This window comes from Pan paniscus, chromosome 21 (genome assembly GCF_029289425.2).
Source record: "Pan paniscus chromosome 21, NHGRI_mPanPan1-v2.0_pri, whole genome shotgun sequence".
Taxonomy (NCBI): Eukaryota; Metazoa; Chordata; class Mammalia; order Primates; family Hominidae; genus Pan; species Pan paniscus.
This window is the reverse complement of record NC_073270.2, coordinates 6,674,858-6,819,036: the sequence shown is the minus strand read 5'-3', so window position 1 is coordinate 6,819,036 and position 144,179 is coordinate 6,674,858. Positions and strand designations below refer to the sequence as shown.

The following is a 144,179-nucleotide window of genomic DNA, read 5'->3' as shown; positions in this document are numbered from 1 at the left end:
CTCATGAGACAGAGTCTTTACAGTGGCTACCAGCCCTTTACAATTCAGCTCTCAGTATGTCTCTCATGTCTCCTGCTTTCCCCCTCATGTACTCTTCTCCAGGAACACTTGCCTCTGTGCTGTTCCTTAGACATGCCAAGTATTCTTCTATCTCAGGTCCTTTGCACTTACTGTGCCCTCATCCAGGGCCAGAGATTCTCATCCTCCTTCCCTCCCTCCTTCAGGGATTTCCTTCAATGCCACCTTTCGGTGTGGCCTTCTGAGATTTTCTCCCTCTCCCTTTGCCAGCATGCTCTATCCTTTCTTCTGTTCCATTGTTCTCCTAAGCACTTACCACACCAGTAAAACACCATGTATGTTTTAATTGTTTGTTTCCTATCTCTCCCACTAGAGTCTAAGCTCCATGAGGGCAGGAGTTTTCGCCTGTTTCATTGTGTCCTCTATTCCAAGCACCTAGAACAGTACCTGGCTCATAGTGGCTGCTATGACGGTTCCCATATCTGGCTGTGCTTCGTTCATTCATTTAACAATATGCATATTGCATGTGCATGAATGAATGATGCACAACCAGGTATGGGAACCACTATTAGGGAGGGCATTCAAACAGCATGAGGGTGGGTGGTCTACTCTTGGGGCCAAAATTATGATATAGTGTGATTTGGGGAAAGGTGTACTGAGTGTCTACTATGTGCATGACACTGTGGAAGACAAAACAAGACATTGACCGGACCCTGATCCTTTCGATCAATTCAATTTGACAAGTGAGCTCCTGCAGAGAGTCTGACATTGTGCAAGTTGTTGGGATTCAGGGACAACTAGGACACACAGTAACTGCCCTCAGTGAGCCTGTCAAGAATTCAAAGAAGCAAATACATTATTATAATACAGGATTATGAGTGCTTCTTTGGAGGAAAATACAAAATACGAAATTGGGCCACTAGATATTTCAAAGGTTGGCAGAGGCCCTCAAGGCTTCCACTGGAGATGATTTTTAACTGGCTCGTAAGTAAATATATGTCAGAGAAGCTTATTATTTCATAGGATGATGAGTAACATTAAAGACAAAACAGTAGTTACAGGAAGTGTGCCACTCATCTTTGAGTTGCCTCATACTAGCTTGAGAGAGCTGATTGCTAAATTTTCAGAAACTTCAAGAGTTGATTAACATCATGTTGGTAGCTTGAACTTGGCCATGGTGGGAGAATACAGCACATAAACCAGCTGCATATATATCAGGGTTTCCCTGCCAGCACCTACTCAGTGGAGCTGTTTGCTAAACATTTACCAGTGCACCGCTGGGCATAGGACAGATGTGTTCCCATGGTTTATACCATGGGATAGTCATAGCAGCTGTCAGTTAGGGACAATACACCTAGGTGATGGAATCTGATCTGGGCCTTCCCGGTGGGCAAGACTTGAACATCCCAAAGTGAAGACACTGGGTGGAATAGAATCCCCCCAAAATTCAAGTTAATCTGGACCCTTAGAATGTGATCTTATGTTAGAAATAAAGTCCTTGCAGAGGTCACTAGTTAAGGTGAGGTTATATTGAATCAAGACCTCAAATTCAACAACTGGTGTTTTTATATGAAGAGGGAGATTTGGATACAGAGACGCAGAGGAAACCCAGGAAAGAATGTCATGTGAAGAGGGACACATGGAGATATGTAGCAATTAGGTTGGTGCAAAACCAATTGCCATTACTTTTAATGGCAACAACCGCAATTGGTTTTGCACCAACCTAATACAAGCCAAGGAATGCAGAAGATTGCTGTCAACCATCCGAAACTGGGAAGAAGCAAGGAAGGATGCTTTCCTGTAGGATTCAGAGAGAACACAGTCCTGCTGAAACCTCGATTCTTGATTTCAGACCTCTAGCTTCAGAACCGTGAGAGAATAAGTTTTAAGCCACCAAGTTTGTGATAGTTTGTTACTGCAGCCCAAGGAAACTGACAGAGAATTGGATGAATAAGGAAAAAGAGGTGGGGATGTAGAAGGGATGCCCAATGGATGGGGAAGGATAAGAACCGTTCCCATGTATTGAGGGCTTCTATAAGCCTCCTCCATTCCTACGATGTGCTTCCTGCATCTTAAACATCATTTCTGTGAATCCTTAAAATACTCCCATGAGGCAGAGTTCATTATGCTCGTCTTGAAGATAAAAACAGCACAGTTAAGAGATGTTAAGCAGGTTGGGCATGGTGGCTCACACCTGTAATCCCAGCACTTTGTGAGTCGAGGCAGGTGGATAACCTGAGGTCAGGAGTTCGAGACCAGCCTAGTCAACATGGTGAAACCCTGTCTCTACTAAAAATACAAAAAAAAAAAAAAAAAAAATAGCTGAGTGTGGCGGCAGGCAGCTGTAATCCCAGCTACTTGGGAGGCTGAAGCAGGAGAATCACTTGAACCTGGGAGGCAGAGGTTGTAGTGAGCCGAGATTGTGCCATTGCACTTCAGTCTAGGCAACAAGAGTGAAACTCCATCTCAAAAAAAGAAAAAAAAAAAGCAATTTGCTCAAGGTGACACAGCTATTTATGACAGAACTCTGATTTGAAACAGCCTTGTTGGCTTTTAATGCTCACATTCCTTCCTCTGCCTGGCTGATGTTCTCTCCCAGGTGGGCAAGAACCATCTCAACAATCTCAAGTGATGGAGATGGAAATGAGATATTAAAATCTTCAATGTCTACATCAAGGAAGAAGGACAATGAGATTTTAGGGCCCAAGTAGAGTTCAATATCTCTTGCATTGCAAAAATCACCTCAACCTGGTAGAAAGATTTGGAAGTCATTAAAGAATAACACTTCAAGTAATCACAGACATGCTAAGAAAAATTCTATAGGGGAACTGAGACCCTTTGTATTGGAGGAAACCCACCATCATGTTAAGAAGAGATAGAGCAGCTGAGGTATATGTTGATTAAAATCTTTTCTCCCCCCAAATGGTGCCTTTTATGCGGCATTGCAGTCAAATGTCACAGTTAAGGGAATAAAAATCTGGTTACTAGAACAGCAGGCCACAGGGAGACAACATTGTGCACATTTGTACACATAAGACAAACTTCAACTGTGAAAATGTTTCCAACAGAGTTAAAAGGGAAGAATCACATCAAGCGACTGTGGTGAGTATTGCACTGCATTCAGGATATATTTAATGGATAAAAAGCCAGTGACTAGCCAGGCACAGTGGTGCATGCCTATGTATAGTCCCAGCTACTCGGGAGGCTGAGGCAGAATGACGGCTTAGCCCAGGAGTTCAAGGCTGTAGTGCAGTGAGCTATGATCTCATTTTACCATTAGGATTTCATTTGAATTTGTATATGGATAAGGGTGATCAACCAATTATGTAATATAAGGGAACATTTCTAACATATGTGCACTAGTTAAATGGGAGGAGCAGGTAACTATAATTTTCTGAATTCCTCACCTTACCTTGTTTACAAATACGTAGCCTACATATGGGATATGATTTTTCTCATCTAATTACTAAATTTATTAAAAGTCTAACATTAAAAATGATGACATTTTACCTATTTGTTTTTTTTTTTTTTTTTTAATTATGGTGGTTAGAATGTTTTAATCTGTGATTCTAACTCTCTGGGGTCTGAAGTTGGCTTAGCAACAAGAATTGGCTTCCATTAGGCCCATATCTCACTGGAGTATTCAACAGAGAGATAAAAAACTAGTAGCCTGAGGGCAGCTTGGCTGTCACTAAAGTGAGTTATGTTTGGCTCTTACTGGTTGGTTGTCTTAAACATTTGAATTCAAATGCCTTTAGTTGAAGTTTGACCACACTCTGTCTCCACCACTCTTTATGGTCTCACATCCAGCCCAGTGCCCATAGTTTGTCATCTGGGTGGCCCTTGAAAACCTTTGCTTCTGCTATCGTTGAAGGGAATGCTTTGTTGGACTATTTTTTCCCATACTTGCAGAAATATTTGTTATTTTGATTATGCTTCTAATTCCTACAGAAGGCATATTAGTTATTCATACTTCAGGGTGAAATAGTTCAGTTGGATCGCTGTTCTCTTCAAGTCTAAAGTCCAGCCTGGAGAATCCTGGAGTTTTTCTGGTAGGGAGTGTGTATCCTTGAAGCTTAAATGATTAAGGGAAAAGGGTAAGCCGAGAGGGACCAGGTAGAAGGGAAGTTTGGGTGGTCAGAGCACCAGGCCAGGAAAGAGGGAGTCCCCACTGATGACCTGATGAGTAGTGTGGCCATGAGAAAATTCCTTCCCAGCATTTCTGGACAATTTATATACTCTTCTACATCCCAAATTCTGAGACAAATCAGTTGAGAAAATGGAAAAAATGTATTGCAATTCTGCGAGAATTAAAGCTTAACAATCAGCAGAGGCCCCAGTGGTTTGAGAGATTCATCGAGGGATCCTCTGAAGGCAAGATCAACTGACACAGCAGTTGAAGGTTGAGGTCAACATTTCTGAGAGCAAGGCAGGGAGCACATGTAGAGAAGGTGCCATGGGCTGATCAGTCTGCCTTGCTTATAACTGATACCATGTTACAAGCATGTGTTCCTGGCCCTGTCTGCTGCTAACTGGGAGGCGTTCTTGCAAATAAAATAAATATTAAGAACTTTACACTTTTTAGGTCAGGTGCGGTGGCTCACACCTGTATTCCAAGCACTTTGGGAGGCTGAGGCAGGTGGATCACCTGAGGCCAGGAGTTTGAGACCAGCCTGGCCAACATGGTGAAACACTGTCTCTACTAAAAGTATAAAAATTAGCGGGGCATGATGGCGGGTGCCTGTAGCCCCAGCTACTCAGGAGGCTGAGGCAGGAGAATCACTTGAACACAGGAGGCAGAGGTTGCAGTGAGCCAAGATTGTGCCACTGCACTCCAGCCTGGGCGACAGAAAGAGACTCCATCTCAAAAAAACAAAAAAAGAGAAAGTTTTAAAAATAAAATTGAAAAAAGAACTTTGTACTTTTTATAGCATACTTTACACAGACCCTAAGAGTGATGTTCCAAGAAATAACAACTTTTGGAAGCAAAAAAATCTATAAATTGATGATTTTGAATTTGCGATTTCTATGTAATGCTGTTAACTTTGCTGGGCTAGATTTGAATGTTAGATTATTCAAAAACTACTTAGTAATGTTTGCTAGCCTTTGACAAGGTTTGGATATTTGCTATAGGTTATAGTTCTTTGTAAATACTACTAGACAGAATATTTCTTATTTATTAAAATATGTTAAATCTAGGCAGGCACGGTGGCTCATGCCTGTAATCTCAGCACTTTGGGAGGGCGAGGCAGGTGGATCACTGGAGGCCAGGAGTTTCAGACCAGCCTGGTCAACATGGTGAAACCCTGTCTCTACTAAAAATACAAAAATTAGCCGAGCGTGGTAGGGGGCACCTGTAATCCTAGCTACTCGGGAGGCTGAGGCACAAGACTTGCTTGAACCCAGGAGGCGGAGGTTGCAGTGAGCCAAGATTGTGCCACCGCACTCCAGGCTGGGCTAGAGAGCCAGACTCAGTCTCAAAACAAACAAACAAAAAATGTTAAATCCAGAATAATGAGTAAATAACTTCTGATTTCTCATTTCCAAGTTCTAAGTATTAATATTTATTGAGAATTTGAAAACACTACAAAAAATGAGAATATAAAAAGGTGAGTAAGAGTCTGTTTTGAAACTTTGCCTCAGGCCAATCTTGTTCCTGGAGGAAAAATAATGGTCTCCAGGAGGCATGGGTTTCTACCAGGAAGCGAAGTTATTGAGTAAATGTCACAGGCTAAAGAAGCCACAGGGATTTGCTCTTGTTTGTCCATCTCCCGTGTTCTCAATTTCATCTAGAAACATCACTTGACTTTTATCTTGGCTGACAAATCAGCTCATGTACCTAAGGAAGCTTAACTGAACGTGGCAACCCGAGCTGCTGTTTTGGTCATGGAATTAGATGTCTTTTACTATTCTGAGGCCCAAAGAGCCCAGGGTGAAATAGCAGGATCTGCGGCTTCCCATGTGTCAACTGCATGTTTTCCAGCCCAGACCAGTTCCGGTGGAACAAGATGTGATCAACCATATCAGGTTCTCTAAGTGCAGTGATCGCTCTTCTGAGAAGAAACTATTCTTTATCACCATTGTGATGAATTGTGAGACAAGTGTCTCTGCATCTGATGCCCTCTCATCCCGGGATGCTGGCAAGCAAAGACAGAGCAGGAATGAAATTTATCAGGCACGTGTTTAACTTCTCACTTCGACCCAAATCAAAACGGAAGCCTCCTTCGTTGCTTATCAAAGCCCATACACCAACAATATTGAGGTGTTTGCTAGCAAGGACAAAGTTGGAAAACAGCTCATGCCTCTTATACTTCAAGGAGTATAATAGACAATGATTGGCCTCTGTTCTACTCCCTTTTTTAAAAAAACGGGAGAGCTGGGCGCGGTGGCTCATGCCTGCAATCCCAGCACTTTGGGAGGCCGAGGTGGGTGGATCACGAGGTCAGGAGATCGAGAGCATCCTGGCTAACACGGTGAAACCCCTTCTCTACTAAAAAAAAAATACAAAAAAAATCAGCCGGGCGTGGTGGTGGCGCCTGTAGTCCCAGCTACTCCGGAGGCTGAGGCAGGAGAATGGCGTGAACCGGGGAGGCGGAGCCTGCAGTGAGCCGAGGTTGCACCACTGAACTCCAGCCTGGGCGATAGAGTGAGACTCCGTCTCAAAAAAAAAAAAAACAAAAAACAAACAACAACAACAACAACAACAAAACAGGGGATAGTGAGAACATAGTTCCCACTGCCGCAAATTATGCAGTTGCGTTTCCCACATTTGGGGAAATCACAGGATCAGCACCTCTGGAGTCCAGTGGAAACTCACCCTGGGAAAACCACCTTCATGATCATGGTATCTCCCCTGCCAGGTAAGGATCTGTTCCACTCACGTTTTATGTGTGTGGCCAGTGGAGGGAAAAATTAAAATTAGATTTGCTTTCTAGTTTAAAAGGACCACTCATTTTGATATAACAAGCATGTGTTGATTTTTATATCATGTATATAATTAGATATAGATGTGCATGCAAAGTTTAGATCCCGTAGCTGTGGATGATGTACATGGAGTGGATGATGTCGATGTAGTTGACATAGATATTGTAGATGCTGTAGAGGTAGCTGTCGATTACGTAGATGCCAATGTAGAGTAGATGGTGTAGATATATACACAGATTTAGATAGAGTAGATGCAATTACAGATGCAGATGTGCATGGCATAGCTGTAAATATGGATGCAGATGAGGTAGGTGACGTAGATTAGGGTTTCTTAACCTCAACGCTATTGATATTTTAGGCCGGATATATCTTTGTCGTCAGGGACTATCCTGTGCATTGCAGGATTTAGCAGTATCCCTGGGATTTAGCAGCATCTCTGGCCTAGATGCCGAGGGCATTTCTTCCCCCAACCCTGAGTTGTAACAATAAGAAATCTTTCTGGAAGTTGCCAAATGTCCCTGGGCAAAGTTTCTCCAGTTGAGAACCACTGGTACAGAAGGTGTAGATAAAAACATTGATGTAGATAATGATGTAATATAAGCATAGGTATAGGTGATGTAGATAGTAAAGATGAAAATGTAGCTGTAGATGATAAAGCTGTGAACACAGATGTAGGCAGAGTATGTGTAAATATAGAGGCAAATGATGTTATAAGATACAGCCTATAGATAAATGATATAGCTGTAAGCATAGACATAGATGACATATTTGATATAAATAAGGTAGATGTTATAAACTTTATGATCTGGGCAGAAAAATATAGGTGCTGATAATGCAGATGGCATTTCTTTGACCCCCTTTTGTTTTGTCTTGTTTTGTTTTGTTTTGAGATGGAGTCTCGCTCTGCTCCCAGGCTGGAGTGCAATGGCGAGATCTCGGCTCACTGCAACCTCTGCCTCCTGGGTTCAAGCGATTCTCCTGCCTCAGCCTCCCGAGTAGCCAGACCAGCTGGGCTAATTTTTGTATTTTTAGTAGAGATGGGGTTTCATCATGTTGGCCAGGCTGGTCGGTCTGAAGTGAGCCACTGCACCCAGCCTGACCCCACTTTTGGAAAAATTTCCAGACCGTGGATAAGCAGCGTCCTGTTAGGAATAGTTTAAGCACGGTATAGCCTGGAGACTGAGAGACTGCCCAGGTGACCTATTAAGGTTCTTTTTGATGAAACCACCTGATCCTGAGATATCACAATTTCTATTAAAGGCTGATACTCAGGATGAAAAAGAAAAAAAAATGAATGATGAAAACCAGCAAGACATGAGACTCAAAGATATCCCTTCATTAATATAAGATCACATGGGAAACCTTAGATGGTCTTTCAATTCCTTCAGTAAATTTTAGTAGGATGTTCATACACCAGACAAAACTAAGCAAGTGTTTCTGCTTTCCCCACAATCCCAGCCTCTCACAGACATCCCCAAGTTGCCAGCTCACAACTAGCTGACCCACAGTTTAAGCAAATTCTATCCATAGTCCTGAAGGAACCCGACCTATGTCCCAGAGAACAGAAACATTCTATTCTCCCAAGGTCATGGTTCTCTACCAATCCCAGACTCAACACATTTAGCAAATTGTAAACCTCTCCAAATCATTTTTCAGGACCTGCTGAAAGTGCATTGGCTGTGAACTGTGGCATTTCCAAATATCCAGGACATTTGCTGAATAGAAGGAAATGAGAATTAGTCAATTAGTCAGCATTTATTCAGTTATGCCAGGGCTGTGGTCAGGGTCTGTGAGCTGCTGATGAGTTTTCTGGCAGGGTTGAAAGAAGATTAAACCTGAGTGACTCTGCAACACGGGTGGAGAGTTATTGAGCAGTAAATAGTGAAATAAGCCACCTGTACCAATTAGGAATCTGGTGGAGGATGTGAACCTCCTGATTGATTCTGGGAAGAATTTTTTTTTTTTTTTTTGAGACGGAGTTTGTTGCCCAGGCTGGAGTGCGATGGTGCGATATTGGCTCACCACAACCTCTGCCTCCCGGGTTCAAGCGATTCTCCTGCCTCAGCCTCCTGAGTAGCTGGGATTACAGGCATGCATCACCAAGCCAGGCTAATTTTGTGTTTTTAGTAGAGACAGGGTTTCTCCATGTTGGTCAGGCTCGTCTTGAACTCCCGACCTCAGGTGATTCGCCTGCCTTGGCCTCCCAAAGTGCTGGGATTACAGGCGTGAGCCACCATGCCCGGATGATTCTGGGAAGATTTATGCTGGGCTTTGAATGAATGATGAACAGGAAGTTTGTCCACAAGTCTGGAGGATGAGAGTGGACACAGTACAGCAGATGTTTTGGGTGCCCTGCCCGTGCCCCCTCGGGCCTTAGCATTTTGTGCCACAGCACCTGACTTTCAACTGCCAGCATCTGCCTCTTTGCCCGAGGGCTTTGTCTGCTGGCCAGAGCTTGCTTTGCCCATTCAGACAGCAAGCTGGAAGCACTGGGAAATTAGTGCCCTCCCAGTTTCAGCCTTCAACCAAAGATGGATGGGGACTGGTGTTTAAATACCCTAGCTGCCTTACTCCTTTTGCAGGATAACCTTGAAGCTTACAATCTGCACTGGCTCCAGTAGGCTTAAGTTCCAGATGCCCACAGTGGTAACTTGCTTGATAATGTACCTTTTACTGCTTCTTTCCCTCTCCTGTCTCAGTTCCTTGCTTTCCCACTCAAATAAACTACTTGCACTTGAATTTGTGCCGGAGAGTCTATTTCTGGGGGGAACCTAAGACACACAGGCCGTGGATAGATTCTCTGAAGGTCCTTCTGGCTCCTTATTTTCTATCTTGATATCCATTAAGGCAAACAGAAAGCAGAGAAGGCAGGATCTGCCAAACTTTCTTACCTCAGCCCAGAAAATTCAAGGGCATCTTTTCCTGGCAACGAAGAAACTCTGTGCCTTTGGGAGCAACTGCCACAGTGTCAGCTCTGGCCTCATGTTACTTAACCACAGACATCAACACCTCCCCTTATGGAATTTGAGAGGCATCAGAAATACACTGAAAGAACAATGGCAGAATCCTGGCTGTCACCTCAACACATCTCTCATGTTCCAGTTCATCTCTGTCCCAGTCTGATACGTGGCAGCATGACATACTTTAAAGTGCACGTCTCATCACTAATGGAACCCTTGGAGAAGAAGTTTCCATGCCCCTGGAAGCTAACTGCACACTAAGCATCTGAGCAAAAGTCAAGTGGACAGATTGATCTTTGGTTTTCCCCCAGACATTGGGCCAGAAGAAGGCAATCAGTGAACTAGCGAGACAGAAGAAGAAATTCTTTCCCCTTCAGTGAGGTTAAAGCCTTTGCAAACTCAGCACTTAGAACAGTGCTTTTTGTGGGGGGTGTAACTCATTTGAGGAGTGATAGGAAATGCCTCCATGTTTTGTAGAAATAAAGTAACTGCCAGGCACAGTGGCTCATGCCTCTAATCCTAGAATTTTGGGAGGCCAAGGTAGGAGAATTGCTTGAGCCCAGGAGTTCAAGACCAGGCTGGGCAACATTGCAAGAGCTCGTCTCTACAAGAAATTAAAAAATAAAAAACTAGCCAAGCATAATGGCTTGTGCAGTCCCAGGTACTCAGGAGGCTGAGGCTAGAGGATTGCTTGTTCCCAGGAGGTCAGAGGCTGCAGTGAGACGTGATAATGCCACTGCACTCCAGCCTGGGTGACAGAGTGAGACCCTGTCTCAAGAAAAGCAAAACAAAAACAAAACTGTTGGTGATGTCTATATGCTCACAGAAGTCCAAATGGGGAGGTGAAATAGTCATTTGCGGTTGTGAGGGTTACTTAGCATCCTAATGCCCTTCCCTCTGTGATGTGGTCATGAAGGCAGGCAGGATCTACTTCCCACTATAGAAAGGAGCCGAGCCAGATGCCCTTTCGCTGGTCCCTGGCCACTAGAGGACAGTCATATTATCTAGTCTCAGCAAATTCAAATGCTCCCACCCAGGAGGAAGGGGTGGCCTGCCCCTCCACACCTGTGGGTATATCTTGTCAAGTGGGACGAGAGACTGAGAAAAGAAATAAGACACAGAGACAAAGTATAGAGAAAGCACAGTGGGCCCAGGGGACCGGCGCTCAGCATACGGAGGACCAGCACCAGCACCGGTCTCTGAGTTCCCTCAGTTTTTATTGATTACTATTTTCACTATCTCAGCAAGAGGAATGCGGTAGGAGAGCAGGGTGATAATAGTGAGAAGATCAGCAAGAAAACATGTGAGCAAAGGAATCTGTGTCACAAATAAGTTCAAGTGGAGGTACCATGCCTGGATGTGCATGTAAGCCAGATTTATGCTTTTCTCCACCCAAATATCTCAGTGGAGTAAAGAATAACAGAGCAGCGTTGCTGCCAACATGTCTTGCCTCCCGCCACAGGGCGGTTTTTCTCCTATCTCAGAATAGAATAAATGTACAATCGGGTTTTATACCGAGATATTCAGTTCCCAGGGGCAGGCAGGAGACGGTGGCCTTCCTCTTTCTCAACTGCAAGAGGCTTTCCTCTTTTACTAATCCTCCTCAGCACAGACCCTTCACGAGTGTCAGGCTGGGGGACAGTCAGGTCTTTCCCATCCCACGAGGCCATATTGCAGACTATCACATGGGGAGAAACCTTGGACAATACCCGGCTTTCCAGGGCAGAGGTCCCTGCGGCTTTCCGCAGTGCATTGTGCCTCTGGCTTATCGAGACTGGAGAATGGCGATGACTTTTACCAAGCATACTGCCTGTAAACATTTTGTTAACAAGGCACATCCTGTACAGCCCTAGATCCCTCAAACCTTGATTCCATATAACACATGTTTCTCTGAGCTCAAGGTTCGGGCAAAGTTACAGATTAACAGCATCTCAGGGCAAAGCAATTGTTCAGGGTACAGGTCAAAATGGAGTTTCTTATGTCTTCCCTTTCTACATAGACACAGAAGCTGTCTGATCTCTCTTTCTTTGGCCTACACCAGGACTTCTAATTTAGACTCAGGGATAGTTTAGAATTTCAAGCAGTCGCGGCATCTGGCTCCTGTGTTCAGTTGTGTTGATGTCCAGCAGCCAGAGTGGCAGCAGAGCCACAGTTAGGGACATCCTACCCAGACTGCCCCTGAAGCATGGCCTAGGCTGTGTCCTTGCTACCCGGCCTCCCTCAGAGCCTGCCTGATTTCAAAACCTGGTTACCCATCCTGTCAATTCTGTTAGCCACCTACTATCCTTCTATTAAAGTCAGCCAGAATCCTCTTCTGTTATGTGCAACTGAGAACCCTGAGTGGCATAGAAATTGATATCCCATATACACAGAGCTTCCTCTGGAGGTCAGAGACCTGGGCCCTTGTCCAGGAGGCACCTAGATAGCTGTGGGGGCTTTTGTCTCCATCCCTTCAGGGGCTTGACTGCATAGTTGCTGAGATTATTTTTCTGTTCTATGATTTTTCTATGATTCTTCCTAAAATGTTGGCCAGTGAAGACCCAAAGCTACCTGAGCTCCTGTAGCCTTAGTGGTGACGAGTATGGAAAAAGATGTCATTGTGTGACAGCCACAGATGGGTCTGGTCCAAATCAAATCACTTGAGTATCTCAAGTCATATTCAGTTCCTCACTTTCCCACTATGCCCACTATATGTCTGCATAGGTCCCCGAAGAAATGAATGTACCTGGTAAACACTGCTTTGGCACATCAAGGGCAAGAACATCCATGGTTCATTTAACAACATGCACAGATATCTGCTCAATGAATGGGCCCATTGGAGACAAAGAGAACCAGAGATGATAAGACAGTGAGAGTGACTGGCACTTTTTTAATACATGGTAATCTAAATAGTTCTGGTGCCCTGGCAAAAAGTCTGGGGAATATAAATGTGCCTCTAATAGGCACAGATAATGGGCATTTTTAGGGGGAAGAAGTAATTTGTTTTTAAGCCACAGTCACACTGTTGCACAAAGCAAATGCATGGAAAAACTGCTTGAAGCAATATGGGTCAGGAAACCTTTTATAGTTAATGGTAAACCAATCTATTTGGAGAGTGGCTTAAAAACAGCTTTTAAAGGAGAGAGAGACTACTATAGTTTGGCTTAAAAGGTATGTCAACCAAATGCAAAATCCTTGTTTGAATCCTGATTCAAACAAACCAACTGTAAGAAGGCATTTTTGAGACAATTGGGGAAAATTGAATATGGACTAAATAGTAGATGATGTTCAGGAATTATTGATTATTTTCTTGGGAGTATTATATTCTGGTTGTTTTTAAAAAGTACGAGGCTGGGCACCATGGCTGATGCCTATAATCTCAGCACTTTGGGAGGCCGAGGCGGGCAGATCGCTTGAGCTCATGAGTTCCAGACCAGCCTGGGCAACATGGTGAAATGCTTTCTCCACCAAAAATACAAAAAAATTAGCCGGGTGTGGTGGTGCATACCTATAGTCTCAGCTACTTGGGAGGCTGAGGTGGGAGGATCACTTGAGCCTGGGAGGCAGAGGCTACAGTGAGCCAAGATCACACCACTGCACTCCGGCCTGGGTGACAGAGCAACAACAACAAAAACATACTTATCCATTGGAGATACATGCTGAATTTGCAGCTGCAATAAAATAATGCCGTAGATTTTATTTTAAAATACTCTAGCGCATGCAGTACTACTCAAAGTCTGAGGATTGGGGCCAGTTTGCAAATTGTGTGCTCTTGGTCTGTAATAAGTGCAGAAATTGACAACAAATATTTAGAAATGGCTACAGTACTTTGACATTGCCATGGCATCCAAGTAGTGAGTGGTGGACTCTAATGAGAATAGAACTTAGTTTGGGTGTTGTCGAACCTGCATAGTGTGTTATGTGTGGCTTGGCTGTGAGCTGTGTGCTGGTATTGGTCCATGGCAGATCGGAAATTGAACAAAAGAGTCCTTAGCTTGAGGAGCAGTGTCTTGGCGCACACACACACACACACACACACACACACACAGAGGGAGGTGCTGGTGGGATCTGCTAAAAAAGAATGGCAGAAAGCTGATGGCTGTTGAAGGTAGGTGATCAGTACATGGAGTTCATAATACAATTCTCTCTATTTTTGTGTATATTTGAAAATCTACATTATTTGGTATATTGAAAAGTTTTAAAAATCAGCCTGTTGATGGAGATATTTAAAAATATACATTTTAAATGCATATATTTACATTGAAACATACTGTGTGTGTGTGTATTTCAAATAAAATAACATAGAAATGACACATAGAACACACAGCTCCCAGGGGTATTATACGTAATGATTCAAGTAAAACTTTCTTATTTTACAAAAGAAGGCTTAGGTAAACAAACAATGCCATTTGCCAGATCATGAGCTTGGTGAGCTTTTATTGTATAATAAACTCTAATTACATAATAAACTTTTTGAAGCTATGGATCTGGTGAGATACAACTTCTGTGTCTCCATAGCACTCCACCCATGATACTGCAGAATAAATAGTGCCTATTAAACATTGGTTGATAAACAAACTCAGGAAATGAACTGTTATGGACAGCAGTTTAATTCTCCGTGCAATAACTCCACACTGCTCAATTAATTTGAAAATTAGTTTCCGGAATCCACCCTCTTAGAGATTTGTCACAGAACGTTTAAGCCTGAGGGGGACTGGGAGCTTTGTTAATGTCCTCATTTGCAGACACGGAAATGAAGTTCAGAGGAGGTAGATGAGCCTCACTGGACACCCTGCTCGTTAATGGAAGTGCTTTAGCCTCTCACGCCTGCAACTGGACTCTTCCTTCCGCCATGACGTCTTTCAGAAGGTACGAACCCATCTCCGACACTGGCCCCTTGCTCTTGGTTTTAAAATTATAGTTTCAGTTGTAGGAAAGAGAAAGATGTTGTCAAGCTGGCTCCACCAGGAAGCTGAAAAGGAAGTGTGAATACAGAAAAAAATGATGTCTTGGTTGCTATTTACCCAGCACTAGTCTGTGCCTGGTATGGGTGGTATAAGCTCTCCAGCCTTCAAGAACTTTCTGCCTGTTCAAGGAAGGCAGATGTACACATGTTAACAGTTAAAGGACAGTCCTGCTGGGTAGCAGTTAAAGTGCAAATGAGTAGTTGGGTAGAGCCGTGGGAGCTAGAGAAGGAAAGGAATGTTTTGGCGGGTCCAGTCTCAGAAATGTGGAGAGGGCAGGACATCTGGGTTCGATCAGTGTGGACCTGTGGTGGCGCTTCCTTTTGTTGGCATTAAGGAGCTTTCTGTGGGGGATGAGACAGGATACCCTCGGTGATTTGGGAAAATCAACGTGGTAGCAACAGTGCATGGAAGAGGCTGAAAAGGGGAGAACTGGCAGCAGGGAAAACCTTCAGGAGGTCCTTAAGGAGATGAAAATGATGCAGATCACGTGATGGTGTTGGGAAGAAAAAGACAAGGCAGGTGTAAGAGGTTGTGTGTGTGTGTGTGTTTGAGACAGGGTCTCACTCTGCCCCCCAGGCTGGAGTGCAATGGCACAATCATGGCTCACAGCAGCCTCTATCTCCCAGGTTCAGGTGATTCTCCTACCTCAGCCTCCCAAGTAGCTTGGACTACCGGCACACGCCTCCCAGCCCAGCTAATTTTTTGTATTTTTTTAGAGTCAGGGTTTTGCCATGTTGCCCAGGCTGGTCTCAAGATCCTGGGCTCAAGCGATCTGTGCACCTTGGCCTCCCAAAGTGCTCTCTGGCTGGGCGCGGTGGCTCACACCTGTAATCCCAGCACTTTGGGAGGCTGAGGCGGGCAGATCATCTGAGGTCAGGAGTTCGAAACCAGCCTGATCAACATGGAGAAACCCCGTTACTACTTAAAATACAAAATTAGCCGGGCGTGGTGGCACGCGTCTGTAATCCCAGCTACTTGGGAGGCTGAGGCAGGAGAATCGCTTGAACCTGGGAGGCGGAGGTTGCGGTGAGCTGAGATCAAGCCATTGCACTCCAGCCTGGGCAATAAGAGCAAAACTTCGTCACAAACAAACAAATTTAAAAAAAAACCACTATATACTAGGTGCTGTTCTGAATACTATATAGATGTTCCTTGATTTAAGATGAGGTTATATCCCGATAAATCCATCATAAATTGAAAATATCTTAAGTCGCTTGATTTAGAATATTTTCAATTTATGATAGGTTTATGAAATTGTAATCCCATCAAAAGTTGAGGAGTGTACTGAATGATTTCATGCCATTGTAAAGATAAAAAACCTTAAGTTGAGCCATAAGTCAGGAACTGTCTGTAAAAATCTGAACTCATTTGTGCCTCCTGAACTAAGCACTACTGTTATTCCTGTTTTACAGTTGAGGAAGCTGAGGCACAGTCAGGTTAAATAACATGCCCAAGGACATACACTAATAAATGGCCAAGTCAAAATTCACACCCAGGCAGGCCGCCTCCTGTGTCTCAGCTCTTAACCACCACTTCTTGCTGTATACAGTGAGACATTTAGAAGTAAAAGTCATAATGAATCCACACTTCGTCAAGCCTGAGTGACTTAGAAAATGTTAGTGCCATGGATAGATTAGAGGCATCAAATGAGAATATTAACTTGTGGGAAAGAGGATACATTTGATTTTCTATACATTTTCTTTAAAGTGACAAGGACACATATGAGTAGAATGTTCCATGGGAAATTAGAGTTATATAGGATAGAAACTTGGTAAAGACTTGAAAATTGGCAGATGAATAATAGCTGGAGTTTTGAGGGAAGATAAATTCAAAAGAATGATGATATGGTTTGGCTGTGTCCCCACCCAAATCTCGTCTTGAATTGTAGCTCCCATAATTCCCATGTGCAGTGAGAGGGACCAGGTAGAGATAATTGAATCATGGGGGCAGTTTCCTCCTTACTGTTCTCATAGTAGTGAATAAGTCTCATGAGAGCTGATGGTTTTATAAATGGGAGTTCCCCTGCACAAGCTCTCTTACCTGTCACCACGTAAGATGTGACTTCGCTCCTCATTTGCTTTCTGCCATGAGTGTGAGGCCTCACCAGCCATGTGGAACTGTGAGTCAATTAAACCTCTTTTCTTTATAAATTACCCAGTCTCAAGTATGTCTTTATTAGCAGCTTGAGAACAGACTAATACAAATGGCAAGTGTGAAGTTGAAGACTATGGAATTGCTAGTTCTTGGCTATTTTGACCAACAAAAATAGCGGTTTCATACGGATCAAGCAGGGCTCAAGATTGTGCTTCAGGGAAAAATGAGAGGTCAAGGTCAGGAGGGAGAGGGACTGCTTGGGAGACAGACATTAAACAGGGATTGGGGAAGATTTAGATCACACCCTTTTACATTATTCATTTTTAAATTACATTTTTGTTTATTTTTGAATAGGCAAGACCGACATATAGCTGATAATTCAAAAAGAGATTTTTATCCACCAGCATTACCACCTGCAGACAACAGAATCCACTGTAGGGGTGAAGGGAATTTTTCTTCCCCCTGCTTCTGAAGGTTCAATAATTTGGGTCTGTAAAACACATGGACAATAGACAGATTAATAGGAGAAGAGGCATCTAAATTTATTTACATGCAAATGCACAGAAGCCATACAAAATATGAGACTCAAAGAAGAGCCAGATGACTGAAGTTCTTATACCATATGGAAAGAAATAGGAGCTTGGGGCTCCTGGGGGTAGGTGGTAACAGGTTATGGGAGGGTGAAGGGAAGAAAGGCAAGTCAAGCAAAGCCTGTCTTACTATGCAGATGAAATCTCTCAGATAGCAGTCCTGAGAATAAAATAGATGGCAGCCTGTGGTAAAGGTTTCTCTGTCAGACCTTTAAAAGTATCAGGCTGGGCATGGTGGCTCACACCTGTAATCCCACTGCTTTGGGAGGCTGAGGTGGGAGGATTGCTTGAGGCCAGAGGTTCAAGACTAGCCTGGGCAACATAGCAAGACTCCATCTCTAAAACAATTAAAAGAAAATTAGCTGGGTTTGGTGCCATGTGCCTATAATCCAAGCTACTCAGGAGGCTGAGTTGGAAGGATGACTTGAGCCTAGGAGTTCAAGGTTGCAGGGAGCCATGATCATGCCCCTGCACTCTAGCCTGGGTGAGAAAGTGAGACCCTAACTAACATAAATAAATAAATAAACAAAAATAAAAGTGTCAGACCACCAGTCTCATTTTCCTGTGAGTTACTCTTTCCTAGATATGGATAAGAGAACCTCAGAGAAAGCCTGTGCCTACATCTCCTGTTTGCTTTACTAATGTAGATAGATGTAAATTTCTTTTACAGGAGGGTAGCTTTTTCAGAGCTATTCCCATCTGCAGCTTTTCTGAATAACCAACTTGAAATATGCCAAAGAAGTATATTTTGGGGTGGCATATTTTGGTTTCCCACACCACTCTAGCTAATTTAAGGAAGAGGGATTTGCTAGAAATGCATTAAAATGTTGAAAGGGCTACAGGAATAAGCTATAGGCTGGGATTATAGCAACAACTTTCCAGCTCACACCACAGAACTAGAATGGCAAGGGAAATGTGGCTGCCTCTGACTTCTGTACGAGGCTTCCTTCATCCTGGTCAGGAAACCACCCTCACCCTCACCAAGCCCTGAATCACACCACCTCTGCCACAGTCAAGAAGCTGTTGTTGCCACCCCTCCAGAAATATGCTATTTCCAATTGCCTCAGCTTCAACAAAATGGATGCCCAAATGCCCTGCCTGTTTCTTCACAGGTCATCTCTCAGCCTCACACTTGTGTCTGGTTGGCAGAGCCAAGTCCTGTGTGTGCAGCACATTGAAAGGGGAAGCTGGGAAAGGTGTTTCCCAAGGCTGGGAAATATCTAAATGTGGAAAGGTGTTCAAAAATATGTGAGCAGGCCGGGCATGGTGGCTCATGCCTGTAATCCCAGCACTTTGGGAGGCCAAGGCGGGCAGATCACCTGAGGTTGGGAGTTCAAGACCAGCCTGGCCAACATGGAGAAACCCCATCTCTACTAAAAAATACAAAAATTAGCTGGGCGTGGTGGCGGGCACCTGTAATCTCAGCTACTCAGGAGGCTAAGGTAGGGAGAATTGCTTGAACCTGGGAGGTGGAGATTGCAGTGAGCTAAGATTGTGCCACTGCACTCCAGCCTGGGTGACAGAGCAAGACTTGGTCTCAAATAAAAAAAAAGAAAGAAAGAAAGAAAAGAAAAAGAAAAATATGTAGCAGATCCAAGTGATAGATGTTCATAAAGAAATATTATTGAAAAATATTCTCAGCAAGGCACAGTGGCTCACACCTGTAATCCCAGCACTTTGGGAGGCCGAGGTGGGCAGATTACCTGAGGTCAGAAGTTCGAGACCAGCCTGATCAACATGGAGAAAACCCATCTCTAATAAAAATACAAAATTAGCTGGGAGTGGCAGTGCAAGGCTGTAATCCCAGCTACTCGGCGGGGAGCTTAGGTAGGAGAATCGCTTGAACCTGGGAGGCAGAGGTTGTGATCACGCCATTGCACTCCAGCCCGGGCAACAAGACCAAAACTCTGCCTCAAAAAAAAAAAAAAGAAAAAGAAAGAAAAATATTCTCACCCTTTGTGGGAGATCATTTTAGAAATGGCTGCCAATGAATCATGCCTCCTTGTGTTACATGCCCGTGTGTAGTGCTTTCACATAATGACTCTGAGTATGGTCATGTGACTTGCTTTGGCCAATGGGGCATGTGATGTAAGCAGAGGCTTGAAAAGTGCTTGTGTGGTGGGATATGCCCTCTAGGAACTCTACCTCCATGTAATGCCCCAGTCAACACCAGCCCTAACTACCAGAAATGCAAACAAGGCCATCTTGGAGCATTCAACACCAGGTGATATAGCAGATGACTGAAACTGCATGAGTGACCCCAACTGCTCAGATGAAACTGGCCCAACTTGTTGACCCTCAACATTTTAAAATTAAGCTTTTTATTTTGAGATAAATGTAGACAAATGTGCAGTTGTAAAAACTGACAGAGATCTTGTTTATCCTTTACCCAGTTTCCTTCAATGATATCATTATGCAAAACTGTAGTGTAATATCTACAACAAGGATATTGCCATTGATACTGATAGCTCTTATGCCAATTTCTCCATTTTGACTTGTACTCACTTGTGCATATTTAGTTCTATGCAATTTTGTCACATGTGTAAGTTTATGTATCCACTATCATACAGAATAGTGATATCGGTGATTTTTACAGTTTCTCTATTTTTGAAGAACCAGCTTTTGGTTTCACTGATTTTCTTTTATTTTCTTTTTTATTCTTCTTCTTATTTTTTTTTGAGATAGAGTCTCACACTGTCACCCAGGCTGGAGTATAGTGGTGCACATGTGGCTCACTGTAGCCTTGACCTCCTGAGGTCCAGTAATTCTCCCTCCTCCGCCTCTTAAAGTGCTGAGATTACAGGTGTGAGCCACTTTGCCCTGTCTGATTTCCTGTATTGTTTTCTTTTTCTCACATTTGTTGACTTCTGCTCTTATTTTTATTATTTCCTACTTTCTGCTTACTTTGGATCTATTTTGTTCTTCTTTTTCTAATTTCTTGAACTAAGAACTTAAATTTGAATTTGTTTTCCTAATTTCTAATGCAAGCATTTAGTGTTATAAATTTCCCACTCAGCACTACTTAAGCTGCACCCTTCTTTAAAATGATGTATTTTTTCATTTTAATTCATTTCTGTGTGTCTCCCCTGCAACACTTTCAGACTTCACCTTTGACTCATGGGTTTAGAAGTTTGTTCATTTATTTAGAAGTGTGTTACTTAATTTCCAAGTGTTTGAAGACATTCCTGTTATATTCTGTTATTGATTTCTATTTTGATTCCATTATGATTGAAGAAAATCTCTGTATGATTTCAATTATTTTAAATTTATTGAGGTTTGTTTTGTCATTCAGGTTATTGTGTATCTTGCTGAATGCTTTCTGGAGGCTTGTACAGAATGTATGTTCTACTATTGCTGGATAGAATATTCTATAAATATCAGTTAAATCTTGTTGATTGATGGTGTTGTTCATTTCTTCTATATATTTGCTAATTTTATGTCAAGTAGTTATATTAATTGCTGAGAGCAGGGTGCTGAATTTCCCAAACTATAATTGTGGAGTTCTGTTGTTTGGTGCATATACATTTAAGATTGCTTTGTCAGATTGATTGTTTCATAATTGTGTAATATGTTTTCTTTGCTTTGAAGTTCATTTTATATGATATCAATATAGTCACCCCTGTTTTTTGTTTATTTATTTATTTATTTATTTATTTATTTAGAAATAGGGTCTCACTGTCACCCAGGCTGGATTGCGGTGGTGCAATTATAGCTCACTGTAGCCTTGAACTCCTGGGCCCAAACGACCTTCCACCTCAGCCTCCCTAGTAGCTAGGACTAACAGGCTTGTGCCACTATGCCCAGCTAATTGAAAAAATATATTTTTTAAGAGATGGGGTCTGGCTATATTGCCCAGGCTAGTCTCAAACTCCTGACCTCAAGCGATTCTCTCATCTTGGCCCCCCAAAGCACTGGGATTACAGGCACCACTCCCACTTTTTTACAGTGAGCCACTACTCCCATTTTTTTACAATTAATTAATGTTAGTGTAATATATATTTTTCCATTCCCTGAATTTAAACCTACCTGTTGCTATATTTGAAGTTAGTTTCTTTTAGACAGTATATAGTAGGGCTATGGTTTTTTGTTTTTTGCGGGAGGGGAGTATTCTGACAATATCTATACTGTAATTTGTGTATTTGGACTGTACACATTTAAAGTGATTAATGATATGTCAGGGCTTAAGTTTGCCATTTTAGTATTTCTTTAATCTGTTTTTTTATTTGCCTTTCTAGGAGTTACTTGAACATTTTTGAGGGTGTCACCTTGGTGTTTTATTTATATGTGTTTGCATAAATCATTTTGTATAGTTTTTTTTAAGTTGTTGCTCTAGGTGTTAAAATATATACACATATTTTATTGCAGCATCCTATATTGACATTTTATCACTCAGTGACATACTGAAACACTACTTCCATTTAGGTCCCTTTACCTGTGTGTATGGGAGGAAAAAATAAACTGACTGCTTTCTCCTACTCTACTCTCATACTCAACACACTACACACTTCTGTGATCAGATACGAGAATGTTTTTCCTTATACCAAGCAATTCTCCAGCAGACACCGAGTGTGCTAAAATTTAACTCAATTCTGACACTATTTACCTAGAGATAGCATCAGATCCTGCAGGTTAAGGGCCCAGTCACACAACACTGACCCCCACTTCAGACACCAATCTCACGCCCCACATTGTCACCTATACTTCTAGCTACGAATTGGGATTTCCAAAACCCTCTCTCTAGATTTGATAATTTGGCAGCATGGCTCACAGATCTCAAGGAAACACTTACATCTACTGGTTTATTATAAAGTATATGATAGACCGGGTGCGGTAGCTCACGCCTGTAAATCCCAGCACTTTGGGAGGCCGAGATGCGTGATCACTTGAGGTCAGGAGTTTGAGACTAGCCTGGCCAACAAGATGAAAAAAAATACAAAAATTAGCCAGGCATGGCGGTGCACGCCTGTAATCCCAGGTACTTGAGAGGCTGAGGCAGGACAATCGCTTGAACCCAGGAGGCGGAGGCTGCAGTGAGCTGGGATCATGCCACTGCACTCCAGCCTGGGTGACAGAGCGATACTCCATCTCAAAAAATAAAATAAAATAAAATAAAATAAAATAAAATAAAATAAAATAAAATTAAATTAAAGTATATGATAAAGAATACAGATCAACAGCCAGATAAGAGAATCATAGGGCGAAATTTGTGGCAAGGGCTGCAGAGCTTCCCTGCCCGCTCTGGGTACATCATTTTCCTTGCCCCACCATGTGTTCAGCAGCCCAGAAACTCTCTGAACCCTGTAGTTCAGGGATTTTTATGGAAGCTTCATCATGTCTATATGATCTATTATTAACCCAGTCTCCAGCTCCCCTCCCCTTCCCAGAGAATGAGAGGTGGGGCTGAAAGTTTCAAGCTTCTACTTATGGCTTGGTCTTTCTGGTCACCAGCCTCCATCTAGGAATCCACCAAGAGTTGCCTCAATAGAACAAAAGACCCTCCCATCCCCCAGGAAACTCCATGATATTAGGAGCTCTGTGTCTGGACCTGGGCTTAAAGACCAAATATTACAGTGCACTCCAGCCTGGGCGACAGAGTGAGACTCCATCTAAAAAAAAAAAAAAAAAAAAAGACCAAATATTAGAACAAAAGATGCACTTGGCATGTCTTTTGCTCAGGACTTTACAATGGTTTTAGCAGCTCTGTGTGAGAAACTAGAGCCAGAGACAAATATGTATCTTTTATTACATCACGATATCATAACCTGCCTCTCTTTTTAAGTATAATTACCTCAAATATTTCCTCTGCATCTATTAAGCACCGCAATAGATGTTGTATTTTTTGCCTCGGCTATCAAATATGAGTTAAGAAACTCATAAGGAGAAGAATAGTTTATTATATTTTCTTTTCTTTTTATCCCTTCTGTTGTTCTTTCTTTTCTGAACTTCCAGTCTTCTTTTGGCATTTCTTTTCTGTTTGGAGAGCTTCCTTTAGGCATTCTTTAAGGGTAGGACTGCTGGCCACACATTGTCTTATTTCTCCTTCATTCTTAAAATACAGTTTCACTGTATGCAGAATTCATGGTTGACAGTTCTTCTCTTTCAGCACTTGAAAAATGTTGAGCCACTTCATTCTGGCCTCCCTGGTTTCAGATGAAAAATCTGTTCTCATTCAAATTGGTATTTGCCTATAGAAAATGCATTCCTCCTTGGTTGCTCTTAAGATTTTTTTCTTTCATCTTCAGAAGTTTAATTATAATGTGTTTTGGTTAGGATTTCTTTTGATCGGTCCTATTTCGGGTTCACTTAGCTTTGTGAATCTGTAGGTTTCTGTCTTTCACCAAATTTGGGAAGTTTTCAGCCCTTATGTTTTGAATACTTGTTTAGCCCTCAAATCTTTCTGGAGTCTTTCTGGGGCTCTGAATGTTAGGTCTTCTGTTATTGTCTCGTAGTTCCTTCCTTCCCTCCCATCCTCTACCTCATCCGTCTTCTCTCTGTTGATCAAATTGAATAAATTCAGTGGAATTGTCCTCAAGGTCAGTGACTTTATCTTTTGTCATCTCCATGCTACCGCTGAGCCCACCTGGTGAGTTTTTAAATTTTGTTGCTGCATGTTTCAATTCTGTGATTTCCATTTGGTTCTTTTTGTAACTTCTATTTATTTGCTGAGGTTTTCTATTTTTTCATGTTTCAAAGGATTTTATAACTGCTTACTGAAACTACATTATGGGAGTTGCTTTAAAATCTTTGCAGATAGTTCCACCATCTGATTCATCTCACTATCAACGTCAGCTGATTGCCTTTTCTCGCTCCAGTTGTGATTTTCCTGGTTCTTGGTATGACAAGTCATTTTCAATTGTATCCTGGACATTTTGCACATTATGTTACGAGACTCTTGATTCTATATAAATCTTCTATTTTAGCAGGCAGCCGCCCTGTTTAGGTTTATGGTGTCAGTTTTGCCTACTTTTGTGGGCTATAGTTTTAACGACAGTTGTGTTTTCTGTGCCTTCGCGGTGCTATTCTGGTCTGCTTTGCTCTTGGGGCTCTGCTTAAGCTCCTACTGGGTTGCTACATATGGTGCCTACAGAGGCAGAAGGCACTGCTCTAGGTTGACTGGTGTCATTATGGGGGTGTGGGGGATGCCCTAGATTGCCTTCTGCCTCTGCGTGAATGGCTGAAAGACACCAGACCTGCTGGCACTGCTTGTGCAAGTGAAGGAGCCTACCTGCTGTCACCTGGTGTGGAGCAGTAGATGACCTGGCCTGCATGGGTTTCACTGTTACCACTAATACGGGCAGATTGAGCCCCCTGCTGCTGGTGGAGATGGGATGTGAAGTGGGTTGGCCCGTTTGGATTCTTCTGTTGCCACTGCTGCAGGGATACTGGCCTGCTGCTATCTGTGGCTGTGGAGTAGGGGAGTGGTTGGAAACTCATTTCTGCTGGTGCTAGTGCTGTGAGAGATTGGGTCCACCACTGCCACTGGGTGTGGATCTCCTCACTGAGTTCTCCTTTCCTGGTCTCTTAGCCAGAGGGAGAAGACCCCTTCCCCCTTCCCCCTTCTTCCCCCTTCCCCCTTCTTCTCCCTTCCCCCTTCTTCTCCCTTCCCCCTTCTTCCCCCTTCCCCCTTCTTCCCCCTTCCCCCTTCTTCTCCCTTTCCCCTTCTTCCCCCTTCTTCCCCCTTCCCTCTTCTTCTCCCTTCCCCCTTCTTCCCCCTTCCCCCTTCTTCCCCCTTCCCCCTTCCTCTCCCTTTCCCCTTCTTCCCCCTTCCCCCTTCCCCCTTCCCTTCCCTTCCCTCCCCTCCCCTCCCCTCCCCTCCCCTCCCCTTCCCTTCCCTTCCCTTTCCTCCCTTCCCTCTCTTTCTCTCTCCTATGCCTGTCTGTGGTTTCAGGCTGGCTGGTGTCCAGGATATATGGAAGATAAAGAAAATCCAGAAAACCAACTGTTGGGTTATTCTTCAAGTCCTGAGTCCCTAGTCCGTCCATCTTCTTTCTGCCATTCAGAGTCCTTTTATGATTGCTGAATTCTTTCCGTGGTACTTGGTTGTGTTTAACAAGAAGCCAGAAAAAGTAAGTCTATAACATCTTCTCCTGAAACTGGAAGTTGCCTCAGGATTTTTACCAAATGCTTGTTGGTTTAAGCCAGAGGTTCCCAACCTAGGTCTTCCAAATTCCAGCAGCTTCTTGTGTTTTGGTTGTGGGTCTAGAAGATGGTACCAAAGGGGAGAGGAAAAGCTGAACAGAAGTAAACTATGATTAAATCAAGTTTTTAAGAGTGCATGAATATGTGTGTGTGCACAATTTTCTTAAAATAATGAAGACCTTTAAATATATGGTGAAAAAGAGAGAGGAAAAAGGAGAGGGCTTGAAGATATGAGATAGTGGGAAAATAATATGAAAATCAGGGCAGGGTTAGACATTTTTGCATACCAGGATTCTAACTAGAGCAACTGACAATTGCGCACCTGACATCCTAATGGTCCTCATGCCTTCTAGAGAAACAATGTAACAATAATTAATCAAGATCCCAGGAGGAGCTTGTAAGGGCAACCAGAAAAGTCCCACAGTTTGAATACACATTAATTACATCCTGGTGAAATAATCTGTGCTTAAGGCATCTGACATTCAGCTGCAAATGCTGAAGGAAGAGGAGAAAATAACAAAGAGAGCAGGAATGCTAAACTGTGTGCCTTCGTCAGTGCACTGCCTACTGAGACAGCAGATGGAAAGGATTCACTTGGGAGGATTTGGAGAACTCTTGGTTCGGTTGCTGGTAAAACTGCTATCTCTGATGCACAGCTTTCGGGGATTTAAGAAAAAGGCAATGAGAGAATAAGGCCTTTGGGTGTTAAACAAGCAAACAGGCCTGGTCTGGTCCACAAGCATATTTGCAGAGAGAATCATCTATCCCAAAGGGGCCATCATTCAGATGGCCTTAATATGTTCTTTCTCTGACTGTGACCTTGCTCATGAGGACTGAGTTCTCAGATACACAGGGAGGGTGATTTTCCACTAGAGAAAGAAAGCAAAGTGAGAGAGAGCCATGTACTGTGAAGTGACCTGACAGAATGAGAATTGAGAGGGGAAAAGGAATAAACAAGTATTTTGAGACAAAATGCATATGCCTATAATCCCAGCACTGTGGGAGACCAAAGCAGGAAGATTACTTTTGAGACCAGGAGTTCAAGACCAGCCAAGGCAACAAAGCAGACCCTATCTCTCTCTCTCTCTCTCTCTAAAAAAAAAAAAAAAAAAAAAAAAAAATTAGCAGGGCATGGTAGCATGCACTTGTGGTCCCAGCTACTTGGGAGGCTGAGGCAGGAGGATTGCTTGGACCTGAGATCAAGGCTGTAGTGAGCTATGATCACGCCACTGCACTCTAGTCTGGGTAACAGAGTGAGACCTTGTCTCTAAATAAATAGTTTGAAAATTTCATACATAGAAAAGTGGAAAGAATAGTGAACCTTCATATACTCATCATCTGGATGTGATAACTTGTTAACATTTTGTCATATCTGCTTTATCTTGTTTCTGTTGAAATATATTTAAAGTAATTTACAGATGTTAAGATATTTTAGTTTAAATATTTCAATATATATTTCTAAGAAATAAGGATATTTTCTCACAAAACCACAATGCTTTTATCACATATTTATGATATCTTTCACTCTAAATTTTAAATTTGGCCAGGTGCAGTGGCTCAGACCTATAATCCCAACACTTGGGAGGCTGAGGCAGGAGAATCACTTGAGCCCAGGAGTTCAAGACCAGCCTGAGCAACACCGTGAGACCCTGATCTATTTAAAAAAATAAGTTTAAAATTTTTATGTAGTTAAAACTGTTAATCAGGCACGGTGGTTCACACTTGTGTAACCCCAGCACGTTGGGAGGCCGAGGCAGGTGGATCACCTGAGGTCAGGAGTTCAAAACCAGCCTGACCAATATGATGAAACCCTGTCTCTACTTAAAAAAAAAAAATGAAAAATTAGCCAGATATGGTGGTATGCACCAGCTACTCAGGAGGCTGAGACAGGAGACTCAATTGAACCCAGGAGGCAGAAGTTGCAGTGAGCTGAGATCTTGCCACTGCACTCCAGCCTGGGCAGCAAGAGTGAAACTCTGTCTCAAAAAACAAAAAACTGTCAATCTTTTATTATTTCGCATTGCTATCGGTTTTAGGAAGGCCTTTCTCATGCAGTACTATAAAAACACTTAGGTATATTGTCATCTGTAACTCTTATAGAGTTATTTTTTACATTTAGATCCTTAATCCATCTGAAGTTTTTTCTCTGTGTATAATGTGAGGTAGGGATCTCACCATTTATTGGATATTTAGGTAATTCATCCTTTACCAGCACTTAAAAATGTTAGCCATAAATTTCCATAAATTTGAACACCTATCTTATTCTCTTGCTTAAAATCCTTAAATCACTTCACATTGTTCTTAGAATAAAATTCAAATTCCTTCCCTTGGCCTAAAAAACCATAGCCTGCTTCTGAAATTAATCTACCCCTCTGCCTCTGAGGGTTGTCCTCCAGCCACATGGGACTCCCTCTATCCAGACACTTCAGCTCATCCCAGGCTGAGTTTGCACTAACTTTGCACATATTGTTCCCTCTGACTGGATGCTCCAGCCATTGTCTGCCTGGCCCTGTGACTCCTGCAGCTGAAAGCTCAAATGCCACTTCTTCAGAGTCTTCCTGACACCAGTCTGTCCAGAGTGGCAACCCCAGGCACTACCACGTCATTCTTTATTATCCCAGGGTGCTTCTCACTATTTGAAATGGACTTGCTTTTGTCCATCACCCCTCACTAGCAGGAGACCTTCCAGGTCTGGTTCACTGCTGCGGCCCTAGCTGTAGTAGAGATTTGGTCACAGTCCTGGGATGACTACATCTAATCTGTGCTTTCCCATAGATTACATAGCACAAGCCTATATAAATATTTACAATTTAAAAGTGGATTAAATGAACAAAATTAAATTTATAATAGTGCATGTGACATACAGGTAAGTAAAAAAGTATAAAAGTGTTGTACCCAAAAATGACTAAAGCTTGGAATTCAGTGGGATGAATTACTGAGTCAAAGATATCCTCTAGGCCAGGTGCAGTGGCTCACACCTGTAATCCTAGCACTTTGGGAGGCAGAGGCGGGTGGATCACCTGAGGTCGGGAGTTCGAGACCAGCCTGGCCAACATGGGGAAACCCCATCTCTACTAAAAATACAAAAAATCAGCTGGGCATGGTGGTGGGCACCTGTAATCCCAGCTACTCAGGAGGCTGAGGCAGGAGAATCACTTGAACCTGGGAGGTGGAGGTTGCAGTAAGCCAGGATTGCGCCACTGCACTCCAGCCTGGGCGACAGAAAGAAACTCCATCTCAAAAAAAAAAAAATCCTTTTATAATTTTGATAGAGGTTGCCATATTCTACTGAGAAAAGCTATAGCAATTTACATTCCCACTGAGAGTCAATCAGAGCATTTTTCTCTCCGCATCGTGGCCAGCACTAGATTCCTTTTAACTTTTTACAGCCCTACAAAATGTAAGAATCAAGAAACAAACGCAAAAACAAAGAATATCTCATTGGTGTTCAAAGTTGTAGTTCCTTATGTTTGAGTGTAGTGGCACGTGATTTCATGATCATTTTACATGTATATATATTCTATATATATTCTTAACCACCTGTTCCTGTCTTTTGTCAATGCTTCCATTCGGTTGTTTTTCTAATAATTTGTACAACTTGTTTCTTGAAAATTTCCTCTGCTAGACGTGTTCTAAGTATTTTTCCTAGTTCTGATCTTGCGTATGGCCAGGCAGTTATTTTGATCAAATTTGTCCTTTATGATTTTTAGGTTTTGTGTCAGTCTTAGAAAAATCTTCCCTGTTCCAATATATCTATATATAGATATCTCTATTTAGGTATCCATATCACCTGTGTTTTATTCTAGCATTTTTGTTATTTTATTTTTTTATTTTGAGTCTTTAATCCATCTAATATTCATTTTGATATGAGAAATAAGATGGGGAATCCAGCCTTTTTCACTCTCCCTCCCCCAATGTGGGGAGCCAGTGAATAAGAGCAGTTGCTAAAACCTCCACCTTTCCCTTATGGGTTTGCAATGCCACCTTCGCCATATACTCAATTTCCATAGGCATTTATACCTATTTATGGACTGTACTCTTTTCTTTTGTCTATGCCTTTTTTGCTGCTTTAATTACTATAGAAGTAAAAATGTTTTCACATTTGAGAAGGCTAGTTCCTTCTTTTAAATTTTTTGGCTATTCATGCATGTTTAGCTTTTTAAAAGAATTTGCATTGTGGCTGCAGGGTAAAGAGAGGCAAAGGTAGATATGGATTGACCAGATGGAAGTTTCTTGCAGTATTCCAGAAGAGCAATGGTGGGACACTAATGGGGTATGATGGATCACCTATCCCACTTGATGTGGTTTGGCTGTGCATCCACTCAAATCTCATCTTGAATTGTAGCTCCCATAATTCCCATGTGTCATGGGAGGAACCAGGTGGGAGGTAATTGAATCATGGGGGTGGGTCTTTCTCATGCTGTTCTCATGATAGTGTTAAATAAGTCTTGCAAGATCTGATGGCTTTATAAAGGGGAGTTCCTACACAAGCTCTCTTGCCTGCCGCCATGTAAGACGTGACTTTGCTTCTCATTTGTTTTCAGCCATGATTGTGAGGCCTCCTCAGCCATGTGGAATTGTGAGTCAATTAAACATCTTTCCTGCATAAATTACCCAGTCTTGGGTATGTCTTTATAAGCAGCATGAGAACAGATTAATACACCACTGAATTCCAAACCTTAGTCATTTTCAGGTATACCACTTTTATACATTTGGACATATATGTTACCTGCACTATTATTAATTTTTAAATTAATTCAGTCCAGTTTTAAATTTCAAATACTAATATTAGGCTTGTCCTATGCAATACATCTGAAAGCATGGACTAGATGTAGTAGTTCTATTTTTCTAACATATTAAACTGAATAGATTACCAATTAAAATAAACATTGTTTTTCCATGTAGTATCTAAAATTATTTGTGCTACTAGCAGTTTGAGAAACACTGGTCACAGCAAACTGTTCTCATTGGTTCTCTACTTAAAAGGGGGCCTGGGCTGGTGGGTAATATCTGTTGCTTGATCAGGATGCTGGCTACACAGGCAGGTTGTTTGTGAAAATCATCAAGGTGTTCACTTGTATGATATATGTATGTTTCTGTGTAATCATTATTATCCAATAAAAAGTTTTAAAAGCTTTAAAAAGTTTAAAAAGCTGGCCGGGCACAGTGGCTCACACATGTAATCCTAGCACTTTGGGAGGCTGATGTGGGAGGATTGCTTGAGGTCAAGAGTTCAAGATCAACCTGGCCAACACAGCAAGATCCCATCTCTATTTTTTCAAATAAATTATTTTAAAATAAAAAAGCATAGCTCTATTGTTTCGTGCTAATTACTGGTAATAAGATCTGTTACATGGGCCTTTACATAGGTTATGCAAAGAAATAGACTAATGAAATGAGTAATAGCACATGAATTTAAGACATCGGTAGGAGTTCTCTTCTTAAGGGTTCTGATGTTTCTGCGCTCTTAGTTCTGATGTCTCACAAAGACCTGAAAAGAGCCACAGATGATATCACAGGCCAGTCATAGCATGCATGAGATGGTATAATGTTGGTGAATTTATCTGTAGGGCAGAATTAGACAATAATGCCAAAGGCCAAACCTCAATATCCTTATCTGTTAGCCTTTATTAAAGATTCACAGAAATAAATGGAAAATGCCATCCTAACCTCACAGAGATCAAATTAAGCAGTGAGTTTGCAGGGAATCAAATATCTTGTATTGACCTGTCACAAACACTTATTCAGATGCAAGTAAACACATACCACACTCTTTTTAAACCTAAGGTGATTCTGACTTTGAGACTTCTAAATTCTCTACTTTTGGGCTATCCTCTCACTGGGCACTCTTGGCACACATATTAATAAAGGTTATGAAATGTTTGACACTAAAATCTCATTGCCAAATAGAAGCTGCTGCTTCCCAACATGAAGATTCAAATAACTTGTATTTTTTGTCCTTTCAAAAACAACATAAAATAATCCAGTTTCCTTCTGTGGGTAGCCATGGAGACTAACTGCAAACATTGCAGTGACTGAGTCATACTAAAAATGATAGCATTCTTCAAGGACATCTATTAATATGCCTCTCATTAAAAAAACAATAAAGCTAGCTACCTTAAAATTTAATTGTCAGGTTTTCAATTATAAGTCCCCCTGGCTTCACGATTATTTGGGGGCCAGTTGAATAGGAAACGCCCATGGAGAAAGAAGCAGATGATTGCTTGTCAGAGGAAAACCTGAAGTCCTGTTTTCTCCAGTGTCTCTCAAAGACCTGTTCATTTCCTATTTCTATCATTTGGGTCTCCTTCCAGGGGGTGCCTCTACACTTCAATCTGGAACACTGTTTCTTACACCTAATCTCCCCAGCACTGGAAGCCTGAGTGTGAGTGTGTCATTCCTAACCTTTAAAAGGCTTCTCTCTCCATCCAAGAGTCCCCGGGAGATCTTCCTGAGATGGCACACTCACTCTCAATGTATACTTTAAGGCTGACCCGTTTGCATAATCCGCTTTCTGGAAAGCTTTTGGAATCTTAGGCCAATTAAATTTCACCTCAAGTGTCTCAAAATCTAGTTGCTCAGGGCTGCCAGCTTCTTTTGTTGTTCCCCCCAACCCAAAGGCAATATAACCCTTTCTGCCAATGCAATTTATTGAAAGCACTGCTGAGATGGGGATTAGCATGAGGCTTCCAATTGCAGCTTCAGAGATCCCGGTGCCAGGTGATGTAATTCTACCAACTGAGTCTCAAATGGGGGTTCAGGACACAACCCGCAGAGTGGAGCACCTGCCAGTGCAAACCTGCACTGGCTATTTAAAGAGCTCCCTGGTGAGGAAGGGCTCCTGCCTGGAGGACAGGGACAAGGTGGCCAAGAAGTCCTGCTCTGGGCAAGCCTTTGCAAATGGAGCTCAGGGTGTTGGAGGCAAGGACAGGGCAGGGGTGAGGGGCCAAGTGTTCACAAGGTGACAGAGGGTGCAGGCAGGCAGAATACAAGAGAAAGTAGGGCCCCACCTGGGCAAAGGATTATTTATTCTCTTCAAATACAACTTGACAAGGCCACGTGGCATCAGCCTAGCGTAGCATAATTGTGCTTACATATACTGTGGTGGGTGGCGCACATTTGTTACCTTCTCACCTTTCACATTTGCAATCTGATAAAAGACAAGAGATTTTAAAAAGAATTGTGAATTTTCGCTGTTATTTTAGATTGTCCAAATGTTCCTTCCACACCCAGTTAGTATAAAACATGGATTTCTAGCTTTGGAGAGGAGGCAAGGGTGTGATCGAGATGTGATATACTTTTCTAAACTGTATTTCAATCTTTATATTATTTTAGGACATGTATTCTCAATTACATGGTCTCAGTTTTACAACTTGATATAATTCCTTATACCTGATTCAGTGTAGAGCTTTGTATCCTTCTCAAAACTCATCTCACAGAAGCATGCTCTCTCAGGCTGAATTCTCCCAGAAGTAGACTCTGAGTCAAGGATTCAGATATAAGAGGTTTATTAAGGAAAGGCTCCCAGAGACACCAGTAAATAAATGGGAGGGTAGGGAAAGGGATTAAGCCCAGCAAGGGTGTGATTTCATGTAATGTCCCAGCCTCAGGCCGATCTAAAGGAAAGGGAGTGCTAGAGCATAAATTACTCCTCAGAGAATGTCCTTCCTTGAGGCAAGGGAGCTGGGCTTTTGACTCGTAGCCCAGTCAGTCAGTGGCCTTGGCCAACAGGACGGAGAACTCCCAGACCCTGCTGGCTCTCCATATGGGCTGACTGGCTCCAATACCAGGTCACAGGTGCCAGCCTTTAACCTCAAAGCACTTAATTGGGATTGGGCACACAGAGCTGGCCAGAGACCCTAGGGGATCTGGGTGGCCACCAACACTGCTGGTCATGGCGCAGCACCTCCATTACTACCCTGCACACCGCCCGGCACCAGTTACAGGTCTTTCATTACATTCTGCTGCAAGAGGAAATGAGTAATATCTTTTGACAGTCCTGGGTTTGGCTTTTCATCATCCAAAGATGTACTTCCTTCCTCCAGTGGGTAGAAGTGGGTGTCCCTGGAATGCCTCTGTAAGACGGAGCAGCCGTCCCGGTTGAAGATCACCCGGGCCATTTGAAAACTGCGGAGGGCATACTTTTGGCTCTCCTGGCCTCTTAGTTGAGTGATTTTCTGAGACAGGCACTTGCAGACAGATGCAGAGAGTGAGTTTGCAGAGCCTGGCTGCGGGTGGCCAAACATTTCATAGAATCTATCCAGGGACTTCCGGAGGCCATCGCCCTTGTCCTTCTCTGACTGGCCTTTCACAGCAGGGTCAAGCCAGAAGTTCTCAGAGGTCCAGGAGTTATTTTGTTCTGTATTTAAGTTACTGGTGTCTGCAAGACAAAACATATTCCAACACTCAAACACACAATCAAAAATATCAGAAAGCAAGCCAAGAGCAGATGATGTCTATTTTCAGTTCAACATGCTTACTGTTCCTGAGTAACTGGCAATGGGAAATATCAGCTGATTTCAAAATCTGTTCTCACCATCCTGAGGTTATGCCACTTGCTTGCTCACAACGAGAACATATTACTTGTGTGGACCAAGGATTCTTAGCCCGATGTCCCTGTATAGAAATTCAGGGTGCCTGTGAACTTGGATGCAAAAAATATACATATATATTTATTTATTTTCACTAACCACAACCTGAAATTAAGCATTTCCTCCCATGATGAATGTAGGCAGCAAACCACAGTATTAATAGCAGTACCTGTAACTTTGTCACCAATAGATCTCAGCTGTTACAGGAAAAACTTGGGACTGTAGTACCCACCCCCAAACTGGGAAGGTGCTGAAAGACCAAAGAATAACTTGGACAAGTCCAGCTTGATGAGTAGTTGAGTTTATTAGGACTTATAACAGGGCACTCCTGGATGGCAGCAGGATAGCTCTAGAGATCCGTGCGTGTGCACGATGGGACTGTTTTCCTTGGTAGGTTCTCAGATTCTCTCCGGGATGTCTGGGTTCTCAAGGACACCTACTCCTCAGCTGGGCACCATGGCCTTGGCTCACTGCTCAGCCTTCAGGGTTCAAGCAGCAGACATACACTCTTAAGTCACCTGGTGGGGGACCCACTACACACTACAACAACTATTTTCATATCATATTATAGTATGTTGAAGGTGTTTTAAATTTTTACGCTATCACTATGCTATGGACTGAATTGTGTCTGCAAAAAATTCACGTGTTGAAGCTGTAACCCCCAACATGACTACATTTGGAGAGAGGGCTTTTTAGGAGGTAATTAAAGTTAAATGAGGTCTATAGGTAGAATCCTAATCTGATAGGATTGATAACCTTATAAGAGGAGGAAGAGAAAAGGAGATCTCTTTTTTCTTTCTCTTTGCAAGCACTAAGGAAAAGCCATGTGAGCACACAGTGAGAAGGCGGCTGTCTACAAGCCAGGAAAGGAGCCCTCACCAGAAGCTGACCAGGCAGGCACCCTGCTCTTGGACCTCCACGCCTGACCCTGATATAAGCTTTTATAAATCACTAGCTTTGACATTTCCCTGCCCCTACGAACTCAATCAGTAGCTATAATAAACATGTCTGTACTTGCCAGTGCTGAAGTAAGGTGCATGGTACAGTGGGTGGAGCTTTAGGAAAGGAGGTAGGATTTTGGTTTGGGCCCTAGTTTTGCTACTAGCTGGAAATGACATCTTGGACAAGTCATACAACCTTTCTGGGCTTCAACTTTCTCAACTTTAAAATGAGGGTTTTACTAAACAATCTCTCTTCTAGAATGTCTATGGTAATGTAAAGATCAGAGAAATAGATTATCTGGAAGTTATCAGCACATTCTAAAAGAATATGGACATGTGTTCTTTGAGTCACACGCAGGCCTACACATGGACAAGCATTCATCCATTCAACACATATTTATAGAAAGCTGATATTAAGGGAACTCATTACAAGTTGTTGAAGATAGACAGATGGATGCTGAAGATCATGTCCCTCATCTGAGGTACTTGGAATCTAAGTAGGAAGAAGAGACATCGTTACAGACTTTAAACAACTGAAATATAGTCACAGGATGTACATAGATATGAAATGATGTAGTGACATTAACTGGGACACTGTGGACTCAGTGGAAACATGCAGTGCCAGGGTAGCAGAATGAGTGCATGCTCCCTCTTCAGAGGAGGTGACCTGCAATCTTATTCTGAAAGGACCAGGCAATGGAGAAGCAGGGTTGATGAACAAAAGGCCAGTGGCAAGAAGAAATAGAAAGTAAATGTCTCCTTGGCTGGTTCCAGTTCTCCTCCTCTGCCAACTGGCCTTTCTTCAGCAGCCTGAGACCCAGCCTGGAGGCTCAAGGAGAGAGAGAACTCAGAATGGCCAGGGGGCACCCAAAACAGAGAACACGCTTTGTAAAAAATTCGATAGCAGGGATGGTATTTCCACTACATAGTTTCCAGAAAGCTTAAAGCTATGTCCCAGGCCCGTCTTTTTTTTTTTTTTTTTAAAGAATAGTAAAGAAACTTTCCTTGACCTTGCTATGCCCAGAGCTTTTACCCAAGTTCTTCCCAAGAACACTATCACTGGACTGAAGCCTCCAGGATGGGTGGAAGGGGAGGGAGACAGATGCTTGTCTCTTTCTTGTTCTGATGGCATAGAAGCAGCAGGAGAGGAGTTCTTGGCCTGTACTCTTCAGAAGTGCCAGGTTTGTGAAAACCAACGAAGGACTTGAGCTACTGTCCCAGAATGAAGGAGGCTAAAACAGCCATGACAGCCAAATGCAAAAAAAACTTTTTTTAAACTTCATCTTTTCATTGTAAAGCACATTACTGGGGCGACTGGAGAGCTGTGAATGGGGTCTGAGGATTAGATGGTAGTAATGAATCACTGTTAATTTCTTGATTTTGATGATTTTATTGTTCTAGAAGAGAATGTCCTTGTCTGTAGAAAAATCAGGATTGGTGGCCTGATTTTTTGTGAGCAAATCTCAAATAATTCATGAAAAAGGGCTCTTTGTTTTAAAAAATTGTTGTAAAAAAATTAAAACAAACCTCTGGGGGGATAGATGTAAAAACTTCCTTTGCTGGCCTACTTTAACATCAAGCAACCAAATAAGAAGCCTTAGCTTGGGTAATTGCCTAACAAATGATGTTGCTGTTAGAAAGCTGAAGGGAGAAGGTGAGGGAATGGGGTCCCGTGATGGCAGGATGAAGGGTCCCTTCCTACCTTCTTCCCCGCAGATGACCTTGTCCTGGGTAGGGGTTGGGGGGTGGTGGCTGGAAGACAGAAGCTGGGAAGGGCCAACGGGGTGGGTGGGAGAGAGCGGGGGATGCCCACCAACAACACTGGGGAAGTTGAACCCTCAAAACTGTCCACGTACAATAGAAAACGCCAAGCAACATGGCACGTACTTGGTAAGTAAATTGTCAATGTGCTTTGATATGCAGGATTTAAAATTTTCATCTGTGTTTCATTTAATTTAAAATTTTTGAAATCCAGTGTCCACAAAAGAGGCTAAAAGCTAGCTGTCTCCTATACTTTTCATGCACATGTCAGGCAGTCTGCCAGTCATCTTCAGAGAAACAACCCTTCCCCTTCAGAAGACCAATGACATACGGGTTGAGTCATTTACTATGTCAGTTATTTTGAATGCTGCCTGCAGTCCATTTCAGTTTTTGATTTCCGCTTTACTACCAACTATAAAGCCTCCTCTCTAATCATAAGGCTGTTGTAGCTTTTGGATGTCACCATTTCTTTGCCAGCAAATGCAGCTAATTGCTTTTCCTTTCCTGATGTGTCCATGTGTGGAAAGAATGATGGTACTAGTCAGTTCGTGCTCAGTGATGCATCCTCCCAGTTACGTTCAAACCCCACCTTATTCTCTCTGTTGGTACATTCCAACCTTGTAGAGCTGTCAAAGGAGGATAGCAATGTCTTCAGGGAGAGTCTAGGGATGTTTTCGTGTCAGGGATTGCAAAGTGCTACTTGCATTTAGTGAGTGGGGTCAAGGATGTAAACATTCTACAGTGCACAGGACAAACAAAGAATGGTCCATCTCCCAAATAACAATAATGTCCCCCTGCCCCTCACCCCTCCCCTGGGTCAAAGGATGGATCTTGAAAGGAGTGGGAACTCAATGTTGACTCCCGCTGCACTGTAATATGTTGATTTGCCTTGAGCTCCCTAAGAGACTTTTGCTGTTGGTCCCCATTCCCTGCACAGCACCCTTCTTGCTGGTACCTATTCGAGTTACACATTTTCCCTTCTCAGACCTTGAGATGGCTTTTTTATCCCACAACAATGGTTGAGGGGGAAAACCACTGGCCCTGGTCCCAATGATTCTGGTATTATTTAAATTGAATGGAACTTCCCTTTTTATATATTTTCCATCATGAATAGGATTTCTTTGGAAATTTACAAGAAGAAAAGGAGGAGGGCAGGGCTTGATATCACAATGCTTTTGCATGCATCCAATTGTTAAATTTTCTCTTTGCCAACAAGAAAAGAGATAACATATAGATACTTCAGATTCCTTTTGAGGTGAAGTCTTACTCTGTCACCCAAGCTGGAGTGCAGTGGCATGATCTCAACTCACTGCAGCCTCCACCTCCTGGGCTCAAATGATCCTCTCACCTCAGCCACCCAAGTAGCTGGGACCACAGGTGTGTGCCACCATGCCTGGCTAATTTTTTGTATTTTTGGTAGAGATGGGGTTTTGCCATGTTGGCCAGGCTGGTCTCGAACTCCTGGCCTCAAGTGATTTGCTCACCTTGGCCTTCCAAAGTGCTAGGATTATAGGCATGAGTCACCACGCTCAGCCTGATACTTGAGATTGTTATACACCTAAAAATATTTTTATATATTTAGGAGTTGTAGGTGCTTATTTGAATTCAGAAGACAGTCAACTGGCATGGAGCACTTGAGATTAATAGTTGTGTTCTGCAAGAGATGCCATTAGCCTTTAGAAACCCAGATATCTAATGAGGGATTCTTCCAGAGAACTTTCCATGGCTATTTCTGTGGTTCATAAGTGCACAGGAGGGTTTCATCTCCATGAAACATTTTTGCCTTCAACTGTAACAAGTTTCTACTAAATAGATTTGATATTTAGAATTCTGCCTTCTGCATGCATCTGAATCAATAGCCACCCACCCACCCTGCTTGATTGTCCAGAGTTTCTTTTACTAGCAATTGCTGATTAAGAGGACCTGTGTCTGGTTTCAAGGAGGTTACGGAGCTGAAAGAAATCTAAGACTTTTTTTTTTTTTTTGAGACGGAGTCTCACTCTGTCGCCCAGGCTGGAGTGCAGTGGCGCGATCTCGGCTCACTGCAACCTCTGCCTCCGGGGTTCAAGTGATTCTCCTGCCTCAGCCTCCTGGCTAGCTGGCACTACAGGCACCCGCCACCACGCCCGGCTAATTTTTTGTATTTTTAGTAGAGACGGGGTTTCACCGTGTTAGCCAGGATGGTCTTGATCTCCTGACCTCGTGATTCACCTGCCTTGGCCTCCCAAAGTGTTAGAATTACAGGCGTGAGCCAGGGCACCCGGTTTTTTTTTTAGACAGGGTTTTGCTCTGTTGCCCCCAGGTTGGAGTGCCATGGCGCAACACAGCTCACTGCCTGAGCCCACCTTCTGGGCTCAGGCGATCCTCCCACCTCAGTCCTGAGTAGCTGGGTCTACAGGTGCATGCCACCAGGTCCGGCTAACTTTTTTCTATTTTTTGTAGAGACAGGGTTTCACCGCGTTGCCCAGGCTGATCTCAAACTCCTTAGCTCAAGTAATCTGCCCGCCTCAGCCTCCCAAAGTGCTGGGATTATAGGTGTGAGACACAGCACCTGGCCAAGACTTAAGTTTTTAAAAATGAAAAAGTATCAGGATTTAAGGAAAGAGGAGTATGTGGCTTATTAGGTTTCCTTCTATGCTGCTTGGATGGGAAGCTGTCCCTTTTTCAGGGCCCTGCATGGCACACTCCTAAGTTCCCAGGCCCCGCTTCCTTGGTTGGTCTGTTGGAGGCTCCCTAGGCTTGTGTGGCTCTAAAAATAGTCATGGGTCCCCTTTTAAACTAATGTTCATAATGGACTTATATGTTTAAAACATTTTAATTTGGCCGGGTGTGGTGGCTCAGCACCTTGGGAGGCCAAGGCGGGTGGATCACCTGAGCTCAGGAGTTAGAGACCAGCCTGGCCAACATGGCGAAACCCCGTCTCTACTAAAAACACAAAAATTGGCTGGGCATGGTGGTGGGCACCTGCAGTCCCAGCTACTCGGGAGGCAGGAGAATCACTTGAACCCGGGAGGCAGAGGTTGCAGTGAGCCAAGATTGCACCACTGCACTCCAGCCTGGGTGACAGAGTGAGACTCCGTTTCAACAAAACAAAACAAAACAAAACAAAATAGAAACAAAAACAAACAAACAAAACCTTTAATTTACAAATTAAATTGCAAATGGGAATATAAGATTTAGTTTAGACTTAGGTGAGTAGCAATACCAGTAAACTTAAATTACGTAACTTTTTGCAACCACAAATCCTGTAATATGCTGTACAGTAACAAGTGTTGGCATTATCAGTTGAACTGCAAATATAAAATGCTTCTTCCAATTAAAAAATAAAATTAAAAGAAAATTTTTTTTAAAGTCACAGGCATGAAAATGACAAGGTGAACCAGGGAGTAGTGGGGGATGTTCTGGTCATCAATGATCACTTATCAGCAACTCTTGATGCACTATTCATCTTATGACAGAAGTCAGACTTCAGAAGCCTCACCATGCCCTGGATAAGGTGCCTCCATGTGTGATACTATCATTTTTAGTATATGAGGGGCCATGGGCCATGGATCTGGGCTAGTCTGCATCTTCCTGCTCCACGCCTCACTTTTTTCTCCTTCATTCCTTTTTCTACCCCCTCACTACTGCCACCCATTCCATGCTCCATGGAGGAAAGGAGGAGGGAACAGAATCATTGGGTGAACAAGATTCAGTCCCACCTCCAGCCCAGCCCTATGGGCTGCATGAGAGTCTGACTAGCACCTACCACTCTGTCTGTTTCACTGCCTCCTTCATAAATCTGGCTTCTTTCCTGAGCCTTGAAACAAACTTCTCTTTAGAATCTTTGCACTTGCTGTTGCTCTGCCATCGAACATGCTTGCTCCACATATCATGTCCTCTAGGTCTCTGCTCAGATGTTAATCAGTGAGGCCTTCTCAGTCAGAATGGGCCAGGTTATGCTGCCTAACAAGCAAGCCCCAAATATACAGGGCATGAAACAGTAAAGGGTTAATTCTCATTACCCAGAGATCTGTGTCATACTACAAGTATACACATATACAAGTAGATCTGTTCATCCTCACCCTCACTCCAGAACCCAGACCAACAGAGCAGCTACTATCTCAACATTGCCTAGTGACTATAGCAGAGGAAAAAGAGTATGGGGAAATCAGCAGGGACTGGGACAGCTCTATTACTTCTGTTCATATTTCACTGGCTAACGTGAAGTCATATGGCCAAGCCTGATTTCAAAAGGATGAGGATGAAAGAATATCCTGTAGGGAGAGGCAGAGAGTATTGGTGAACAATAATTCAGTTTACCATAGATTTCCTGGGCACACTATTTCAAATTGCATTTCTCATATTCACATCAGCCAAGAGTTAGAAGCAACCCAGCTATCAACAGATAAATGGATAAATAAAATGTGGTTGGCAGGCCAGGTGCGGCGGCTCATGTCTATAATCCCAGCACTTTGGGGGGCCAAGGAAAGTGGATCTCTTGAGCCCAGGAGTTCAAGACCAGCCTGGGCAACATGATGAAACCCTGTATCTACTAAAAATACAAAAATTAGCCAGGCGTGGTGACATGCACCTCTAGTCCCAGCTACTCGGGTGGCTGAGGCACAAGAATCTCTTGAACGCGGGAGGTGGAGGTTGCTGTGAGCCAAGATCATCCCACTGTACTCCAGTCTAGGTGACAGAGCGAGACTCTGTCTCAAAAATAAAACAAAATGTGTTAGTATGTGCACACAATGAAATATTATTCAGCCTTAAAAAGAAAGGACACTCTGACATGCTACAACATGAACGAACCCTGAGGACATTATGCTAAGTGAAATAAGCCAGCCACAATAGGAAAAATACTGTATGATTCCACTTAGATGAGGTACCTAAAGTGGTCAGATTTATAGAGACAGGTTTGGGTGCTAAGGCTCACACCTGTAATCCCAGCACTTTAGGAGGCCAAGGCAGGAAGATCACTTGAAGCCAGGAGTTTGAGACCAACCTAGGCAACATAGCAAGATCCTGCCTCTACAAAAAAAAAATTAAAAATTTAGCTGGCCATGGTGGTTCATGCCTGTAGTCCCGGATACTTGGGAGGCTGAGGTGGGAGGATCACTTGAGTCCAGGAGATCAAGGCAGCAATGGACTGTGATCACGCCACTGCCACTGGACTCCAGCCTGGGTGACTGCACAAGACCTGTCTCTTAAAAAAAAAAAAAAGAGTCATAGAGACAGAAAACAGAATGGTGGTTACCAGAAGCTGGGGAGAGGGGAAAAGGTGAAAATGCAGATTTAGTGTTTAATGGGTACAGAGTTTCAGTTTTACATGATGAATTCTGGAGACTGGTTGACAACAATACAAATGAACTTAATACTACAGAGCTATATGCTTCAAAATGATTAAGACTTCACGTTATGTGCATTTTATCATAATTTTTAAAAATTACATTTCTCCCACTCCCCTGAGTCTTGGCTGTCGTTATCTCCCTTCCCTGCCTTATATTTCTTACAAAGCTAATATCTGAAGTCCCACTCATAGCTTGATTGCCTTTCTTGGGTTTCTGTGTTCTGCTAGTTTAGAAGCCTTAGTAACTTAAGGAGGAATGCTTCTACCAAGGAACACAATTTTATCATAGCAGAAGTGGAGGCTGGGCGCTGTGGCTCACACCTGTAATCCCAGAACTTTGGGAGGCCAACGTGGACAAATCACGTGAGTTCAGGAGTTTGAGACCAGCTTGAGCAACATGGCGAAACCCTGTCTCTACCAAAAAAATACCAAAAAACATAAGGCCGGGTGCGGTGGCTCACGCCTGTAATCCTAGCACTTTGGGAGGCCGAGGTGGGCGGATCACTGGAAGTCAGGAGTTTGACACAAGCCTGACCAACATGGTGAAACCCCATCTGTACTAAAAATACAAAAATTAGCTGGGCATGCTAGAACATGCCTGTAATCTCAGCTTCTTGGGAGGCTGAGACAGGAGAATTGCTTGAACCCGGGAGGTGGAGGTTGCAGTGAGCTGAGATCACACCATTGCACTCCAGCCTGGGCAACAAGAGCAAAACTCTGTCTAAAAAAAAAAAAAAAAAAATTAGCTGAGCATGGCAGTGAATGTCTATAGTCCCAGCTACTCGGGAGGCTGAGGCAGGAAGATTGCTTGAGCCTAGGAGGCGGAGGCTGCAGTGAGCAGTGGCCACATCATGCACTCCAGCCTAGGCGACAGAGCCAGACCCTATCTCCAAAAAAACAAAAAAGTAGAAGTGGAGACTCTGCTATTATGAACAGGCAAATAAAAGGCGGTTGCAGTGCTGGCTAGGGTGTTTATCAAAGATCACCCTGAGCAACAGAGGCAGGGGACATAGTCTAGGGAATACCCAGGCAAACCTTCTGACACTAAGGGGCAGGTTAGTAGATGACAGCAGCCCAACCCTGGCCACACTACTGAGGGTATACTTACATCAGTAATAAAAGTTTGGATCACTCTGTCACCTAAACAACCCAATCAGTCAAAGTTTTAGATTAAGGAAAAAACAGATAACCGTGGCCTTGTAACTGTTTTCATAAAAGGTCTTGAATGAAAAACAACAAACCTAATATCACCTAAATACACACACACACACGATTTGTTTATTATTTATTTATTTATTTTTGAGATGGAGTCTCGATCTGTCGCTCAGGCTGGAGTGCAGTGGCGCGATCTTGGCTGACTGCAAACTCTGCCTCCCAGGTTCAAGTGATTCTCCTGCCTCAGCCTCCTGAGTAGCTGGGACTGCAGGCGTGCACCATCACACCCAGCTAATTTTTGTATTTTTAGTAGAGATGGGGTTTCGCCATGTTGGCCAGGCTGGTCTTGAACTCCTGACCTCAAGTGAGCCACCATGCCCGACCATTTGTTTATTTTCTATCTTCTCCCACTCAAGGATTTTTGTCTCTCTTGTTACCTGCTGTTTCCCCAGGGCCTAACACAGTGTCTGGCACATGGTAGATACCCAGCATATTTAAAAATTTGGATGTTTTTATTTGATGAGTTTTATTTTCATAGGCATAATAAACCTTTAATACACAATAGACCTCTTTCCTGTATGTTTAATAATTCCAGAGCCCAGGAACTTGGTACATTTGTGGAATGAATAAACAAATGAATGAAACAAAGGTAACCACTTCTGAATGAGAAACACAAGCAACAAAAGTTAAAAGTATGAGTAGCCAAACTCCTCTCTAGTCCCAACACACATAATACTCGGGGATATTTCCTAAAGACTGACATAGTTCAAGGATTTTTAAAAAAAACTTTATAATAGCAATAAAAGTAAGGAAGTCTACACACTCTAATGAAAGTGATTTGAGGCCAGATGCAGTGGCTCACGCCTGTAATCCCAGCACTTTGGGAGGCTGAGGCGGGCGGATCACTTGAGGTCAGGAGTTAGAGACCAGCCTGGCCAACATGGCAAAACCCCGTCTCTACTAAAAATATAAAAGTTAGCCGGGAGTGGTGGCATATGCCTGTAATCCCAGCTACTCAGGAGGCTGAGGCAGGAGACTGTCTTGAACCCAGGAGGTGGAGGTTGCAGATCACACCACTGCACTTCAGCCTGGGTGACAGGGCAATACTCTGTCTCAAAAGAAAGAAAGAAAGACAGAGAGAGAGAGAGAAGGAAGGAAGGAAGGAAGGAAGGGAGGGAAAGGAAGGAAGGAAAGGAAGGTGATTTGAGCAACATAATGCATCTAGATCTGTACTGTCCAATACAGCAGTCAGCCACTAGCCATATGTAGCATTGGGCACTTGAAATGTAGCCAGTCTGAATGGATCCATAAGCAGAAAATCACACCAGACTTCAAAAACTTAGGATGAAAAAATAATATTGTATTAGTCCGTTCTTGTGTTGCTATAAATAAATACCTGAGATTGAGTAATTTATAAAGAAAAGAGGTTTAATTGGCTCATAGTTCTGCAGGCTGTACAAGCATGGCGCTGGCATCTGCTAGGCTTCTAAGGAGGCCTCAGGGAGCTTTTATTAACGGTGGAAGGTGAAGCTGGAGCAGGCATGCCACACAGCCAAAGTAGGAGCAAGAGAGAGAGTGGGGTGTGAGACGCTACACTCTTCAACAGCCAGGTCTCATGAGAACTCACTCACTATTTCGAGGACAGCACCAAGCCATGAGGGATCCACCCTCATGGCCCAAACACAATACTACTCAGGGATATTTCCTAAAGATGTTAATTAATTTAATTTTAATTAAATTAAAATTTAATTAAAAATTTAAAAATGCCCCCCCCCGCCACCAGGCCCCACCTTCCAACACTGGGGATTACATTTCAACATGAGATTTAGACGGGACAGATATCCAAACGATATCAAATATATATCTCAGTAATTTAAAAATATCAATTACATGTTAAAATGAAAATATGTTGGATATATTGAGTTAGATAAAACATATTAAAATTAATAGTTTAGGTTTTTATTTTTTCTTCTTTTTTATGTTTTAAACTATAGCTACTAGAACATTTAAAATGACCTATGTTACTCACATAATATTTTTATTGGACAACGGCTGGTGTAGACTTCTCTTTTTTTTTTTTAAGGAGACAGGGGTCTCACTCTGTTACCTAAGCTAGAGCACAGTGGCATGATCATAGCTCACTGTAGCCTCGAAGTCCTAGGTTCAAGGGATCCTCCCACCTCAGCCTCCTGAGTAGCTAGAACTGTAGGCATGCACCACCATGATGCCCAGCTAGTATTTAAAAATTTTTTGTAGAGATGGGGTCTCACCATGTTGGTCAGACTGGTCTCAAACTCCTGGGCTTAAGTGATCCTCTGGCCTCAGGCTCCCAAGTAGCTGAGATTACAAATATGAGCCACCATTCCTGGATAGACATTCTTTATAGTTGTGGTTTAAGAAAGCTTTGGTTCCAATAATCTTTCCTGAAGGTTTGTGTTGAAGCTCCCAGAGATCAGGTGGCATTCGGATGGCAGCCATGTTGATTTGTGCTGTGCTGCAATGTCCCCCACTGTTAGAGAGCATGAGACGTCCATACTGGTTGGTCTGTGTGCTGTATTGTCCTCCTTGGCCAGCTGCCCCTGGAGACCACTCCTGCAAAGAAGCAAGGACCAGCCTTCCAAAGTGGCCCACTTGTCCCTCCCTTTCATACTCAATAATTATGGAGCATCGACCAGCCAAGGCACAGGTTCAGCTCAGTGAAGGATGGCCAAGTTCCAGGAGGCAATGCAGAGTAAAGCCGGATGAGAAGTAAAGCTGGGACTGGGCGACAGGTGCGGTGGCTCATGCCTGTAATCCCAGCACTTTGGGAGGCCCAGGCAAGAAGATCGTGAGGTCAGGAGTTAGAAACCAGTCTGGCCAACATGGTGAAACCCTCGTCTCTACTAAAAATACAAAAATTAGCTGGGTGTGGTGGCACACACCTGTAATCCCAGCTACTCGGGAGGCTGAGGCAGGAGAATTGCTTGAACCCGGGAGGTGGAGGTTGCAGTGAGCCGAGATCACACCACTGCACTCCCACTTGGGCAACAGAGCAAGACTCCATCTCAAAAAAAAAAAAAAAAAAAAAAAAAATTAAAACTAAAAAAAGCTGGGACTGGGAAGGCAAGTCATCCTCAGACAGACCAGGTCGAGGAAGAAAGTTACTTCAGGGAGGGGAAGCCCAGTGCTAGGTGCAGACATGAGAATGCCCAAGAGCCTAGTGAGAGGTGGTCTGGAAGGTGCAGAGAATCCTTACAAGAGAGGAAGAAATGGGGTTAGGCTCTGGAGGGCGTGGGGGCTAGACTAAGAAGCCAGGTAAACACTTCTGCTAACCTTTCAACTTCAGGCATTCCTTTCCATAAACGTGTGCTCTTACTAGAGGGACTGGTACTCAATAGAGTGACTGGAAAGTTTGCCCAGGACAGTCCTGGTTTAGGCCTGTTGTCTCAGTTAATTATTATTATTATTATTATTATTATTGAGACGGGGTCTTGCTATGTTGCCCAGGCTGGTCTTGAATTCCTGGGCTCAAGTGATCCTCCTGCTCCGGCCTCCCAAACTGCTGAGATTACAGGCATAAGCCATCGCCCTAGCCTCAGTGAATTATTAATGGCACCACTTTTCATTTTCTAGAGGGCCCTTGATCACACAATTCATTACATGTATACATGTATTATGACACATTATGCAACCTGGTGCTGGAGGAGTGGGGCTGATATACCTGGGTTAACAGTGGAAACTTCCTACCACACAGTTATGTCCCAGAGGGCTGAGATTTGATGCTGGAAATCATCCCAGTCCATGTTATAAACAATAAGGTGTCTACAGACTTTTGTTTTTGGCTAAACCTCCATGGATTTGTCCTATGACACTCCAAGCCAATCCTCCTTTCCTTTTCCCTGTTTTCACCACTGGCATTTCTCCCACTTCCTAGCTGTACAAACCTTTTGGTTACTGTCCAGCAAGTGAATTGGCCCTGATTCACTCTGAACCATCGGCACCTCGCTGGAGTTCTCTTTCTGGTTTAGTCTGGCTTTTCCCTGCTGCGTCGTAACACCAGGGTTGGAGTTCTAGGGCACCTTACATCCTATCTTATTAGTTACATAAAATTAGTGACAGAAAAACAATAAGCTTAAGCTTCCTTTTTCCTAATAGCAACCCTGCCTTCCACGATTCATATATTTTAGAATTTGCAACTGTTCCTTTAAAGGACAAAACCACATCCTCACAAAGTGAGAGTGTGTGGATATCAAGATATTTAATACAAATTAACATTTCAAAGGGATGGATGGTTTGGTCAGGTGCTTTTGAAACCACAGTCTCTGTACTTGTTTATATCTGAAAGTTCAAACTGGATGAATCACCCAGAGGGCAAGTGGCATATGCTATCACCCTTCATCCTAATGACACACAGATGCCATGAGCAGAGGACGGGGTCCTCTTAAGAGGCCACCACGGAGGAATAAAATGAATGCCGGAAAAAAAACAAAGACAGGTGTGTTTAGTAAATAGTCCTGAAAGTAGGCGCCAGGGCAATTTAATAAGACCAATGTTCTGATTTGTAAGCAATCTTCTACTTTGGCATTTTATATTTTTCTTGAAAAATTAACAGAGAACTGTAACATCCAAGCTCACACCACCCCAAATTGGCAATGAACACATTGTCCTATTTGCTTCAAAACTTTCTTCTTATGAAACACTTAAAGCTGACTGTTTCTTCACAGATATTATAGGTTGGTGCAAAAGTAGTTGTGGTTTTGACATTGACCAAAAGCCCCTCCCCCACTTTTAAAAAATTAATCTTGGCTCATTGCAATCTCTGCCTCCCGGGTTCAAGTGATTCTTGTGCCTCAGCCACCCTAGTAGCTGGCATCCAGCTAATTTTTGTATTTTTAGTAGAGAGGGGGTTTTGCCATGTTGGCCAGGCTGTTCTCAAACTCCTGGCCTCAAGTGATCTGCCCGCCTCGGCCTCCCAAAGTGCTGGGATTACAGGCATGAGCCACCGTGCCCAGCCCTCAGCCCATTTTTGATACCATATAAATATATACACACATACACACACATATATATGTATCCATATGCAAGAGTGTTGCTTTGTGTGTGGTAGTCATTTTAACTTTCAATATGCAAAGTTTTGCATTTTGTTTTCAAAATACAAAGTTTTGCATGCTACTTTATGATGTTTTACTTTTAGCCATTGCTGATTATGTAAAACTGCTCTATAGTATTCTAATATAGGAACATGCTACATTATTTTTCATCCATTCTTTTCTGATAGACAGGTAGGCTGTATTTAATTTTCACTATCACAAATAAGGCCTCAGTGAGCCTCCTGATAAATACCGCCTTGTGCACATGTATCAGGAGACTTTCTCCGGAAATACATCCAAAAGGAGAATTATGGAATCGAAGGGAATGTGCATTTTCGACTTGACTAGATCCTGCCAAATTGCTCTCCAAAATGGTTGTAGAATAACAATCACACCCCCACCAGCAGTGTTTGGGTTTTCCTGTTTCTCCACATCTTTGCCAAATTCTGATACTGTCAGACACTAAAGTTGTATCTCCAATTTGGGTTTCCATTTCCCTGACAACTTCTATGGCGGAGCTGCTTTTCATACAGTTAGGGGCCACTTGTGTTTCCTTTTCTGTGAACTGCTTATTCATATTCTTGACCATTTTCCTACTTTTTTTCACTCTCTCTTTTTATCTTATTTCTTTTTAATGGCATACAAAATGAATTACACAGAAAACATTTTTGTCTGATTTCTCTGATTAATCTCACAATTAGATTATTTCCATCTCTTACATGGAAAGTGATAAAAAGAAGGTGAGGGTGAAACAAGGACCTCCGGAGAAGCCACAGGGTTTGTTTTTGTTTTCTCAAGCAAAACAACCCTCACGGCGTCGGCTTATCACTACCAAAGGTGATACTGGTTTTCTATTCTATTTAATAAAGAAGTCATGTACCAAGCTGGATCCAAGAGCAGGGAAAATATCCAGCTCTACTGTGTCTTATTTTCCAGATAAGAAAATTGAGACCAAGACCAAGTCTCCAGAATCACTGGAAGAAGGGGTTGGCAGTTAGAACACAGAAAAGGTCTATCTGCTCATTAATTTTCTTCATTAATATGATCTTCATACCAAGATATGCAATAATTAACAACAAAGAAAAAAAAAACCCTAATATGATCTTCATATGGCTATCATTTGACATCATTAGAACCAGTGCTGGTGATGATGGGCCGAGCAGGGGAGTTCGAGGGCTTCCCTAAAGGATTCAGATAATAAAAATTTAGGAACTACCGGCTCACAGCATAAAAATGATTAATAATCTCTGTCTTCTTTTCCATGAAACTGAGGCTTACCCCGAGGCTTGTTTTAAAACAGCGTGGTTTTGCATTTTGCAATAAAGAAATAACCAAGTTAAAGGATCGGAACCTAACACTTTATAGCTAGAAAAGCCATGGGGAATTATCTGGATCAACTCTCCCACTTTCTGGACCTTGCAGCTTCAGCTGGAATAAAGCTATGGTTCCCCCGATCCCGTCCACGTGTGGGGAACAGCTCTCAGGAGGCAAAGCTGTCAGACAAGAGAACCAGGGAGGCAATTTCCTTCAGGAGCCATTTGGAGCCAGGAGCTTCACTGAAACACTTAAAACAATCATTCAGGGATGTTTTTCCCCAGTGGTTTTTAAACTTTCATTTCACACAGGAGGTTTCAGCAGATTTGTTTCATATCCTTGCCTAGATGGTAAGCAGCACTTGTGAGTAGAAAGGAAAAGCAATTGAGTTGGATCTTGGTTGCTATGGCAACATTGCTATTTTGATTACGACTGTTTACTGCGGCCGAGTTACATTAAATGTGAGCAGCTAATTAAGATGATGCTTCAAACGTCAACCTTACGCGTAAGAAAAATATAAGCACTTTAAAAATGACACCAGAGGGTTGCTTGATACATACATATTCAGCAGAGAGATAATTCCCCGTTTCCTGGGGAAGCAGAAACCTGATCCTTTTTCCTTCAAGAGGAGATTGTGGGCCTCCCACAATCTGTCCAAATCAACAAGTCAATATTTGGTAGTTCTTAGATTTAAAGAGAAACAGAACAAGATTTCTATCAAAACAGAGCCAGTTTCAGTGTTGACATTTGTAATAAGCCTTTCCCAGAGAAGGTAACATCTGTAATAGATGAGGAAAGTCTGGCGTTTTTCCATATGCCATAGAAGTTTTGTTAGATGTGGATTTTTGTAAACAGATTTCATTCCATATCAAGTCGACATTAAGTATATCTATGAAGTCAGAGAATGGATTGTAAACAAACACACTAGAATGTACTGATACAGCCGAGCACTTCCCCTTTAAAGTAATCACCCCAAGGGCCGAGCTCTTATTTGTAAAATGACATCGCTGAGAACCTGTTGGAGCCCCTTAGGAGTCATCTTCACTCCCTCTGGAAGCTTCTTATGAATGTCCTCATTGGTGACAAATCTCCATCCTCAGGGGACAGAATCTCCTTTTTAGAAACTGTTAAGAGGCATGAGGAGTGAAATCTGTAAATAATGTAGGTGATCAAGCAGGATAACATGGCCTGGGGTGAAAAGCAAGGTTTGTCTACAAAAGAAAATTGATTTTCTTAGGTTACACATGCTGGTTCTCAAAGCAGTTTTCGCAAAGGTATTCTAACATCAGTTCTGTGCAATGCAGGCAACACAGTTTTACTTTCAAATATGTTACCTTGTAAGGTAGATTTAAGTTCTGGCCTTTGCAAAAGTTCATTGCCATAGATCAGAAATCTGGTTTTGTCCTAAGAGAAGAGATGTCTGTGAGCATGGACTTGGGAAGAAGCCTTGAGTTTGAGTCCTAGCAAGCCCTTTACTGGCTATGAGATCCTGGGCAAGTTACTTCACATCTCTGAATCTCCATGTCCTCATCTATAAGATGGGGATAATAACAGCTCCTACCTCACAGGACTCTTGTAAGGATTAAATGATTTATTAGCAGGAAGCCCAGCACATAGTAAGTGCTCAATAAATAAAAGATACTTTATAATTAGTACCTTAGTAACAAGAATAGTACCCACAGCAGAGTTGTTAGAGTATTAAGGTACTTGTTCTTTAACATCTGGGATTTTTCAAAGTGAATAGTGAATGCTTCTATTAATATATGTCTGGCCGGGCACGGTGGCTCATGCCTGTAAGCTCACCATTTTGGGAGGCCGAGGCAGGTGGATCACCTGAGGTCAGGAGTTTGAGACCAGCCTGGCCAACGTGGTGAAACCCCATCTCTACAAAAAATACAAAAAATATTAGCCAGGCATGGTGGTGTGCACCTGTAGTCCCAGCTACTCGGGAGGCTGAGGCACAAGAATCATTTGAACCCAGGAGGCGGAGGTTGCAGTGAACCGAGATTGCACTACTACACTCCAGCCTAGGCGACAGAGTGAGACTGTGTCTCAAAAAAAAAAAAAAAAAAAAAAAAAAAAAAAAATATATATATATATATATATATATATATATGTCTACTACACAGTGATAGATATTATATCAAAAGGAAACTCCAGAAAAACAAGCATTTATTTGTAACTGTAACTGGAAGGAACATCAGCCTTACCAATAGCTACTGCCCCATCCTGGCATTAGAGTTGAAGGGATGAATCATAGTGAACATTACCCATCTCACAGCAGGAGGACTATGATTATACAGAGGTCCCTGGTGCACCCTCTGCAAAGTAAACATGATCCTAGTGTGGGCAGAAACAGCAGGTGCCTCAGTGTGTGGGAGTGTCAAACACAGAAGTCCAGGCTGGTAGAGCCCTCCAGCCATCCCCAAACACATCCCTCTAAGGGGGACCAGCACCAGGATGTGGGTGGGACTGAAATGACTCAACCTCCAGAGAGCCTGATGGTGGCAGTGGTTTTTGTAAGTTGATCACAGCTATAAATCAAGCAAAGAGCTTCAGGAAAAGTTTGAGTTAGTAAATACACTGAAGAAGAGAAACAGGCAGCATTAAAAATAAAACAAAAAATTGTGAAAATAGGCGGAGAAGATCTAGAGTTCACAGAATGACTGCTGGCTGAGTCAGAATCACAGCGCTGAATTAAACGGGCAAGACAAGAAGGAAACACCATGAGATCAGTTATAGGAGATCACTCTCAACACCCATGCCTCCCATTTACACTTGAATTTAAGGAGAGCAAAGCTTTGAGCCTTCTCTCCTGAAGCACATAACATTGGAGAACACAGAAAACTCAAAGAAACTGGAAAAAAGCCACAAAATCTAAAATTTGCGTGATACAACTTACGCAGAAAAGGAATATAGACAGAAGACAAGTGAAAACTGAGGCTAAGTGACAGAGAAAGATGGGTTTGGGATGCATTTGTGTTGGGAAATTTTCTAACATGAGTTATTAAGGGCTAGAAGTGAGGAATACATGGAACTGAATTTCCACCTTCGCGAGGATACCTCTAGTGTGGTCACAGAAATAGTTACTTATTTTTGACAAAAGAATATGGTAGACAAGATATTCTGAAAATCCTTCCTGTTACCAAACATCTAAAACTGTTGGATAAAATAGTTTTGAAAAATCTTTTAAAATGTTTGACTGAGCTGGTAACAAAGCAAGGAAAGCCTGTAGAGACCAAAAGCAAAGTGAGAATAGAAGTTCTCAGAGGTCTGCAAACCCTGAGCTGGTGTCTAGACCTAGCATGTCAGCTTCAACGTCCACACAGGGTTCAGGACACAAAGCCTAGGGCCGTGGCAAGGTGGGGGTGCTTAACAAGAAACCACCACATAAAGCTGAGAGCCCTGAAGTTACGCCACCAGAGAAAAAGTGAACTAGAGAACAAAATACGCCTTGTAAAAGGTTATAGTAAAACAAAACAAACAAAAACTTGTCTTGGCCTTGGCTCTGGGTAGAGAGAGAGAGAAAAAAAAGAAATATCTGCCCCAAGATTTAACCTGATAAAAGAAAATAAAAGGAAAAAAAAAAAAAGAAAAAAACAGTTGATCATGAGCCAGAACTCACATGTGTTTGTGCTCAAATTGAAACTATTTTTGTGGTCTAAAAACCTCTAAGCCAGCTATTTATTTTAATATGGTTCCAGACTGACATGCCCTCATATGTCTAGTGAAAGCAAGTGTAAACCTTAGAGGGATGTACTTTCAACCAAACACCAAAAGAAACCGTCCACACAGAGTTCCATTGAACATGAGCTCAAAATGCACAGGGAAAAAACAAATCTACCTTTACCGAGTGGGAGTAAGCAAAGTGAGCCAGCAAACAAGGCCCATAGCGGCTTCAGATATTGGCGTTAACACAATCAGGATATAAGGCAAATATGCTTAATACGTTAAAGAAATAAAATGGGAAGTTGAAAGTTTGAGTTAGGAACAAGAGACTACAAAAAATGAACAGGTAAATGAGAAAAATAAACAAAAAGCACAATGAGAAAATGTTAAATTACAGAAAAAGAAAAAATATAGTAATAGGTATTTATACCTCAGCAAATAGGTAAAACAAGACTAGAGTCCAGTGGAAAGATAATTAGAAAATAGAAATCAGAGTTGAAGATATTACTTATAATTTAGCATAGAGAGAGAGAGATAGAGAAAAAAATAAGAGATATGGAAGTCAAAGTGAGATGGTCCAACATGCATGTAATTGGAATTTCAGAAAGAGCTAACAGAGAGAACGAAGGAAAGGCAATGCACAATGAGACAACGAGTTAATGGGTGGGAATTTCTCAGAACTGATAAAGCACAAATCCTCAAATGTATTAATCACAATGTTCTGTAAGCAAGAAGGCAATGAAACAAGACCTTCAAAGTTCCAAGAAAATAATTACCAACTTAGGGACGTGCAGGCAATGGTGAAGGAGTTAAGACATCAGTCTCTTAACTGGCCAGATCGACCAAAATAATAAATGTCATACCCAGATTGCCCTTATATCCAAAGCTCATTTTCTAAAAGTGCTTGAAATAGACAATATTCATATCACTTAGGCTGATGTACAGAAATTTTATCTGAAGGTAGAGGAAGGAGCTACATACAATTTCAAGGTTTTCTATTCCTTTAGTGACACATCTATTTAATTCACCAAGGTAGTCCAGCTATCCTTGAAACAGTATTCCAATGCTAGACTCTGATCTCAAATCACACGTGATCATCTTAAAAGTATACAGTTCATCTCCACTCTATATTTTGTTTCTGAAAGTTTCATTCCATAATAAGCCAGTTATGCAAAATCATTCAACTTCAAAGTTGTTCTAGGTTGGTTTTATAAAAATTGTAAAGGCTACTAATGTTTTGTAGACAATGTTCTCTTTCTCCACAGTCAACTATTTCCATTTGCTTTTTAAGTAACTTTATCTTCCTAACTCAGCTCACGCGTGCTGCTCTAATAGCCTCTGCATTGCACTACTGAGTGTGCAGCCATTGGCCCACAGACAAAGATATCTACTCCAAACACTCTTTTGGAAAAAAGGGAAAATAATTATTTCTACCCTTTCATGATATTCACTCTTTGAAGAGATCATGAGAAAGAAGCTGTTTAAGCTTCAAGAAAGCAGTTAAATGTTCTTTTAGTCAATAAATTATGCCAATCGTAAGATAAACAGAGGCAGAAATTATGAGTCATGGAGTTATTACTGATAACATTTACTGCCTTATTAACATTTTAGAATTTTCTGTTATCTAAGGTTCTCCATAAATTTCATTTCACATATAAATGCATAAACCTAAAAAGGAATAGAAGGATGCTATGAAGAAGAAAAAGAAACGAAAAATAACCTAATTATACTGGTCATTCTGGATGACTAAATTTTTTTGACCTCTAAGTGGCAAAACCTCAAATGCATTTGAAGCTTTAGCTCCTAATGGGGCCCCCAAAACACCCATGCACACAATAAATCTTTCATGCAAATTTCTGTTTTTCTATATTTTGATCTAGGTAGTGGTTATGTGGGTATACACCCACATATATAAAAATTCACCAAACTGTAACACATAAGATTTATGTACTTTACTATATGTAAATGGTATTCCAATTAAAAATATATTTATGTATACATATGCATGTGCACACAAACACACACGCACACACACACTCGCTGTTTTCAGTAAGTTATGGATGTGGCATAGAAATTAAGTTTTTTCAAAAAGATTCCTAGATGGTTCTAATTGGTAACCACTATCCTAAGGCTACTGAAACATGCCTTGACAAGACATTCACTAAATATTTGTTTCAGTGAATGAATAAATGAATGAATGAATGAACGAAGAAACTAATAAATATCTTTTATTTATGGTTGTAGGTGTTCCATTGACTAAGGCCAGAACAAGCCCTAAGAATATTAAAAAAAAGAAATAGCAATCCAGATAATGTTCTAAGCACTTTAAATGCCTTACCTTATTACAACTCACAAAAGCCCTATTAGGTAAGTTGATTCTTCTGGGTTTTTAGTTACAACCAACATAAATCACTTTGGCTGCTTCAAGCAAAAAGACATATTAAGGAACACATAGTTGACATCATTGTTAGGAGAGCTGCAGAAACGGACTTTAGGCCTAGCTTTTAGGAATTACTTCTTAAACCATTCAGCAGAAATGAACGGCCAAAGGGGCTGCTGCCTTGATCACTATTAAGAACCTAAAGAATTAGGAAGCTGCTGGTTCAGATGTTGCTCCAAACTAACAATCTGGAAGCTTCCCAATAAAAACGCTGACTGTTAAATCAGGATGCTATCACTACAGCGACTAGTTCCAGAACGATGCTGCCTCTGCCACTATCCATACCAGCAAAAAATGAAGGTCCTATGCCCCATCTCTCATCCCACACAATCTAGGTCTGAATTCAAAGGTTTATGGAAATGCATTTAGTTAACAAACCCTGAACACTAGCTTCGAGGGATTCTGGAAATGGAAAGTTTCCATTCTCTGTCAGATGAAAAAAAAAATCAAGCTAAAAGGGGATTGGAATAGGTATTGAGTGGACTAATCAATAGATTCACAAATTATGAAACTGAGGCACAGAGATTAAGAAACTTGTTCAAAGGCATGCCTCTAGCTAGTTAGGTGGCAGAGCCAGGATTCAAACTCAAGAAGTATGGCTCCAAAGACTAATAAAGCATGCAAGAAAATAACAATATGGTGAACAGGCAAGCTCATGGGGATGAAGTCTCTAGTCATACATACTTTTGCTCATAAATAGCAACTTCTAATTTACTGTACTCAATTATCCTGCTATTACCTCTAGGAATTAAAAGTCTCACCGTTTCTCATCTTCAAAATGCAAACAGATGTCATTAATTTACTTGGGCATTTTATTCTGGTCTAGAAAGTGTTCTCAAGTATTGTGGGGGTGCAGGGACAACCTGAAAAAGGTTCTTCCACCAAACAGTGACTGGAGACATCCATTCCCAGGCTTCGATAACCACCTCCAACTGCCAGCTCCTCACATTAGTTCCATGGCACAAATGAAAAGAATACTTAAAAGTATCCTGAAGTTATTTTAGGAGTTTCTAATGGAACATCTTACTAATCCTACATCAACAAAGTTTGGGAAGCTATGTTGGATGCAACAGAATGACAGTTATTTAGCCTCTGCTTTGGAAAGCTGACCATTCTATAAGCTTTTATGGTCTAGGGAGCTTGAGACTAAAGCTTGCAGTGTATTTTCTGTTACCTGAACATGTACTTCCACACATCTGTGGTATACTTTGGTCTGCTTTTCTGTCTGTCTATCTGTCTGTCTATCATCTATCTATCTATCTATCTATCTATCTATCTATCTATCTATCTATCTATCTTTCTATCTAATTTATCCATTCATCCATCTCTTCATTTATCCATTCATCTCTCTATGACCCAGATATAAGAATAAAAACATTAAACTGTATCCAAAATAAATATATCAGTATGTATAGGCTAAAGCTGGAGAGGAGTGAGAAGGGTCAGTTTCAAATCACAGGATAGAAATGTTGAATATTCCCCACAAAGGAGAATGTGTCAGCTATTTTTTAAAAGATTATAATTTTGAGCAGAAATCCTTCTAGGGGCAAAGAAAAGAGAAAATATTTCATTTGACATGACAAGTTATAAAACGCAAATCTGCCAGTTTTGGAAGGGTAAATATTTGCTGAAGATTAAGTACATGACAAAGGTACATCATTAAATCTAAAGAAATTAAAGAGCTCAATTTAATATCACATGCATCTACTCCATTTCTAATAAGCATACAACCTCAACTAGCATGAGCCACAGTCCAATCTATCTCCATGGTGTAGGAGGAAATGATAGATATCTTCAGCATGACTTCCAGCAATGTGAGTCTGAGTTAATTACTCCAGGAGCAAGTTAAAATGGATTTAGCTAAACACATGAGCCTGACAGGGACGTCAGCCACATGCTGGACAAAATTTAATATTAATCAAATGTACAGCAGACTATCAGTGACATGTACACAGAAGCAGGGCTGCTTAAAATTTATCTTTTATTTTTATTTATTTATTTATTTTTGAGACGGAGTCTCGCTCCGTCGCCCAGACTGGAGTGCGGTGGCGCCGTCTCAGCTCACTGCAACCTCTGCCTCGCTGCAACGTCCACCTCACAGACTCAAGCAATTCTCCCGCCTCAGCCTCCCGAGTAGCTGGGATTACAGGCGCCCGCCACCATGCCTGGCTAATTTTTGTAGTTTTAGTAGAGATGGGGTTTTGCTATGTTGGTCAGGCTGGTCTTGAACTCCTGACCTCAGGTGATCTGCCTGCCTCGGCCTCCCAAAGTGTTGGGATTACAGGCATGAGCCACTGCACCCTGCCAAAATTTATCTTTTAATTCATAACTAATTTTTATTTTTATCTACATAATATATACTCATAGCTTTTAAAAGTCAGATGAGACTAAAAGTCTTACAATGAAAAAGAATAGTTTTCTATTCCTTCCATTCTCCTTTCCATTTCCCATAATCTACCACTCCAACTTACTATTCCTTTTGGCTTTTAAAATCTTTATATGTCTAATTAATATGCTCATATATGATAATGTATCAGTTTTAGACATTATGTGTTGACATTCTATTACAGCAGGTAAGAATATAAGTCTCAGGCACACACATGCACACAAACTCATATATGCACAGATACGCAGGTGCTTCCCTTGCCCCATTCTCTAAATATGCTCATATCCAATTTTTATTAGAGCAATATTCAGTGTTTATACTATTATAACTATACAAAGATTGATCACTACTAAATGTACTATGTTTCATTTACTGTACAATGTTATTGTTTCTGTGGTAAATAGGTATTTTTCTTCCGTCTTTGCCTGCTTTGTTTTGTAACTACAGCTGATCCTTGAACAAGGTGGGTTTGAACTGTGCAGGTCCACTTATATGAGAATTCTTTTCAATAAATATATTGGAAAATGTTTTGGAGATTTGCAACAATTTGAAAAAACTTGCAGACAAATTGTGTAGCCTAAAAATATGAAAAAAAATAAGAAAAATTAGGTATGTCATGAATGTGTAAAATATATGTAGATACTAATCTATTCATGTTGTTAATCCACTGTTCATATGATCTGTAAGGCTTCTGGTCAACAGCAGGCTGTTAGTAGTTAAAGTTTTGGGGAGTCAGTGCAGCCATAAAAAGGAACGAGATCATGTCCTTTGCAGGGACATGGATAGAACTGGAAGCCATTATCCTCAGCAAACTAATGCAGGAACAGAAAACCAAACACCACATGTTCTCACTTATAAGTGGGAGCTGAATGATGAGAACACATGGGCACATGGAGAGGAACAACACACAGCGGGGCCTGTTGGAGGTGGGGGGTGTGTGGGGGGAGGGAGAGCATCAGGAAGAACAGCTAATGGATGCTGGGCTTAACACCTAGGTGATGGGGTGATGTGTGCCGCAAACCACCATGGCACACACTTACCTATGTAACAAACTTGCACATCCTGCACATGTAACCCTGAGCTTACAATAAAAGCGAAAGAAAAAAAAGGTTTTGGAGAGTCAAAAATTATTGCAGGTGGTGGACGGAGGGGAGGCCAATACTCCTAACCCCTCTGTTGTTCAAGAGTCAACTGTATCCTAATTTTACCCATACCCTCCAATAGCGTCTGAATACAAATTTCCACATGTAGCCTGTTGCGATAGCTCCTCAGGACCCCAGCCCTCCCGGAGAATCTTCTGTCCTATTGCTCCAGTTGGCCTGGCTGCCCTCCAGGCTTGCTCCATAGCTGCTGACCTGGGCCCCACTCAGTTCCACTCCTATATTTCTTGTATGATTTCTAGGATGCTTTCCTCTGCCCCATTGCCCCATTTTCCATTTTTTTGTTTGTTTTGTTTTGTTGCAGATTTCTCCTGCTCCATCCTTGTCTCTGTTTCTTTCAAGTTCTTTATTTATTAGTCTTGGTCTCTATATTTTGTAATAGGGGATTTCCTCAAATAGCTGGTGATTTTTGGCTGTGAGTTCAAATCTAAGGGTGAGGCATTAAAATGCTCATTGGAAGCTCTTGCTATGGGTAGGGCTTATGGTCTGGGGAGTTTCATATAGGATGACTGAACTGTTTTTCCAGAGAGGGATCCTCCCACGTCCTGACTGGCCAGTGACAAGTAAGGATGGTGTTTTAGACAGGAAGGTCCAGGAGGAGAAGGTGGCATTGAATCAGAGACATAAATGCAAGGAGGGAGCGGGCAATGCGAATATCCGGGGTAGGCAGATTTCAGGCAGAGGAAATGGCAAAGGCCATGAGATGGGAACAGCTTTGCAAGGATGAGAGGCCACTGTGGCTAGAGCCATGGGAGCAAGGGGGAGTGCAGGAAGGAGGACATGCACTTCTGGTATATGGAAACAACTTTCACACAGACCTGGTCAGGGACATTAAAAAGCCAAATATTAAAATATTCCATGATATTGTGTAAAAATGAATTGGAATCATTTTTTACAGTATTTGACATCAGACATGGAAAATCACTACTGATTTGCCTTTGTTTGGTTAATCAGGCAGGCTAACAGTTTTGTGCAATTATCTACTCTGTTCAACACTGAAGATTCTGAAAAATAAAAAATTGGTATCTCATAAACATTTACACTAGAGACTCTCTGAATAAGATATAAATCTGCACACATGTCTCAGCTCAACCAAAGGAAGCAGCTCATGTTGTTGAAAAAAATCAAAAGCTTAAAAAAAAAAAAACCAGTTGTCAAGGCAACGAGAAAAAAAAATAGACAGAAAATAGTTTCTATCTCAACCACTGTTACATAGTGAAGCTGAATAACTCCTGGTCCTGCTTTGGAAGTTTTATTTAACCTCCGATCAGTCATGTTAGTAGATTGAGGCATGAATGGAGAATCCAGGGGCAACTTGCTAGCATAAAGCCCCTTAGGAAAAATGTGAGCTCTTTGGTTTACAGGTGAAGGCAGGAGAATGATTTTCTTTCTCTAACAATTTTTCTGCAACTTTTCCTGTATAACACAATTTTGCAGAGAATGTGAAGGCAGGAGAATGATTTTCTTTCTCTAACAATTTTTCTGCAACTTTTCCTGTATAACACAATTTTGCAGAGAATTTCCATTTATCAGCTAGATACCAAATGGCTATTGAGAAGGTCAAATAACTTGTTGGAGGATTTCCAGATCCTTCTCTTTGAATTTCTGTAATTTCAGAGAGTGACTCAGAGTTGACTTTAAAGGCCATCTGTGCTCCTCCACCAGCCCCCACTGCTGAAAGCCCTGGCACTCACATGCTGCCAAACATATTCTCAACTCTCTGCTTCCCAGTTTTCTTCACCTGGAGGACTCCACTGCTCCCTGGGGACGCTGTGCCCATCCCCTCCCCTAGGAAGCCTTCCCCAGTTCCCCAGGTAGAGCTGGCCAGCCCCCACCACAGCTTCTGCAGTGCTCAGTAGATGGTACTTGGCAGGTCTTACCTCCCTTTGAATATCTGTGTTTGTTTTCTTATGGCACGGGGACTTCCCAGAGGCAGGGACCCTGTTCTAGCTATGGTCTCCTGGCACAGTGTGATGGTAGATATTTTTTAGTGAATGAGAATGAATGAATTAGTGTATAGCCCTAGCTTTGAATGTGAAAGAACAATCCCAAATCACCATCAACACAACTAGCGGGAAGAATCTGGAAAGCTAGATAGTACAAAGGGGAGGCAAATGTGTCTGTTCCCAGCTCAACCCCTAGCCAGCAGTGTAGAGGTAGACTTCTCTTATTTCCCAAACTGTGTCTGCAGAATACCACCTATGTTCTCAGGGATGGTTGTGGGGGTTCCATGAAAAAAAAGGACTCCATTTTCTAATAAGTTTGAGAAGAGTAGCCTGCTATCATCTGAATGTGTTCCCCTATTCATATGTTGAAATCCCAACCTCCAAGGTGATAGTATTAAGACATAGGGCCATTGGGAGATGATTAGGTCATGAAGGAGGAGTCCTCATGAATGGAACTCATAAAGGAGACCCCAGAAAGCCCCCCTGCCCCTTCCACCATGTAAAGGCACAACTAGAAGGTGCCCTCTGTGAACCAGGAAGTGGTCTTCACCAGATGCTGAATCTGTTAGCACCTTGATCTTGGACTTCCCAGCCTCTAGAACTGTAAGAAATAATATTCTATTGCTTATAAGCCACATAATCTACAGTATTTTGTTATAGAAGCCCAAATAGACTAAGACACAGGGTGAAAAACATCAAACAGATCTTTACCAAAGACCTTTGCACAACAGTATCTAGCCCACAGAACTGTAAGAGGATGGGATGAGGCAATCCACGCAAAGTGCTACTAAGCTTGATTAATACTAACTACTGTTTTCATTACCATTACTCTTCTCAAACATCTGTACTTCTGTAGATTGTTTTTTCACATTGAGGACAAGCACTTTTAATTAAAAAAACAAAAAAAGAATGCTACTTGACTCAGCTCATTGGTCAAATTAGAATGCAACCCAGCTGGATGAGTTTGTAGCATTTTTTGCCTATATTATTATATAAATAATCTCTTTCCTAAGTTCTTCTGCATAAAAGTCACACATGCTAATTTCTCTATTGAAAAAATTAACTTGGAAAAGTTATATTTGAAGAGAAGGACTCACAGGATAGGAGAACCCACTCCTGGAGGCAGGAAGACTCTTCCATAAACCTTTCTCCTGGAGGCAGGGAGCTCTGTTCCCTGCTAAGTCCCGACACCCTCCCGGCCTCCAGGAGAAGGCTCAGACAGGAATGGTAGCTCCCGATCTGCTTTCCCCAAAATTGAGCACTGTTCACTGAAAATCAGCAGAACATAAATATCACATCTACAAAGTAGGCAGATATCTGGATCCTAAGGGTCACAAAGCTGAAGGGAATCAAATGTAAATACCACTTGAAGTTTCGCCTCCTCAATGCCAATGACAGAAGTATTATCTGAGATGAATGGGGTTCCAGAAGAGAGGGTTATAGGACCACTTTAGGTAACTGAGTGTAGGCTAAGCGTTAGAGCAAATGGAAATGACAAAGATGTGAATCTAAATTATGTTTCTTTTCTCTTTTCTGGACAACTATTCCGCCCCTCACCTGCCCCCTCTCTCTTTCTCTCTCTTTTTCTCCCTATCTCTGTCTAGACATGAATCCAAATTATGTTTCTTTTCTCTTTTCCAGAAAACTATTTTTTCTCTCTCTCTGTTTCTCCCTGTCTCAGTCTCTCTCTCTCTCTGTCTCTCCCTGTCTCTGTCTCTCTCTCTCTCTGTTTCTCCCTGTCTCTCTCTCTGTCTCTCCCTGTCTCTGTCTCTCTCTCTCTCTCTGTTTCTCCCTGTCTCTGTCTCTCTCTCTCTGTCTCTCCCTGTCTCTGTCTCTCTCTCTCTCTGTCTCTCCCTGTCTCTGTCTCTCTCTCTCTCTGTTTCTCCCTGTCTCTGTCTCTCTCTCTCTCCCTCTTCCTACAGGCAGCAGGACACTCAGTTAGATGGACACTGTTCAGGACAGACAGTAATTTATAGCAACATAATTAAGCAGAGGCCTAGAGAGATAATGCAAATGTCACATTGCCCTCAACCAGGGCAGAGCGGAACAAACAAAACAATGTACCCATTAAGGTCTTTTAAAGGTCAGGAGAAACAGTCTGTCAGGGTTGCAGGAGTGATTTTTCTTCTCACCAATGGACAACCTCATTTAAATGAGTATTATTTCAATGTTTCGGAAGTCCGAAATAATCTGTACACCAAACCCGAGTTGTGAGTTTACCTATATAATAAACCTGCACGTGTACCCCTCAACCTAAAATAAAAGTTAAGATATTAAAAAACGAATAAATATTTCAGGAGTCTAAAGCAAAACTGGGGACAAGCTCAGAGGAGTCTCGTGGAAAAAAAGTCAAAAAGGAGAGAAGCCGAGGAGTCTATTTTAGGACTGTTTTAGGAGTCTATTTTTAGGAGGAAAGAGCAAGAGTACTAGCACTGTGTGGTGTATGCACCAGGAGCACAGCAGCCCGGGAGCTCCAGGTCAGGAGAAGGAGGACACGTCAGCCATGCAACACCGGCCAGTCACCGCATGGTTCCAGAAATGTAAGCAACAGCACAGCCTTGCACAACTGCTCAGATACCCTCTACCTGGAAAAGCAAATCTTCTGTTATAATTCTCAGGAGAGGACCAGGATTAATGGGATTTTAAGGTCTAAAATATGTTGGATACCTGCTTTTTTTCCCCATTTATTTATTTATTTATTTATTTATTATTTTGATTTCCAGCTTTTAAGTTCAGGGGTACACATGCAGGCTGAGCAGGTTTGTACGATCCCTGCTTTCAGGATGAGACTGAGGATGATTATATTAGTAGACTGCATGGTTTTACCCCGGAAGAATACTTTTTTTTGGTGATTTGGAGCATAATGTATATACTAGCCAAACTAATCTTAAAAATGTAAGCGGTAGCTGGGTGTGATGACACATGCCTATAGTCCCAGCTATTCAGGAGACTGAGGCAGGTGGATCACTTGAGCCCAGGAGTTTGAGACCAACCCAGGCAACATAGCAAGATCCTGTCTCTAAAAAAGAAAATTAAATAAATAAAATTTAAGTGGTGAATAAGAGGAGCTGAGTTACAAATTATGGCTTACTATTTTCCAGCAAGACGTGAAAGCCCCGATCTTAATCCAAGTTACACCTTTGTATTTGGAGTAAAGAAAATCAAAGTGGCAACACGTGCAGTTCCACTCTGCCCGAGGAGCTTTTAACAATGTGGAGAAGTCTGTCTCCTGGATTCACTTCCATTATTCTCAAGAAATGAAGAGAGGCCCAGCGCAGAGGCTCATGCTTGTAATCCCAGCACTTTGGGAAGCCAAGGTGGGCAGATCACTTGAGGCCAGGAGTTTGAGACCAGCCTGGCCAACATGGTGAAACCCCATCTCTATTGAAAATACAAAAATTTGCTGGGCGCAGTGGTGCACGCTTGTAATCCCAGCTACCTGCGAGGCTGAGGTGGGAGGATCACTTGAAGCAGGTAGGCGGAGGTTGCCAAGACAGCTGCACAGCATTCCAGCTTGGGCAAAAGAGCAAGGCTCCGTTTCAAAGAAAGAAATGAAAAGAAAGGGTGGGGAACACGGGGCAGAGAGCATGAAAGCACATGTATTATAGGAAAAGCCAAAGAAGAAAAAAAAAATACAACAAAATAGTAAGAGCTTCCCTCTGTAGAAGGATTATGAGTGTTTACCTTTTTCTTCTTTGTGCTTTTTTCACATTTCCTAATCTTCTACAATGAACATGTAAACAAGAAAATTGAGAGCGAGAGAGAGAGAGATCAAAGGGATTCGGCAACTGAAATGGAGACAACTCCAGGGAAGCAACACAACTACTGTCACTTAAAAGCGAATCTTTGCTGCTGCCTCAGGTAGGGCTTCTGTTCATCTTCCTGTTTCTTCAAGGCCACAGTCCATCACTTGTCCAGTATTTATTAAATGTTTGCCAAATCTGGCCAGTCACCGCATGGTTCCAGAAATGTTAAGCAACAGCACAGCCTTTCATATCTCCTGAATGGAGATATGAAAGGTGGGCTGTTAGCTTCAACAAACTTGTGGTCAAGGAATATTCAAAAGAAATAAAATACCTAAAGTAGTATTAACCGCTAAACTATGCTCTTTTGGTGATGGCTGTAAATTAGAGCTTACAGAGAACAGAAGCTAGAGGTGCTATAAAGACTTCACTGAGCCAAGAAACCTGAGTTGACCCCCAAAGGAGGTGGGGAGTTGGATAAATGCTTATGGTTCTTCACAAAAAGCCCATGGCTAGGCTGAAGTATCTCAACAGTTTCTTTTGGTAGGTAATAAAGTTCTGCTTAAAGACAATTAAATACTTGTGTGACCTTTAACCTTGGATCACTGTCATTTTCAATGGTCTGCACTGCTGTGGTGTTCCTTTTCTCATAAGCCAGCACGAAGCACCCACCTAGAGGTGAAGCACAGAAGGATGGTGACCAACTCTTCCTTAAATTATTGCAATGCCTTATTTTCAAACTGATTTTTTTTTACTTTTTATTAAATTATAACGTGCGTATATCAAAGTGCCTAATGCATAATGTAGTCCCTAAAAAATTAAATAAATAAATAAAATTTAAACGGTAATAAGAGGAGCTGAGTTACAAATCATGGTATATAATATTCATGGTATACTAAATCATAAGCTCTATTAACTTTCACAAACTGAATATACCCAGTATAATCAGCACTGAGATCAAGAAACAGAACAGCACCAGAACCCCAGAAGGCCTCCTTTTGCCTCCTTTCAACTATTACCTTCTAAGACTTACCACCATTCTAACACCTACATTGCTTTTTTTTTTTTTTTTTAAGACGGAGTTTCACTCTTGTTGCCCAGGCTGGAGTGCAATGGCGCAATCTCGGCTCACTGCAACCTCTGCCTCCTGGGTTCAAGCAATTCTCCTGCCTCAGCCTCCCGAGTAGCTGAGATTACAAGCATGTGCCACTACGCCTGGATAATTTTGTATTTTTAGTAGAGACAGGGTTGGTCATGTTGGTCCATGTTGGTCAGGCTGGTCTAGAACTCCCGACCTTAGGTGATCTGCCCGCCTCAGCCTCCCAAAGTGCTGGGAGTACAGGCGTGAGCCACCGCACCTAGCCACATTGCTTTGTCTTTTATACTTTATATAAATGGAATCATGCAGTATGTACTCTCTGCTATCTGGCTTCTTTCACTCAACCTTATATGCATACAGTGACAGTTTGTTCATTTTCAATGATGAATAGTATTCCGTGATGTGAACACACTACCATTTATCTGATAAAGGGCAGGTATAGAGTTTCTAGTTAGGGCCGTTATAATGAGTGTTGCTGTGACTTTTTCAGTGCATGTCTCTCCATGAACATACGGGTGCATGTCTCTCCATGAACATACGGATGCATTTCTCTTAGGTACTTACCTGGGAGTAGAACTGTCTATGTATGCTCACTTTTGAAGATACTGCAAATAGGTATAACAGCTTATCTGAGAACTGAGGGCCCAGTTCTGCTTTTGCCTGCTTTTAGTCCTAATGCTGGGGTTCTATACCAGATCTGTACCAAATCTGATCTTCTATCACCCAAGATTGAAAGACTCCCAAACCATTCTATTGCATCTACCTTAAAAATATTATCTTCACAGATATTGCCTGTGTTTTTTTTTTCCTAAAGAAGAGGCTGTTAACCAAGAAGGGTAGAATAAATTATATTGTAGTTCAAGGCAAATTCTATTATAAAGGACAAGCTGCCTAGCAAAACGCAACTTATAATTACATTTAACTTCAAAATAAATCAAATTATTCATACAAACCCAACCACTCACTGGTAAATTAATGAAAAACATGACAGTATTGAGCTTTGAATTGCTTCTATGCAAACCCCCAAACTTAAATTTAGGTTATTAAGGCCGAAAAGAGGCAATTAATTTGCAACAAATGCATCCGTAAAAACCTGTTACAACATGGCTGCGGAGTTAATCTTCTCTAAGTTTATAAAGACCATCTGCCCAATTTTTTTGCAGGTTTTCCTTTAGACAATCCTGTTTAGACAGTCCCTCCAGACTAATTGCTTTCTTGCTTTTTGAGGGGAGAGGGAGATTAGTATCTTTTTCCAATATCTCCAGTATATAAGCTTCATAAGAGCTCTGTTATCTCAAATGTTGAGTTTAATTTCCTTTCCAGAACATATTTGTCAGAAATGTTAAACCTCAAATAAAAAGATTCGTGAGTAATAGTAGGGCTTAAATAAATTAAGGCTTGTAGGCTATGTTGCTACTTTCTGTTTCCAAAAGATAATCTTTTTTCATGTTATTAAACATCATTTGTGACCTTTAAAAAGAACTCCCTGAACTCATTAATTAATAATAAAATCTGGCTGGGCATGATGGCTCACACCTGTAATCCCAGCACTTTGGGAGGCCAAGGTGGGCAGATAGATTGAGCCCAGGAGTTGAGACCAGCCTGGGCAACATAGTGAGACTCTGTCTCTACAAAAATAATTCAAAAAATGAGCCAGGCATGGTGGTGCATGCCTGTAGTCTCGGCTACTCAGGAGGCTGAGGTGGGAGAATCACCTGAGCCTGGGGATGTTGAGGCTGCAGTGAGCCAACATTGCACCACTGTACTCCAGCCTGGGTAACAAAGAGAGATCCTATCTCAAAATAATAATAATGACAATAATAATAGAATCTGGCTAGACTATCACATTAGTGAAATGATATAAAATGACATAAAATCATGCCAATTTTCAATTTTAAGACCTGATAATGCCTATTACACATCTTCAAAATTACTAAATCAATTTGAAATGGTACAAACTACAATCAAATATATTTTACTTGGCACCATCAATTTAAGAAACTGCAAATCAGCACAATAAGGACAGTGAAATGAGAAGCAAAAGAATTGCAGAAAAAGAATAATTCCCCCAATATTACTATATTCCTTATGGTGACAGAAGGAAAAGGAAATTTGTTCTTCTTGGTACAAGACCTACTTCCATGCAAGTGGAAAGGGTGGCTGCTCTAATGATGGGGGAATGGAGTCATCAAGAAATGACTCCTTCCAGCAGCAGGAAATGGTTTGAGGGGCATGGAAAGGAACCTCATAGGCCCTTCCATGGCACCTAGAGTCCCCATTCTGCAGGCCTTTAAGGTTACGATATGTTATAATGTATTATGACCAACATATTTATTCATTCAACAAACAGCTATGAAAGACCTATCACCTACTACACACTGTTCTAAGGTCTAGAGACTCTGTGATGACTAGCACAGATATGGCCCCTGCCCTTATGGAGTTAAAGATCTAGAAGAGGAGGTAGAACCCAGGATAAATAATTACACAGATAAATTATAATAAGTGACACAAAGGGTGTCCCCAGAGGAGACGACAGTGACTAAATCTAGATGTATGTTGGGGGGAGGCAAGTCAGGGAGTGACTTGGTTACATACAACATGCAATATAGTTAATCAGTGTTGAATATGCTGACTCTACTCTTTATAACTAACACCACCTTTAACCAAGTAAATGATATTCATCGTATCTTTGCATCAGTCATTTCAATGCAACTAATTTTTTGAGCACTTGTTTTTATTTCAACTACTTGGAGGTACCACAAAGGAACGCAGAGATGACCATGGTGTAGTTTCTACCCACAAAGAGGGAATGATCTGGTCTATAGAGGAAGTGGTCCACAAATAACTGGCAAGACCACGGCATGAAGTGCACCCTAGTGAAGAACGCACTGTAATGAAGTACGTGTCGAATCAGCCGTAAGGGAAGCTAACTGGAGTCCGGCAAGGGAAATCTGCAGAGAGCAAGGGGATTCAGGCTGGATCCTAGGACTATATAGCATTTCTCCAGGCCTAGGAGGGAAAGGCACTCCTGGGAAAGGGAAGAGGTGTGGCAAGTTGAAAAGAAGTGCAAAGGTCATTGTGTATTTGGTGAGCAGGCTGCAGACTGGCAGAATGGCAGGGGAGGAGGGTATGGGGACAGAGATGGGGGGCCTGTGGGTGAAGGCAGGTGGGCCAGACTGTGGGGGCCCATGACTCCAGGCTGAGTGGGGGCTGCAGACCGGGGGTGCCATAGGGCACTGTGCAGAGCTCTTCCACTTGACCTCTGGTCTATATCTGCTCTCCCCGTCTCCACCCTGCTCTGCCCTTGGGAGGCGGACTACGTGGACTATGGCTGATGGCTGCCCTTGCCCTCCAGCTTCGGGTTGGGAGCCAAGAGGAGGCCTGGCAGGAGGTGGAAGGAGGGAGGAGGCAAGGGTGGACTATTTACGTCCTTGGATCCCTTCCTGGGCTGGCGGCATCCCTCCAGCAGGCCCACGGCTCGCATCAGACAGCCCCTCCACACAGCTGCTGCGAGCACGCACTCTCATGGTGGCGGGCCCCGGGCTCTGTGCTTTCCCTGTGGGTGCCCACGCCCACTCATGCCTTTGTACATAAGCTCTTCATTAAGCTCTCCTCACTTTACCTGGTTGGACTATTTTATCTCTTCTCCACCAGGACTTGAGCTGATACAGTCAAGCAGCAAGGAAATGGGGTGGGAGTGGGGGCTACTGAAGGCATTAGGGGCAAATGCAGAGAGGGAGGGTCTGGGAGAAAGAGGGGACTGGGGGATGGTAGGTGGTGATGTGGTGAAGGGGGGGATATGAGGGAGGGGCGATGACAGACTAGCCACAGACCACAGCACTTACGTGAAACCTATGTGTGCCAGGCCCTCTTCCCCAGGCTTTCACAGAATTCATTTAACCCATGCAGATTCTGTATGAGGCATCCTATTTAACAGATGAGGAAACTGAGGCACAGAGAGGCCAAGTGACTTGGTCAACATCCCAAACTAGTAAGTGGTGAAGTTCAGATTCAAACCCAGGAGAGTCCGGTACCAGAGTCATATTCTCAACTACTGCACTGAACTGACTACTCCGATTGAGGTCAAGGAGGAGGACTTCAGAGCTGGAGATGTTGGGGGAGGCAAGGGACTGTGATGGCAACTCACAGGAAAGCCATCTGTGAGGACTGTCAAAGGAAAGCCACTTGGAGAAGATCTTGCTATCCTATACAAACTGCCTCAATGACAACGCATAATCTTTTTCTTTTTTTTTTTTGACAGTGCATAATTTTGTACAGGTATCAGAATGGCAGTAATCCTCAATGATTTGGATCCTTGCATTCAAACATATTACAATTAGCTCTGCTATAATAACTATGTTCCTAAGAACTTCACATTATAAAAAAATCATATAAATAGCTATTTCAGTATGGGAAAAGGAGGGCTGTGGTTACAGAGTTGATAAAACTAGGTAATTTTTACCTACAGGAGCTTCAACAACAAACAACTTAATTATATTTTGTTACCATCTGCAAATAATAAACAGCTTGATCAGACCAACAAAAGAGAAATAAAAGCAAAACCGGAACAGCACAGAAAAATAACCTGCAGTCGTATTCACACCCACTGATGGTAGAGAACAGTGCTTGATGCCAGCTGGCCTCCCACCACTCATACAGTACCTCCGTGTGGCCCTATACCCATGTGCAGCCCTTCCTTCCTGTGGGCCAAGGGGCTCTCCAGTGGCACTCACATCCCAACCCTGAGTGGTCCAGAAAATTCAAGCCCCACTCCCCATGTCGTCAGTTGCATAATACTCAGTTCTGAGAATGAAAACTTACACTGTCAGGAAAATATTGATCAATATCATTTAAGGTCTCTTGCAGCAGATAAGATCATAAAAACAACCATGCTCTGGAAAATAAGGAGTGGTTTATAAATGTAACAATAGCACAGCACACCCTATTACTTTTTTCTTTTAGAGGCAGGGTTCTGCTCTGTCACCCAGGCAGGAGCGCAATGGCACAATCATAGCTCACTACAGCCTTGATCTCCTGGGCTTAAGCCCAGCCTCCCACCTTGGCCTCCCAAAGCACTGGGATTACAGGCATGAGCCACTGTGCTGGCCTTGTTATTTTAAGCGGCATATCACCATCTTAACTCAGGTTGTCTTACAGCCACATGCCAACATGGCTATTAATGTCAGAAACTTCCAGAGCAATCACTTTCCTCTCTTTACGGAAAAAGACAGAAAGGGAAAATGCTCCCTAGTCAGACCTATGTATTTTTCATTTGCACTGCGGGCTGTTAAATGTGCTAGCTTAACCAAGACTGTAATGAGGACTCCATTAACCAGCTCTTAGAAATGTGGTCAGCCAGGAGCCTGCAGCCACCCAGTGGGCGTTCAATAACAGCTACCGACTGTATTGACTGGCCTCGACCTGATTCTGTTGTTTCTGAATAGCCTCATGCTGGGTCCCACATATGTAAAGACAGGATGAGACAGAACGGTCCATTTCTGAAGCTGTTCACCCTGCGGCAAAGGCAGGTTGCTGCGATTATATGCTCATTTTTTATGTGCAAGAGAAGGCAGTCAGCCAACGACACTTGTTAATGAATGATGTTCCATACCTTCATAGTCATAGAAACCAACAAAGGCTGAATCTATTTTGAATTATTTATTCTTTCAGGTTCCAACTGCTAATAAGGGAGTACATCTTCTCTTTGGGGTATAACAGGAGGGACTCAGTAAAGTAGTTTGGAAAGGACATGGTTTAGCTAAGCTATCCTGTGGTTTTGAAAAGGAAGCTTCGAGTGACCGTAGCAGTCAAAGTACGTACAGAAGTCACAAGAATTCATCCACAACTTTAGATTTGAAAAACAATCTAAATGTTAGGATTTGGAAAAAGCAGTATGAATTTTAGGATCTTCGAATAAAACTGGGAAGACACAAACTTCAATCCATGTTACAGAAAATTGGAGATTTTGTCATCAAATTGTTCCTTGGGTACATTTTTTTCCCTTAAAAATGCAACCTTCATCTCCTGAAGTTGAGGTTGGGAGCCAGGTTTGTCCCCAAAAAAAAAAAAACAACAACAACAACAAAAACATAGCTCTTCAATGATCATAGAAGAGAAATAATAATTAATTATTCATCATTTTGCACAAATTTCCTGAGCAGCTACTGTATGCCAGGCTTATTCTAGGTGCTGGAGATACAGGAGTGAACAAGAGAGACAAGCTACTTGCTCTGTGGAGCTTATATTCCAGTGGTGAAACAGATAATAAACAAATAAATAAGGAATTTAACCACAGGCAGTGATAAATGCCATAATGAAAGATAAAATAGAGGAAGGGGATAGAGAGCGAGGTGAATGGAGGCCCAGGTTGGATGGGGAGGGCAAGAAGGCTTCTTGGAAGTCACATCTGAGCAGAGATCTGAAGAAAGTGAGGGAACAGGTCTTGGGAACAGGTCTTGCTGTAGTGGAAGAACATTCCAGACTAAGGGACCAGCAAGTGCAAAATCCCGGAGGTGGGAGTGAGCTTATGTGTGAAGGCCAGAAAGAAGGCCAGTGCGGCTGGGAAGAGGTGGGAGAAGCAGTCATAGCCAGGCAGGGAGAAGCCAGATCCTGTGGGGCCCAGAGAGCTGATGGAGCAGCTTGGATTGTGTCCTAAGCGCACTGAAAGGTTTTAAGCAGGTGGAAGTGACATTCTGGTGCTGCTGCTGGAAAGGAGACCAAGGAGGGTAAGCATGGGACTGGAGCCCAGGTACGAGGCTACTGCAGGAGTTGTGGAAGATGGTGGCTGGGGTTTGGGTAGAGTGGAGGAGGTGGTGAGACATTACTCTATTTGGAACACATTCTAGAGGTGGCCTATGGGGACAGATGCAGGCAGTGGAGGAAGCTTGCCCATGCAACCCAGGATGGCTTTGAATGCAGCCCAACACAACTGTGTAAACTTTCTTAGAACATTATGAGATTTTTGGCTGGGCGCGGTGGCTCATGCCTGTAATCCCAACAGTTTGGGAGGCTGAGGTGGGCAGATCACTTGAGGACAGGAGTTCGAGACCAGCCTGGCCAACATGGTGAAACCCTGTCTCTACTAAAAATACAAAAATTAACTGGGTGTGGTGGCGGGCGCCTGTAATCCCAGCTACTAGGAAGGCTGAGGCAGGAAAATTGCTTGAACCCAGGAGGCAGAGGTTATAGTGAGCTGAGATCGCATCATTACACTCCGGCCTGGTGACAACAGCAAAACTCCATCTCAAAAAAAAAAAACAAAAAAAAACAAAAAACAAGTCTATGCTAGACCAGGCACTATGACTCATGCCTTTGGGAAGCCGAGTCAGGTGGATCACTTGAGGTCAGGAGTTTGAGACCAACCTGGCCAACATGCCAAAATCCTGTCTCTACAAAAAAATACAAAAGGGACTGAAGGCAGAGGGGTGGAGGGAAGAGGCCTGAGGCCTGAGGTCAGTAAGAAGTGCCTTGAAGAGCCAGCAGAGGAGGATGAGAAACAGCAGCCAGTGAGGGCAGGAGGAGAAGCTGAGGGAGGGGTCCCAGGAGCCAAGGGAAGAACAGGTGTCTGGGAAGGGAGGGATCAGCAGTGTAAAATGTTGCTGCTTGGTCAAATACAAAGGACTGGGAACTGACCACTGGATTTGGAAGGACAAAAGACACCACAGTTCCATAACAATAGCAGTGGTGGAGTATATATGGGGGTGGGGGGTGGGGTGGGGGAGGGAAGGCAAAAGTGTGACTGGAGTGGGTTGGAGAGAAATCGGGAAGGTAAGAGGTGGAGAGAGTGAGTATAGACAAATAAGACACATCTTTCATAGCCTTCTGCTATAAAAAGGAACAGAGAAACAGGGCAGGACCTAAAGAGGAACCTGGGGTCATGGATTTTTTTTTTTTAGATGGGAAATATTACATCATCTTTGTATGTAGCCAAGAATGAGCCAGTCAAGAGAGAAAGATTGATAATGCAGGAGTGAGGGGTTAACGGTGGGTGTGAAGTCCATGACTAGGAGAGAGGAGATGAAGATTAAGTGGAGGGGCTGGCCTTAAGCAGGGCATAAACAACTCACCCACTGTAACAGTCTTCTTGGTGGCTGCTCCCTGCTTCTCAGGTACGATAAGGAACCACACAATTTGTCTCACTGCTGGGACTTAGGGACACAAGCACACACACTCACACACATGCACACACAAAGCAACACAGCTCTGAGCACTCACTTTATTCATTTATTTATTTTTAATTAATTAATTTTTTTGAGATAGAGTCTCACTCTGTAGCCCAGGCTGGAGTGCAGTGGTGCGATCTTGGTTCACTGCAGCCTCTGCCTCCCAGGTTCAAGTGATTCTCCTGCCTCAGCCTCCCAAGTAGCTGGCACTACAGGCACCCGCCACCACGCCCGGCTAATTTTTTGTATTTTTAGTAGAGATGGGGTTTCATCGTGTTGGCTGGGCTGGTGTCAAACTCCTGACCTCAGGTGATCTGCCCGCCTTGGGCTCCCAAAGTGCTGGGATTACAGGCATGAGCCACCATGCCTGGCTTTGAGCACTTACTTTAAATCTCTCAAGAAAATTAAATTAAATGAACAACTGAAGCAGTAAATGTTGGTTCACCTGAGTCAACACAAAGAACTTTTAGTTAACAAACTTTGCCTGGCCAGTCGCCTATGAGGTAGCCAGCATCCAGGATGGCTCCTCACCTCCTGGCACTCACACCCTCAGGTGGTCCCCTTGCATGTGGTCCCAGGGTTGGTCTGTATGACTGTCGAGTGCAGCAGAGGTGATGGCCCATCATGTCTGAGATGAGATCATGAAAGACTCCAGGGCTTCTGTTTGGCTGTCTCCCTCTCTCACGACTCACTGTGGGGAAGCTGACTGCCACAGTTCAAGGACACTCAGCAGCCCTGGGAGAGGCCCATGTGGAGAAAAACTGAAAACTCCAGCCAAGCGTCCGGTGGCAGTCTTCTCTGAAGCAGCTCTTCCAGCTCCAGGGAAGGTTTCACTTGGCAGCCACCTCATGACAGACCCTGAGCCAGAACTACCCTATTAAGCCCCTCCTGGATTTCTGATCCTCAGAAACTCTGATATGACCGATGTTTGTTGTTTCAAACCATTGAGTTTTCCAGAAATCTGTTATTACTCCCAGCTGATAACTAAATTCCCTATCCCTCAATATCCAGTATACTATAATCAAGTTTTTTTGTTTTGTTTTGTTTTGAGATAGAGTCATTCTCTGTCACCCAGGCTGGAGTGCAGTGGTGTGATCTCAGCTCACTGCAACCTCCGCCTCCTGGTTCAAGCGATTCTCCTGCCTCAACCTCCTGAGTAGCTGGGATTATAGGTGCACACCACCACGCCCGGCTGATTTTTGTATTTTTAGTAGAAACGGGGTTTCACCATGTTGGCCAGTCTGGTCTCGAACTCCTGACCTCAGGTGATCCGCCCACCTCAGCCTCCCAAAGTGCTGGGATTATAGGCGTGAGCCACCACCACGCCCAACCTTAATAAGTTTAAACAAACTATATTTTACAGGCTAAAAAAATGTTGGTCACAGACTTCCAGGCAATTTTTAAACCCCCATGTTTCATATATTTGTCATTGATGGATCTGTAAATTTTTATTTTCTCAGTTGATTAAGCACAGATATTAAAAGATTTTCCACAGGACTAGAAGTTGCTGCCTTAACATCCAATACTTAAGCAAACCGTGGATATCAAAGAAGGACTGGGAAGCTCTTTATTTTATGGGACTTTAGGGGAACTGCCTTCCTAGCAGGCTCTTCCTGAGCAGTCTGCTGGAAATTCTTTGTGTAGCTCTAAGACAGCCTAGATCTAGGACAATATATCAGGTTTTTAGGTAACAGCCTGGTTGGCTTTGTCATCCCTGGTCTCTTTCTCCAGAACACTGTAAATCAAAGGCCCAAGCTAAGGCTTGTACATCAAACCTAGAGACAAAAAGGAGAAAAGATCAAAGGAGACATAAATAAAACTTTTCCCTGTGAGACAGTATGGCAGCAGGCTAGGCCATCATTTAATATCAGTCTGAAATAATATTTTCCCTTCTTCACTTTGTGAACTTTGCCTGGTCTTTCACAACTATCCTTTTTTAAACCTTCTCATGTCAAACAACTCTGAGTTTGCCTGGTGAAAATGTCACTGTGGAAGAATTTCTTTTAATCTGAACATCTTGGAGGCTGGTTTCTTGGGTGTTCTATCACTGGGTGGTGAACTTCAAGAGGGCAGACACTGCCTTTAATTCACACATCCCCAGGGGCTAGCACAGTGTCCAGCACATAGCAGCTGCTCATTGAATTTTTGCTGAATAAAGGCACTGAATTTGCTTTCCGTCTCTGAAGATCTACCAAATACTCTTTTGTATCCGTTGAGTATCCGTTGAGTGTTTATTGGCGTAGCATGGTGCAGGGAACTATCAGGGACATGAAGCTGAATGTGACATATATTTGAAGCATTTAATAAGACTGGCTGGGCATGGTGGCTCACGCCTATAATCCCAGCACTTTGGGAGGCTGAGGTGGGCGGATCACCTGAGGTCAGGAGACAAGCCTGGACAACCAACATGGTGAAACCTTGTCTCTACTAAAAATAGAAAAATCAGCCAGGCATGGTGGCGCACGCCTGTAATCCCAGCTACTGGGGAGGCTGAGGCGGGATAATCGCTTGAACCCAGGAGATGGAGGTTGCAGTGAGCTGAGATCACAGCACTGCACGCCAGCCTGTCTGGGCGACAGAGCAAGACTCCTTCTGAAAACAAAACAAAAAACAAAACAAAAAAACACTGTCAAGTCCTCATTATGTATCCACCAGAACTCAGTAATTTTTTAGGCACAACACAAAGGTGTGGCTGTCTTAGCAAGTTACATGATGATTTTATTGTTGTTGTTTTTAAGAGACCGGGTCTCATGCTGTCACTCAGGCTGGAGTGCAGTTGCACCATCATGGCTCACTGCAGCCCTGGCTTCCTGGGCTCAAGCCATCCTCCTGCCTCAAACTCCCGAGTAGCTAGGACTAAAGGTGTACTCCACCATGCCTGGCTAATTTTTTTATTTTTTGTAGAAACAGGGTCTTGCTGTGTTGCCCAGGCTGGTCTCGAACTCCTGACCTCAAAGGATCCTCCTGTCTCAGCCTCCCAAAGTGTTGGGATTACAGATGTGAACCACCATGACTGGCCTACATGATGTTTTAATATGACAATAGCCAACATGACAATAGTCGGTGTTGTTCCTACAGTGCATGAAATCAGTAAGCATTCATTGAGTACTTCTTATATGTGATGAAAGTGAAGCAATTACAAAGGCAAACATTACAGTTAATAAGCAAAGTTTGGAATGAGAAATAACAGATAAGGGTAAGAGTGTGGTCACACCAGATCAATCTGGTTCAACTTTTACGTAACAAAGTTGTGAGTTGTTTTTCAGTTGTCACGGACCCTCAGGTCTCATAACCTGAGCATGCCCAGAAGAACCAAGCATGCAACCATGCTTAGTTCCACTAGGGGGAACCTAAGTGCTCAGACCGAGGAGTGGGACTGAATTAAGAAGTAGACACTGGCGGGGCACAGTGGCTCACACTTGTAATCCCAGCACTTTGGGAGGCCGAGGCGGGCAGATCACTTGAGGTCAGGGGTTCAAGACCAACCTGGCCAACATGGAGAAACCTGTTTCTACTAAAAACACAAAAATCAGCTGGGTGTGATGGCACACACCTGTAGTCCCAGCTACTTGGGAGGCTGAGGCCCAAGAATCGCTTGAACCCAGGAGGCAGAGGTTGCAGTGAGCTGAGATCATGCCACTGCACTCCAGCCTGGACAATGGAGCAAGACTCCATCTCAACAAAACAAAACAAAACAAAACAGAAGTGGACACTGCATGGCAGGATCCAGGATCCAATCAGATTGAGCCCTGGAGTCACCCCATGGTGGATTCCAGTCAGATCATGACCCCCAACATCATCACCTTATTGTAAGATCCAATCAATCACCTCATTCCAAGATCAATCCAGTCACCTCATTCATGCCTCATTACCATATGCTTATAAACCTCAACCCAGGCCCCCATTTGGGGAGACAAATTTGAGCATTTCCTCCTATCTCCTTGCAAGGACCAAGAGTTCCTGGATCATATGACCTACCTACCAACCAACCCAGTATGTGATTCCAACCCTCTTATTTCTTGGCAACTCTGCATTATTTAACCTATAAAATGGGTACAGGATCCCTGCCTTTACTTACTACAGAAAAATGTTACAAGACAAATCTAAGTAAACAGCCTCTGGCAATGGCAGAGTTAACTATACCAAATTTGCCCTTCTGCTATAAATGGCTATAAAACTGGACAAAATGGCCTGGTGCAGTGGCTCACGCCTGTAATCCCAGTATTTTGGGAGGCTGTGGCGGGTGGATCACTTAAGGTCAGGTGTTCTAGAGCAGCCTGGCCAACATGGTGAAACCCCATCTCTACTAAAAATACAAAACTTAGCCAGGCGTGGTGGCAGGTGTCTGTAATCCCAGCTACTTGGGAGGCTGAGGCAGGAGAATCGCTTGAACCTGGGAGGCAGAGGTTGCAGTGAGCTGAGGAAATTGCACCACTGCACTGCAGCCTGGGTGACAGAGTGAGACCCTATCTCAAAAAAAAAAAAAAAAAAAAAAAAAAAGAAGAAGAAAAAGAAAAAGTAATTTTGGAAATAAAGAACTTACTTGAAAGGATGTTAGCAATTTTACCTCAAAAGTTAAAATCTAGCTGAAAGTAGACAAGTCATTCATCTTTTTCAACTTTGGAATTATGTAAAAGAATTAATTCAATTCTATAGGGACTGTGCTCAGAAGAATTTTAAATTCTAGAACATTTAACAAAAAATATACAGATATTCCTAAATAAGCCACCACTGAGTGGTCAATATTTTTCTTTAAGATTCTTGGGTCCTATAAGACAATTTCACAGATGAAGCTTACTTTTGCCAGTGTGAGTAAATATTTAACACTTTCAAAGATGCTTCCTGGATTGATACTCAGGCAGCCATAAAGGAAAAGCAGTAATAATAGGTGTTTTGAGGGGCCGGGCGCGGTGGCTCATGCCTATAATCCCAGCATTTTGGGAGGCCAAGGTGGGTGGATCGCTTGAGCTCAGGAGTTCAAGACCAGCCTTGGCAACATGGAGAAACCCCATCTCTACAAAAAAATACAAAAATTAGCCGGGCATGGTGGCACACACCTATAGTCCCAGCTACTCTGGAGGCTGAGGTAGGAGAATCGCTTGAACCAGGGAGGCGGCGTTTGCAGTGAGCTGAGACTGTGCCACTGCACTCCAGCGTGGGAGACAGAGTGAGACCCTGTCTCAAAAAAAAAAAAAAAAAAAAAAAAAGAAAGAAAAGGAAAAAGGTGTTTAAGAAAAGCAGGCTTGTGTCTTAGTTTAAAAGCCACTTAATTCAGTTTTTTGTTTGTTTCATTTTTGCTCTATAAATGGAGGAAACAGTGCCATAAGTATGTTACTATTTCTCTTGCTCTTTTCCAATATTTGCATTTTCTCCTCTTCCACAGAAAGGTAATAGAAGAGGCACTTCATCAGAGAATTAAGTTTACAAGCAAAAGAAAAATGTATTAATTTACTCCTTTAGTACCAAAATTCTTCCAGACTCTACACACACATTGCCTTATCAGAGAAACCTATTCAGGCCATCATATTTTAAACACACCCTTCATCTCTAACACTGCTTTCCTTTCTTCACAGCAGCAGCTGTTACAGATTTCTTTTAGTGTCTATATACCCCTTCTGCCCCTTCCAACCATGATCCTAAGAACTAAAATTATTTATTTATTTAGAGACATAGTCTTGCTCTGTCACCCAAGCTGGAGTGCAGTGGCACAATCTCGGCTCACTGCACCTCCACCTCCTGGGTTCAAACAATTCTCCTGCCTCAGCCTCCCAAGTAGCTGGGACTACAGGCACGTGCCACCACGCCTCGCTATTTTTTTTGTATTTTTAGTAGAGACAAGGTTTCACCATGTTGGTCAGGCTGGTTTTGAACTCCTTAGCTCAGGTGATCCGCCTGCCTCGGCCTCCCCAAATGCTGGGATTACAGACGTGAGCCACAGCACCCAGCCAAAGAACTAGAATTTTAAAAGCCCTTTAAAGACCAGGCATGGTGACTCACGCCTGTAATCCCAGCACTTTGGGAGGCCGAGGCGAGTGGATCACTTGAGCCCAGAAGTTTGAGAGCAGCCGGGGCAACATGGTGAAACCCCATCTCTACTAAAAATAGAAAAAAATAGCCAGGCATGGTGGCACACACCTGTGGTCCCAGGTACTCAGGAGGCTGAGGTAGGAGTGTCACCTGAGCCTGGGAGGTTGAGGCTGTGGTAAGCCACGATTATATCACTGCACTCCAGCCTGGGTGAGAGAGTGAGACCCCGTCTCAACAAAAAAATAAAAATAAAAATAAAAAGCCCCTTAAAGAAAGGCAGAGCCTTTGTCTATTTTGTTCACTGTGTATCCCCAACCCTAGGAACAGGGTCTGCAGCATAGTAGATACACAATAAGCATTTCGCTAATGACTGAAGGGACAACATTCACAACCTTGTAAGAGGCTAGCCATCAGGGTTCAGGTAAACAATCTAACATAATACGGAGAAACAGAAAAGAACTCTGCATTTGGTGAGGCATAATACCTGGTGAAAGTAATACACATGACAAAGCTACTTCCCATTCATGATGATTTATTTTATAAAGCAAAGACACAATTGTACTGAGCTCCTGAGGACTTCTGGCTCTGTTGTCTTACAAGAGGCCACTCGTTCACTTGTTCAAACATTGTCGGAATCTTTAGAAATGGAAAGGACTCTAAAGTTTCATATATCAAAACCTCTAAGTGTCTGTTATTAATAATAGTTCTTACCATCTTCCAGTTGCCTGTTAAGCACTGAGCACAGTAATCAGTGCGTTTACACTAGATACATAAAAGTTTTCCAAGCAGTGGCCTATGGACTCATGCTAGGCCATGATGAAACCCTTACTAGCCCATGGATACGTGAGAAAAAAACACTAGGGACTACAGAAAACTGATCTTTATTTTGGGATTAGGCCCCTCTTTCATTTTGAATGTTAAAATATCCTTTCTTTTATGAAATGCTAATAGATTTGTGGAGATAGTGGTATAGGTTGTTTTTAAGATTTTTGCTTGGCAAAATAAAAGGCCGGGTCCTCAAAAAAAAAAAGAAAGAAAAAGAAAAAAAAAGAAAAAGAAGTTCCTAGACTAGGACTCACAGATACATATTATCCCACTTACCCTTCATAGCAATCCTATGAACTAAGTATTAGTAATCCCCATTTTACAGATGAGAAAATTAAGGCTTAAGAGAAAGTAACTCGCCTTGGGTTATACAGCCGGCAGTGGTGGAGATGGGATTTAGTGCAGGTGTTCGAATTCATTTTTTTTTTTTCAGAGACACGGTTTCACATTGTTGCCCAGGCTGGAGTGCAGTGGCATGGTCATGGCTCACTGCAGCCTCGACCTCCTGGGCTCAAGTGCTCCTCCCACCTCAGTCTCCCAAATCGTTGGGACCAAAGGTGTGCACCACCACACCTGGCTAATTTTTAAATTTTTTTGTAGAGACACAGTCTCACTATGTTCCCCAGGCTGGTCTTGAACTCCTGGGCTCAAGCAATCCTCCCTCCTTGGTCTCCCAAAGCGCTGGTTTTACAGGCGTGAGCCACCATGCCCAGCCTCAAGTCTCCAGCTTGAAAACACATTTTTTTTGTCTACCATTCTACTGCCAGAAGAGACCAGTCTGGTCCTAATACACTTAATGTCAGAGATACATTATTTAGAGAACTGGAAGAGAAGGGAATTAAAAAGCTGTCCTTTTTAATTAAAACTCCTGAGGTTTGTGTCTATTTTGTGAGATTTCACCTTTCTGGGGGCATATGTTTTCTAATCTGATAAGTAAAGTTTCCACTCTCAGTTGCTGGCTGTGGCTCTCCTGTCCTATGACTTGGCAAGATCACAGAAGGAAGGTGCTCTCTCCAAGAATTAAGGGAGTCCTGGAAACATCTGTCTTGGAACTGTCACTTATGGAGTCATATGACCTGGGACATCTCTCTGAGCTGTGGTTTCTGGTATGTTATTTGGAGAGAATAAGCCTTTTCCTGCCTGGCTGCAGGATTACTATATGGATCAAATACTTGGCATCGATCAGCCCTCAGTAAATGTCTGATCAAAAGTAGATGTATGAATGAACTAATGCTATATATTACTGTTGCTGGAAAATGAAGTGTCTTATGTGATATATTATTATTAGGTCATCAGCACTTCTCAGCATTGGATGATCATACAGGACGATCTTAAAGCCAGGACATCTGCAGAGTTAACAAAAGATTATATAACAGAATTATCTTTTTTTTTTTTTTGAGACAGAGTCTCGCTCTGGAGTGCAGTGGCATGACATCTGCTCACTGTAACCTCCACCTCCTGGGTTCAAGCGATTCTCCTGCCTCAGCCACCCAAGTAGCTGGGATGTAGTTACAGGCATGCACCACCATGCCTGGCTAACCTTTGTATTTTTTGTGGAGACATGGTTTCACCACATTGGCCAGTCTGGTCTCAAAACTCTTGATCTCAAGTGATCTGCTTACCTCAGCCTCCCAAAGTGCTGGGATTATAGGCGTGAGCCATCATGCCAGGCCTACAGAAATACGTCTATTCGTAGGGGAAATAGAAAGAATCAATGGAACACCTGTATGTACCTACTGTTCATCCTTATCCCACTTAAAAAATATATGTGCAATGGCAGAGTAATGGAATATTTTAAGACTTAGAAAGACTCTAGGCAACTTAGGCAAATGCTCTCATTTCACAAAAGATAATTAAATGACTCGGAAGGTCCCATAGCTAATTAGAGGCAATAATGAGATTAGAACACCTATCTCCTAATTGCCACCTAGCCTAATGCTAAGATCACTCTACCACAGTATCAGTCCCCTTAGTTACTCGATGTCTAAGGTGGTCCATTATTGAACAATACAATTTTTTTTTTTTTCCAAGACAGAGTCTTGCTTTGTCACCCAGGCTGGAGTGCAGTGGCACGATCTTGGCTCACTGCAACCTCCACCACCCGGGTTCAAGCAGTTCTCCTCCCTCAGCCTCCCGAGTAGCTGCGATTACAGGCATGCAGCATCACGCCTGGCTAATTTTTGTATTTTTAGTAGAGATGGGGTTTCACCATGTTGGCCAGGCTGGTCTCGAACTCCTGACCTCATGATCTGCCTGCCTCGGCCTCCCAAAGTGCTGGGATTACAGGCGTGAGCCACGGTGCCTGGCCGAACAATCCAATTTTTGACAAAGGTGTAGTATGTGATAAACTAGATATGCCAGAAAACTGAAATAACAATGAGACCTCAGTATGTGACATCACTGTGTACAGCAGGGTTTCATACCCTCAGCGCTATCAGGCTAGATAATTCTTTGTTGGGTGGGGGAACTATTCTGTGCATTGCAGGATATTTAGAAGTATCCCTGGCCTCTCCCGACTATATGCCAGTAGCATCCTATGGCTTTAACAACCAAAAATGTCTCCAGACTCCACCAAATGTCCCCTGGTGGTGGCAGCACGGGGCAATGGCCACTGGTTGAGAACCAATGGTGTAGAGGAAATATTTAAGTTGTCTGTACAACTGAGGAAGGATGGATGCAGTTGTACAGTGTGGGGTAAGAGTGGTTAGAAGATAATTCATCCAGCTAGAGCTGGAGCTGCTGAGCTTTGACTGTATTGGTTGTTTTTGGTGGCAGAGTGACAATAACCTCTGGAGCAAGCTGGACTACAGAACTGGGGACCCACTTCAGGGGAGGCAGCCGGCTTTTCCTTTCAGGATGCTGCTAATCAGACACTTGGCAGTAGGGTGTGACATAAGGGGAAATGAGGATTTAACTGTGAGCTCAGAGCAAATACATCTAATTCTAAGAGTCTATTTAAGGAGAGCCATATCTATGAATGCTGTCAAGATTCACTCTAAACCATAGTTAGTATTTGTTTCATGGAATTAAAATGAGTTTCTTATTTTTGTGCAAACATGTACGTTAAGATCCTTTCCACTATTTAGTCATACATTTAGTTCTTTGGTGATTTTTAAAAGCTGTCCTTTTCATCACTTATGAGCATGGTTTTAGAAAGAAAAATCCACCCCCAACATTTCTCACCTCCTCTTATGAGAAATTATTCTTTTTTAGTTCTACCTCTGGAAGTACATTCTCATGAGGTATGTGCCACAACTCTGTATCTGCCACTATGGCAACTCATAAAAAATGCCACCCCCTTAAATTCCTTCATGGCATATTAATTTGATGTTCTAAAACAAACATTTTACTGTGAATTAACTCCTAACTGATAATATTAACCCAACTAAACTGGCTTCTGTAACACTTTCACCATCTGTAAGAATGTTTCTTGTGCAAATAAAGGCGATCTTTTGTTACTTAGCCATTAAATTTCATTAAAATATTTTCTGCTTAAATCCACTAAATCACTAATATTCAAAATACAACAATATAGTTACCAAGTTTGACTCCATGAATGAGAATATTCATTCACCAAATGCATTAGATAAGCTGTGTAAGAGGAGATTCCCTGCAAGATTGTTTATGAGTAAAAACATGGGTCAATCTAAACATCCATCAATAGACATCTCGTTAAATAAACTATGAGCCAATCATACAATGGGATACTATGCAGACATTAAAAATATGAGAGAGCTACATGTACCAACATGGCAAGCTGCCTTATTATAGCAATAAGTGAAAAAAGGGCAAGATGCAAGATAATATTTTGGTAAAATTCCATTGGTATTTAGAAAAAAAGATATACGTGCTGTTTGTGTGTGTACAATATACACATGTATATATGTATGTATGTCTATCTATAGTTATGTATATAGATCTGTAGGGGTGTATATGGAAGGATACACAAAAGTTATCTACAATAATTACCTCTGGGGAGAAGCATGAAGACCTAGGACTTTTACGTTTCTTTTTTTTTTGAGACGGAGTCTTGCTCTGTCACCCAGGCTGGAGTGCAGTGGCGTGATCTTGACTCACTGCAACCTCTGTGTCCCAGGTTCAAGGGATTCTCCTGCCTCAGCCTCTCGAGTGGCTGGAATTACAGGTGTGTGCCACCACGCCCAGCTAATTTTTATATTTTTAGTAAAGACAGGGTCTCACAATGTTGGCCAAGCCGGTCTCGAACTCCTGGCCTCATGATCTGCCCACCCTGGCCTCCCAAAGCGCTGGGATTACAGGCATGAGCCACCGCGCCCGCCCTTACATTTCATTTTATACTCTTTTGTACTGTTTATTTTTATAACGATTTTTTAAAAGAAAAGGATGATTAGTGCTTTATCATTAAAAATAGGCTAACCTTATCACAAGTGTCACAACAATGATACATATACCCACCTGGGGACCTTCCTCCAAAGACTAGTAGCAGTAAGTCTACAAAAAGAAGAGAGATTTCCTCTTTCTAGCTCATTGCTTGAAATCACTTCTGGTTTCTAGGGAGCATAAATTCTGAGGCTGTATTCTCCAAAAGGAAGTCGAAGGGGAACCTCTTTTCCAACAATGTTAAAGTAATTCTAGGGTTAACGTTTTGCCAAACTGGGAGATTCCACAGAAACATGTCCCAGTGACTCAGGAGGCTGAGGTGGGAGATCACTTTAGCCTGGAAGTTTGCAACCAGCCTGGGCAACATGACGAGACCTCAACTCTACAAAAAAAATGCAAAAACTTAGCCAAGCATGGTGGAACACACCTGTAGTCCCAGCTACACAGGAGACTGAGGCAGGAGGATGGCTTGAGCCCAGGAGTTCAAGGCTGCAGTGAGATATGATCGCATTATCAAAAGAGAGCAAGATCCCCAATTCAAAAGAAAGGAAAAAAGAGAAAGAGGAAGAAAGAGAGAGAAAGAAAAGAAGGAAAGAAGGAAGGAAGAAGGAAGGAAGAAGGAAGGAATGGAAAGAAAAGAAGGAAAAAATAAATAGGGTTCTGTAACTTATGAAACTGCTTTGAAAACCGGGATGGGTATTACAAGAAATTTTCAGAAGTTAGGAATTTATACTACACTTTCAGGTTTATTTTTTTAATTAGGATGATATAATTGTGCCAATTTTGAATCACAATTTGAGCTAATCATACATAACCAAGAGTTGCCCTCAGCGCAGCACAAGAGAGGCGTACCAGGCAAAGGCCACCCAGGAGGGCAAAGCCCTGCAGTGCTCCAGCTGAAAGCAGTGGGCATGGGCCTGGCTCACAGCTACCAGCCAGCTGATTTCTAAGCCAGTGCATTGAGGAATAAAATGAGAATTCAAGGCCAAGATTGCAGGTACAGGTTACACGACCACTCACTCACTCTTCGGTGCTAAAATCAAGTCCTTCAGTGGAAATACATAATACATGGCATTCTAGTGGAGAGGGTGGTGACAGAGGGCTGGCAACCATCACTGCCACCACTCTGTTCACATCCCTTGGGTGCGGAGAAACAACAACACAGGATGTAAATAAGAAATGTTGGTATCTTAACTGATCAGTGCATCACGGGCAGCCAAGGTGGTTAACAAAGCCAACTCTCCCTTCATTCTGCAATGACATAGTGATGCTGAATCTCTCTGTCCATGGCCAGAAGCAGGCGCCACTGCCCTCAACAGCTCCTGGGACAACACTGCAGGCCTCTGTTCCACTTCTATCAAAATTCTATTGTTTTGTTTATTTTAGGTGAAGCCTAATTCCTTCAGAACTTGGGAGGTAGTTTATCAAAACTGCATGCCTGACTGGTAGGAGAGGAAATGAACACAAGGCATTTATTGCAGATAATCCACTTCCCCACAGTAATACAGGAAAATGATCAGTGCTTCAAAACCATCACAAAGGATGGGGTAAGTGATAGAGGGACGGGAGATAAGCAAATGTTCTAGTTTTCAAATGGAAGGAAGAAGACACGATCCACAAATCCATATACTGTGGACCAATAGCATGATGCGTAAGCAACAGTTTTAAAGTTTGGGGGGGAGATTCTCACTTATGTCAGCCACCATGTGTCCACCCATCAGGTAGATATTATTGTCCCCATAAAACAGATAAAGAAATGCCAAGTAAAAAATTATAAAGCAGCCAGATGTGGTAGCTCACACCTATTATCCCAACATTTTGGGAGGCTGACGCAGGAGAATCACTTGAACCCAGGAGTTCTAAACTAGCCTGGGCAACAGAGCAAGTCCGCATCTCTAAAAAATATTTAAAAATTTAAATAAAAAAAAATGTTTAAAGCGATAATGCCCTTCAAACCCCAAAGGCTGTGCTTTCTCCCCATTCAACAGAGAAATGGAGGTCACCAGACCCAGCCGTCACTCTTGCCATATTAAACACAAATTTAGGCCAGGCGCAGTGGCTCATGTCTATGATCCCAGCACTTTGGGAGGCCAAGGAGGGCGGATCACCTGAGGTTGGGAGTTTGAGACCAGCCTGGCCAAAATGGTGAAACCCTGTCTCTACCAAAAATACAAAAATTAGCTGGATGTGGTGGTGCACACCTGTAATCACAGCTACTCGGGAGACTGAGGCATGAGAATCATTTGAACCCAGGAGGCAGAGGTTGCAGTGAGCCGAGATTGCGCCACTGCACTCCAGCCTGGGAAACACAGCGAAACTCTGGCTCAAAAAGCAAAACACAACAACACAACACACAAATTTAATCAACAGTTCAAGCATTTACATTCCTATTTTGTTGTCTGCCCCAAATAATTTACCTTTCCCTTTTTTAAGAAATTGAAAAATGTACCACTTGTAGAATGGCCTAATTTCATAATATAAACAAACAAAAAGGATTAGGGGTCCCACACCTGTAATCCCAGCACTTTGGGAGGCTGAGGTGGGCGGATCACCTGAGGTCTGGAGTTCAAGACCAGCCTGACCAACACGGAGAAACTCTGTCTCTATTAAAAATACAAAATTAGCCAGGCATGGTGGCACATGCCTGTAATCCCAGCTACTTGGGAGGCTGAGGCAGGAGAATCACTTGAACCCAGAAGGCAGAGTTCGTGGCAAGCCGAGATCGCGCCACTGCACTCCAGCCTGGGCAACAAGAGCGAAACTCCATCTCAAAAACAACAACAACAAAGGATTAAGACTTTGATTGATAAAGAAGATTAAGGAGGGGAAAACAGAATGTTACTGCAGCTTCATGACTGTTAGACCAAGAGTTGAGCATGAAGGCACAACCCTCCTAGGCCAAGATAGTATTATTCTCCTGGGAGACAAAAAGGGCATTTGGGGTTAGTATTGTAAACTCTTGTTTTTCCTTCAGCTGGTCACTGTGGAATGCTGCCAGGCCTCCTGCTGCCTGGACTCCACCAAGATTTCCTGTTCAGGGCAAAGGCTTTATTTTGCCACCAGCACACAGTTCTGTGTTAGGTAAACAAAGTGCTGGAGTCTTTGAATATGTAGAATCTCTTGGGTTGATTTGCTTTCCCCCTTGCCTTCAAACACTTCAAGTTTTCAAAGTCAATAGGAAACATCTCATGCAAAATTGAACAAGAGGCTCCTTCTTCATGCAAACTTTTGTTTGATGCACAGGCATAACTTTCCATGCCAGTCCTGAAATGGAAAGTGGCACTGGCATTCATGATTAGGTGACAAAAATGAATGACGGCCACCTTCATCAAGTATGATTTCTGCAATGGAATTTTTAGAGTACATATTATGTTAGGCCATAACTGAAATGTTCTTGTATGGTCACATATCAAGTCAAAGATAATGAACGATCACAGGATGTGGCAAACCCTGAACAAACAAAATTAGCCTGCAGGTGCCACAAGGTCATGTAAAAAACACACAGGAGCTAGATTTTCTTTTTTGTTTTTTGTTTTTTTTTTCTAGTTTTTTTTTACACTATACTAATGTCTTACAGTAACTGTATATATATATAGTTTTTTTTGCGATATACAAATGTCTTACAGTAACTATATATATATACAAAGACCTATAGTAAGTTACTATATATATATAGTAAGTACGGCTCATTGCAACCTCTGCCTCCTGGGTTCAAATGATTCTCATACCTCAGCCTCCTAAGTAGCTAGGATTACAAGCATGTGCCACCACGCCCAGCTAATTTTTTTTGTATTTTTAGTAGAGATGAGGTTTTGTTATGTTGGCCAGGCTGGTCTCAAACTCGTGGCCTCAAGTGATCTGCCCGCCTCGGCATCTCAAAGTGCTAAGATTACAGGTGTGAGCCACTGCGCCCGGCCATACAGTAATGATATTGATCTCGCCATAAGACTGGATAACTTCCTTAATGATCGAAGGGGCAGAAGACAGGCCCTCAACCTCCAAATAGCAAGTCCACACCACCTGCTCCTTCGTCATTCTTGTTTTTGTTTTTTTTTTTAATCTTTTTTCTTTTTTTGAGACAGAGTCTCACTCTGTCATCAGGCTGGAATGCAGTGGCGTGATCTCGGTTCACTGCAACCTCCACCTCCCAGCTTCAAGCGATTCTCCTGCCTTAGCCTTCTGAGTAGCTGGGACTACAGGTGTGTGCCACCACGCCCAGCTAATTTTTTTTTATTTTTAGTAGAGATGGGCTTTCACCATGTTGACCAGGATGGTCTCGATCTCTTGACCTTGTGATCTGCCTGCTTCGGCCTCCCGAAGTGCTGGGATTACAGGTGTGAGCCACCGCGACTGGCCCTTGTTTTTTTTTAAATGTTAAATCTAATGCCTAGAATTCTGGAGACTCCCCTGAAGCCACAGGCTCCCACATTTGGGAAAGCTTTCATTCTTTCTATCAGATTTTCAAAAGGATCTACAGACTGGGCTTGGTGGCTCATGCCTATAATCCCAATGCTTTGGGAGGCTGAGACGGAAGGATCACTTGAGGCCAGGAGTTCAAGACCAGCCTGGGCAACATAGTGAGACCTTGTCTCTACAAAAGAATTTTTTAAAAAAATTAGCCAGGCATGGTGGTACTCATCTGAAGTCCCAGCTACTTGGGAGGCTGACGTAGGTCTGCTAGAGCCCAGGAGTTCAAAGCTGCAGTGAGTTATGATCACGCCACTATACTCTAACCTGGGTAACAGAGCAAAACTTTGTCTCAAAGAAAATGAAAAAAAAAAAAGATCTGCAATCAAATAAGGTGAAGAACAAATGTATTCACAAGGCCCCCTGGTCTTCAGGAATGCTGGATTGAAATACGGCCCCTCTTGAGTTGCTTATTGACTGTATATTAAAGGCGAGAATAAGCCCAGAACAGCGAGAAGGGAAGGCCGGGACTGGTAATCAAGCCAGATGGAAGCCAGAGCAAAATGGAACCCATTTAACACTTTGTCTTGGTCCTGGCCCTGCAGTGAGTGATGAAGAATTCTTGGTATAATCATTAAAAGAAAGCTCAGGAGGCCGGGCACAGTGGCTCATGCCAGTAATCTCAGCACTTTAGGAGACTGAGGTGGATGAATTGCTTGAGACACTGGGCAATGTGGCGCACACCTGTAGTCCCAGCTACCCAGGAGGCTGAGGTGGGAAGATCACCTGAGCCCGGGAGGTCTAGGCTGCAGTGAGCCATGATCACGCCACTGCACTCCAGCCTGGGCAACAGAGTGAGACCCTGTCAAAAAAAGGAAAAGAAAAAGAAAAATAGAAAGGAAGAAAGGAAGGAAAGAAGAAAAGAAAAGACATGGATATAGCTTGGAGGAGAGGTGGTGATGACATCGATCGCTAACATGGATCAGACACTTACAAAGCACCAGGTACTGCTCTAAGCACTTTGTAAGTATCACTGCAACTCATACTAACCCTAGTACCTTATGATGTACGTACTAGTATTATTCAAAGTTTCCAAATGAGGAAAGTGTGGCCCAGAAGGATTAAGAAGCTTGCCCAAAGTCACAGAGCTAGTGGGTAGCAGATCTGGCCCCAGGAAGTCTGACTCCTAACAGTGTCTCAAGAGACCCAATCCAGATAGAGGCCACCAACAGGAAAGCAGGGCCTGGAGGACCAAGGACATCCTTTCACAAAGCTGAGAAGGTGCAAAGAGCAAGCATGGTGGCTGGGTCAGGGAAATTGCAAGGAAAAATAAGCAGCAATACAAGGGAAGTTGGGATCTGGACATGCTTTTTCTTTGGATCCTGGCAGCTTCCTGGGCAGGAGAAATTCCTTAAAAGGCCCTCTCAAGACTCTAACTTGTTTCCAAATCCAAACTTATCTGTAAGATAGAATAATGGTATAATAATAACAATCGGTAATTTTTAAAAACAGTGTATGCATTTTTCCTGTGGTAAGTTTAGAACCATCATTCAATTCAATGAGTACCCACTGAGAACATCCAATGTAGCACACACAGTACTAGGCACAATGCTTTTGAACACGGAACTTTATAGTGGAGACTTATGTAACTTCCATAGCACATTAAAGATCAAATGTTAAGACATTTCCAAATGTTAAAATAGAGCACTCCTCCTAATTTTCCCATCTATGGGATACGGGGGGCGGGGGAATCAATCTCCCAGGTTATCCCTGTGAGAGTGCTCTAATAAATTACTCTGTCTTTTGTACAGGGTCCTCTCCTCCCTGCTATATCTTCAGGAGCCACTCCCATCTTCCAGAGGAGCCCTGCCCTGTGCACACTTGAGCTGTGGCTTCTTCCTTCCAGTAGAGCCCATCTGTCCTGGCCTTTGAAGGAGTTAATCAAGCCATATGTCAAACATTTTCCATTCTCCCCTCTCCAGGCCACTGACAGGACTGCACGTCCTGGGGCCACGTAAGTAGTCCTGAGCAATGAACTGTGAGTAGGATACTTGATGCTCGTTCACTTCCAGGGCAGAGCATTCAACTGTCAATGAGAAGCCCTTCGGAGTTCTCTTTTTGCCTCTGTAAGGCAATAGCAACATTCAAGATGGTGGCTGGGCCAGGCATGGTGGCTCGTGCCTATAATCGCGGCACTTTGGGAGGCTGAGGTGGGTGGATCGCTTGAGGTAAGGAGTTTGAGACTAGTCTGACCAACATGGTGAAACCCCGTCTCTACTAAAAATACAACATTAGCTGGCCTGGTGGCACACGCCTGTAATCCCAGCTACTTGGGAGGCTGAGGCAGGAGAATGGCTTGAACCTGGGAGGTGGAGGTTGCAGTGAGCCAAGATCGCACCATTGCACTCCAGCCTGGGTGACAAGAGAGAAACTCTGTCTCAAAAAAAAAAAAAAAAAAAAAAAGATGGTGGCTGTTAGGTCCCTAAACAACTAGCCCTCTGACAGTCCAAATGAGCATGAATAAGAAATAGTCTATAGTTTTTTAAACAACTTCAATTTGGGAGTTGTTACCACAGCATAATTTAGCCTTTCCTGATGCACAGTCTTTCAATGATGCTCAAAATTTCTGATCCATAGTCATCACCTCTTCTTCCTTTTCAGGAGATATAGACATACGCACACACACACACACACACAGGTATAGATACAGATAAAGATTGATTTATACATAGATGTAATTTTTTTCTTGTCATCTCTTAGAGTTTGAGGTAGGAGAAAAGGGATGGAACTGGTGTGCCCTACAAGTCACCTTGATCCAACCTCTGTACATAAATTCTTTTTTTTTTTTTTTTTTGAGACAGTCTCGGTCTGTTGCCCAGGCTGGAGTGCAGTGGCGCAATCTTGGCTCACTGCAACCTCCGCCCCAGGTTCAAGCAATTCTCCTTTCTCAGCCTCCTGAATAGGTGGGATTACAGGCGTCTGCCACCGTGCCCAGCTAGTTTTTGTATTTCTAGTAGAGGGTTTCATCATGTTGGCCAGGCTGGTCTCGAGCTCCTTACCTCAAGTGATCCACCCACCTCGGCCTCCCAAAGTGCTGGGAGTACAGGCGTGAGCCACCACTCCCGGCCCTATAAATTATTTAAATACAAAAAATAAATAGAAGTTGTAAAGAGCCTTTAAAGAAATCTCACAATTTGAATTTGGAAATATACAGATAGAAAAGTTGTTTATAGGAAAAAAGGCACAAATGATGTCTTGGAGTATAAAAAGCAATGTGCTTTGTATGAACTTCCAAGACAGCGTGGGAAGAATCTTTGCTGTAGCTCAGGCAGCCTTGAAACTATTGACATGTTTGGGCTGCAATTCTTTGTTGTGGGAGAGGGCTGCACTGTGCATTGTATCATGCTTAGCTTCATCTCTGGCCTTTATGCACTACATGCCAGTAGCACTGCCCCCTACCCAGTTGCAACAACCAAAAATGTCTCCAGACATTGCCAAATACCCTCTGAAGGACAAAATCACTTTCATTTGAGAACCACTGCTCTAGCAATAATCACGTATGGCCTTAAACCCTTTCTTACAGAATTGGGCCACATTTTCCATTCAAAAGAGATTAGCTCTTTCATGTTTATGTACTGACACAAGTATGGTTCCAATGCCATACAACTGGGTCCAAGACAAATCATTCCAGGTTCTCATGTTTAGGTCAATGATATCTTACCACCTTTTCCAGAATTACTTCTAGGGTATGAATCTTGAGTTTGTAAGTATCCTTTTAAAAAGACTTACATTTCATGAAGGCAATTTGAAAGGAATATGGTACTGACCCTATAGTAAGAAGGCCATTCCCTATATGCACATGCCAGTCTCTCATCAAGAGCTGAGTCAATTCCTTCACTCTTTGAATTTGTGCTGGCCTGTGATAACAGAAGGCTGGGCGCGGTGGCTCACACCTGTAATCCCAGCACTTTGGGAAGCCAAGGTGAGCAGATTGCTTGAGCTCAGGAGTTTTGAGACCAGCCTGGGCAACATGGCAAAACCCTGTCTCTCCAAAAAAAAAAAAAAAAAAAAAATTAGCCAGGCATGGTGGTGCATGTCTGTAGTCTCAGCTACTTGGGGGGCCAAGATAGGAGGATTGCTTGAACCCGGGAAGTTGAGGCTGCAGTGAGCCAAGATGGTGCCATGCACTACAGCCTCAGGGACAAAGTGAGACCCTGGCTCAAAAAGAAAGAGAGAAAGAAAGCAAGAAAGAGAGAGAGCGAGAGAGAGAGAATAGGGGAGGGGAGGGGAGGGAATGCAACAGAAGTGAGGCTAGCCTTTAATTTTTTTTTTTTTTTCTGAGACAGAGTCTCGCTCAGTCATCCAGGCTAGAGTGCAGTGGTGCGATCACGACTAACTGCAACCTCCGCCTCCCAGGCTCAGGTGATCCTCCCACCTCAGCCTCCTGAGTAGCTAGGACTACAAGTGCACGCCACCATGCCTGGCTAATTTTTGTATTTGTATTTTTTTGTAGAGACGGGGTTTTCCCATGTTGCCATGTAGAGACTCACAAATGGTCTCAAACTCCTGGGCTCAAGCGATCCACCCACCTTGGCCTTCCAAAGTGTGGGGATTACAGGCATGAGCCCCCACAACTGGCTGAGGCTAGTTTTTAAGAGAACTGAGGGAGGCTGAGGTGGGCAGATCACGAGGTCAGGAGATCGAGACCATCCTGGCTAACCCGGTGAAACCGCGTCTCTACTAAAAATACAAAAAATTAGCCGGGCACAGTGGTGGGTGCCTGTAGTCCCAGCTACTCTGGAGGTTGAGCCAGGAGAATGGCGTGAACCTGGGAGGCGGAGCTTGCAGTGAGCCGAGATCTCGCCACTGCACTCCAGCCTGGGCGACAGAGTGAGACTCCGTCTCAAAAAAAAAAAAAAAAAAATAAGAAAACTAAAATGTTAGGCCAGGCGCAGTGGCTCACGCCTGTAATCCCAGCACTTTGGGAGGCCGAGGCGGGCGGATCACGAGGTTAGGAGATTGAGACCATCCTGGCTAACACGGTGAAACCCCGTCTCCACTAAAAATACAAAAAATTAGCCAGACGTGGCGGCAGGCGCCTGTAGTCCCAGCTACTCAGGAGGCTGAGGCAGGACAATGGTGTGAACCCGGGAGGCGGAGCTGGCAGTGAGCCGAGATCTCGCCACTGCACTCCAGCCTGGGCGACAGAGTGAGACTCCGTCTCAAAAAAAAAAAAAAAAAGAGAACTGAGAGTTTCTACTTTTCTTCTCTTGGAAGGCTCACTCTTGCGACTTTCCCTCTCAGAACTCAGCCACCATGTTGTCAGAAGCCTGAGCCACATGGGCATGGAGAGACCACAGGTGGCCACTTCAGCTGACAGCCCAGCTGGGCTCCCAGCTGATGACTAGCATCAACTATCAGCCACGTGAATGAGCAGCCTTGAACATTCCAGACCATTCAAGCCCACAAGTGACTGCAGCCCCAGCCAATATCACATGGACCATAAGAACCACTCAGCTGAAGCACATCAACCCACAAAATTGTGAGAGAGAACATAATGGTTGTTGTTCCACACCACTAAATTTTGGGGTAGTTAGGCAGCAAGAGATAACCAAAACAAGGCCTCTGATTCAACTGCTGTTGATGACAGAGAACAGAGGGTCATATCTACATGTATAATAGGCATAGAGCCTAAGCAGTAGCCCAGGAAATAGTGAACAAAGAGGCCTGGGACACTGGCAAGCCTAGGACTGCAGATATCAGTGAAATCAAGTGACTGGATGTTCATGAGTAGCAAAGGCATTATAAATGTGACTTATTAAACAAGTTAGACATGTCTCCAGTCAAATATGATTTGACTAAACATACAATTTTTATTAAACAAGTTAGACATGTCTCCAGTCAAATATGATTTGACTAAACATACAATTTTACATGCCCATCACTGTCACAGATACTATAATACAGTGTCTAGTAAGTAAGTAGGGACAGTGTGCTGGGACTGGGACTATATGGGACTTCACACATATTATTCTTCTTCTTTTTTGAGATGGAGTCTAGCTCTGTCACTCAGACTGGAGTGCAGTGGTATGTTCATAGCTCACTTGCAGCCTTGACCTCCAGGACTCAAGCAATCCTCCCACCTCTGCCTCTTGAGTAGCTGGGACTACAGGCACTCGTCACCATGCCCAGCTTATTTTGTTTATATTTTGTAGAGATGGGGTCTCACTATGTTGCCCAGGCTGATCTTGAACTCCAGAGCTCAAGCCATCCTCCTACCTCAGGCTCCCAAAGTGTTGGGATTACAGGCATGAGCCACTGTGCCCAGTCCACACACATTATTCTTAATCCTCACAAGAGTATAAAATGTAAGCATACTAATCACTCCCTTGCTCCCCTCTCCCTCTTTCCTTTCCTAATTCCTTTCCTTCCCCCTTTTGTTTTTCCTTATTTTATCAAGAAGAGTAGTTTTAAATTTTTAAAATCACAGCATCCATTGTTAGATGAATAAAGCTTCCTATCATTACTTTGGAGCAAAAGATAGAATCCAGAGCTCTGGGTCTGTTTTTCTTCCAATTCTTCCTAATATGCTGAGAGATATGCAATAATACTTCTCATTTTCCTGGCTAGTTACAAACAACTTCAGCTTCTCACGCCTGTTGAAGGTTGAGTTAATATTTGAAAAGTGATATGCCGATTTACAGTCTAAAACTTTAGACTGTAAAACTGCAGCCAATTATCCTTTAACTCACCTCTCCACCTTTTTTTTTTTTTTCTGAGACAGGGTCTTGTCCTGTTGTCCAGGCTGGAGTGCAGTGGTGCAATTATGGCTCACTGCAACCTCCGCCTCTTGGGCTCAAGCAATCCTTCCACCTCAGCCTCTAGAGTAGCTGGCACTATATGCGCATGCCACTCTGCCTGGCTGATTTTTTGTATTTTTTTGTAGAGATGGGGTTTCTCCATGTTGCCCAGGCTGGTCTCAAACTCCTAGACTCAAGTGATCCACCCGCCTTAGCCTCCCAAAGAGCTGGAATTACAGGCATGAGCCACTGCGCCCGGCCTCATCTCCCCCTTTCTAACTCACGCTGAAAATGTTTCAAATTCAAATTTAGGGAATTAGCTATGGGTTTTAAAAAAGAGATAAAGCAATGGAAAACCATAGGGTGCCTTTCATATAGACCACAAAAGAAAAAACTCTACAGGGGCAACTCAAATCATAGTTTAGCAATTATCTGTTTCTTATTATGATTTTTCTATGCCTTTTTATAGTAATATATTAATAACATTAATAACTATGACCAATAGTTCAATTAAAAAAATACTTTAGATAATTTTGAGAGTGCTCACAGTAAGAAAACTCTGAGGTCTTGTAATAAACAGCTATAAAAATGTTTCCTCTAAGATCTGATTAAAATTTGGATTATTGCTCTTTTGCTTTGGTAAATGTATAACAACATTCTAATTTCTATTCCTTAATAATGATTTCTAGCACCACCCAGAATGTAATAGCTTCAACAGCTAATCTTTACATAGAGAATTCTGACGTGGAGAAATAAGTAGATATCTGCTGTTCCGGAATAGATGATATTTTCTTTCTTTCTTTTTTTTTTTTTTTTTTTTTTGAGACAGAGTCTCGCTCTGTTGCCCAGGCTGGAGTGCAGTGGTGCGATCTCGGCTCACTGCAAGCTCTGCCTCCCGGGTTCCGGGTTCATGCCATTCTCCTGCCTCAGCCTCCCAAGCAGCTGGGACTACAGGTGCCCGCCACCAAACCCGGCTAATTTTTTTTTTGTATTTTTAGTAGAGACGGGGTTTCACCGTGTTAGCCAGGATGGTCTCGATCTCCTGACCTCGTGATCCACCTGCCTCGGCCTCCCAAAGTGCTGGGATTACAGGCATGAGCCACCACACCCGGCCAATAGATATTTTTTGTAATGAGTTTGTTCATTTCTATTTGTTCTGTGTAGTTATGAAACTTATACAGCCTGATTTTTTTTTTTTTTTTTTTGCGAGACCAGAGTCTTGCTCTGTCACCCAGGCTGGAGTGCAGTGGCATGATCTCAGCTCACTGCAACCTCTGCCTCCCGGGTTCAAGCAATTCTCCTGCCTCAGCCTCCCAAGTAGCTGGGATTACAGGCACGTGCCACCACATCCAGCTAATTTTTTGTATTTTTAGTACAGAGGGGGGTTTTGCCATATTGGCCAGGCTAGTCTTGAACTCCTGACTTCAAGTGATCTGCCCACCTTGGCTTCCCAAAATGCTGGGATTACAGGGATTAGCCACCATGCCCAGCCTATACAGCCTGATTTTATCACTTTGGTTTTGCGTGTGTGTGTGTGTGTGTGTTTTGTTTTGTTTTGTTTTTGTTTTTTTTTGAGACAGAGTCTCACTCTATCCCTCAGGCTGAAGTACAGTGGTGTGATCTCGGCTTACTGCAACCTCTGCTTCCTGGGTTCAAGTGATTCTTGTGCCTCAGCCCCCCGAGTAGCTGGGATTACAGGTGTGTGCCACCACGCCTGGCTAATTTTTGAATTTTTAGTAGAGACAGAGTTTCACCATGTTGGCCAGGCTGGTCCCAAACTCTTGACCTCAGATGATCTGCCCACCTTGGTCTCCCAAAGTGCTGGGATTACAGGTGTGAGCCACCAAGCTTGGCCATCACTTTGTTTACATATGTAAACAAATACGTTTACATATCTTATTTTCCCAACTAGACCATCAACTCCATGAGCACAGGAATCCTGTGTTCTCACTGATTTATATCACCCTCAATCTGTAGCACGGTACAGAGAAAACAATTTTTAAAATGGTCTCATTCATTTCACTGATTAGATGTCTAATAAACATAGTATCTAATACAGTCTCACAAACATGGCTTTGCTTAAAGACACCCCAGATTAACAGGGATCCTTCATCATAAGATTATTTGTAGAATACAACATAGGAACACCTTTCAAATACAAATCAAAGCACTTTGCAAATAAGAAGGCATCTGTTGACAAATATACGTGACACTCACAATGAAGAGATTATATAAGAACAGGATGCAATAATTTGCCTAAAATTATATCCAAAGTTAGCAGAAAATATATATTTTCATAGCAAATGCTAAGAAGTAATTCTATAGATACTTTTGGTCAGTGTTAATCCAAATAACTTCTCTGTAAGGGGCCTGTCCCAGGAAAAGTCACTTTTTTGCCTCATACTGAGCAACATAAAGAAGTGGAAGTCTTAGACTCCTGAAAGGAACTCAAGAAAGAAGTGAATCCAGAAACCAACCCCAGTAGCACCACTAGTTGTAACAGCAGTGGTGGTAATGACAGCTAGCCTTTGCTAAGTCTACTCAGCTCCAGGTGTCTCACTCAATCCTCATGACAACCTATGAAGCAGAGAGTGTTATTGTGCTCATCTTATAGATGAGGAAACTAAGAAAGAGTGAAGTGCAGTCACTTGCTCAAGGTCAGAAAGCTAGCAGGTTTAGCTAGCTATAGAATCAAGGTCAAAACTCAGACCAGTCAGGCTCCAAAACAAACAAACAATCAGAAAATGCAGAACGTGATTTTTTTTTTTTAAGTGAGGGGAACATCTAAAACCAGAGAGAAAGGGGCCTGGCGTGGTGGCTCAGGCCTGTAATCCCAGCACTTTGGGAGGCTGATGTGGGCAGATCACCTGAAGTCAGGAGTTCAAGACCAGCCTGGCCAACATGGTGAAACCCTGTCTCTACTGAAAATACAAAAAAATTAGCCAGGCATGGTGGCATGTGCTTATAATCCCATCTACTCAGGAGGATGAGGCAGGAGAATCACTTGAACCAGGGACGAAGGTTGAAGTGAGCCGAGATCGTGTCACTGCACTCCAGCCTGGGCAACAAAAGTGAAAGAAAAAAAAAATACCAGAGAGAAAGGAATACAATGATTAAATAAATAACATTGAGACAACTGGCTTCCATTTGGAAAACAATAGAGCTATCATCTTGTTTCATACTTTACCCTAAAATAAAGACTTCAAAGTTGAAAATTAAACTTTTAAAAATACTAAGAAATGGAGGTGCCTATTTATATAATCTTGGAAAGCAAGAATGGTTTTCCTAATTTTATGCTAAAGCAGAAGCATTGATTGATAAGCTTGACTATATAGGAATCTAAAATCTCTATACATCAAAAAAAACCCACAACGTGAGCCACTGTGCCTGGCCTAATGTGGAATTTTAAAAGGCAAGTTGCAGAACAGCATGTTTTAGTTACAGGTTTTTTGTTGTTAAAATCTCTACATAAACAAATGTACTAAAATACATAAATTTACATGCACATATTTATCCACACTAAAATATATTTATAGGTACATCAAAAAAGAATACATACAGACCTCCAAATAGCAAAAACAATTCCGAGGAAAAAAAAGTGGGAGGACCCACACTTCCTGATTTCAAAACATAGCTACAGTAATCAAAACAGTGTGGCACTGTCATAAAGACAGACATACGGACCAATGGAACAGGACAAAGACCCAGAAATAAACCCTTACGTATATGCTCAAATGATCTTTGACGAGGGTGCCAAGACTACTCAATAGGGAAAAGAAGGTCTCTCCAACAAATGGTGAGGGGAAAACTGCATATCCACATGCAAAAGAACAAAGTCGAGGCCAGGCGTGGTGGCTCACGCCTGTAATCTCAGCAGTTTGGGAGGCCGAGGTGGGCAGATCACTTGACATCGGGAGTTCGAGACCAGCCTGGCCAACATGGTGAAACCCCGTCTCTACTAAAAATACAAAAAATCAGCCAGGCATATTGGCACACGCCTGTAATCCCAGCTACTCGGGAGGCTGAGGCACATGAATCTCTTGAACCCAGGAGCCAGAGGCTACAGTAAGCCAGGATCATGCCACTGGACTCCAGCCTGGGCAACAGACCAAGACTCTTTTTCTTTTTTTTTAAAAAAGAAAAGGGCAGATCACCTGAGGTCAGGAGTTCGAGACCAGCCTGGCCAACATGGTGAAACTCTGTCTCTACTAAAAATTCAAAAATTAGCCAGGCGTGGTGGCACACACCTGTAATCCCAGCTATGTGGGGGACTGAGGCACAAGAATCACTTGAACCCAGGAAGCAGAGGTTGCAGTAAGCCGAGATCACACCACTGTACTTCAGCCTGAGGGATAGAGTGAGACTTTGTCTCAAAAAAACAAAAACAAACAAACAAACAAAAAGATAAAAAGAACAAACTCAAAACCTTATCTTACACAATATACAAAAATTAATTCAAAAATGGATTAAAGACCTAAACATAAGCCCTAAAACTATAAAACTCCTAGAAGAAAGCACAGAGGAAAAGCTTCATGACATTAGACTTGGCAATGATTTCTTAGACATGACACCGAAAGTACAGGAAACAAAAGCAAAAATGGACAAACTCAAAAACTTTTGCACATCAAAGGACACAATCAACAGAGTGAAAAGGCCATCTATAAAAAGGAAGAAAATATTTGCAAATCACATATCTGATAAGAAGTTAGTATCTAGAATACATAAAGAACTCCTAAAACTCAATAACAAAAAAAATCAACCCAATTTTAAAAATAGGCAAAGGATTTCAATAGATGCTTCTTCAAAGATGGTATGCAAATGGCCAATAAATATGTGGAAAATATGTTCAATGTTACCAATCATCAGAAAAGTGCAAGTCAAAACCAGAGTGAGATATCACCTCACACCCATTAGCATGGTCACTATCAAAAAAGTAGAAAATAACAAGTGTTGTTGGCAAGGATGTGGAGAAACTGAATTGTGTATTGACCTGTAAAAGTGAATTGCATTTTTTTTTGAGAGTCGAGTTTTGAGAGTTCTTTACATATTGTAGAAACTAGTTCTTTGTCAGGTATGGGATTTGCAAATATTTTCTCCCAGTCTGTGGCCTGTCTTTTCATTCTCTTCACATGGGCTTTCACAAAGCAAAGGTTTTTAATTTTTATGAGGTCCAATTTATCAATGTTTGGCTATATTTTTCAGTTCTATCATTTATATCATTTCCTTTTTTTTTTTTTTTGAGACAGGGTCTTGCTTTGTGGTCCACGCTGGAGTGCAGTGGTGCAATTACGGCTCACTGCAGCCTCGACCTCCAGGACAATAGCGACCCTCCCAGCTCAGTTCCTGAAGTAGCTGGGACTACATGAGTGCCCCATCACACCCAGCTAATTTTTGTATTTTTTGTAGAGATGAGGTTTCGCCATGTTACCCAGACTGGTCTTGAACTCCTGGGCTCAAGCGATCTACTGCCTCAGCCTCCCAGAGTGCTAGGATTACAGGTGGAAGCCACTGCGCCCAGCTGACTTGCTTCTTTTTATAACTTTTATTTATTTGCTAAGATTTTCTGTTTTTTCATTGTTTCAAGAGAACTTATAATTGATTGTTCAGGCATTTTTATAATGGCTGCTTTAAAATGCTTGTCAAATAAGGTATTTCTCTGTTGCTCAAGATGGAGTATAGTGGCACAATCACAGCCCACTGCAGCTTTGAACTCCTGGGCTCAGGTGATCCTCTTGCCTCAGCCTCCCAAGTAGCTAGGACTAAAAGTGCGTGCCACCCTGCCTGGCAAATTTTTTTATTTTTTGTAGAGACAGGGTCTTACTATATCATCCGACGTGGTCTCAAACTCCTGGCCTCAAGTGATCCACCTGCCTCAGCCTCCCAAAGTGCTGGGAGTACAGGCGTGAGCCACTGCGCTCAGCCGTGACTGTCTTTTTTCATTCAAGTCATAATTTTTTGGTTCTTGGTATGACAAGTGATCTTTAGTTGTATCTAAACATTTTGTCTATTACATTTAGAGAATTTTGGTCCTACTGAAATCCTTTATTTTGGCCAGGTGTGGTGGCTCACACCTGTAATCCCAGCACTTTGGGAGGCCAAGGTGGGTGGATCACCTGAGGTCAGGAGTTCAAGACCAGCCTGGCCAACACGGTGAAACCCCGTCTCTACTAAAAATACAAAAAAATAGCCGGGCACGGAGGCAGGTGCCTGTAATCCCAGCTTCTCAGGAGGCTGAGGCGGGAGAATAGCTTGAACCCAGGGTGCGGAGTTTGCAGTGAGCCGAGATAGCGCCATTGCACTCCAGCCTCGGTGACAGAGTGAGACTCCAACTCAAAAAAAAAAAAAAAAAAAGAAATCCTTTATGTTAGCATGCAGGTCCTGGCCTACTTTTGTGATTGTGGTTTCAATGAAAGTTTAATTTTCAGTGCTTTTGCTGCTTTTTTTGATCTGTTTGATTTATCTGGAACTGCTGAGTTTCCACAGGCCCCTGCTAGTGCTGCCTGAAGGAATGGAAGATGTTTTCCCAGGCCTCATCCTCAGAGTATGGGAATCTCTAGGGGAGGAAGGAAGTTTCAGGCTCCCTGGGAGGAAGAAGGTCCCTGGGTTGGGCTGTCTGATGTAGTGGGATCCCCTCTGCCAGTGCCCCCCAGCTCCCCAGTGAATGTAGGCAGGGGAGGGAGGCTCTGGCCCAGGGGAACAAAGAGGCTTCCCAGGCCAGATCATTTGTTGAACTGGCAGAATCCTCCCACATGTGCATGCTTGCCACAGAGCTCTCACTCAGCAGGGGAAGGAAGTCCTAGGCCCTCTGAAGGTGAGCACTTCCTCTGGCTACTTAGTGGCCTCCTATTAATCTCCCCCTCCCCGGGGCTGGGCTTTCCTGGTCATGTTGGATAGATAACCTGTCAGTCCTGGGGAGAAGGCCCCGGGCCACCTTCTTGTTGCTAGGTTGCAGGTTAGGATGCATCGGGTCTGGGTCACCTTCTTCAGTTGGGCAGGAGGACAGAAGACACTCGGACACCATATTGTTCCTCCAGTCCTGGGGCCCCAAACCAATTCACCTTCTTACTAAATCTCCAAGTTCTCTTTTGGTTGCCTCTTGCATTTCCAGGGTTCATAGTTGCTTAGCAGGGAAGAACAAGGAGAAATAGTTCCATGCCATCTTATTAGATTACAAGTTCCAAACGTTTTTTTTTTTTCAATTTTGTGATTACCTTTTTTTTTTTTTTTTTTTTTTAGATCAAGTTTTGCTCTTGTCACCCAGGCTGGAGTGCAATGGCACAATCTCAGCTCACTGCAACCTCTGCCTCCTGGGTTCAAGCGATTCTCCTGCCTCAGCCTCCCTAGTAGCTGGGATTACAGGTGCCCACCACCATGCCCAGCTAATTTTTGTATCTTTAGTAGAGACAGGGTTTCACCATGTTGGCCAGGCTGGTCTCAAACTCTTGACCTTAGGTGATCTGCCCACCTTGGCCTCCCAAAGTGTTGGGATTACAGGTGTGAGCCACTGCAACTGGCCAATTACCCTTTAATGGTACCATAATTTCATCACAAAAGTAAAATTTAAATCCTTTGGTCTTATCTTTGCCAAAAAAAAAAGCACAACTTTTATTGGCAAATGTATAAAGAAAAATCAGACATCACTTTTTCTTTTCTTTTTTCTTTCTTTCTTTCTTTCTTTCTTTTTTTTTTTTTTGAGACAGTCTCACTCTGTCTCCCAGGCTGGAGTGCAGTGGCTCGATCTCAGCTCACTGCAACCTTCTGGGTTCAAGTGAATCTCATGCCTCAGCCTCCCAAGTAGCTGGGATTACAGGTGCGTGCCACTATGCCCAGATAATTTTTTGTATTTTTAGTAGAGACAGGGTTTTTACCATGTTGGCCAATCTGGTCTCGATCTCCTGATCTCAAGTGATCCACCTGCCTCAGCCTCCCAAAGTGCTGGGATTACAGGCATGAGCCACTGAGCCCAGCAAAAAAATTAGACATCACTATTCATGTGTGTATTCTAGCCTGAAATCAACCCAGCTGGATAAATGAAAAAAGATTTCAAATTACATAATTCATGTGCAGTGAATATAACTAACAGTGGTGACCTTAAGAGAAATTACCTCCTTGGATTTCAGTTGAGTAAAATAATCTCTGAGAACTTTTAATTCTACCTCGAGTAGGCACAGAACTCTGCAAAGAATAAATGAGAAAGGTTTAACACACATCTGGTACGTTTTAAATTCTTTTTCTCAGTAAGGCTCAGGAAAGTGTAACAAGTAGCCACCAGAGGGCAGTAGACTCAAACACTGTCTGATAGCAAGAAATCGCCAGGCACCACCTCCAGGCCTAGGCTCAGAGCAGCTCTCTGCGTATTATTGGCTGAAAACATGCAATATTATTTTAACCAATTTTTCCTCAAACTCTACTTCTAAAATGGTGTTAGTCTGAGGGTCACTTCCTCATCTTATTTATACTGCATTTTACAATCCCTAATATTTTCCAATTTGTAAAAGAAAATTCTGGACAAAACAACAACTACTGAATATATTATGAAGAAGTGGGGGTATACCTCTGTTTTTTTGTTTTTTACAATTTATTTAAATTTGCCCCTCAATTGTATTATTTTTAAGAAGGAAAAAACCTCACATACTTAAAATATGGAATACAGTTGTCTTAAGAAAATAGCTTTGAAAGCAATTTAGGGGTATCCTTAAAGCCATAATTGCATACATGGTTATTACAGAAATATTTGCTAAAAAAGAAACAACTCCACTAGGAACATGCTTTCTTCATGATGGGGAAATGTAGGAATAATATTCTATTCTCAGTAGCATTACATCTCCTTACAGCTGTTCATTTCTCTACTTGTTTTCTTTTCAAGGAAAAAAAGCCAGGGGCTTTTGAGAGAGACTAGTTGACTTTCTAGTCAAGAGTTAAACAAATCTGCAGGGCTTATGTAATAATATATGCTTTTAACTTAGAAATGTTATATTATCCTACACAGATCACACAGAGCTTTAAATTTTATGATAATTTTACAAATGGATGAGCAGGGCACTGTGATCAATACTTGATCTCCATTTTTAAACCTTATCAAGTTTCACTTATATGTGTTTTTCATTTATTCATTCACCAGCCTTTACTGAGCACCTACCATGTGCCAGGAACTGACTGACCCTTATTCCCTACTCACACCAGGCTCTAGGTGTAGCAGGCAGAAGCTGCAGGCATTGTGTGATTAGGCCAGGCAGTGGGCAAAACATGAACCTGGTCAGTCAAACATGGGGGACCCAGGAATTAACATAAAAGCCTTTATCCTTAAAAGTTATGTTCTAATAAGCTGGGTTTTTGTAACTTCAAGCATGTTACCAAAAGCCAACTATCAAAAACTCCAGGGAGCTAAAAGGTTGGCCAAGGGCAGCCACTCAGCAGACAAACAGCAACTTCAAGGGCAAAGAGCCAAGAATAAGAAGAGTTCTGGCACCAGATGAGAAAATTTCTTCTGGGTAGAAAAAGTGATCAAGGGCTTCATTGATTCCAGCAAAGGGAGTTAAAATTCCTGACTTGTTTTCTTCCCTGGGTTTTCACATAAGAAGTTGGATCCTACCTGGTATGAGAAATTTAACTGAGAAGGCAATGCCTTTGTGGGGACCAAGGCCCTTGGCCCCCTGGAGGGTTGTTGAAAATCACTGACATGAGGCAGATTGATTGATGGGAGAAAGGCATACAAATTTATTTAATGTGTATACACTGAAGCCTTCAGAATGCGAACCCAAAGATACAGGGGAAATTGTCCATTTTATGCTTAGGTTCAATAAACTATGGACTTTGTTGTAGAAATAAGACCTTCATATTTCTACAACAGCAGAAATAGCAGTGTGGTCAGGAGGCACACATGAGAGGATCCTGCCAATTCAACAAATGATCTGGCTTGAGAAGCCTTTTTGTCTTCCTGGGCCAGAGATTCCCCTTCCCTGCCCATATTCACTGGGGCAGATGGGAGGCACTGGCAAAGGGGAATCAAAGTGTAGAAATATGATTGAACAAAAAAGGTAAAATCTAATGTTAATAGATTCAGTGGGGAGCCCAGCAAGGCCTGTCTGTCTAGATTCTTCTTGGCCTCTCTGAGCAGCGCTCCTTCCTTCGGGGCATGGGACAGGACCTTCTCTGAAATGGGGGTCTTATCACCTACAGTCAAACAAGGTAGGTCAGATAATTTTTCTTTTTCTTTTTTTTTTTTTTAATTTAAAAGAGATGAGGTCTGATTCTGTCACTCAGGTTAAAGTGCAGTGGCATGACTGTAGCTTACTGTAGCCCCAACCTCCTGGGCTCAAGCCTCCTAAGTACCTGGGACTGTAGGTGCATGCTACCATGCCCAGTTAATTTATTTTATTTGTAGAGGCGAGGTCTTGCTATGTTGGCCAGGCTGGTCTCGAACTCCTGGCTTCAAGCGAACCTCCTGTCTCGGCTTCCTAAAGTGCTGGGATCACAAGGGTGAGCCACTGCACCCAGCCAGATAATTTCTTTATGGCCAAGTTTTACCCAGAAAGGCAGAGGGAAAATTAGAGTAATATTTTTAGGTTCTATGGCTGGTTTGGAGAAAGGGGGTTCTGGTTTCTATGACCCACCTTGGAGAAGAGGGATTCTAGCTTCTATGGCTGGCCTTGGGTGGAGAATGAGACTCAGACAAGAGGGCAGACAAAGGTCAAAGGAAAACTTTTGCTTCTGAGGCTGCTGCACAGACCTTCATTTTGGGGTACTGCTTTCTGAGCCCCAACACCTTCTCTCCAATTAGTGCACAAGTAGTTCAAGCTTCTTCCACAACAGGAAGATGGGAGAAATGGAAAGGAGAGCTCAGTGAAGAGTGGACACAATGCTGGTCCAGTGGACCAGAGTCACAGTCACCCTGACAGGGTACCAATATCGGCTTAAAGATACTGACTTAGTAGAAAGATGCTAGCTCAGACTTAAAGAAGTAACTGCAACTATTTAAAGCTTCTTTTTTTTTTTTTTTTTTGGAGACGGAGTCTCACTCTGTTACCCAGGCTGGAGTGCAGTGGCACGATCTCGGCTCACTGCAACCTCTGTCTCCCGGGTTCAAGCAATTCTCCTGTCTCAGCCTCCCGAGTAGCTGAGACTACAGGCGTGCACCACCATGCCCAGCTAATTTTTGTATTTTTAGTAGAGACAGGGTTTCACTGTGTTGGCCAGGCTGGTCTCGAACTCCTGACCTCAGGTGATCCGCCCACTTTGGCCTCCCAAAGTGCTGGGATTACAGGCGTGAGACATCGTGCCTGGCCTAAAGCTTAATTCTTAATGCATAGTATGTAATCATACCTAGATGTCTGCATTTCTTTAAAGGTTTGCCTTTGCAGTCAACCTGACCCAGGTTTGAGTCTCAGATTTCCACCAGTCTGTGGGTAACATTAATATGAAACGAGCCTCTCTAAAACTCTGTTTCCTCATGAGTAACAAGGAGATCATAATAGGATTTACTTCTTGGGTGTGGCTATGAGAATCAAAAGAACAACGTGTGTGAAATGCATAGCACAGTGCCTGAAATGTAAGTGCACAACAAATGGAAAAACCAGCCATCTTTTGGTCTTCCCTTGTGTATAGCCTTTATCTTATAAATACATAACAATGAATGAAACTAGTGACGGTGTCTGTTTGAAATGGGGGTCTTATGGCCTACAGTCTTTGGGATTGACTATTGTAATCAAGTTGTTTCCTTGTATTTTTAAGAAGATACAGCTGAGTAAAAAGTCAGATGAATGTTTACCTGAAGAAGCCCTTGAGGGGAGCTATCAGGCCAGAACATGAGGTCACACTGCCGTGCACCTGGACTCGGCAGATAAGTGCCCCGGAGGTGTGGCTTGAGACAGTAACATGGCCAGTTTTTCAACTCATTTGGGATTTCTTTTTAAAACTGTGACTGCAGGCAAAGTACACAGAAGTAAATAAGCCTCTTCCCCCATAGCACGTGCCCTTGAAACTTAAGAGTGAGGAACAACGAGAGATGTCACAGGTGGCAAATAACATTCTTGAGCTTTTAAAAATAATTCTGGGCCGGGCGCGGTGGCTCACGCCTGTAATCCCAGCACTTTGGGAGGCTGAGGCGGGCGGATCACAAGGTCAGGCGATCGAGACCAACCTGGCTAACACGGTGAAACCCCGTCTCTACTAAAAATATAAAAAATTAGTCGGGCATGGTGGCGGGCGCCTGTAGTCTCAGCTACTCGGGAGGCTGAGGCAGGAGAATGGCGTGAACCCGGGAGGCGGAGCTTGCAGTGAGCCGAGATCACGCCACTGCACTCCAGCCTGGGCGACAGAGGAGACTCCATCTCAAAAATAAAATAAAAAAAATTAAAAATAAATAAATAAGTAAAATAATTCTATTATTATCCTCTCCAATGACTATTTAATGTGACACATAATTTAGCAGTACATATCGAAAGTTATAGAGAACTATACTTTTTTAGTTTTAAAGAAGGGATAGAGAAGTTACAGTTAGTCTGCACAGAGGGTCACCCAGAAAATAGGAGTTGCCAGGTTACTACATGGCCTTGGGTGATTTTCTTCATTATCCTGGGATTCAACTTCCCCATGTGGAAAATGAGAGGATTAGCTGGGCTCTGTGGTTTTTTCTTTTTTTTTTTTTTAAGACAGTCTCACTTTGTCGCCCAGGCTGGAGTGCCCGTGGCGCCATCTCGGCTCACTGCAACCTCCGCCTCCCGGGTTCAAGCAATTCTCCTGCCTCAGCCTCCTGAGTAGCTGGAATTACAGGCTCACACCACCAACCTGGCTAATTTTTGTATTTTTAGTAGAGACAGCGTTTTGCCATGTTGACCAGGCTGGTCTCAAACTCCTGGCCTCAAGTGATCCACCAGCCTCGGCCTCCCAAAGTGCTGGGATTACAGGCGTGAGCCACCGCACCCGGCCGCTTAGTGGTTTTCGAACTCCTCCTGGTCCTGGCACCCTTTCTTTGGATGAATGCCTGCCTGGATGCATAAGGTAGAGCATCCAGGGCCCCACAAGCTCATGACCCCCACTCAATCTCAAACTTGTAGTTCCTAAAGAGCTGTGAGGAACCACCAGCTCAGAGACTGTAACCTTCTCTAACTCTGTGAGCCTTAGTCATATACGCTTATGGTTTATCCTTCACGCCTCAGGCCATACAATTAAAATTCACTGCTGCCTTCTAACAGCAGCATGCAAAGAGCTCAAAATCCGATTTTGGAGCTGAAAATCCAGTCTAGATAGCTGAATCTGCATAACTCAATCTAGGAGGCTGGGCATGGTGGCTCTCGCCTATAATCCCAGCACTTTGGGAGGCCAAGGTAGGTGGATCAACTGAGGTCAGGGGTTTGAGACCAGCCTGGCCAACATGGTGAAACCTTGTCTCTACTAAAAATACAAAAATTAGCCAGGTGTGGTGGCGGGCTCCTGTAGTCCCAGCTACTCGGGAGGCTGAGGCAGGAGAATCCTTGAAACTGGGAGGCGGAGGTCGCAGTGAGCCGAGATCTTGCCACTGCACTCCAGCCTGGGTGATGGAGTGAGACTCTGTCTCAAAACAACAACGACAACAACAAAAACCCCAAATCTAGGAAGAGGCAACAAAAGCAGAGAAGCACTGCCACACAGAATACCCAGACCTTCCAAATAAAGCCCATCTACTTGGTATCTGATAAAATGTACCCAATTGTGTCCTCAGTTATTTCTCAGAGAATTGGTTCAATAACCATTGTTCCCTTCTTTCCTTTCCTCTCCGTACTCTCTGTATCTCAGGTTCAGTCTAGTGACTGGGTATTAGCCACTAGGTTGGATATCACTTAACGCAACTATAAAATGTCTTTAGCATTTTATGTATATATCTAAAATATACCCTGACTCCTATTTTAAAACTACAGCAACACATCAAGAATTTGACAACTAGTATATAAATTTTATTTTGAGTTTTTTTATCTAAGAGCTTATAATTCATTCCTTTTGGAAATAAAATTTTATAGAATTCCAAAGAAATATGAATTATAGAGAGGAAGACAACAAACTTTTTTTTACTCTTAAATACTAAATTCCTTGGATGAAATGCCTAAATACACAAGTTACAAAATGGGCTTTGAAGAGTGGGATGTTGACAGATTCCCAGAATAAGACTAAAGGTGCATTAAATCACTATTTACTTTAAACTTATAACTGCCTGCCAGCTATGGCCTTTAATCATCAAAGACTTATTGTGTTTAACATTCAATTTGCTGTCTACATGCAACCAATTTCCCCGACACTGCTCTTAGGCAGAAGTTCAAGTTTGAGGAAAGGGCTGATATTTCCTACATCTGTATTGTTAATGTCTAACAACGACTTCAGAGAAACTCCTTGTCCTATATCACAAAGTACCTTGGATGCTCTCCAGGACAAAGGTTCCAGAGGGCGCAGGTGAGATACGCCACACGAGCTACCCAGAGTTTATCAAGCTCCAGCAGTACATGTGGGACTGGGCCTTCGGGTGACCTTTGTGATCTTGCTTTTGAGAGGTTTAACCAAGATCATCTGTTTCTTAACTCAGCTCTTCCATTCTGTATACTCTGTGCTTCCCTTGAGCCAAGCAGCAAATGAGAAAGAAAACAAGTATCTAACAGGCAGGGTGTTCAAGTCCAGCAGCAAGTCTGTACCCAGGACTAATTAATGGATTCAATTCAGCCATCTCTGGAGTGGACTGGAGTTGACCAGGGAGGAGGAGGCACATTCCAGAGAGGGGAACAATGCAGCTAAGACATTAACAGTTGGCTCAGCCTAAAAGCAAGCCTGACAGGACTGGCAGGCCTGTGTTAATGTGCAGTTGGTCAGCAGCAGGGGCCTCTATTCAGCTCGTGTGCACCTGTACAGTTGTGCCGGTTGTTGAAATATTGCAATACTGCTGTATTGGTTATTAAATATTTTGAACAAATATTCCAGGCAGCAGATTACACAGAGTCCCGAAAACAAGGCAGAGGAGCTTTTTGATTGGAGCTGGAAGGAAAGAAGTAGTGTAAGATTGGCCGGGTGTGGTAGCTCACACCTGTAATCCGAACACTTCGGGAGGCCAAGGTGGACAGGTGACTTGAGGTCAGGAGTTCAAGACCAGCCTGGCCAACATGGTGAAACCCTGTCTCTACTAAAAATACAAAAAAATAGCTGGGCAGGGTGGTGGGTGCCTGTAATCCCAGCTACTCAGGAGGCTGAGGCAGGAGAATTGCTTTAACCAGGGAGGTGGAGGTTGCAGTGAGCCGAGATTGTGCCACTGCACTCAGCCTGGGCAACAGAGTGAGACTCTGTCTTGAAAAGGAAAAAAAAAAGTGATAATGTTTGTGAAATATTTAGCATGGAGCCTGACAGTATAAAACCTGACAGGTAGTAAATGCTCAATAAATGGGAGTGATCACTATTAATGTGCCCTAAAACACTGCAGTGTGGAGTGTGCAGAGAGCAATGATCACACCCAGAGCCTTCCATGGGGTAGGATGAGTAAACCAATGTGAATGTTTTTTTTTTTTATGTTTACTTATTTATTATTATTATTATTTTTGAGTCGGAGTCTTGCTCTGTTGCCGGGGCTGGAGTGCAATGGTACGGTCTTGGCTCACTACAATCTCCACCTCCTGGGTTCAAGTGATTCTCCTGCCTCAGCCCCCCGAGTATCTGGGATTACAGGCACCTGCCACCACGCCCGGCTAATTTTTGTATTTTTATTAGAGACAGGGTTTTACCATGTTGGCCAGGCTGGTCTAGAACCCCTGACCTCAGGTGATGCACCTGCCTCGGCCTCCCAAAGTGCTGGGATTACAGGCATGAGCCACTGTGCCCAGCTAGAGGTAATTAAGTTTTGAGGGTGGAAGCCTCATGATGGCATTAGTGCCCTTATAAGAGACATGAGAAAGAGGCTCTCTCTCTAGGCCATATGAGGACACAGGAAGACGGTGGCTGTCTACAAATCAAGAACAGGGACAGCACCAGACACCAAATCTGCTGGCACCTTGACCTTAGACTTTCCAGCCTCTGGAGCTGTGAGAAGCCACCCAGTGTATGGTATTTGTGATAAAAGCCTGAGCTGGCTGGGCGCAGTGGCTCACGCCTGTAATCCCAGAGCAGTGGCTCACGCCTGGGATGACCACAGCGGGTGGATCACTTGAGGTCAGGAGTTCAAGACCAGCGTGGCCAACATGGTGAACCCCGTCTCTACTAAAAACACAAAAATTAGCCAGCTGTGGTTGCGCTCACCTGTAATTCCAGCTACTTGGGAGGCTGAGACAGGAGAATCACTTGAACCTGGGAGGCGGAGGTTGCAGTGAGCCGAGATCACGCCACTGTGCTCTAGCCTGGGTGACAGAGCGAGACTCCATCTCAAAAAAAAAAAAAAAAATCCTGAGCTGACCAGGCAGTACTGCAGTGTGCTGAGCACCCCAGCTGATGAGGAATTGGATCTCCTGAGAGTCCACTCCCTGCCACACACTATGCCTCATGCACTACCTTGTACAACCTTATAACCTCCCCAACAAGGAGGTGCTGTTATCATCTCCATTTTACAAATGAGGAGACAGGTACAGAGGGGCTAAGTGGCTCGCCCAAAGTCAAACCAGGGGAAGAAGCAGAACCAGAATTCCAACCAGGCTGTCTAACCCAGCACGACCACCACTACTACCGTGTAAAATGGTTGTCTTAGCGTTTGAGTACCCCTTCCCATGTTTAGACATGGGTTCCCCAAACAACCTTTTTGGCATAGAATATCCATATTTTTAACAAATACCCCTACATAAATATTTCAACATGCTCCTTATTTTTAGAGCTGTCAACCAATTCCAATTAATAACAGTTGCTTTTCTACAGATTAGTCAACTAACAGGCAATAAAAAGTAAAAACTGAGTCCACACTGAATTCCCTAAGGGAATAGAGCCATTGCCTTGAAGTATTTCAACATGCTAATACTTCTAAAGTTCTGTTCAAACTGGATATGGTTGCTCACTCCCATTATCCCAGCACTTTGGAAGGCCATGGTGGGAGGATCACTTGAGGCCAAGAGTTCGAGACTTGCCTGGGCAACACAGCAAGACCCTGTCTCTACAAAAAAATTTAAAAAAAAAAAAGTCATGTATGGTGATGTGAGCCTGTAATCCCAGCTACTTGGGAGGCTGAGGCAGGAGGATAGCTTCAGCTCAGGAGTTCAAGGCTGCAGTGAGCTATGATGGCACCACAGTATTCCAGCCTAGGCACAGAGCAAAACCCCGTCTCTAAATAAATAAATACATACACAAACAAAGTTCTGTTCAACTGCCTCCATTCACTCATTCTAAGAAATGCTGTTGCTACCCAGGGATGATGAACAAAATCAGTTTTAGGGATGGAAAGTCATGTAGAGGCAGCAGGATGGCAGGGAAAAAAGGGAAGGTTAAAGGAACTAAGATGTTAAGTCTAGAAAGGAAAAGGATAAAGAATTATCTAATTCTTGGTCAGTGATATGGTTTGGATTTGTGTCCCTGCCCAAATGTCATGTGGAATTGTCATCCCCAGTGTTGGAAGTGGAGCCTGGTGGGAGGTGATTGGTTCGTGGGGCAGTTCCTCCTAATTGGTTTATAGCACCATCCCCTTGGTGCTGAGTTCCCATGAGATCTGGTTGTTTAAAAGTGTGTAGCACCTTCCCCCTCTCTTTCTTCCTCCTGCTTCAGCCATGTGAAGTGCCAGCTTCCCCTTTGCCTTCCACCCTGATTGATGCCTAGCAGGTGCTGCTATGCTTCCCGTACAGCCTGCAGAACTGTGAGCCAATTAAACCTCTTTTCTCTATAAATTACCCAGTCTCAGGTATCTCTTTATAGCAGTGTGAGAATGAACTAACACAGTCAGGTACTAAATTAAACAGGAGACTTACTGATCCTGATTACTCTGTGTCCTGAAAATCAGAAGAGAATCCCAAACATATTTCTCCATAGAATTCTTGAAGGCAATGACAGTTACACATCCTACCTGTAGTCATCACTGAATTCATCATCATTAAAGCCTACATTTTCTTAGTACCCACAATGAGTTCTTTCTAAAAATATATATTTGGATTTGTTTTTTGTTGTTGTTTGTTTTTTGTTTTTTGTTTTGAGACACAGTTTTGCTCTTTCGCTCAGACTGGAGTGAAGTGGCACGATCTCGGCTCACTGCAACCTCCACCTTCTGGGTTCAAGCGATTCTCCTACTTCAGCCTCCCGAGTAGCTGGTATTACAGGCGCCCGCCACCACACCCGGCTAATTTTTGTATTTTTAGTAGAGACAGGGTTTCGCCATGTTGGCCAGGCTGGTCTTGAACTCCTGACCTTAGGTGATCCACCCGCCTCGGCCTCCCAAAGTGTTAGGATTACAGGTGTGAGCTACCACACCCGGCCATTTGGATTTTTTAATATTAATGACAACAACATTGACTGAGCACCCATCGATGGCAGAAAAACCATGCTAAGTATCTTACAGGTTTACCTTAAGCTAAACCTGACTGGGTGGAGCAAGCATTCTGATCACCATTTTGCAGACGACTCTGGAGCTCAGAGGGGTTAACGAACACGCCCCAAGTCACATAGCCAGTAAGTGGCAGAGCTGAACTTTAAATCCAGGTCTGTGTGATAAACCCAGGGGATTAACCAAAACTAACAAGAAATAAATGAATAAATAAATAAATCCAGGTCTGCGGGCCTCCAGACTCAGATCAGGTAATTAATATGAAAGAGAGGGCTTTACCACTAAAGACGGTCACTACCTATGTCAGGGAATTATCATTAGTTTAAATAATAGATGTTTTGGCAATCTAGTCAGGAAACCTTGTAGAAAGGTTGTTACTTAAATCCACAGCATACTTCATACAAGGAATGCTAAAGTCTCTATTTTTATTACTCATCTCACATAACAGGCCCACATTGCTATTTTCTGAAGTTTTAAAAGAACAAAACAAAAAAAAAATTCCACTCTCTCTTTGTTGAACCAAATATTCCCCTGCTTCTGAATTCATTTTGAGGGAGATTAGAAAGAGACCTGAGATTAACAGCAACAATAACAAAAAGACATCCAGGAAACAGCTCCTTGTCATTGCTGTGCCAGGCAAGCTGTCCTTTGAAGTTCCTCCTGAAAGCTTTGCTTAGGTAAGATGTTTTTCTGCCTAAGACAATGAAGCATTCTCAGAGATCTGCTATTGGAAGAGAGAGAAACAAACTATCACACACCCGTATTGCTGCTAGTTGTTTTTAAGTTAGTTTGTTTTAAACTCTGCTTATTACCTGGATCCACATCAGAAGAATAAGGAAAAGAATGGAATTCCAAAGAACTGAAAGCCTCGCTGTTGGCTTCTTGGCTGGGTCTCTGCAGGACGTAATCTCTTATGTCACACGCTGATGGCAGGTCCAAAGCACTGCTCTCCTCTGACAGGCTGCCTGAAGTGGCGTCCCTGGCTGCCATAGTCCTGCCATGGAAAAAAGAAAACAATTCAGTACAAAAGGCACCACATAGCAGGATCCTTCACTGGAGACAGAGCTTGAAGAATTTTATTTGTTTTTTATTTTTATTTTTGTAGAGATCAGGTCTCACTAAGTTGCCCAGGCTGGTCTTGAACTCCTGGGCTCAAGCAATCCTCCCACCTCAGCCTCCCAAAGTGATGGGATTATAGGTGTGAGCCACCATACCCACCCAAAAAATTTTAAAGGTCAAACAACAGTGAAATCAGAATGATTTAAGGTAGTCCCCCCTTATGTGCGATTTTGCTCTCTGCAGTTTCAGTTGATCTCACCCAATCGTGGTTCAAAAATATTACATGGAAAACTCCAGAAATAAACAATTGATAAATTTCAAATTGTGCACCATTCTGAGTATTGCGATGAAATCTCATGCTGTCCCACTCCATCCCACCTGGGACATTAATTACCCCTCTGTCCAGCGTATCTGAACTGTACATGCTACCTGCCCCTTAGTCATTCAGTAGCCTTTTCAGTTACCAGATGGACTGTTGTGGTATCACAGTGCTTGTGTTCAAGTAACCCTTATTTAACTTACTAATGGCCCCAAAACACAAGAGTAGTGATGCCAGCAAGTCAGATATGTCAAAGATAGGCCACAAAATACTTTCTTTAGGCAAAAAGGTAAAAGTTGGCCAGGCACACTGGCTCACACCTGTAATCCCAGCACTTTGGGAGGCTGAGGTGGGTGGATCACCTGAGGTCAGGAGTTCAAGACCAGCCTGGCCAACATGGTGAAACCCTGTCTCTACTACAAATACAAAAATTTAGCCAGGCTTGGTGGTGGGTGCCTGTAATCCCAGCTACTTGCGAGTCAGAGGCAAGAGAATCCCTTGAACTCGTGAAGCGGAGGTTGCAGTGAGCGGAGACCATGCTATTGCACTCCAGCCTGGGCAACAAGAACAAAACTCCATCTCAAAAAAAAAAAAAAAAAAAAAAGGTAAAAGTTCTCAACTCAATAAGCAAAGAAAAAAATCATATGCCTAGGTTACTAAGATCTACTGTAACAATGAATCTTCTATCCGTGAAATTGTGGAGAAGGAAAAAGAAATTCATGTTAGTCTTGCTGACACACCTCAAACTGCAAAAGTTATAGCCACACGGAGGTTGTAGTGAGCCGAGATCGCACCACTGCACTCCAGCCTGGGCTACAGAGCAAGACTCTGTCTCAAAAAAAAAAAAAAAGTTATGGAGTTATGGCCACAGTACATAAGTGCTTAGTTAAGATGAAAAAGGCCTTACATTTGTGGGTGGAAGATATGAACAGAAAGGTGTTCTGATAGCAATGTGTTGTACCAGAAAGCACAGAACCTACACAAAGACATCAGCAAGGATCCCCTGAAACAAGTGACACCAAGCCATTTACTGCAAGTAAGGGACAGTTACACAGATTCAAGAATAGGTTTGGGCTGAAAAGCATAAAAATTACTAAAGAGGTTGCATTTGCCAGTGAAGAAGCTGCTGCAACATTTTTAGCTGACTTGAAGAAGTAGATTAAGGAGAAAAGATACCATACACGGCAAGTCTTCAATTGCAATAAAACTGGCCTCTTCTGGAAGAAGATGACCAATAGAACCTACATTCATAAAAGTGCAAAGGAAGCACCAGGGAATAAAGCATGGAAGGACTGGAAAGTACCAGATTAACTCTGGTACTCTGTGGCAACGCTGCAGGGCATATGATAAAGCTAAGCATAGTGTACAGAGCAAAGAACCCATGTGCCCTCAAAAGCAAAACCAAAAATTATTTATGCTTGTGTTCTAGCCATATAATCAGAAAGTATGGGTGACAGCTGTCTTGTTTATAGAATGGTTCCACCAATGTATCAGTGGTTCCCAGAAGTGAAAAAATATTTGAAAGAGGAAGGGCTGGAATTTAAGGACCTATTAATAATAGATAATGTACCTAACCATCCTGAATCTGTTTGCCATGAAAATGAAAATGCTGAGGTTGTATTTTTACCTGCAAATACAACCTTTTGCTTCAGCCGCTTGACTAGGACATCATTCATTTTCTCAAGGCCACATACATCTGCCTGGTATTTGATCACATTCAACAGCAATTGATGCAGACCCTAAACTGGAAATAATGTAGTGCTGGAAATCATTCACTATTGCTGATGCAATAGCACTCATCAAGTTGCAATGGATGAATTAAACCACAAACTAAATGCCTGCTGGAAGGACTGATGGAGTGGAAGTTGTGAATGATTTTAAAGGCTTGCCTGAAATTGATAGAGGAATTAGGAAAATCATCCATGCAACAAGACAAGTTGATGGAGAAGGATTTGCTGATATGCTTGATGAAATAGAAGGACATACTGAAGGCCATTGAGAAGTGTTAACAAATGAGGAACTGGAAGAACTTTCATGTCCTCCACAGAGGAAGAGGAAGATGAAGAAAAAACTAAAGCAGAACCAGCCATGTGGACATTACTAAAATTTGCTGAAGTGTTTCAAACTGCACTGACATTAAAGCACAAAATTATGGCATATGATCCTCAGATGGAATGCAGCTTAAAATCGCCTACAACTTCGCAGCAACACTTTTGAGTTACAGAGAAAGGCAACAACCTCTGATTACAATGTTCTTCCAAAAGTTTTCATCAAAAAACACTATCAAGGATCCCCAAGCATTGAGATCTTCATGGCTCAATGATCCAGGATTGCCTGAAGCAGAGGATCCTCCTTCTGATGTAACCTCAGAAAGTCAATAGTAGCCGAACACTAACAGTGCCTGCGCCATTCACCTCCCTTCATCTCATCACATAGGTAATTCCTTTTTTTTTTTTTTTTTTGAGAAGGAGTTTCACTCTTGTTGCCCAGGCTGGAGTGCAATGGCACAATCTCGGCTCACTGCAACCTCCGCCTCCTGGGTTCAAGCGATTCCCCTGCCTCAGCCTCCCAAGCAGCTGGGATTACAGGCATGTGCCACCACACCTGGCTAATTTTTGTATTTTTAGTAGAGACGGAGTTTTGCCATGTTGGCCAGGCTGGTCTCGAACCCCTGACCTCAGATGATCCACCCGTCTCAGCCTCCCAAAGTGCTGGGATTACAGGTGTGAGCCACAGTGCTCAGCCACGTAGGCATTTCATCATCTCACATCACCACAAAAAGAAGGGTGAATATAGTACAATAAGATACTTTGAGAGAGAGACCACATTCACATAACTTATATTACAGTATATTTTAATAACTGTTCTATTTTATTATTAATTTTGTTGTTCATCTCCTACTGTGCCTAATTTATAAATTAACCTTTATCATAGGTATGTATATATGCATAGGAAAAAACGTAGTACATATTGGGTTCAGTACCATCTGCCATTTCGGGCATCCCCTGGGGGGTCCGTAGTCCACCTCAGGGGTAAGGCAGGACTGCTGTACTTTCCCCTGCTATTGATGGTCTTTAACTCAGCATTTGTTTACCCTGTTTTCTTCATCATGAGAAAGAATTGCTCTCAGCAGAAAAGAAACATTAATAATTTCAGCTGGAAAATAAACTGCATGTCAGAAAAGGGAATGGTTCAATCAGAGAGCACTCTCTCAATGAAATACCACACAGCACCATAATTCAAGGCCTACAAGAATATTTGATAAGGCTGGGTGCAGTGGCTCACGCCTGTAATTCCAGCACTTTGCGGGGCCGAGGCAGAAGCATCTCTTGAGCCCAGGAGTTGAAGACCAGCCTGGGCAACATAGCAAGACCCCAATTTTACAAAAAAATTTAAAAATTAGCCAAGTATGGTGGCATGTGCCTGTAGTCCCAGCTACTCAGGAGGCAGAGTTGGGAGGATCACTTGAGCCTGGGAGGTCAAGGCTGCAGTGAGCTGTGATTGTGCCAATGCACTCCAGCCCGAACGAGAGTGAGACCTGTGTCTTACCAAAAAAAAAAAAAAATTACATGAGAAGAACTGTCCATGATACATTAAATGTGGTGAGCATAGCCGCCTTCCAAGCAGTTGACCTGGGCTTGATTCCCAGCCAATGTGCCCACGTGCATACACACACACGATATATTCAATGTAAAAAGGTTCTAAAACATTAAGTAGGGTTTGATCCAGATTATATAAAATAAAATGCCATGTGTAAGATGTATGTGTAAGAAATATAGAAAGATAAAGCTAGGAGGAAAAATGTCTAGAAGGGTATATCCAGTGAATTAATTTCACTAGTTATCTGGGTAATAAGATTGCAGGTGATTTGCATTTTCCTCTACGGACCAAACATGCAGTCAGTCAATTATTTAATGTGACAGGCCTGGTAACAGGCACTGGGAACACAAAGGTGAATGTCACAGACCCTTCCCTCCTAGTTTGGAGTGACCCAAACACAGACACATACCTTGTTAACACAGTGAGTCAAGACAGAAGAGCCCAGAAGGGGCAGGAGGCTTTCTGGAAGAGGTTCTCCCCAAGCGTGGGGCAGGCCAGCCATGGCTAGGGGAAAGTGTGCACTCAGGAAGAACCAGCTCGGACAAGCACAGTGCCACAGCGTATCAGGGGTTTAAAGTGAGTGTCAAGAATTGGCTGGGCATTGTGGCTCAAGTGCTGTAATCCCAGCACTTTGGGAGGCCAAGGCGGGTGGATCACCTGAGGTCAGCAGTTTCAGACCAGTCTGGCCAACATGGTGAAACCTCTTCTCTACTAAAACTATAAAATTAGCTGGGCATGGTGGCACGCACCTGTAATCACAGCTACTTGGGAGGTTGAGGCCCAAGAATTGCTTGAACCCGGGAGGCAGAGGTCGCAGTGAGCCGAGATCACACCACTGCACTCCAGCCTGGGTGAAAGAGCAAGACTCTGTCTCAAAAAAAAAAAAAAAAAAAAGAATTCGTCACTCAGTGAGTAAATGGGAAAGGACAAACTCTGTGGTCTCAGCTGGATGGCTACAGAGCCCTTCTCCTCCTGTAGCCAGCTCTGGGAAGGCCTGGCTGCTATCAGCAACTTGGATACAAAGAGTCTTTAGTTAAGCTCTGGAAACCTCCAAGGTGGCTTAGTGGATTCAGCATTTGGACATTTCACTAGGTGTTCCCTACCCCTCCATTACTCTCTGACTCATAAGTTGCTGTCATCAATAACTCTTATGATAGCTGGCACCAGGTGTCATGAGTGCCGTGGGCACATGCAGAGCAGTTATCAGGTCAGATCTGCAGATTTGACAGCTGGGTAGCAGGCGGACTTGTCACACTTAAGCCTGGTGGCAGGCAATCTCATGAACAAGAATTCATTCGCCTGCAGTGGTCCGGGTGGGAAAGGAAGAGCACATGAATGAGGTCAGGGACCCATGGGTCAAGAATAGATTCAGAGAGATGAAGAATAGATTTACTAACTGAAATGAGAGTAGAACTTAATAAGTGAATAAAGAGGCCAGGCGCAGTGGCTGATACCTGTAATCCCACCACTTTGGGAGGCTGAGGCAGGAGGATTGCTGCTCAAGAATTTGAGACCAGCCTGGGCAACATAGCAAGACCTTGTATCTATTAAAAATTTAAAAAACACATGTTAGCCAGGCAGAGTGGTGCATGCGTGTAGTCCCAGCAACTCAGGAGGCTGAGATGGGATGATCGCTTGAGCCAGGTGGTCGGGGATACAGTGATGCGAGATTGTGCCACTGCACTCCAGCTTGGGTGACAGAGCGAGGCTCTGTCTCAAAAAGAAAAGAAAAGAAAAGAAAAAGTGAACGGAGAAATGTGTTAAAGAGGAGCTGAGAGTCAACAAGGAGAGACAGTTTCAGTGACTGGGTTTTTTATCAACTGGGTTAGAGGAGACAGGAAAAGAAACAGTTTTCGGAGGAGGCAATATCCAAATTATGGCATCCTATGCAGCTGTTAAAACGACAGTCAGAACTTCAAAGATCTCAAAAACATATGTTTGCATGAAAGAAGTAATTTCAGACTGGGCATGGTGGCTCAAGCCTGTAATCCTAGCACTTTGGGAGGCAGAAGTGGGGGGACTGCTTGAGGCCAAGAGTTCAAGACCAACCTGGCCAACATAGCCAGACCCTGACGCTATAAGAAGAGAAAAAATATAATTAATTTAAAAAAGAAGTAATTTCAGAATAACATGAGCAGTGTAATCATAAGAGTAGTTCCCATTTATTGAATGCTTGTTAGAGGCCAGGCATTGTGCTAAGAGCTTCATCTGTCACAACCCTATGAGGCAGGTAATCCTATCAGTACCCTCTTTAACAGTCAGACCCAGACACAGAGAGTAGTAAAGTCACTTGCCCAGGGAAACACATCTCGAAAGCAGCCAAGCTAGGATGAACGCAGCCAAAAGTCCTCCCAGCATCCTGTGTCTGCATAGCCCCGGTATTGCAGCCTAAACTACCACGCGATTAGGCAAAGATAGGAGGCATATTAAAACAAATCAACAGTGAGACCTGGCAAGATCTTTTTGTTTGAGGACACCCAGTCACATGCTGTTGTACACACTCGCTCAGGCCGAGAGTGAGCCAAGCTATCAGCTGGTTGGTCTTGAAAGGAATGGAGTGATCAAGGTTCCTAAAGAAGCAAGAACATCCTGTCTTTTCACAGGTTCTATATTAGCCAACCAAGCCTGAAGCTTCAGCAAACACCTCTGCACCAGGCAACTCTGTCCTCCCCCTTCTCCCTTCATGTTACCTAACACTCTGCTCTGGAGGCTTCTGGAAGGGAACAAACAGGTCAATGAATGATGCTGGCATATCCTGCCTGCCTGCAAAGGTGCCGTGAAATCAACCATCAACTGAGAGTGTCAACAGCAGTATGAAATGAATGGAAACCTTTTTGAAAACAAATAGCACATTGAAATGATACCTATATTTTCTTTGTTTTCAGACTCACTTAAATGCCAAATACATCACAAACTGGGAACTGGACCACAAAAAGAAGACATGTCAGCTGGGTGCAGTAGCTGATGTCTGTAATCCCAGCACTTTGGGACCCCGAGATGGGTGGATCACGTGAGGCCAGGAGTTTGAGACCAGCCTGGCCAACATAGTGAAACCCTGTCCTCTACTTAAAAAAAAAAAAAAAAAAAAAAAGGATTTGTGCGTATAAAATACATTATTTGGGACTCAGTGAATTTGTACGGAAGTAAAAAACCAGAAGTGGAGGCAGATTAAACCCTTCCTGTGGTGTGAACAACCTTGGGCCGGCAAGTAGAATGTAATGATTATCCTTTGTCCCAAACCTTTTGATAATGTGGTTCAACTTCCTTCTCTAGAAGTGCTTATTTTCCTCTCTTAAGGGTGATTTAATTACGTGGCCTGGCGTGGTGGCTCACACCTGTAATCCCAGCACTTTGGGAGGCTGAGGTGGGTGGATCACAAGGTCAGAAGTTTGAGACCGCCCCGGCCAATATGGTGAAACCTCGTCTCTACTAAAAATACAAAAAAAAATTAGCCGGGTGTGGTGACGTGCACCTGTAGTCCCAGCTACTCAGTAGGCTCAGGCAGAAGAATCACTTGAACCTGGGAGGCGGAGGTTGCAGTGAGCTGAGATCGTGCCACTGCACTCCAGCCTGGGTGACAAAGTGAGACTCTGTCTCAAAAAATAAATAAATAAACAAATATGAAAAAAAGTTATTGTAAATATTCTTTTTTTTTTCTGCACACAGTGGCTCACACCTGTAGTCCCAGCACTTTACGAGGCCAAGTTGGGAGGATTGCTTGAGGCCAGGAGTTCAAGACCAGCCTGGGCAACATAGCAAGACCTTGTCTGTAAAAAAAATTAAAATAATAAATAAATAAACATTCTTTTTCAATACTGGAGAGTAGGGTTCCCTGGGTTGCAGGCACAAGAAGTCTCTAAGTATAGGGCATAAAAACCTGTTTACCAGGAGGAGACAGCCATTCTTCTATTACTCTACAGATTCTTACAGACCTACAAATACAAGTCAATCAAGGTGCACACATAAGAAGTGATTTAACTTCACTTATTTTTCTTCCATTCAGCCACTTCCCTCCAAATATTTTGCATGAAAAGTTTCAAACATCCATAGAGCTACCCCTAGACTCTTTCTATGACTTGCTTCATCACACAACGATCCATCTATCCAACTTTCTACCCACTCATCAATTCATCATATTTTTAAAACACATTATTTCCATTTATATCATAATAAAAGGTCTGATGCCCAGGCTGGAGTGCAGTGGTGTGATCGTAGCTGACTACAGCCTCAACCTCCTGGGCTCAAGTGATCCTCCTGTGTTGGCTTCCTGAGTAGTTGGGACTGCAGGCATGAGACACCATACTTGGCAAAAAAAAAATTTTTTTTTTTTTGAGACAAGGTCTCACTATATTGCCCAGGCTGGTCTTGAATTCCTGGGCTCAGGCCAGCCATCTTCACACTCTGGCTCCCCAAAGTGCTGAAATTACAGGCATAAGCCACCTCACCTGGCCTTTACAATCTGCATTTTTGAACACTCTGTTAGCTGAAGGAAGCATGAATTGGAGAACCATACTCATTTGTGGAGTTAAAGAGAATGGGTTTGAACCCCTGCTGTCACTTTTTAGCTGTGTTACTTTGGACAAGTCACTTAACCTGTTCTATAAATAGACAAAGAAATATATATATATACACACAAATATATATATATATAAAAATATATATAAAAAAAAATATATAAAAATATATATATATATATATTTTTTTTTGAGACAGAGCCTTGCTCTGTCACCCAGGCTGGAGTGCAGTGGCACGATCTCGACTCACAGCAGCCTCCGCCTCCTGGGTTTAAGCAATTATCCTGCCTCAGTCTCCCGAGTAGCTGGGATTACAGGTGCATGCCACCATGCCCAGCTGATTTTTCTTTTTTTTTTTTTTTTTTTAGTAAAGACGGGGTTTCACCATGTTGGCCAGGCTGGTCTTGAACTCCTGACCTCAAGTGATCCACCCACCTCAGCCTCTCAAAGTGCTGGGATTACAGGTGTGAGCCATTGCGCCCGGCCAGTTTCCTTGTCTATAAAATGGCTTGATGATGTAAACCAAAAAGTATCTGAGACAGGTCTCAATCAGTTTAGAAGTTTATTTTGCTGACTTTAAGGACATGTCCAGAAGAAATAAACACAGAATCACAGGAACTGCCGGTGGTCTGTGCCTTTTTCCAAAGATGAAGTTGAGAGCTTCAATATTTAAAAGGGAAAAGTGGGCTTAGGGGAAAGAGGAAGAGTATGGTCGTCCATGTGTCACAAGAGAAAAGGAACAGGCAGGAGAATCGTCAATTACACATTGGTCTCATGCTCAGTAAATGGGCACTTTACAGAAGATAAGATGAACATACAGTAGCTACCTGTGGAGATATTTAACCTTTTACCTGTAGTATTCTACTTAGGAACAAAAGGAAAGACAGCTTCTTGCACGACTCAGCTTTCAGCTTAATTTGTTCCTTTTGGCAGAGTGAACTGGGGTCCCGACTTTTTATTTTCCTTTTACAATGATAATACTTATCTTACAGGCACAGTTCTTTTTTTTCTTTTCTTTTTTTTTTTTTGAGATGGAGTTTTGCTCTTGTTGCCCAGGCTGGAGTGCAATGGCGCAACCTCTGCCTCCCAGGTTCAAGCGATTCTCCTGCCTCAACCTTCCGAGTAGCTGGGATTACAGGCATGCGCCACTACGCCTGGATAATTTTGTGTTTTTAGTAGAGATGGGGTTTCTGCGTGTTGGTCAGGCTGGTCTCGAACTCCTGACCTCAGGTGATCCGCCTGCCTCGGCCTCCCAAAGTGCTGGGATTATAGGCGTGAGCCACTGTGCCCAGCCACAGACACACTTCTTCGTGGCAATTAGGTGCTATTTTTTTTTTTTTTTTTTTGAGACGGAGTCTCACTCTGTCACCAGGCTAGAGTGCAATGGCGCGATCTCGGCTCACTGCAACCTCCGCCTCCCAGGTTCAAACAATTCCCCTGCCTCAGCCTCCCAAGTAGCTGGGACTACAGGCGCGCACTACCACACCTGGCTAATTTTTTGTATTTTAGTAAAGACTGAGTTTCACCATGTTGGCCAGGATGGTCTCTGTTTCCTAACCTCGTGACCCACCCGCCTCAGTCTCCCAAAGTGCTGGGATTACAGACGTGAGCCACCACGCCTGGCCTGTGGTGCTATTTTTACTTTCTCTTTCACAGTCTGCTGCCTTCATGTGGCGGGAAATGACAAGTGCCTCCCCCACAATAGTCAAGGGACTCAGCAAGTACCCAAAAGTGTTGAGCAGGCACTGGTCCCCAAATCCTGCAGGTGAGAAAGACTAACATTTTTGTTACTAAATGTACCTGCTGGTTTGCTCACTTTTATTTCTGCCATTGGCCAAAAGCTCACCCCTCTACATCATTACCCACTCAGAGAGTATGGCTAGATTCCCAGATCCAGTGGGCCTGTGGGGTTAATTCGGGCTAGGGTGAGTTTAGAAGTGACTTAGGCATCAGCTTGTTATTTATTTAATTCCCTTCCCTTAAATGCATGTTGTGAAAAATCTAAAGAGAGAAGGTATTTCTAAACCAAAACTGGTGTCAATAAATAAAAGAATTTTTTTTTTTTTTTTGTCTGAGACAGAGTCTCACTCTGTCACCCAGGCTGTTGTGCAATCTCGGCTCACTGCAACCTCTGCCTCCCAGGTTCAAGCAATTCTCTTGCCTCAGCCTCCCGAGTAGCTGGGATTACAGGTGCCCACCACCACACCCAGCTAAATTTTATATTTTTAGTAGAGACGAGGTTTCACCATGTTGGTCAGGCTGGTCTTGAACTCCTGACCTCAGGTGATCTACCTGCCTCAGCCTCCCAAAGTGCTAGGATTACAGGTGTGAGCCACCTGTAATTTTTAGTGAAAAAAAATACTTACCTTCTAGAGATGTCATAAGAATTATATGAAATTAATACATGAGGCCAGGTGCAGTGGCTCATGCCTATAATCTCAGCACTTTGGTAGGCCGAGGCAGGTGGACGACTTGAGGTCAGTAGTTCGAGACCAGCCTGGCCAACATGGTAAAACCCCATCTCTACTAAAAATACAAAAATTAGCTGGGCGCGGTGGCATGCACCTGTAATCCCAGCTACTTGGGAGGCTGAGGCAGGAGAATCGCTTGAACCTGGGAAGCGGAGGTTGCAGTGAGCCGATATCACACCACTGCACTCCAGCCTGAGCGACAAAGTGAGACTCCATCTCAAAAAAAAAAAAAAGAAATTAAGACATGAAAAATATTTAGCACAGTATCTGTGGCTCACTGATGGCTAGCTCTGATAAGTAAAATAGTAATCATGAAGAAACAAATTACAGGCTCCTATCTTCTCAGCCTGCCTCTAGTTCACTTGCTCCTCTGTTTCCCATCCAGGGGCCATTTTGTTTCTTTCATCCTTTTTTTTTTTTTAATTTTACTTTAAGTCCTGGGATACATGTGCAGAAGGTGCATGTTTGTTATGTAGGTATACATGTGCCATGGTGGCTTACTGCACCTATCAACCCGTCATCTAGGTTTTAAGCCCTGCATGCATTAGATATTTGTCTTAATGCTCTCTTTCCCCTTGACCCCAACCCCTAACAGGCCCCAGTGTGTGATGTTCCCCTCCCTGTGTCCCTGTGTTCTCATTGTTCAACTTCCACTTATGAGTGAGAACATGTAGTGTTTGGTTTTCTGCTCCTGTGTTAGTTTGCTGAGAATGATGGCTTCCAGCTTCATCCATGTCCCTGCAAAGGACACGAACTCATTGTTTTTTATGGCTGCAGCTTCTTTCATCCTTATCCAGTACGTTCTATGATCCATAATCTTGTTAATGTCCTAAACTTCCCTCCCCCTCCCCATTTTGTCTTTTCATCACACCCCTTTGGCAAAACCCCAGCCTAGATGAACTCAACCACCTCCTCACTCTCCACGTGAGTCACCAAACAGGGCAGATTGGCTGTGCTCTAGGAGAATAAGTGTCAACCTGAAACAGGCTGTCTCACTAAATGAATACTAAAATGCTTATTTCATAACTGTCTCTTCTCTTCTCCTTGACCACTTCATGTTTTCTCCACTCTTCTTCAACGCAGACCCTCCTCCAACACTCACACATCTTCCTCCTCTTTTTCATAATCACCTTGTTTTTTTTTTTTTATTTTTTAGACAGAGTCTCGCTCTGTCGCCCAGGCTGGAGTGCAGTGGCATGATCTCGGCTCACTGCAACCTCCTCCTCCCGGGCTCAAGCAATTCTCCTGCCTCAGCCTCCCGGATAGCCAGGACTACAGGTGCACGCCACCATGCCCGACTAATTTTTGTATTTTAAGTAGAGACAGGGTTTTGCCATGTTGGTCAGGCTGGTCATGAACTCCTGACCTTAGGTGATCCACCCGTCTCAGCCTCCCAAAGTGTTGGGATTACAGGTGTAAGCCACCAAGCCCGGCCTCATCTTGGTTCTTAATTCACACACACACACATACAGAAGCCAGCAGAGAGGAACTTCCTAAACTCCCCTATCAAACATAACAAAGCCTCCCACACCTGCACTCCACTTCACCTCTCCTTGCAACTGCGGAGCTGACCCTCCCCTAGCAAAGGCCCCCCTCACACACACACACCTGGGTTTTACATCCCACTCTCTAGACCTTTCCAGAAGCCTTCAGCAACAACAATCCCTTCTCTCTTTTCTGTTTGACTGGACCTTTCACTTAAACTCTTCAACATGCCCAAATCTCCCCCATTTTCAACAAAAAAGAGGATGTTCATTGGAAATGCCACTTAAATATTTAAAGATAAGGAGACATGATGTCTGCAATATACTGTCAAATATAGATGTATATCTATGTGTGTGTGTGTGTGTGTGTGTGTGTGTGTGTATAAAAATACAGAGACAGAGAATGATAAAGTAAATGGTTAAATGGTGCAAGTGTAGATAACTGATGAATCTGGAAAACATTATTTGGGAATTCTTTGTACTAGTCTTGCATTTTTTTAAGATATAAAATTATATCAAAATAAAAAGTTGGCTGGGCACAGTGGCTAATGCCTGCAATCCTAGCAATTTGGAAAGCCAAGGCAGGTAGATTGCTTGAGCCCAATAATTTGAGACCAGCCTGGGTAACATGGTGAAACCCCATCTCTATAAAACAAACAAACAAAAAAAATTAGCAAGTCGTGGTGTCAAGTACCAGTACTCCCAGCTACTTAGGAGGCTGAGGTGGGAGGATCACTTGAGCTCAGGAGGTCGAGGCTACAGTCAGCTGTGATTATGCCACTGCACTCCAGCCTGAGCAGCAGAGCTAGACCCTGTCTAAAAAATTTTTAGACCATAATCCCAGCACTTTAGGAGGCCAAGGTGGGTGGATCACTTGGGGCCAGAAGTTCGAGACCAGCCTTGCCAACATGGTGAAATCCCATCTCTAGTAAAACTACAAAAAATTATCTGGGTGTGGTTGTGCACACCCATAATCCCAGCTACTGGAGAGGCTGAGGCATGAGAATCGCTTGAAGCCAAGAGGCAGAGGTTGCAGTGAGCTGAGATTGCACCACTGTACTCCAGCCTGGGCAATAGAGCGAGACTTTCAAAAAAAAAAAATTAATTAAGAAAAGGTGTCAGCTGGGCACCGTGGCTCATGCCTGTAATCCCAGCACTTTGGGAGGCCGAGGTGGGCGGATCACGAGGTCAGGAGTTTGAGACCAGCCTGGCCAACATAATGGAACCCCGTCTGTACTAAAAATACAAAAAATTAGCTGGGCGTGGTGGCGGGTGCCTGTAATCCTAGCTACTTGGGAGGCTGAGGCAGGAGAATCACTTGAAGCCAGGAGATGGAGGTTGCAGTGAGCCGAGATCGCACCATTGCACTCCATCCTGGTGGACGGCGCGAGACTCCACCCCAAAAAAAAAAAAAAACAAACAAAAAAAACTTGTCAAGAAAGAAAGATGAGAAAAAAAAAACCACACATTTGACATCTGCTCTCCTCATAGCCAGTCCCCTCCCCTCTCCACAAACTTCTCAAAAGACCCCACAATTGGCTCATTTCAACTCAGAACTCGTAGGTACTTCTTTTCTTTTCAGGATGACCTTCCCAAAGCGTGCTCCCACCTCTTTGCCTGTTCCTATCCTCCATCTCAAAATGGACTTCCTTAAAACTTGGCCCAAGGCCAGGTGCAGTGGCTCACGCCTGTAATCCCAGCACTTTGGGAGGTCGAAGTTGGTGGATCACGAGGTCAGCAGTTCGAGACCAGCCTGACCAACATGGTGAAACCCCCCATCTCTACCAAAAATACAAAAATTAGCCAGGCATGATGACGGACACCTGTAATCCCAGCTACTCGGGGGGCTGAGGCAGGAGAATCGCTTGAACCTGGGAGGCGGAGGTTGCAGTGAGCAGAGTTGGTGCCACTGCACTCCGGCCTAGGCAACAAGAGTGAAACTCCATCTCAAAAAAAGAAACGAAAAGAATTGCTGTAATATGCTACATTAGTAGAATAAAGGACAAAACCCAAAACAGATACACACATATATACACACACACGTTTTTGACAAAGTCAAACACCCTTTCATGATTAAAATACTCCACAAAGTTAGAATAGAAATAAACTTCCTCAACCTGATAAAGGACATTTTTGAAAAACCCATAGTTTATCAAGTAGGTTGCTAAGTAAAAAAATAAAAAATAAAGACAGAAAAAGGCTGGGCATAGTGGCTTACAGCAGGCACTTTGGGAGGCCAAGGTGGACAGACTGCTTGAGGCCAGGAATTCGAGACCAGCCTGGCCAACCTGGTGAAATCCCATCTCTACTAAAAATACAAAAAGTAGCTGGGCGTGGTGGTGTACTTTGTAATCCCAGCTACCCTGTAACTCTCCTGCTAAGGCAGAAGAATCACCTGAACCCAGGAGGCAGAGGTTGCAGTGAGCCGAGATTGCACCACTGCACTCCAGCCTGGGTGACAGAGCAACTCTGTCTCAAAAAAAAAAAAAAAAAAAAAGAAAGAAAGAAAGAAAAAAAGAAAAAGAAAAACCCATAATTAATACCATACTTCATGGTAAAAGACTGAATGCTTTTCCCTCAAAGATTAGGAACAAGATAAGGATGTCTACTCTTATCACTTCTATTCAATATTGTACTAGAAGCCTTAGCCAGGGCAATTAGGCAGGGACATTCAGATTGGAGAGGGAGCAGTAAAACTATCTCTATTAGCAGATATGATCTTACATATAGAAAATCCTAGGCCAGATGTGGTGGCTTACGCCTGTAATCCCAACACTTTGGGAAGCTGATGGAAGACGGAGGTTGCAGTGAGCTGAGATTGTCATTGTATTCCAGCTTGGGCTACAAGAGTGAGACTCCATCTCAAAAAAAAAAAAAAAGAAAGAAAGAAAGAAAATGAAAATCCTAAGGAATCTGCTAAAAAAAAACTTATAGAATGAATAAAGTTAAACAAGGTCACATGATACAAGATCAATGCAGAAAAATCATTCATATTTATGTATGCTAGCAATAAATGATCACAAAATTAAGAACACAATTCCATTTACAATGGCATAGAAAAGAATACAATCCTAGAAATACATTAAAGACATGTAAGATGTATACTGAAAACTATTTTTAAATGTTGGAAGAAATAAAAGATCTAAAGGAATGGAAAGCTATCCCATGTTCATGGATCAAAAGACTTAATATGTTAAGATGGCAATGTCCCCCAAATAGAAATATCTTTGATATTTAGGTCACTAAAGATCAATATAATGTTTAAAAATTTTTTTTTTTTGTAAAGATGGGGGTCTCACTATATTGCCCAGGCTGATCTCAAACTCCTAGGCCCAAGCAATCCTCCCACCTTGGCCTACCGAAGTGCTGGGATTACAGACATGAGCCACAAAGAAAACCTGAAAAACTAGTTCAGGCCATGATGGAAAGGGGGGTCAGAGATGCCTCCTTATACTTTTCTCTCTTCGAAGTGTAGGCACAACTGACCAGCCTTAACATTAAAATAGAGATCATAAGACTGACAAAACAGATTCTTCATAGCAATAAGATACGCAACTCCAACCTGACTCTGGTATAGCATCACATGACTGCAGGCCCTGAAGGAAATCAAAGGATTTTACCCCAAAATATATTTTCTTTGTCATAGTTTGAAATGGCTCTGCAAAGCCATCTTTTGAGGGGACATTTGCATGCTATCAAAATGTTTTTCCCGCCGGACGTGGTGGCCCATGCCTGTAATCCCAGCACTCCAGGAAGCCGAGGTGGGCGGATCACTTGAGGTCAAGAGTTTGAGACCACCCTGACCAACATGGAGAAAATTACTAAAAATACAAAATTAGCCAGGCGTGGTGGTGCGTGCCTGTAATCCTAGCTACTGGGGAGGCTGAAGCAGGAGAACCGCTTGAACCTGGGAGGCGGAGGTTGTGGTGAGCCTAGATGACACCATTCCACTCCAGCCTGGGCAACAAGAGTGAAACTCCATCTCGAAAAAAAAAGAAAAAGAAAAACAAAATGTTCTTCCCTTACTACAGTAGCCCCCAACCTTTGTGACACCAGGGACCAGCTTCATGGAAGACAATTTTTCCATGGACTGGGGGTGGGGGGACAGTTTTGGGATGAAACTGTTCTACTTCCGATCATCAGGCATTAAATTATCATGAGGAACGCACAACCTAGATCCCTCGCATGTGCAGTTCATGATAGGGTTCACACTCATATGAGAATCTAATACCACCACTGATGTAACAGGAGGCAGAGCTCAGAGAGTAATGCTAGTTCGCCTGCCACTCACCTCCAGACTGGTGCTGGTCCATGGTCTGGGGATTGAGGATCCCTGCCTTAGTAGGTCTCATCCAGAAGGCTCTTTTAAGGCCTTGTAAGAGATATTTAGTACCTATTCTCTCTAAAGCCTGTAACTTAGAGGCTTCATCTATACAACAAGAACCTTGGCTCCCACAACCCCCCCTTAACTCAAGCATTTCTTTTCTTTTTTCTTTTTTTTTTTGAGACAGGGTCTCGCTCTGTTGCCCAGGCTGGAGTGCAGTGGCACGATCTCGGCTCACTGCAACCTCCACCTCCCAGGTTCAACGGATTCTCCTGCCTCAGCCTCCCGAGTAGCTGGAATTACAGGCATGCGACACCACGCCCAGCTAATTTTTGTATTTTTAGTAGAGATGGGGTTTCACCATGTTGGTCAGGCTGGTCTTGAATTTTTGACCTCAGGTGATCTGCCCGCCTCGGCCTCCCAAAGTGCTGGGATTACAGGCGTGAGCCACCACGCCCGGCCCAACTCAAGCATTTCTTTTTGCTGATTTCAACACTTCAGGCAAAGCAACCAATTGCCAATCAGTTTGAATTCACCTATGACCTGAAACCCTCTCCCCAAACATTTATACATTTTGAGGCCTAAAATGTATAAAACCAAGCTGTAATCTAACTACCTTGGGCACAAGTTCTCAGGACCTCCTGATGCTGTGTTACCGGCCATGGTCACTCATATTTGGCTCAGAATAAACCTCTTTAAATATTTTACAGAGTTTGGCTTTTTTCATCAACAATGGGAAAGGAGGTCAGACATACCTTGTTATAACCACCTCTTTTTGGAGTTTAGGCACAAATGACCAGCATTAATGTTAAAAATAGAGATCATGGCCAGGTGCAGGGGCTGACACCTGTAGTCCCAGCACTTTGGGAGGCTGAGGCAGGAAGATCACTTAAGCCCAGGAGTTCGAGACCAGCCTGCGCAACATGGTGAAAACCCGACTCTACAAAAAATACAAAAACTAGCCAGGCATGGTGGTGCCTGCCTGTAGTCCTAGCTACTCAGAAGGCTGAGATGGGAGGATTGCTTGAGCCCAGGAGGTTGAGGCTGCAGTGAGCTGAGATGACACCACTGCATTCCAGCCTGGGTGACAGAGCAAGACCCTGTCTCAAGAAAAAAAAAGAGATCACATGACTGACAAAACAGACTCTGTGGCAATAAGATACCAAATTATGGCTAGGTGTGGTGGCTCATGCCTGTAATCCCAGCACTTCTGAAGCGGCGTCGTTTGTCTGCGGTAATACCCAAGGTTCACTGTCTCATGACAAGGAAATCAAAGACGCTAACACACAAGGAGTGTGTTTAAGAGAGGAAAGTCTAATAGGCAAAAGAGAAAAGCTCTCCCATGCAGAGGGAGGGGGGTTCTGAACGGATCTCCCCCATTTGGGGCAAGATGAGGTTGGTTTTATAGATGAGCTTGAGGAGCCAGTGTCTGATTTACACAGGGCACAGAGAGAGGGTTGGTTGGACCAGGTTTGCCTTTAACAAAGCATGCTAAGAGGCTGGCCATCCCACCCTAATCGTTTATTATACAAATAGAGATTTAACCTGGCCAGTGCCATGTTGCTTGTACAAGTGGCGACAAAGAAAAGGGAAGAGGAAACCTCTATGTTGAATATACCTGGCTCCCAGAAATCCCTTTTCTAGTGGCACAGCTGCCGGCATCTACCTATGCAAGCTTCCAGCTTGCTTATCTACGCTTGCAGCTTGATTTTTCAGGCTGTTTTTTGTTAGAAATGATTTGGGGCTGCTTTTTATGAAAAGGAAAACTTTACCAAGGACTCCCTAACCCTCGCTAACTGCCTAATTAATTTCTTTTTAGCTTCTGTATCACTTTGGAAGGCCGAGGTGGGAGGATCCTTTAAGACCAGGAGTTCAACACCAGCCTGGGCCACATGGCAAGACCCTGTCTCTATGTTTTATATTTATATATATTGTTAAAAAAGATACCAAATTATAAACAAGACCTAGGCCATGCAAGACATAGGTTAGGATACATCCTACAGACCATAAAATCTTGTTAAATGGGATTTTCTTTTTTTATTAACCTGATATAATGTGGCTTATCTTCCAACCTGACACTGGTATAGCATCACATGACAGATAGCAAACCCTGAATGAAATAAAAATATTTTATGTCGGCCAGGTGCGGTGGCTCATGCCTGTAATCCTAGCACTTTGGGAGGCAGAGGCGGGTGGATCACTTGAGGTCAGGAGTTTGAGACCAGCCTGGCCAACATGGTGAAACCCCCCCGTCTCTACTGAAAATACAAAAAATTAGCCAGGCATGGCAATGCGAGCCTGTAATCCCAGCTACGCCATAGGCTGAGGCAGGAGAATCGCTTGAACCCAGGAGGTGGAGGTTGCAGTGAGCTGAGACTGCGCCACTGCACTACAGCCTAGGTGACAGGGCAAGACTCCATCTCAAAAACAAACAAACAAACAAAATACAAAAATTAGTCAGGCGTGGTGGTGCACACCTGTAATCCCAGCTGCTCCAGAAGCTGAGACGGAGAACTGCTTGAACCTGGGAAGCAGAGGTTGCAGTGAGCCGAGATCGCACTACTGCACTCCAGTTTGGGTGACAGAACAAAGACTCTGCCTCAAAAAAAAAAAAAAACCCCAAAATATATTTCTTTGACATATTTTAAAATGGCCCTACAAAGCTACAAAGCTGTCTTTTGTAACAGAAATTTGCATCTGTAGAGAATCTCCATTAATGCAGCCAGGATTTCCTTTTCTAGGCCTTTCCCAGATCCAGGAAAGATTAATTCTGACACCTAAATTTCCAAAAAGAGACATTTACCATCTATTCTCTCTTTTTTGTTTTTGTTTTTTTGTCACTCTGTCATCCAGGCTAGAGTGCAGTAGCGCGATCTCAGCTCACTGCAACCTTTGTCTCCTGGGTTCAAGCAATTCTTGTGTCTCAGCCTTCCAAGTAGCTGGGATTACAGGCGCATGCCACCGTGCCTGGCTAATTTTTTTATTTTTCGTAGAGATGGTGTTTCATCATGTTGGCCAGGCTGGTCTTGAACTCCTGACCTCAAGTGATCTGCCTGCCACGGCCTCACAAAGCGTTGAGATTACAGGTGTGAGCCATGGAGCCCAGCCCATCTCTAGTCATGGCGCCTGGCCCATCTGTTCTCTGAGGCTGCTACTCACGCTTCATCTACCTAACAAGGACCTTGAACCACACAACTCCCTTATCTTAGTTCAAGCATTCTTTTCTACTGACTTCAAGTCTTTAGACAAAGCTTAACTCTCTCAAGCAATTGTCAGCTAAAGAATCCCTAAAATCCACCTAAGACTTCTAAGACCACCCTTGGACATATCTGCCTTTTTGGGTCTAACCAATGTATACCTTCCATGTATTGATTTATGTCTTTGCCTGTTAACTCCTGTCTCCCTAAAATGTAAAAAAACAAACTATAACCCAACTGCCTCGGGTCACTTACTAAAGACTTTTTGGGTTTGTGTTTTCTCTCTGGGCGATGGTCAATCATACTGGCTCAGAATAAACCGCTTTAAAATAGTTTACAGAGTTTTATTTATTTGCTAACAGTCTGACACATGATACAAAGACAAGCTTTGAAAATATTATACATAGTATAAGAAGATAGCCAGGGGTGGTGGCTCACACCTGTAATCTCAGCACTTTGAGAGGCTGAGGCAGGTTGATCAAGAGCTGAGGAGTTCAAGACCAGCCTGGCCAAGATGGTGAAACCTCGTCTCTACTAAAAATACAAAAATTAGTCGAACGTGGTGGCAGGCGCCTGTAGTCCCAGCTACTCGGGAGGCTGAGGCAGGAGACTAGCTTGAACCTGGGCAGCAGAGGTTGCAGTGAGCCAAGATCGTGCCACTATACTCCAGCCTGGGCTACAGAGTGAGAGTCATGAGACTCCGTTTAAAAAAAAAACAAAAGTCATGAAAGAAGCTAGTCACAAAAACATTGACATTATACTTAATGAAAGAAGCCAGTTGCACTGTATGATTTCATTTATATCAAACGTGCGAATTGGCAAGGCTATACAGACAGAAAGTATACTAGCAATTGTCTAGGACTTGGGGCGGAGTGGACGTGGTGAATGTAGAATGACTGCTACTGGAGGTAGGATTTTTCTTTGGAGTGATCAAAGTATTCTAAAATGAGATCACAGTAATAGATGCACAATTCTGTCAACAACAACAAAAAAACCCTTAATGTTACCCTTTATTATTTATTTTTGGGTACGTTGTCTTGCTCTGTCTTCCAGGCTGGAGTGCAGTGGCGCGATCTGGGCTCACTGCAGCCTGGAACTCCGGGGCACAAGCGATTCTCCCACCTCAGTCTCCTGAGCAGCTGGGACTACAGGCGAATGCCACTATGCTAGGCTTGATTTTTTTTTACGCTTTAAATGGGCAAATTTTACTTAGTAGGTGAATAGAAATTTCCCAAGAAAGCTGTTTTTTTGTTTGTTGGTTTTTTAGCAGAACCTCCTGAAGTGGCAGGTCACTGAAAAAATTTAAAAAAAACAACAAAACCGAAGCTTATCCATACTCACTATCCACAAATTCCCAAAATTCCCCAAAGCACAGGCTGCAGACACCGTGTGTTGGGGCGGAAGGGGCGGGGAGCTAGCAGGAAATCCTGACATGCCTAGGAAAGCCTCCATAACTTCCTAATTGAGAGAGAACGATCAGATGCATTGCTGTGACCCCCGCCCCCACCACTCCAACCCCCCCATCCCATCCCGCGCTTACCTCTCCTCCAAAGCACTCCACAAAACTGAGGAGAAAAGCCGCCAAGCCCCCCGACACACTCACCATCCGCAACCGGAACGCGGAAGCAATGGCGCCATCTTTTTTATGGGAAATGTGAGGTTCGAAGGAAGTCACCGGAGCCATCCTTACTGCGGGCAGTGAAGGGCAATGGAAGCCGGTCGCGGCCATGTTGACTGAGGCTTTTGGCCTGTCAATGAGGCTTGCCACATGTGGCTATTTTGGGCAATTTCCTGAGGAGGCTTGTCGATAAATGTGCTTGGTAAACACTAAGGGAACAGAAAAAATATTCAAAAATTTAAATGTTGGCCGGGAACGGTGGCTTACGCCTGTAGTCCCAGCACTTTGGGAGGCTGAGACGGATCACTTGAGGCCAGGAGTTTGAGACCAGCCTGGGCAACATAGGGAGACACTGTCTCTACAAAAAAAAATTTTTTTTTAATTAGCGAGGCATGGTGGCACATGTCTGTAGGCCCAGGTAGTTGGGGGGCTGAGGTGGGAGAATTGCTTGAGCCTGAGAGGTCAAGGCTAAAGTTTGCCATGTTCTTGCCACTGCAGTCCAGCCTGGGCAACAGAGCTAGACCTTGTCTTTTAAAAAAAAAAATTCGTCTGGGCTCAGTGGCTCATGCCTGTAATCCCAGCACTTTGGTAGGCCGAGGCAGGAGGATCACCTGAGGTCGGGAGTTCGAGACCAGCCTGACCAACAGAGAAACCCTGTCTCTACTAAAAATACAAAATTATCTGGGTGTGGTGGTGCAGCCTGTAATCGCAGCTACCCGGGAGACTGAGGCAGGAGAATCGCTTGAACCCAGAAGGTGGAGGTTGTGGTGAGCCAAGATCGTGCCATTGCACTCCAGCCTGGGCAACGAGAGCGAAACTCCGTCTCAAAAAAAAAAAAAAAAAAAAAAAATTCAATGTCTTGGAGAGGGTGGGGTGGCATGCCCCTGTAATCCCACTGCTTTGGGAGGCCAAGATGGGAGGATTACTTGAGGCAAGGAGTTCAAGACCCACCTGGGCAACACAGTGGAGACCTTGTCTCTACAAAATGGTTTTGTTTGTTTTTTTTTGAGACGGAGTCTCGCTCTGTCTCCCAGGCTGGAGTGCGGTGGCGCCATCTCGGCTCACTGCAAGCTCCGCCTCCCGGGTTCACGCCATTCTCCTGCCTCAGCCTCCCAAGTAGCTGGGACTACAGGCGCCCGCTACCACGCCCGGCTAATTTTTTGTATTTTTAGTAGAGACGGGGTTTCACCGTGTTAGCCAGGATGGTCTCGATCTCCTGACCTCGTGATCTGCCTGCCTAGGCCTCCCAAAGTGCTGGGATTACAGGCGTGAGCCACCGTGCCCGGCCTACAAAATGGTTTTAATAAATAAATAAATAAACTTAAATGTCTACATTTTAAAAATATGAAAAGTAGAAATTAAAGACAAGGATGAAAATATTGTAATATTCTGATGCATGCAGATAACTACATAACTGCCACAACTGCAGGACCACAAAAAAGAGACTGTCTAAAGACAAAATTACAAAATTAAGATTTAGCTTAAAGATCTAATTGGCTTTTGTTTACAATTCTAGAATCAGGCAGCATCTCATTCTATAAGATTGAATGTTCCAATGAGCTGAGCAGACAAGGTTAGCTTCATAGGCAGAAAAGGGGCTAAAGAATGCAGAAAGAGATTTGAACAAAAAGCAAATTGATCGTTCTTTTTTTGTGTTTTTTTTTTTTTTTTTTGAGACAGTCTTACTCTGTCGTCCAGGCTGGAGTGTCCTGGTGCGATCTCAACTTCCATCTCCTGAGTTAAAGTGATTCTTGTGTGTCAGCCTCCCTAGTACCTGGATCACAGGCATGCACCACCATGCCCGGCTAATTTTTGTATTTCTAGTAGAGACAGGGTTTTGCCATGTTGGCCAGACTAGTCTTGAACTCCTGATCTCAAGTGATTTTCCCGCCTGGGCCTCCCAAAGTGCTGTGATTACAGCCGTGAGCCACCGCACCCGGCCCTGCAAATTGATCATTTCAAAGTTACTTTCCTTGTAGGGTTAAAACAGAGGAGACTTCCTTATTATATTTACTCAGATTGACTGGAATCTCCCGTTTTCTGGAAGATGGGCTTGTTTCAAAGTTCAGTTTGATTACATGGCACTTAGCACAAGTAACTCAGTTCTGATTTGGCCTGGCCTGCTGGGGCCTAGTGGAGAAGGTCAGACCAAATCAATTGCCTCTTATAAAATTTAACAAAACTGAGGGCTATTTTCCCCTTTCACCATTTTCTTGAAAGAGTAGTGTATACTCATAGCCTCCTATCGATGCCTAAATTGGAATAATAACCCATAAATTAGGAGTCCTGGACTTAAGATAAATATTTTACCTATACACTATTTTCTTTTCCTTTTATTTATTTATTTATTTATTTATTTATTTATTTATTTATTTATTGGAGATGGCGTCTCACTGTGTCGCCCAGGCTGGAGTGCAGTGGCGCGATCTTGGCTCACTGCAACCTCTGCCTCCCGGGTTCAAGCAATTCTCCTGCCTCAGCCTCCTGAGCAGCTGGGATTACAGGCATGCGCCACCATGCCCAGCTAATTTTTTTATTTTTAGTAGAGATGGGTTTTCACCATGTTGGTCAGGCTGGTCTCGAACTCCAGACCTCAGATGATCCGCCACCTTGGCCTCCCAAAGTGCTGGGATTACAGGTGTGAGCCACCATGCCCGGACTTTCTTTTCCTTAAATACTCCATGCTTGCCTTCTCTCAATTCTGAGCTCTTCCCCCATGCAATTTCTTCCCTTACGAACACTCTTCTCTCTTCTTTGATGTTTCTCTTCCTTACGATCTCAGCTTTAACCAATTTTTCCTCCAGGAACCTTCTCTGACTTATCTGAAAAGAGTTAGTTGTCCCTTGCAAGAATAGCTCACTTTCCTCTGTTTACCCAGATTGCTCTAAACTCCTTTGTCCTTTCTGCTTTTCCCACCAAACTGTAAGTATCTCAAAGGCAAAGACCACGTTTATCTTTTTCTCTGCTTGTATTTCAGAGCCCAGCTCAGTGACTCACATATAAGTGAAATCATTGTTATATGCACGAATAAATAAGTCTTTTCCCAGGTCTCACCTGTTCCCCACTCCTCATTCACAACCCACTCAACTTGATACTCTCCAAGAAATCTCAGAAACATGACTTCTTCATGGCTTGTTATCAGTGAAACAAACCTTAAAGCCTTTGCTAGTGTCTACCTTCGCTTGAAAAAAAAGCCTGGGTATAAATTAACTCTTATTTTTCTGTTGTGGCTTTTCCATGATGAGCCTTATCTTTCTTTCTGTGGGCTGCTGGTGCAAATTTCTGAAGTCGATAGTGACTTTTTTTGCCACATAAGTGTAACCACCCAACGGGTTCTTCTTGCCCGTTGCCTAGACAGAGTTGATTTATCAAGCATGGGAATTGCAATAGATAAAGAGTAATAAATGCAGAGCCAGCTGCACGGGAAACCAGAGTTTATTAGTACTCAAATTAGTACCTGAAACTCAGGTATTGAGTTTTTTAAGGATAATTTGGTAGGTAGGGGGATCAGAAAGTGGGGAGTGCTGATTGATCAAGTCAGAGATGAAATCATAGGGAGTCGAATCTGTCCTGTTGCACTCAGTCAATTCCTGGGTGGGGGCCACAAGACCAGATGAGCCTGTTTATTGATCTGAGCGATGCCAGCTAATCCGTCAAGTGCAAGGTCTGGAAAATATCTCAAGCACTGGTCTTAGTTTGTTGTTGTTGTTGTTGTTGTGGAGTCTTGCTTTGTTACCCGGGCTGGAGTGCACTGGTGCTATCTTGGCTTACTGCAACCTCTGCCTCAGGGATTCAAGCGATTCTCCTGCCTCAGTCTCCCAAGTAGCTGGGACTACAGGTGCATGCCACCACACCCGGCTAATTTTTGTATTTTTAGTAGAGATGGGGTTTCATCAGGTTTGCTAGGCTGGTCTTGAACTCCTGACCTCAAGTGATTCCCCCCTCCCCACCGCCAGCCAGCTGCATGAATCCTAAACCATGATTTCTAACCCTGAGGCTTATTTACTAGTCCTGCAAAGGCAGTCTAGTCTCCAGGAAAGGGATTTGTTTTGGGGAAGGGTTGTTATCATCTTTGTTTCAAAGTTAAGCCATAAACTCCCAAAGTTAGTGCAGCCTACACCCAGGAATGAACAAGGACAGCTTGGAGGTTAGAAGCAAGATGGAGTCAGTTAGGTCAGATCTCTTTCACCGTCATAATTTTCTCAGTTGTAATTTTTGCAAAGGCAGTTTCATAAGCATGCCTCCGACCATACTGTCTTGCCACTTTTAGTTAGTCCATGCCTAAGAAATGAAAACTAATTGAAATAAGCATCACAATAAAATCTTGCCAGAGACAACAAAATAGTTTATTGCATTCCCAAAGTAAATTATAAATTGTTTTAGATTCCCTTCTGTTTTGCCATTGATTATATAATGGCTGCATAAATTGGGTTATGCCACAATTTTATGAAGCTCTTCATATTTTGTTGATTCTCTGCCATCAGCTGAGCCAGCTACTTCAGCCAAATCTCTTTCAGCAGAAAAAGTCATTTTAGTTGAAAGACCAAAATAGCTCTTTCAAAGTAGGATGATGTTATTTGCAATTATCTTATCTCTCTTTGCCATTCTGAACCTTGATCTAATTACTTCCTCATCTAGGGACTTGGCTTTAAGAAAGGGATAAGGAAACGTCACAAAAGTTCAAGGGTTAAGTATAATAATTAATGAGTCTCAAGGCATTTTTTTTTTTTTTTTTTGAGACAGGGTCTGGCTCTGTTGCCGATGTTGGAGTGCAGTGGCACAATCTTGGCTGGTTGCAACCTCCACCTCCTGTGCTTAAGCCATCCTTCCACTTCAGCCTTCCAAGTAGCTAGGACTACAGGTACACGCCACCACCTTCAGCTAACTTTTGTATTTTATGTACAGATGGGGTTATACCGGGTGCGGTGGCTCATGCCTGTAATCCCAGCACTTTGAGAGGCTGAGGCAGGTGGGTCACTTGAGGTCAGGAGTTTGAGACCAGCCTAGCCAACATGGTGAAACACCATCTCTACTAAAAATACAAAAATTGGTTGGGCATGGTGGTGGGCACCTGTAGTCCCAGCTACTTGGGAGGCTGAGGCAGGAGAATCACCTGAACCTGGGAAGTGGAGATTGCAGTGAGCTGAGATCGTGCCACTGCACTCCAGCCTGGGGGGCAGAGCGAGACTCTGTCTCAAAAAAAAAAAAAAAGAAAAAGAAAAAGGCTGGGCGCAGTGGCCCACGCCTGTAATCTCAACACTTTGGGAGGCCAAGGTGGGTGGATCACAAGGTCAAGAGATCAAGACCATCCTGGCCAACATGGTGAAACCCCGTCTCTACTAAAAGTACAAAAATTAGCTGGGCGTGTTGGCGCACGCCTGTAGTCCTAGCTACTCGGCAGGCTGAGGCAGGAGAATCACTTGAATCCACGAGGCAGAGGTTGCAGTGAGCTGAGATTGCACCACTACACTCCAGCCTGGCAACAGAGCAAAACTCCTTCTCAAAAAAAAAGAAAAGAAAAGAAAAAAAAAAGACATCTTAGTGCTTTTTCAATCATGCAATAGTCTAAAGGCATAATTAAACAGTAAGTTGACAGCCAAGAAGAAAAAATATCAGATGGACTGTAAACTCCCTATTTTTTTTTTTTTGTGAGACGGAGCCTTGCTCTGTCGCCCAGGCTGGAATGCAGTGGGGCAATCTTGGCTCACTGTAACCTCCGCCTCCTGGGTTCAACCTATTCTCCTGCCTCAGCCTCCCAAGTAGCTGGGATTACAGGCACGAAGCCACCATGCTCTGCTAATTTTTGTATTTTTAGTAGAGACAGGGTTTCACCACGTCGGCCAGGCTAGCCTCAAACTCCTGACTTCAAGTGATTTGCCCGCCTTGGCCTTCCAAAGTGCTGGGATTACAGGCGTGAGCCATCGTGCCCTGTCCAGCACTCGCAGTGTCTCGCTCAGTAACTTCTTGTACATTTATAATGAACATAAATGAAGCCATCCTCACAAGGTTAAGAATTCTGGGCTGGGCTTGGTGGCTCATGCCTGTAACACTAACACTTTGGGAGGCCAAGTATGTGAAGCCAGGAGTTCAAGACCAGCCTGGGCATTTTTGTGGAGACATCAGCTCTACAAAAACTGAAAAAAATTAGCCAGGCACAGTGGTTTGTGCCTGTAGTCCCAGCTAATTGGGAGGCTGAGGCAGGAGGATGACTGGAGTCCAGGAAGTCAAGGCTACAGTGAGCTATGAGTACACCACTGCATCCAGCCTGGATGACAGAGCAAG

The 144,179-nt window shown here is 43.2% G+C and overlaps 1 protein-coding gene and 1 non-coding gene across 9 annotated transcripts; both read right to left on the bottom strand.

Moving 5' to 3' along the window:
- Nucleotides 1–6,727: 6,727 nt before the first annotated feature.
- LOC112438041 (U1 spliceosomal RNA) lies at nt 6,728–6,886 on the bottom strand. The gene has a single exon (XR_003026543.2). It is a non-coding gene; the product is annotated as a U1 spliceosomal RNA (small nuclear RNA).
- A 26,276-nt stretch (nt 6,887–33,162) lies between these two features.
- SHLD1 (shieldin complex subunit 1) lies at nt 33,163–137,941 on the bottom strand. 8 transcript variants are annotated; one of them, XM_055104844.2, is made up of 4 exons: nt 137,820–137,896; nt 121,039–121,156; nt 116,124–116,305; nt 33,163–34,051 (listed from the first exon to the last, which is right to left on the bottom strand). In XM_055104844.2, exons 3-4 carry the CDS (start codon nt 116,299–116,301, stop codon nt 33,612–33,614), a joined length of 618 nt encoding a protein of 205 aa, XP_054960819.1. In that variant the 5' UTR covers nt 116,302–116,305; nt 121,039–121,156; nt 137,820–137,896; the 3' UTR covers nt 33,163–33,611. The 8 variants fall into 8 exon arrangements, 7 of the variants coding, with proteins under 7 accessions (XP_054960819.1, XP_003821396.1, XP_063457072.1 ...); XR_010110982.1 differs by lacking the exon at nt 121,039–121,156 and adding an exon at nt 113,100–113,221 and having other exon boundaries at nt 33,921–34,051; nt 137,820–137,941; XM_063601003.1 differs by lacking the exon at nt 33,163–34,051 and adding an exon at nt 113,230–116,035 and having other exon boundaries at nt 137,820–137,917.
- Between the last annotated feature and the right edge of the window lie 6,238 nt (nt 137,942–144,179).

Bases quoted from the DNA above. Each gene is read 5' to 3' on its own strand.
- SHLD1 (XM_003821348.5), bottom strand. From the start codon at position 116,301: ATGGCAGCCAGGGACGCCACTTCAGGCAGCCTGTCAGAGGAGAGCAGT. The intron at 34,052-116,123 runs GTAATAAGCAGA...TTTGTCTTGCAG, and splicing joins TTCTTCTGATGTGGATCCAG to ACACCAGTAACTTAAATACA.